The sequence below is a fragment of the Catharus ustulatus genome, chromosome 2, assembly GCF_009819885.2.
Source record: "Catharus ustulatus isolate bCatUst1 chromosome 2, bCatUst1.pri.v2, whole genome shotgun sequence".
Classification (NCBI taxonomy): Eukaryota; Metazoa; Chordata; class Aves; order Passeriformes; family Turdidae; genus Catharus; species Catharus ustulatus.
The window spans coordinates 77292617-77436795 of record NC_046222.1 but is presented as its reverse complement, the minus strand read 5'-3'; the positions used below and the strand labels follow the sequence as shown (position 1 = coordinate 77436795).

The window sequence follows — 144179 nt, the reverse complement described above, 5'->3', positions numbered from 1 at the left end:
CACACCTAAGTATACAAATCTATATTTCTTTCTCTAAATTTATTTCTTCACATGATATTTGGTGCTTTAGAATCACAAATTTTCTTTTGTGAGATAAGAACTTTCATTAAACAGTTGAAATTGCTAATATTCTTTATCCATAAGAAAGCTACCAAATCCGTCACTCATTCAATATTTAGTGTATTTCATATGTTCAGTATCACTTCAAAATGAAAAGGTATCAAATTTTGTTTAATCCCCACTGAAATCCAACATGTGTGAATTATCACTCTTCATTCTTCAGATGAAACTGACATAATTATCACACTGCAAATCCTAAGAAACTGAAATAATGTTGAATTAAGAAGAAGTTTATCAGAAAATTTTTGGCAAGTTCTATGACGCAAGTTAAAAGTTCTTGAGACTAATTGGTCAGAAAGATCTCACACGTGTAAATAAAACACACAGGGAAAAATTCTGTTGCAACAGTTGATCTTTATAGATTGACTTACTACTTAAGAATCAAGAAGTAGATGTAATTTCATAACAGCTCCAAGTAGATGGGGTAGGATGAAGCACATAAGCTTCTTATTCAAGAATTGTAGACTTTTGGCTGGAAGCATGGCCCATAAATAACTGTGGTAACAAATAATGACAAATAACATCTGTGGTTACACTAACTCAGGAAAAGTAAATTTACAAGGGCCATCAAGCTTTAGGGCATGAGCTCATCACCAGTTGACATCCACAAGCAATCTCTCTCTAGGTGTTTTATTACACAGTAAAGTAGATTACGAGCTTTTGTGACTTTGGAGGAGGAACAAACATTGAGCATAGGAAATTATAAGGTACAGGACTACAAAGACCATTGCTTCAGCCCACAATTACAATACTTTGCTTCAACCCAAGATTACAATACTTGTAGAAAAATGTTGCAATGTGCTTGCAAATTTACGACTGATCAAAAGTTACGTTATTCAGTGAGACTAATTAACTAATCACTCTGTGAGAAAAATATTTATTTTAATGGAAATTTAAGGCAAACATAAAAAAGTATTTATTTAGCAATGCTTCAAATTAAATTGTTCAGGAGATATTTAGGCAACTAGGTTAATATCTGGTAATTAAATAGATCATTAAAAGGCATTCTTCCTTTGACAACAATACCAAAAAAGTAATAATAGCATCTTTTCCTTGAGAACAGTTTAAGTTATGTATTAGAATTAATAGATAATAGAATTATGCATCTGTAACAATACAGAATAGAATTAGTCAAATTAGAAATTCACATTCACATGAAATCCACATGAAAAAAGTTAGAATGAGTGGATTTTCTTTATGTGATAGAAATTGGAACTTTTTATCCTATCCACCACATAATTTAGGGAAAAGTAAGAAAAAAAAAAGGTTGTGTATTGGTTTTTACTGTTTTTATGTTTTTGGATTTTTTAGACTTGCTTTTATAGCTTAAAAATTCTTATAACTTCAATATATTTTTTACATGGGTAAAAAACAATATATTTCCAGAGGTCAAGTTGTATTACTACTGAAGGAAAGATACAGGGTTCCTAAAAGATTGACTAGAAAAAGGTAAAGAACTACATAATGTTAAGTTGCTTTTCACAACAGTATTTTGAACATGATCACCTATGGTGATTTTCAGAAAAGATAAAAAATTTGAGTTTATTTTTAGAAGGAGAAAAAAGAATCAGTGTAACATAGCAGAAGTTAGAGATTACAAGAGACTGATTGTGAAGCCTCTGGCAGCAGCCTAATAGGCAATTGTTGAAACAAAAGTAAACATTAGCATGTTATGTGGTTAGAACAGCCTGAAAAAAATGATCCAACATAGTGATTAAAATATAAGATTAAATGCTACACATGTAATAAATGAGCACAATGGGCTATTTAAGTCAATTATATAGCCAATTTATTAGTACAGAAAAGAGAAAGCAAAGTTGCAGCGCTGGGCGACAGGGGAGTCACCGCTCCTCCAACTGCCGCACCGTTCGCGGCTCAGATTTCCCTTTTAAGTCTCTCGTCTTCCTGTCGAGTCCCCCTTCCGGTAACTTTTGCGCTTGCTCAGCCTGTTGCTAGGGGGTCTTTTTTCTGCCTCTTGGTGGTCGCTGACGAAGGCTTACGACAGTCTTCTTCAGTGTTCTCTCTGTAACCTTGGTACTGCAATATCTACAAGCATTCGTTATCACACAAGCATAGCAGTTTCTGTTCTTTGCAGTTTCACAAGCAAGGCAAAAATGCAAAGATATGGTTAGGGAATGCAAGGATATGGTTAGGGCGATCACTTGTTTACACATTCTTCTCCAACAGTGAACAAAAGGTCACTCGCTTCTCCTCACAACATAAATTATGAATCTTTATAGATTCCTAATGCCTTAAAATATTAGAAGAGGGACGACAAGAAAGCTAGAGAGGGAATTTTTACAAGGGCATGTACTGATAGGACAAGAGGTAATGGTTTTAAACTTAAAGAGGTTAGATACTAAAAGGAAATTCTTTACACTGAGAGTGGAGAAACACCGGCAGAGGCTCCTCAGAGAACTTGTGGATGTCCCATCCCTGGAAGTATTCAAGGCCAGGTTGGAACTAGATGATTTTAAGGTCTATTCCAGCTCAAAAAATTCTATGATTACATGAATTTAATTATTACTAATTTGGATTTAAAGCCCTTTAATCTATTAGGTATTTCTGCTATATGTCGTAGACAACATTTGTAGTGCAACTCCCCCATGGTTAATTTCATTTGTATCCATGAAACATTCACATATTTAAGATCTGAATGAGATCTTATTATATACCAATGAGTACAGGTAAGCTTTTCTAACAAAAAAGTAGGTTGACATAGGAAATGTTCCAAAAATCTAGCATTCTAACTGAAACCTTGAATGTCATAAAAGAGAAGCTGTAAATTATTTTAGAAGACAACTGATTAGTGGCATCAAGCCCTCTTAAAACCCTAGACTAAGATTTCTTTTTTCATCTGTAAAAAACAGACCAGATAAAGTAAATGGCCAGCTTATTTTAGCTGCTTGTATTTCTCCCTCCATTCAATTCAACACTCATGGGTCCAGAGGAAAAGAATGAACAGAAGAACTTAATTATATGCCCCAGTGAGAATGAAATAACTACAGAAGACTGGGAATGATTCTCTGTTCTTTTTTATTTTTAGTTTTTAACGTTAGGATAAAGAACATTGTGACTATTGGGAGAATAATTAATAAAGAAAATTTTTGCTACTATTATAAACTAGCAAACTATGTATGCTCATGAATGCATCTGGGCTCTGGGGCCAGGTGGTGACAAGCAGTGAGAATCAATCATAGAAAGTACATCTTCAGAGCTGGATGTCTTTATGCAGAATTCCTCTTGGTTCCTAGAAAATTCTACTGCCTAAGGAATCTCCAGGTTCCTGAGACTGTTAGCTGGCGCATTCTAAAATCATCCTGGGGAATTTTTTAGAACTTTGCTAGTAAAATAATGCTTGTTCCCAAACACTGTTTAATTTACCTCTAAAGACACAGATTCTCGAAGCTTCTAGTTGCCTCCATGGGGTTTCCTATGTTAGGAGCTTCGTATTCAAGTTCCCCCTTGCTCATTTAATTCCATTAATTTTTGGCCCCATTAGCTTTAAAGTCTTGTTTCTGCACAGTAAGACAGAGTTAGCGAGAAGAATGAAAGAAAACTTCCTGTAAACTGTTATGTGTCTTATTGCTTAACTTCCGGCAAATGAGGCAATTTTACAACTTGTTCAGTAAAGTTGTGGATGTGCTTCCCCCAGAGGTTTTCAAGGCCAGCTGGATGGACCTCTCAGCAACTTAGTCTAGTTGATGATGTTCCTGCCCAAGGCAGGGAGGGTTAGAACTGCATGATCTTCAGGATCCACTTCCCACAAACCATTCTGTGATTCTGTGAACTTTCTTTTCTTAGCAAGACAGAGTTTCTTCAGGATAAGGTACATCTAAACTACACACTTTCCTAATCTTTGATGAATACAATAAACAGAAGTTTATGGAAGAGAAAGTTCCTTTTGCTTTACAGCCATCATCACTGGAAAATCAGGCATTCTGAGTCCTTAAGTGCAAAGAAAGGATTCAGCACATGCTTGTGAATCAGTCACCTGTTGATAAAGCTATTTATTTAATAATAGCTCTTGGGTAGCTACTGGCCATTTCTATCACCTGAGGTCATTGGTTTATTCTATGTTAGTTCCCTGTGCAGTCAAAAGAAAAAGGATTTATCTCATTTAGCTGTTTTTAAAAGTCCTGTGGAGACCTATGCTTCTCTCCTTTGGCTGTAGCCAGTGTTCTTTACTTAGGATGTTAGGATCCTCTAGATGTTACATAAAGGACAAGTTAGTTAAGTGTTTAAAGCACAGATACTGAAGCTTATCTTCTACTTTATCTCTTGGAAACAGAGAAAATTCCACTGTGAAAGGGAACACATTTTATGGTCTACGATGCACTGTAAAAGTTTGTCCTGCTTCAGAAATGTCACTGCATTTTTCTTCTGCCCTAAAAAAAATGAAGCCCTTTAGGATGCTTTATCTGTTTCACAAATACTAATTTTCAAGCAGATGAACTGGTTGAATAGGCAGTGCCCTCTGAAGCCTTTAGTTATTTGTCTTTGCATAAAACGTATTTGTATATGGAATATAATACTAATCCCAATAACAGTTCTTACTAATTACAATGTTATTGTTAGCTTCCAAGAAGCTAAGGAGGAAGGAGAGAGTTTTCTTAAATGTACAGCAGTAGTAGCAGTACTTCTTTTCCAGACCCCAACTGTCACCAAGACAATTTTTATTAAAAAGATCTGTAGGAGGTTTGCTAGCCTCTGAAGCATGTGTGTTAACAGCTTTAAAAAAAAACATGTAGCCATTATATGATGCACAAAGCTAGAAGAAAATCATCAGGCCCAAATAACCAAGAAATAACCCCTTTCTAATAAGTAACTCTAAAGAGTGCCATTTACTACTAAAAGCAGCAAAATACAGAATAGAAATCAAACAAAACATATTCCCAAGAGAGAAATATTTCTGCTTTAGAATCCAGCAATTGCAGCCTGAGATATTTAAAGCATTTCAAAACAGATTTATGTTCATGCTTAGAAGAAAATGCTTTCAGAATGGCAATGATTGCTGATGCAAATTGTTTTCATACTGAGTGTTGCAGCCTGAGACGTACAATTCTGATATTTGGGATATCTTTCTAATCTAATCTTTCTGGAAAAACACTGGCAAAACACAGTGTAAAAGTTGTATTCTTCAGAGTTTTTAATGCAAAAAATTGTTCAATATTTCAATTCTTCCTTAAGTTATTACCTAGTCAAAGTTTTATTTAAGTGCAAAAGACTAGGACCAAGGCTAAATCAATTCGTATGGATATTACTGGGATTCAAATATTTCAAATAATTAAATGAGTGCTTTGCTTTATCAGTGGATTAGAAATTAAATCTTCGTATACTGATAAAATGAATTATACTCTTCAAAACAGATCTACTTAAAAAACCTTTTCCACTTCTGTATGTAGTCTCAATAACATGGCTTGATCATATTTATACTTCAGTATGTATGCAGAAATACCAATAGCATTTCGTATCTGCTAATAAATTTAGCTGTAGAGCAATTGCCTTTCAGTTTTTTATGCTGCCATACCCATATGCTCTCAGGCAGCCCTTCCTTCTGTTGTCTGCTTCCTTCTGACAAGGAAGGGCTCAGATATAAAAAAATGGGCATTTATAGACAATTAAAAAAAAATCTTTTAAAACATGGAGTTTTATACATAGAACTAGTTTTACTATATATGCTTCCAAATGGTCATATGGGTGAATATTTTATATGTGTATATACAAACGTATAAAGCTTTAGAAATGAAGTAAAAATAACTGTGAAAACAGGTATAAAGTAGATGCAACATTATGTAATAGGAAGCAACTGAATAAATAATTAAAGTTTAATTGTGAAGAGACACCAATTAAACAAAAGCAAAAGGCAAACTCAGGTCCCTCCACTTACCAGGCTGCAGAGAAAGTCCTGAAATGTCTGCAGTGGTGAGCACATGCTTCAAGAGAAGGGGCATCAAAAGTCTGGATGGTATGTGAATAAGCAGGTACATTTCCACGGGTTATAACACTCTTGTAGGAAACTCTGGTGTAAATCCCATCATGAATAAGGAGTAGTCTTGTCCTTTCAGCCAGATTTGGATGGCCTGCATTCAGCCCAACAGAATGATCACGCAGTATGACTAGGGCAGACTTTTGTTTGCATGGTAACACACAAGTAACTCTTAAAAAAATGGGAAGCCAGAACTAAATGCCAGCTTCGTAAAAAGTGTGTGTGGCAACAACAATGAAAATATCCAAATGAGATCCCTAAAAATACTCCATTAACCAGAAAAATCAGTCAAGGGGCTCATGAGTCATAACTGGACTTTGAGGTATGTAAGACAGAGAGAAGATAAGTAGTACTGGAGGGAGCTCATTTCCCCATGCTTAAGGGGGGTTTTACAGCAGGTGCCTTGATGATCACAGTGGGGGACAGGCTGATGCTATGTCACTTCAGACTGTCCTGTCTACTGCAATAGCAGCAAGAGCCAGGCTTTGGGACACAGACTGCAGACCCATTCTTTTGAGGACCACAGCTACTGCAGAAATCCTAAGTGGATAAGAAAAAAAGCAATGTGTGTGTATCAGAGCTGAAAGACCATGATTATTGCCTGGTAGAGAGGAGCAGCTGGCAGTATGCCAGTACTAAAAGATCTACCTGCATATCAGTATCACCTATACTACTGTCTTATAGTAGCTGAGCAGTGAAACCCTGTTTGCAGTTTGGTTTTCATACAGTTTGGCATGTTCTTACAGGACTTTTTTATAGGACTTCAAAAAGAAAATACTTAATAGACTTAATTGGACTATGTAATAGTATTTCATTGAACCATAGAATCATAGAATCATAGAATGACCTGAGTTGGAAAGGATCTTAAATATCATCTAGTTCCAACTCCACAAAGTGATTTGGGATTCTTTTCCTTAAGGCTGAAAAGTTATGAACATGAGATATGACAAAAGCCTGTAAGGTTGTGAATAGCAGTATTGTTTTCCCAGAGAAATAAATGTGAAACATCAAATAAAGATGCCAGTTTCAAACCAAAAGGTGACAACTCTTTATGAGATCTTTTAATCTGTAGAAATCCATGACACAGGTGATTATTTTGTAAGCACTGAGACTCATCAGAACATAAGAAAGCAGTACAGAAGAGAAATGCTTAAAATTTTTTTACTGATGAAGTAATGTTTGTGGACTTAGAAAGTATCAAACTGACATAGTCATGTAGGCTGAGATGATAGGCTGGAAAAGCAACAATGAATTACTACCAAAAACTGGTAAAAATAAAACTCCTTTACACCAATGTAGTACTAAGAAGTAGGCATTCTTTATTTGACTGGATGGATAAGGGAGTATCTCCTTCAAAATATCATGCATGCTAAGTACAGAAAAAAATCCTGTTTATATAATGTATTTTACATACATTTTCATTGACTGTCCTGTAATGAACATACACATGATATTAGTTTCTACGAAATCATTTACACATTCCCTCTTCTTGATGCATGCATACTGATATCCTGAGGGTCTCTGGTGGCTCTCGTGGTCCCTGGTGGTCAGCAACCCCCAAAGCCATACTTAACCACCAGGTGAACTGGTAAAAACTTTGCATGACTGGGCTGGTTACTCTCTAGTTCTTCTCGGTCAATGAGTTTAATTTCCAGCTGGTACTAAACCATCACAAAATCCAGCAAACAAAAGAAACCCCAAAACAAAAACCCCACCCTAACTTCAATCAGGCTATAAGGATAATTTTATTTTCAGCTGTAAAGCTTATTATGAAAGAACTCAAGTTAACGAGTAGTTATCAGCCCTTTACCTGTCCTCCCATCTAACCAGACAATTTAGGAACCTCTGTGCAACCTTCTTAGATGGAAATTTTTCTGTCTACTGCCTCTTAGCCTGCATGTGACTCCATGATCCAATGACTTAGTCTTGACATAACTGCAAATTCCTGGGGATATCTCATAATCCTATGCTATAGCTAATATTTTGCAGTCTCCTGGATAAAAGTAACATTTCTCATAGAAAGTTCAATACACACTGCTTGACAAAAATGCTTCATATGCTCCAATAACTTAAACCGTTAATAAAATTTGGAAAAAAATCACCTTTTACAGCTCCAAATGATGGAAGCAACCGTATTACAAATTAGTACTAAAAGCAAACATTTTAAAGTAGTCTTTTTTTCTTACTGAACACTAAAATTTTCTGCAGAACAATACTGTTGAATAGTTAAACTTCCTAATTTATTTTTCTCCACTCTTAGGTACCAGTTTTTACCCAGAAAGTCTTCAATGAAAATTAGTACTTGGATAAATGAAAGGAGGGAAGAAAATCTACAAAGAAAATTATCAGTAGAATTAAACACCATTACCTTTTAATAGAATTCAGAAGATTTCAATAATTTTTGTTATCATAAACTATATATATTGAAAGTCTGGAGTTATCTAATGACACTTAAATGAAAATAAATAAAACAAAACAAAGCAAAACAAAAGTCTTTCTCTTCCTATCCGCATGACGAGCAAAATGGAAAACTATTTCATTACATGATAGAATATGATACTGATAAGACACTAAAATAAAATAAGGTTGTTATATCTGTTTTGTAAAATGGTTTAAGCTTCAAAGGCTTTTAGTAAAATTGGGAAGACCTAAACTTTGTATGTCTCCTAGATTTTGCAGCAAGGAAAAGAAAGCATCAGCACTGACACAGTAATGATGAGGCTGGAAAGGGAATATTGTGATTTCAGAGACATTTTAAATAGATCTTTTTTGAGTGAGATTTGTTTGTAATTTAAAGAGTAGATACACCCAAAAATGGTTATTATCAGATGTTTAGGTAATGTTTAAAAGAGCTGCAACTGATTAACATTAAATGATCATTGCCTCAAAAGACATACTGAAAATACGGGGTCAGTTCCTTACAAATAAGACAAAATTAGTATTTTAAAGTAAAATAAACACAGGAAACAAAATAGAGTTCCAGTATTCAGTAAATTGAAGACTGTCAATATCAGGTAGCTAATTCTATAGTAGGAAGATAGGTAGAATCCAAATCATGTGTTGAGCCATAAATAGCATTCAACAGTTAAATTTTATAATCAAATTAAGAAAAAAATATCAAAAGAAAGCAGGGAAAATAGAATTCATTATTCTGGTACAGAACTGAGATGAATATGCTTTGTTCCAGCTGCATCTTTTGTAGGAGAAACGCAGAAGAATTATTTTCTGGTAATTTCCTTCAACAAAAATTATTCACCCTCCAATTGCCTTCTTATAGTGGTCTTAATCCACAATGCAATGCCTCTTATACACTAAAATACAATGCAACTAAAACTGCTTTTGAGGGACCTCAGACTCTCCCTAAAGGGTTATTTCCCAGCTTCAGCTTTCTGATGAAGTTCATGCAAATATTCTGAGAATGGAGTGAAAGACACAAAATGAGCTCCAGAACCGTATGGACCTCACATACTCAAAATGTTTCACCATTAGGTCATTTTCTGGATGTGTTCTGGTGTCCTCAAAGATTTTGCAAGAAATGATAGAGCAGGACATCCCAGAACTAACTGTGCCAGGTGATCTCATAGGAGGGATAATTTTCTGCCATTCTCTACTTTGAAAGCATAGGCACAGAGAGGAGATTAATTTCCATGCCACGGAAATAGGGATTTTCATAGTAACTCTCCCTTAACTACCCAACCCTCACAGCCTTTCCATCCATGTCTTTGATTTGCTGATTTAGCATCATTTTTGCTTTGTAAGATGTGCATTATTTTGGTACAACTATTCAGTACAACCTTTGACGCCTTGACAACCTAGAACAGAGGCTAGAGAGTGTTAAAGGAATAAAGTAGGTATTTATTAAAAAGGCCTTCGAAGGACACACCTTGGGCAGTACAAGAGCCCAGCCATGGCTACACCCAAGATGGATCTCAATCACAAGTTTTCACACTTTTTAAAGTTTTGTTCCATTTGCGTATTGGGGTTAATTGCCCAACTACAGCTTCAGGTTATGAAGTCCCATCCTCCCAAACTGCACTCCTCAATTTGCTGCTGTTTATGCTTTTTGGGCCTCAAGCTCCAACGGTGTCCTTGGTTCACAGGCTGGAAAAGGATTGTTTTGTCTAACTACCCTGTGAAGACAACTTGCTAACACTTTATATGAAGTTCAGAATCACACACCAATGCAGCACAGAATATGAAAAATATGAAAACTAAAACTTAAGCATCGCCTTGAGCTGTGTTTCTTATTCATTAGTCATTCAAGTTGGAAACAGAAGCTTAGGAAGCTATAATAAATAGGAAGTTAATGTGGCTTTGTTGGCTTTTCTGAAATTTACTTTGCATCTCTGCTTCATTATATGAAGGATTTTTATCTTCATCTTCCATTTTTTCCCAGTGTTTGTGATAGTAGTGTTGGACACTATTAGGCTTTTAGCTGCAAAACAAATTTGCAGCTCAGTCTGAGTGAAAACAGCCAAGTCATGGCATGCCCTGTTTAAAGCTAAACAGATTACTATGGCTACAGTTTTATCTAACAGGTACACTGATGCTACTTTTGCTACAGCATTTAATTTTGTATGGTGTGCTAATTTTATGTTATATCTAGGCTGTTTGGATTCTGGCTGAATAGAGGAATTTCTGTTTATAGAACTATTGATAGTGATGTTATTTAGACAAGAAATCTTAGCTACATACATAGATACAATTCAGCTCTCACAGTGAAATGTGCTGTCATCTCCAGGGCTAAACTTTCTGGAAAGTGTTAATTACCCTCTCATGTACTTCACCCTGTAGGCTTTCATTGGTTGCTCTTCCTACTTAGAATCTGGCACCTGAAGGCAAAGGTTCCTGTGGAGGGCATAATTCAAAGAGTTGGAAAATAATACCCATGTTTTTTATTTCTGCAGAAGAAGCATAACTATATCTGATTTTTACTTACTTGTTTTCCAGATATAATTTTAAAGGAATGTGGAAATTCACTTCCCAACTTTTCTCGGTTTCTTTTTTTACCATTTTCTCTTTCACATTCAGTCTCCTTTTTTGGTAACTTTTAGCCTGTGCCAAGATATTACAGAAACAGATTATTTGAGAGTACAAAACAGTAATTTATTGTCTACTACACACAGCATATTGCTAAGATTAACAGACTACTGCAGTGATCAATAGTATCTTCATCATGCAGTTGCATAGGGAAAAGTGAGGTTCTGTTGCATTTTGTAGTGGGATGACCCTCAATATTGCTGAGCTGGTGTCTTCTAATTGATCTCTTGTGCTGGGGAGAGAGGGTTGGAAAAGATCTTGATGTCAATATTTTTACTCTTGAATCTTTTTGTAGCTTTTAACTCTCACCATTTTACCAGGTATCCTTTTTCTGTATTTTAGTTTCCTTATTTTTTGTGGTTTTAAAGCACAGACTTTTTCACACCTTTCACACTAGCAACAATTTTCTCACTAAAATTGATCCTAAGTCACATAGTTGCTTTTCATTAAACTAGGTCTTGAATTACAGACAGCTGAATTAGGTTGAGTATAGGGCTACTTCAAAATGAACTGAGTTGGTGGCTTTTCAGAATAATGACAGCACTGAGCCTCCAAATTACTGCAGTAATTCATTTGCCTAAATGTGAGAGTCTAATTTTCTGCAAGATGTCCTGGCATATCCACCTGGTTTTTTGAAAATCTTCAACTAACAAAAATAATATAGAAAAAGAGATGTAATTTGATTTTTTCCTAATTAATTATTTAGAGTACCGTAGTGCAAACTTTTTTTTCCACATGAAGCGTAGATGCGTGTCAATAAAGTGTTTGCAAAAGAGTCAATTCAGCCTCGTTGATTTTTTTATGTCTGCTTACTCAAATTTTTCAGTAGTCTTACATTCTGAAGTAATTTTCACTTTTCCCAAATTTTGCCAAAAGTTTTATCTGAATGTTATAAAAATTACTGTCAATTTCCTTATGCTGTAAGTGGATGTCACATCCTTTCAATGTCTTTGTTTACTGCAAGTATGAAACGGGATGGCAGCTTCTGAGGATGGAGTAGAAAAGTAGTGAATCTGAAGACTTACACTCACTGAAACAAACACTTGACATCTGAAAAAGAAACCCAAATACCCGTCCCTGTTACTTTCCATGTCAAGTGCATGAGCTGCAGAAACCTGTCTTTTGTCTGCTCAGTCGTGGAAAAGGAAGTGACAACTGCAGCATTTTACAGCTCATAAGAGCGTCAGAAGCAAAGTCATTAAAGAAGAAAATAGAGAGGGGAAAAAATCCCTCACAATGTTCACTTCATTGAAGAGAAATAAGAAATAGCAGGAAAACCTCTCTGAAGTGACAGCAAATACATGAAAATACCAACCAAAAAAAATATAAATATTTAAAACTAAAACAGAAAATTATTCATAAAAGAACATGGTTACAATGGGTGACATATGTACTCAGAAAAATATATAGACACCTAGAAAAAGAAATGCTTCTGGGAGCTAGGGAAAAGTTTAGGAAAATGAAAGCTGGTGGAAGTTTAGATTAAGACAAGTTTATACAGAGATGGGGGAAGGGATATATTCTAAAATACTCAGTCTTTAGCTGAGTGGAAAAAACAATCCAGCATTCACATATACTTCATTATTCTGGATGTCAGTTCCTCTGACTATGGATTATCTAGCTTTAAATAGCATTTTCTCTGTTGTATTAAAATCTTAGTCTTACAGAATTTTCCTTTATTTCTGTGCTTTTGCAGAAACTCTTGAAATATTGTGTCCAAAACAAAAGGAACCATTCCAGGTCCTGAGGATCAATAGAGGTATTTCTGTTCACTTTAACAGGCTTTGAAACTCCATAAATTAAAATCTCTGCAGTAGATACATAAGTACATAGATGATAAAATAATTCAGAAAAAAATAACCACCCATTTACAAAACAGTTCTTTGAAAGAAGATTTCTGATGTTGAAACTATATCAGCAATTGAGTCTCTGATCCTTTTTACCCCCCAAAATTTTTTGCGCAATATGACCTTTGCTGCTACTTTCTGCAGACTTTCAGCCTGTATTAGGCTTAATAATAGGTTTTGAAAAAGTGGTTCATTTACTATATCATGCTTATCTGTGACAACCTTTATAGGCCTGGAATCTCTAGATAAGTATAAGGATATGAAGCTGATCTGAAACTGTATAAAATGTAGTGATTAAAGAGATAGGGTAATAAGTAACATGAAGAAATGTGTTTCTGCATATTAAGTCAGTAAAGATACTAAATTCTTTTTGAAAACGCCCTTGGCATCTTATCTTTCAGGAAGCTAGTGTTTGGGAATTTCTGCTTTGCTGCAGAATGACATGTATTTTCAGATTTATCAAAAGAAGAGAAACACGAGGGAACCTGGTTACTGATTATTGATAAAGAAAATTGAATTATTTCGTTTGATTTGCTGAGAATTTTAATAATCAGATCTATGTAAAAGCAAAGTACAATGGCAGCTAGATGCAAGAACAAGCTTATCTTAGTCTCTGAATGTAGACCAGTACTTTGCCATATTAATACTCTAATTAATGAGAACAAACATTTCTTATATAAAAAAAAAAATTGCCTCTCCAAAAAAAACAAAGGTACAGTAATTTCACAATTATAACCCGCACCATTTTGACTAAAATTTTGGTCCAAACCCAAAGTGCGGCTTATAATCCGGTGTGGCTTACATACGGACAAAAATGAAAAGTTCCTGTTTTAGTTTGGAGGACAGGTGTCTGCTAAGAAAGGCAGGAGCTTCTCTTTGAAATGGAGAATGTAAACCCCCTCCCTCCAAATTATTATAATTTTGAAATCAAGGGGCTCTCAGGTAAAAAATATGGGAATTAAGAATAACAGGTTTTTTCTAGGGAAATTAAAATAGAAATACAGTACTACAAAGAAACAAATTCCAAATCCTGACAAAGTCAGAGTACAACCTGACACTCCGTCAGGCAGGGTGTTGGTAGCAGTCCCATTAAATGGTGGCTGCATCCTCCTGCAGTGACAGATGTGATTCAGTTGGAGCAGTGCTCCTGTAGAAGGTGCAGTTTCTCTCCGGAGGTCCAGTGGTGATGTGGAGAAATCTGGTTTTCCTCTGGAGTCCAGTGGAGAATGGGACTCCCTTAGTGTCCCAAAACCTCTTGTTTTATCTTGGTAAGAAATGTTGGGCTCTTCCCCCTGGCTGGAGCAACTTCCAATGGGATGCAGTAATTTTATCAGTCACACAGTGGGACTCAATGGGGCATTAGCAAAAAATGACTCATTGGAGGAAGGATGGGTTGTGAAAAGATAAAGAACAATGCCCTGCCTGGTTTCAATGGATGGCCCATTAGCAGAATATCTCCCACGGAGATAAGGATCACTGCTCCCATCCTCAACAGATGGTGATAGAATAGATACCTTTTATCACACTCTGTATTGCAACATGCGGCTTATAATCAGGTGCAGCTTATATATGGACAAAGAACAAAAAGTTGCCAGTACCTGGAAGTGCAGCTTATAATCGTGAAATTACTGTACATATTATAGTAATATTGAAATCTTAGGATGCTCTTCCAGGAGAAAAATATATATTTGAGTTTCTACATATATTCTGAAATATTTTAATCATATTACTCAAATTTGTTTGCATAAGAAATTCTTCTAGGAAAAAATACGCATAAATTTATGCTAATAACAATTGAATCAGTAATTTCTTACTATTTCTGTTATTTAAAATCTTTGAATGGATAGAAGAGAAAGAGCATTTTGAATTTCTGGTATTTAATAATAAGTCTGCTTCCAGTAAACAAATCATAGTGTGTACATATGCACTCTAATATGAGGAAATATCTGTAATACATGGGAGGCATAGAGAGATTTGATGTGGATTCCAACTGGTTCATTGGAAATCTCACAAATTTTCAAATCCATTCCAAGTGCAACTCTCAACCTCTGGATCATAATTTCATCTCCTTGCCTACCCTCAAAGAAATAAATTCAAAAAGAAACTTAGGAAAACTGTTTTATGGGAAATATGGAATGGTTAAATGGAGTCAAAGCTTTACTTTTTTTGAAAGGAATGCATCCACAGTTTTTCAGATTCTCTCTGAAAATGAGCATTATACAAACCTCCTTCAAAAGTACACTGGAGCAATTTCATGTAATGAAAACAGTTTCATTTAAATTAAAATACTGGTGTAATTCTCATTAAGATTTAAATTTATGAAAAATAACCCAAAGAAGTATCTTAAAGTGATTTAAAAGAGGAGGACCCTTACTAAACTGGAAAACATCAAGAGGGGCTGAAACAACTCTCAGTGAGTAAGGGGAAGATACTCACAGGAAGATATTGGTAAAAACCAATTACTTAAAGATCTCTAGATTATGACCCAGAACACGTAGACCAGCTCTGCACAGTCCTCAAAGGGCAGGAGGAACTGACAACTTTTCTCTACGCCCTTACTCATTACCACAGGCAAATCTTTCCAGGCCTAAACCTGCCTTGCACAACTGAGGCTAATGAAGTATCTTTCTTACCAGCTGCCAATGTCCTTGGAGCTCAGGGTGCTGGGCTGTGTGAGCTGCCCTGTGATCCTGCTGGTCACTCTCAGCTGACCAGGGCCACCATCTCTATGGCCACAGTGATCTGTGGGACCACTTCTCTCTGGGGTGGGCAGGGAGCAGCAGGAACGTGTTGGAGGCTGTGGGATCTGCTAGAGGAGGGTGAGACAGCCAGATGCAGATGGCTGTGAGTGCATTCCTGGTGGCTGCTGACTCACAGTGCCTCTGCGCTCACATGTCCAACAGCAGTGAAGCCCCACTGGTGTCATCCTGGGAGTCCACTTTTAAGTGGCTTGTGGAAAAAACTAGAGGCTTTCTGAAGGTGGAATTAAAGCACAGTTTTACTATTCCAAAGGGAAGACAATGAGGAGGCTCCCCACGCCGTGGGGATGGCAGCATGGAGCCCCCCACCTCTCCCCCCAGGATGTGCTGCCTGAAGGAGGGAGCCCCCGCCTCCCCCCCCAGGGCTGCCAGCACAGAGCCCGCCTCCCACCCACTGCGCAATACAGTAACCAATTTGTAACAATCGCGCAATCCTGGGTTTTACTGGCAGGTGCTCGGCTCCACACCTCGGCTTCCACATCCGCGGTCGGAAATTTCAGAAATTTTTTCACATATTAGCCGCTCCTGAGTGTAAGCCGCATTTCTGGGATGGGATCAAAATTTTAGTCAAAATAATTTTGAAATTACTGTAATTCAACCTTTAATGGGAGACCTAAAGAATTCTCAAGCTCATTCATCTGAGCTGTCTATCTATTAACAAATAGGTTTTTTGTATGTGTAATCAAATTTGAGTGTTTTCTATTGCTCCATTGTTACTGCTTTCACCCAAAGGCTTGATGACGAGTTAGGCTACACTGTCTTTTACTGACACACTGAAATACGAATAAAACTATATTAATGTAACAAAATTGGTTTGATTTTTAAAGGCAGGAGTTTGGGGGTTTTTCCAAAATCTTTACTTGAACATATTAAGAATGGGGGAAAGTTCACAAAGGACATCAGGAGACAGATGGGAAGGGAAGAACACAACATATTGCAATTGTTCTTTTACATGAGACTGGTTAGGAGGGAGTATGCCAGCCATTAGTTCCTTTAAGGAAATAATAAGCATTTAATTCTCGAGTGCTTCCGAGAAAAACTGCAGTTTGGGGAATCGGCCACCTACAGGGTGTGCTTTTTGCAGTGGAAAGTTTATATTTTGTATCTCTCCTTTGTGCCCAATGGCAGGGGATATGAGTCTTTTCTAGCCCTTACCTATAGACCTAGTCCTTTCACTGAAGCTACAGAGAATTATGACATCACAAGCAGTGGAAGTCCCTAGATCACATTTAGACAGTGGCTGTTGTACCTATGCTCACGTAAAGAGAAAGAGCACTGCACAACATCAAAAACAACTATCCAGTTCCAAAGCAGTAACAACATCAGAGGTTGGGCTTTGAAAAATTGAAAGTTGTAAGAACAATGCCTTCCCTAGTCCTCAAACCAATTGCCATGTCCTTTAAACCTCTCAGACAATAAGAAAGTATGAAAAAATACTGTCTGGTGTGCAACTACCTGTGGGACCACTGCCAGAAAGGTATAGCCTTTTTAAATTGCAGAAGCCACAACTTGCAAAATGAAGATACTTGAGTGTGAAAGCCGATTGAAATTAGGTTCCTAAAAGATTGGGTCAGTTATTGAACAAGATGTTAAATATCATTCATGTGGAATGTACAGAATTACCTTGAGAAAAGCAAATCAGAGACAGCTGGCTCTCAAACTCCAATTTCTGACTTGCAGCTTCCATGGGAAGGCTCCTGCAACAAGACAGAAGAGAGGAGGGAACTGGTATTCAGTAACGTATCACTCAGAATGAAAGCAGAGCACTGAATCCCCAGTAAGGTGCTTCAGTTTCCAAATTTTAGAGCCATGTTTCGTACAGTGGTGTTTAACATGCCAGCACTCAGCAAGCTGGTTGTTTCGAATACTAATTTGAGTTCCTGTATTTGGTGCATAGTTGTATCTAGGCACTTAGATCAGCACTGCATATTGAGTTTTGAGTACCTACATTTTGGTTTTTGCAGTCCTAAACATCACAATGTGGTCTGTTGAATCTCTCACTGAATCATTTTTCAAAGGGAGTCTCAGAACTAAAGAGAAATAGGAGATAAGGTATATAAAGTTGTACTTGAGTATGTAAATCGCATATTGGGAAGTGTGTGTTTAACCAGTACCTATATTTGATGTATGTAAAATATGTCTCGATCAAACATCAGAATGCTTTATCTATATTCTAGTTTTTCTACACATTCTTAGATTTTGTTTAAAACCCAGGATCTGCTTCGCAAAATGCCATCTTCAAACTGTGTCATCATACTTAAAATATAAGTAATAGCAGGCTTGTTACATTTTTTAATTGCTTGTTTCATAGTAGAAACACATTTGAAAATATTGCCATTGCTATAACTTGCTTTTCCCTCTCACCTGTGACCTGATGCCTAAAGAATTTTTCTAGGAAACACAAAATGGGTCTTGTCAGCCCAAAACGATTTTTAATGCTACTCCCTTAGTTGCAGCAGGGAGTATTCAGTTACTGGGCTTTTTTATATACATATACATATACATATACATATACATATACATATACATATACATATACATATACATATACATATACATATACATATACATATACATATACATCTTAAAAAATACTAACCCTGTTATATTATTTCTAAATGAAAAGTAAGCATGAGTGCATAATTCTCCCTTCCAAAGTATTTTAAAGGATAGTTTATTGTAACTGCTGTTAGAGTGTTACAGATACTTCTCTTAAGACATTTAAAAGTATATAGTTTTATCCATATACATTACTTTGGTCTAACTTTTTTTTTTGTAGTTTCAAACTACGTAACTATATAAAATTAGGTATAATTACTCTAAAATATTTTATTATGTTTAGTATTGCATTTGCTAATGAAAGCCTTCATTATTGTTTTATTTATTTCCCGTCTATCACTTAGGTAAAAAGCAATCAGAACCAAACATGTTAAGTTACTATAAGACAAACTTGCCAAGCTCATCAGTGCAATTGCACTTTCTGCTCTCAGTTGGGGCAGATTCCAGTGTTTAACTTAACATTAAAATAAAAACCTACTTCTTTCATCCTACTTGTCGCCTTATCAAGGTTTTACCTGGCAGGTGGCTAAACACCACACAGTCATTTTCTCTCTTCTCCAGTGGGATGGGGGACAGAATTGTGAGGGAAAAAGAAAAGATTTGGGAGCAGAGATAAAGACTGTTTTTAAAGTTTTAAAAGGACCGAACCTGAAGGGAAAAGAATAATATTGCTAAACTAAATAGAATATCCAAAACTATGCACAGTGCAGTTGCTCACCACCCACTGAACGGTACTCAGCCACTTCTCAAGCCGCAACCCCTAGTCAGCTTCCTCCCTAGGTTAGGTACTAAGCACAACACCTTCTAGTACAGAATATCCCTTTGGTGAGTGGGGATCAGCTGCTCTGGCTCTTTCTCCTTCCAACTTCTTGCAGTGCCCAGGCATTCCCTCTGGTGGAGTGGTGCACAGAGTAGAAAAGCTGTTGACGTGTAAGCACCTTTTAACAAAAACTAAAAGATCTGTGTGTTATCAAGACTGTTCTCATCCTCAGTCTAAACCTTTGTGTCTACTAGGCAGAAAAGTAACTCCACCCCAACTTATAGCAGTATACATCTAATTTTGTGTAAGACAAAAATCAAAACTTCACTGTTTCCATGTGTTATCAGTGAATGATAATAGATTATGTGAAAACACACAGTGTTAGGGGTAACTCAAAATGTAATCATTCAAATCCATCTCCAAGAGTCTGCTTGTGGAAAAATTAGTGCTTGCAGAGTTGATCGTGCTTTCTTAAATAGAAAGAATGTTTTTGGTTGGTTGGTTGGTTGGTTTTTTGTTAAAAGAGCAAGTCAGGAGTAGAATCTCAACTTTTTAGCTTTCTTGGGTTGTTTTTTGGTTTTTTTTTTTCTTCATATAAACAGCTTCACAAATGACCTGGAGCTTCCAGGAACACATTCAAGAACTTTTTATCAAAAATGGACAAAACCACTATATTGGTGGCACTATATGATGTTGAAAAATACTGTTTTTCAGCTGTCATGTTATTCACGTGTTCCTGCAGAATCTAGGTATGGATACTACTATTGCAGACAGTAGAGCATGTAGAGCAATTGAGCAAGAAACATCTATTATGCAAAGTGTTAGCACTGTATTTTTAGTAATTTACTGCTGCTTATCTACTTAGCAATAACACTTTGATGCTACTAAACAAAAGATTTTAATGTAAAGAAGTGTTACCTGATATATAGATTGCTTAATTGTCAGGTCACTCTCTGGAGCTCTTGTGAACAGTCTTCAGTTGACTGTCTTCTAAAAAGCCAGAGGGTAGTTAAATCCAGGAATGTCTCCCATAGATAATAGGCAAAAATAGTGTTCAAGGATTGGCTCACTTCACTCCACATATGTCTCCAATTGCTACAAAAAGAGCTTGTACCCTGTGCTATCATTACTCGCCCTCCTGACACAAAAGAAAATATGAAATGTGCTCAGTTTCACATAAGGAAGGACACAGACTGTTGAGCTTTTCCAATTTTTAAAGCATTTTGACTGGAGGAAAAAAAACTCAACTAAAAACAGAAATAAAATACTTCTGGGGAAAAAAAATATCTATCTTAAAATCTGCAATCTTCTATACTTGGAAGCTGGCTATAATGACGGGGGGGAATACTGTTCTATTTATCAATATGCATAGCTTCAGTGATATAATGAGCTTTCCTTTCATCTGGTCAGCAATGAAAATTCCTGATAATCATTATTACCCATGATGCTACCATAATCTTTGTGTGCTTTCAATAGAATGAAGGAAATAGAAGACAACTAAAGCAGTCATCTGTTATGCAGTCTTTTTTTCCCTGCAATTTTGCCAAAAACACTCCAGTATGCTATGGTACATATTGTACTAACTGAGCTATAATTCTTCCTTTTCCTGGAAGGGTATTTTGCTTATTTAGACTTTTCCCTGGATGCATGTAAAAAAAGTATTAGATTGTAAAAAATACAATATTAATGAATTTTCAGTTTAAAAGGGTTTCTCTTTTGTTAGCTTTTTAAATATTACTGTCTATTACTCTTGTAAAGACTGTTCCTTGTTGCAATCATATTTCATTTTTTTCAGTGTAATAGGTTGACTTATCTTTCTGCAATGAAGAAGGTAGTTGCATTACTAGATTTAACCTTTCTATCTGCAGTGGCTGTAGCTTAGAGATGCATACACTTGACTACAGAACAATTATTCATCAATTCAGGTGTCTTGGTGTTTGAACTAAAGACATCTTGAAGACTAAAAAAGTAGAAGAAGAGAAAGACTTGAAATATATGGCTTAAACTTGCTAAGCAGTGCAAAGCTTGCAGGAAAATGATAAATCAGAAGAAGGGGAAAAGCTGATATTAGGTAATCAATACTTCCTCCACCATTGGTTTCTCCTGTCTATAGCTCTGTACTTTTGCCTCAAGTCTTCCAAAACATACTAAGGGGAAGAAAAAAACCAAAAAAAACCAGTTTGGCATCTGGGAGAAATAAAAGAAAGGGAAAGATGAGGAAAGTAGGAGGGAGAGATACAAAGGACAAAGGAAAAGAGACAGACATACATTTATGTATCTAATCGGGGGGGGCGGGGTTTAATACACTAAAGTTCTAAGACAAGTATTTTTTTGGAAGCTGAAGTTTATAGCTCCTTTAATAAAGCTAATTTGCCCTTTTTAGTAAAGACATGGAAGCTGAAAAGTAGAGTGCATTTTATATAGAATGATACAGGCATAGCCTAATAAATGAGGGAAAATTTTAAAAGAATATGAATATACCTCCTGTGAATTAAATTACACTCTACAAATCATAAAATGCATAGGCAATATTATCACCAAGGCACCATATCAAATCTGTGGGAAAACGTATTTTTTTATCAACATTCTAATAACTGGAATAAGTTTAATCTATAATTATTTTTACATTGTGGTAGCAATTAATAACCCTGTAATAGATTATGGACATTCAGCACTAAGGTATATTTTACTATCTAGATTTACAATTACCTTTGTAATTAATTCTGTACAGCATTTTTTCAATTTCTTCACCTTGACTCTTAGAACTTGTGAGGTGGCACAAGGCAGTCAGTCAAGATATGGATTGGTATGTTTAAAATTTATGCACTATCACTTAGCTCACAGGAATGAGTGAACCCATGTCAGCATGAAGAGTACACAGGAGGAAAGAAATGAGCATGTTCTGAAAGTTTGAAAATAAAGAAGATTTAACTCCTGCGCCCTGATTATCGGTGCTGATACAGAATACTAACACTGCAGCAGATTTGAACTCTGAGGACATGATGCATGGGGAAAATTGAGGGCTGAACACATATAATATAAAACTAAGAAAATGCAACCAGTTTCATATTGTGCCAACTAGACCACAGAAACAAGAGTACATCCCACAGAAACAAGAGTACATCCTTTCCTTTCTTTTTTCTTTTCTTTCTTTTTTTTTTTTTCAAATTCAATTCAATTCAGGCTTCCACTTTAATTTAAAAAATTATTAGATATAAAAATTAAATATTTATTTTTAAAATCTCATTTGTATTTTCATCTTCTTTAACAAATGCAATATTCTATGACTTTTTCAGTGACACAACACTTGAATCCATCTAATTACATAACAGACAACTCTATGATAATTCCATTGCAATGGATATATATAACTTGCTTTAAAATTGCAGAAATATTCCTTTACTTGCCTTGCATTCCATACCAGACTCAAAGTCACTTAGGTGTAGGTATCTGAGCTTATGTTTTGGATTTCTGGGAATATATGTGCTCCTGCTGAAGCCTCCAATCTTAACAGGGCACACTGGATGAGTATAAAATGAAGGGAGGGGTAGTGTTCTGAAAGGCAATGTCTCCTATTCATGCTGAATACACATTAAAATTGCTCTTAGCAACTGAGTTGATAAACTTTCATATTAACTCCTTCTGTTTGGAGAGAAACTGCCTGGCTTCACTCTAGAAATGACTGTTTAATATTAACTCCAGAGGCTTTTTACTGCCATTTTCTTTCTCTTTATCCTACCTACCCCTAGTCTTTTGTTGCTTTTCTGCCGCCTGTCTTCACGATCGAATCTGAAAATTCAAGGGTTATCCTTTCTCTGTAGGTTGATCTTTCAAGTCTCTCATTACAAGTAGAAATATGTTTCTTAGTCTGTTTTACTGTCATGTAAATCCACTGCAGATCACTGAGGAAACTGAGGGCTTGCTTTTCACACAAAATCCCTTGACATGAAATCCTGCTGGACCAGTAATACACTTCCTGGTATCTTGCACTGTCCTTAGTATCAGAGAATGCATTTAAAGATAAAAGTGTATTTCACATAACAGGGTACATAAGTGAAGATGGATTTTATGCAAATTAATTTTAAAAGCCTACAGACTTAATTGCTTGAAGTGATTTCTTGAAAGGGAAGAGTAAGAGAATTGAAGTTGTTCAGCCTGGAGAAGAGAAGGCTTTGGGGAGATCTAATTTCAGCTTTCCAGCACCTGAAGGGAACCTGCAAAAAAGATGGAGAAAGACTTTTTACAAGAACATGTAGTACTATAACAAGGGGAAATGGATCCAAACTGGAGGAGAATAGGTTTAGAGTAGACGTTAGGAAGAAATTCTTTATTGTTACAGTGGTGAGGCACTGGTACAGGTTGCCCAGAACAGCTGTGAATGCCCCATCTCTGTAAATGATCAAGGCCAGGTTGGATGGGACTTCGAGCAACCTGTTCTAGAGGGAGCTGTCCCTGCTCAGGATTGGGAAGGTTTGAGCTAGGTGATCTCTAAGGTGCCTTCCCAACAAGACCATTTTACGATTCTATGACTTTATGATTATGAAAGCTGGTAGAGTGTAATATGCATGAATACATTTCTCCTGCCTCTTGACAATTGAATTTTGATTAGCTAGGATTACTGTAATGCTGTGCATGTCAACTAGGAATAAAATGATTGTTAGCACTAGAGAATAATCTGCTACTAAGAAAGACTTAATGTGCAATAGCCTGTGTGGTATGGATGCAAATTTTGGATGTTTTAATATGTAAAATGGGCTTAAGGGCTTTGCAGTATGTCTGTATAGACATACTCCTCCATCCAGTATTGGAGTTTAGCATCAGTAATGCAGTACATTCAGCAGCTGAGTCTTTTTAACAATTTCTGTGAATGTTCAGCCACATAGTAATATTAATATTTTATGACACCACATTCATACAATTTTATTCTGTAACTTGACCTTAGGAATGTTTATATATTGAGTAATGTATTTGAAAGGTACACAGTATGTGGAAATTTAAAGGTTTAAAGTAGTCCCCTTTGGCCATGACACCAAGAATAATCAGAAACAACTGTGTTGATTAAAGCCAGTATAAAAGAGAAATTCACAAATTAAGTCTGTTGTTGCTCAGTTGCTTCTCAAGATGCTGCTTTCACCTTAGCTTAATAAATTTGGAAACCCTTCGTGTCCTGGAACTACCTAAGTACAGTAATTTCACGATTATAAGCCACATGGAGTATAAGCCGCACTTCTGGGTTTCAGCAACTTTTTGTTTTTTTGTCCATATATAAGCTGTACCTGATTATAAGCCGCATGTTACAATACAGAGTGTGATAAAAGGTATCTGTTCTATCACCATCTGTTGAGGGTGGGGACAGTGATCCTTATCTCAATGGCAGATAATCTGCTAATGGGCCATCCATTGAAACCAGGCAGGGCATTGTTCTTTAGCTTTTCACAACCCATCCTTCCTCCAGTGAGTCATTGTCTGCTCATGGCCATTGAGTCCCACTGTGTGACGGATAAAATTACTTCATCCCATTGAAAGTTGCTCCAGCCAGGGGGAAGAGCCCAACATTTATTACCAAGATAAAAACAGAGGCTTTGGGACACTAAGCGAGCCCCTTTCTCCACTGGACTCCAGAGGAAAACTGGATTTCTCCACATCACCACTGGACCTCCAGACGGAAACTGCACCTTCTACAGGAGCACTGCTCCAACTGAGCCACATCTGTCACTGCAAGAGGATGCAGCCACCATGGAATGGGACTGCTGCCAACACCCTGCCTGATGGGGTGTCAGGTTGTACTCTGACTTTGTCAGGGTTTGGAGTTTGTTTCTTTGTAGTACTGTATTTCTATTTTAATTTCCCTAGTAAAGAACTGTTATTTCTAATTTCCATATTTTTACCTGAAAGCCCCTTGATTTCCAAATTATAATAATTTGGAGAGAGGGGGTTTACATTCTCCATTTCAAAGAGAAGTTCCTGCCTTTCTCAGCAGACACCTGTCCTCCAAACTAAAACAGCAACTTTTCGTTCTTTGTCCATATATAAGCTGCACCTGATTATAAGCCGCACTTTGGGTTGGGACCAAAATTTTAGTCAAAATGGTGCAGCTTATAATCGTGAAATTACTGTACTCTCCTTTTTAATAGCAGAGAAAAAGTTTCCTATGTGGCACTCTATACTTTAAAACAAGTGACAATGACAGTACAGTAATTTCACGAATACAAGCCACAGCAATTTGACAACAATTTTGATGGAAACCCGGAAGTGCGGCTAATAGTCGGGGGCGGCTAATATGTGAATAATTTTCTGACATTTACAACCCCAGACGTGCCAGCCAGGGCGCCGAGCCAAGCACCTGCCAGTAAAAGTCGGTATTCCGCGATTGTTACAGTGTTACTGTGTTGCCCTGGCTCCCTGCAGGCAGCACGGGGGGCGGGGAGAGAGGCGGGAGAGCTCTCTTCTTCCCTCCTCTGCCACAGCCCAGGGGAGAGACGGGGGGGCCCTGCGCCACCATTGCAGCGGCCCGGGGAGGACGGTGGGGGGCCGCGCCGTCATTGTCGGGGCCCGGGGAGGAGGGGGGGTGCTCTGCCCCTGCCCTCCGCCGCCGTGGCGGGAGCAGGGGGTGCTCCATGCCCGGCCAGCGCCACGGCGTGAGCGTGGCGCCCTCTCCGTGCCCGGCCGGCACCGCGGCGGGATCGGGGCCGGGGCAAGCAAACCCAGAGGCGGCGGCCAGCCCCGAGTGGCAGCGCCGAGCTGGGCCACCTGGCCCCGTCAGCAGCCCCTAGCGGGTCGAGCCTGCACAGCCTTAGTTGAGCCAGTAAACCCCCCGCCATGCCGCGGTTCTGTTAGTATTTGGCAACTTTGTTGCGTGCGGGTCCTCGCTGCGAACGATAGAGCAGCTTATATTCAGGTGCGGCTTATTTATGGACAAAAAACGAAATATTTACCAACACCCAGAGATGCGGTTTATACTCAGTGCGGCTTGTATTCGTGAATTTACTGTATTTTTTTTTTTAGTATTACTATAGCAGACAAAAAGTTTCCCATTTGGCACTATATACTTCAAAACAAGTGACAATGACAGTATTTTTTTAGTATTAATACCCTAAGAGGATAATGCCACTGTATTGGTTTTTATAGTGTAAAAGAAACACTGGGTTCACACACAAATGCAAAATCTCTTCCATCTCAGGAAGAAGACAGATTAGTGAGGTAGGATTCAGCTGAAAAAGCTACTAGGAGAACCAATTGCTAAGAGACTCAAATCTGGGTTTGTTATACATACCTACAGCACTGAAATCAACCAATAACTCACACACAAATTTAATTGATTAATCAATTAAAGACTAATGAAAAATAAGTTTTGCTTCTTCTCCCTCACATACAGCTGAATTTTGCTCACTGAACTCATATTTTTGTACTTAAAAAGTGATGTGGGTTTTGACAGATTGTTCCCAGTGTGAGGGACAAGTGTGATCCACAGTCCTTTTCAGACCTCGCAGCGCTCATCTCTGCTGTTTATAGTGTGGATAGAGACAAAGCAGAAGTTGTGTCACTACGCTATTCCTGCACTGGAACAGCCTGACCAGCAAGGTGACTCAGTGATGACTAAACACCTCAGCAGTTTTTTTCTGACATCTGCATTTACTCAAAACTTTCAGAACTATGAGTACGCAAGGCAAGCATAGTTGAGTTCCAGGAGGTATAAATATTGTCGTTAAACACACATTGAAATTCCTAAATAAAACACCACTAAAATAATAAAATTAAATAGGTGTTTGAAAGCTTGAATTTTGAAAACACAGTATCAGCACGTTGCAAAAACCTGTGTCCTTGACAATTCCAATTTTTTTTCTCTCTATTACAGGAAAACAGTAGATACATACAATTTTAATGAGATACAATTACCTTTTCAGGTCCATGTTTAGTGGTTAATTTTCTATTGAGCAGAGATCACAGATGTTCACCTCACTCTGTCTTGAAATATTTTGTTTCATTTTAATATTTTAACTGTCTCAAAGTGTCCTGCTCTGGAAATCTGAAGATTAGTGTCTTGCTTCTGTTTTTTTAATGTCAAATATATTATAGATTTAGTTTTATATCCCTTTTCATTTGTGCTAGGTCATAAAATGGTAACAAAAATCCTCACCATTCCTTTTGCAGACCTCCTATGGAAAGGAGGAACAGTTTTTGTTTCCCATCCACTCTTGATTTGATTTTCACACTCTGTTTTTTTAAGAGAAAAGTAGCATTGCCCTTCCTATTTATTTTTAGATCTCATCTTTTGGGGACAATATGTTGAATGTGCAGATAGGTTTCTGCCGACCTCCCATGAAGCAAAGCCAAAAGAAGACACCATCTACCTTTGAGTTCAACAATGCCCATATTGCTTTCTACCTTCCTTTTAGGATTTGGGCTAAATGCATTGACTACAGCAGGGTAAACAAGGAAAAGGAAGGAAAAGCAAGAAAAGAAAAGCAAAGCAAGACAAAACTATACAAACTCAAAAGTCTACATTTTCCTACAAATAATGAATTTCTACTTGGTTGGTTGGTTTTTATTGGTATCTTTACTTCATTTTTCCTTCCTTTCTCTCTCTTGTTTTATTTTATGAGTGTCAAGGTAACTCAGAAGAATTAGAAGAATTTGAAAGGATATAAGAAATCAAACTTCTCAAAAACAGCAAAGCCTGAGAGAATGGATTTATATCTTGACTCAGAATGGGATGTACTTGGAGCTTCTAGGAACAGTGGCGTTTCCTTGTGATGGGCAGGCTCAGTGCAGAATGATTACAGCTATGAGAGGAAAATGTAGAAATGTGTCTTAAATAAGCAAAAGTTTGGACTCCCTGCACAGTTGTCCTTGACATCAAATCATCTTTGGTATGACGAACACACTATGAGGACTGACTTTTTAATAGATGCAAGATTCTAATTTCTTTGGAGAAAAAAATATCAGCAAAGTGGCAAATGAATACAATTTCTCACCATCATCTATCTATCTATTTATCTATCTATCTATCTATCTATCTATCTATCTATCTATCTATCTATCTATCTCTCTATCTACCTATCTATCTATCCTAATTTACAAAGTTTAGGCTTTGTCTGTGCTTTGTTTGGGATTTAACAAAAATTTGTGAAAAAATTTGCATTCTACCTGAGCATAGACTACTTTTTGTGATGAAATACAAGTATTTGGCTTTTATTTTGTAAATGGCTTGTGTTAAATAATTCAAAGAAGTATTGAGAAAACTATTTTCATTTCCTAGCTCATTTTATAATTCCTGCTGTTTCTGATGAGAGGAATATACATGAACAAAAATAAAAATAAATGTTTTGGTATTGTTAAACCCCATTGCTGATATTTTTATGGGTGAAAAAAAATATTCTGCCATTCTGAAGTTTAAAACTCATAGTGTAGAGAAGATTAATCAGAAATCTAGCATCTGTCTCTGAACGATTAATACTGTGTCTTTTTGTGGTATTCAGGAATGCACCCCAAATATCTCTTCAAAATTAGACCAAAATAAAATTCACATAATTTCACTTGACTCAAAAAGATGCTTTTATTTTCCTGAAGCAAAGACTTGTCATACATTCATATGTTCCACTCCTTCCCCTAGAGAACGCATATGTCATGTCCATGCTGCCTCAGCTCACTGAGGGGATAATAATTTTTAATAAGACTGCTATAAAAATACAGTTAATTTGCATGTGAAAACTTCTGTTATGAGAGCAATCATTAAGAACAACCACAATTACAAACATCAAAGTAAACAACCGGAAAACAATTTTATTTTCTGGACACCATTAGAACACTACCAGGTAAATATGGTATATCAGTTGTTTACTGATGAGACAGAGCACAATCAAAACCAATGACTACACTAGTGCAAACACTATAGAACCAAATGTTCTTTGAAGAAAATAAAACAGACATATTTTGAGAAAAATAAACCGTACTCATATTTTTATACCTTTCTCTGCGCACTGAAATTCTCTTCTTGTTCCAGAAAATATTGCTATGTCAGATATGGGCAATTATATCCCACTTGTGGAATCAGAAGTTGGCTATATATATTTTTTCTGTGCTCAGGACTAGATGGTATGTGTTTATTTCATTTTACCCTCCACCAAAGGAGAGGGCACAGAGACAAAATATTGCTTTTACTGCTGCTGGTTGAACACAGTTTTATATTTTGGATTATTGGCACTTATCATCACAGAGTTAAATGTAGCAACCTCTGTCTAGAAGGAAACAGTAGGAAGCAAAGTAGAACATCATCAACTGTGCTTGTCTGTCAAATACATATAGCAATGCCTATCAATAGAAAATGAGAGTCTGCTAAAAGAACGGTATTTAATTGAATTGTGTGGATTTAGAACACTGTCAATTACACAGTTCTGCACAAAAGGTATAATTAGGACTTATTGAGATAGTATCCATTTGGAAAGGCATTCACTAGATTTGGTTATACCTACTGGAAAACATTTAGATGGGACGAATTTGACTGAGACATTTTCAAAGGCACTGACCTTTTCCCACTGAGGAAATGTAGGCTTATTTCAAAATAAACAGCCTACTAAATGCACATAATCTAGGCTCATTAGGAGTCTTTAGTTCATATCCTACAAAGCGCTGCTAATACCTTCCAGAACATCTTCTAAAAGAAGTAATGCACTGTCAAAATAAAAGTTCTCTTTCACCAGGGTACTTGTTTAAATCCTAGCAGATGTTTTTTTATTAATTCAATGGCTGAAATACATAGGCAGTAACCTTAAGATAGATGTGCTAAATATTTGCAATAACACATAATCTTTTAGATGAAATTACCTCAATTCTGCAGAACAGCTGTGCAGATACTTGACAAAGAAGCGAAGTGCTGTTTGTCAGTCAGATGCACATTTCTCACACTAAAAAACCCACACTGGATATTTGGTGACATGAACTTGTACTTCTCCCTTGAAAGACTTTTTCAGACATCTATTTCTTTTAGTCATTTTGAAAACTATTTCTTAAAGACTGTGCCAGACACTGGCATTCTAGTTCTTCTTCTCATGAAGGAGGCTCTTTCTTGATCTGGAATAAAAAGAACTTTTACAATATAAAATAAATATTCCTGGGCATTTCCATTTAAAAAGACCAGAGTGATCCTTTTTTAAAATTTTGAATACTTTCTCATTTTATCACTCACGTGAAAGCATTTTCCTAGAAATGGTAATATATCCCTTGTGATAGAAAATATTACCATATCCCTTGATATTCATTCTTAACAAACTCTAATCAAATAACAGCCACCTTAGTTGGCATGTATTTCTCAGGGAAGTACATGTAGCTTTGCTTGTTTTCTTACCAACTGTACTATTTGCAGACAACCATGTTTCCAAATGTGAAATATTCCTTTTTATAAGGCATTTTAGCATTTCAGAGTCTGTGAAGGTGAAGAGATTTATTTTGTGTATAATATCTAAGTATTTTTGTCACATAATGACTTCTTTACAAGATGGTTGCCTTTGTTATATGTTTTACTGCACATTAAGGTATCTTTTTGCTCCCCAGATTTGGAAATGCTTGTATTGTGGACCTTTAATTGGTCGGTTTTGAGTTGTTCAAGGAGGTCTACATTAATTAAGGAGATTATTTAATTCTCACAATAATTCACAAACCTATTTAGTGAGACCTGTGCCCTAATATATTTTAACCCTCTTTTGCAACCAAAAGTTTATTAAAATGGCATTTCAGTTATGCATTTTAGTGCAAAAGAGATCTCTGTAACCTTGAATTTAATGATTTTATTAATTCTTGTATGTTTGATTTTCTTCAATGTAGCCTTCTTTCTGGTATATTGGTTTGTTCCACTTGCAAGTAGTATATATCTCCTGTGCTTTCAAGCTTATAAATGAGTCCTTTATTCAGTGCTATAAATACCAAACTTAGGCTAAAAATTTGTAGAGGCCTACTGTGCAGATTCTTCTTGTTCTTGCAAATGATTAGGAGCCCCATTGTAGCTCTTTTCAAAAACAGTGAATTTGTTGTTTTGTCTAACATTGCACATGAGCTTTGTTTTGTCTTGCTGTTTGTCAAAAAACACCTTTCTGTTTCCCTTTCCCTTCAGTAATTTAGAATAATAATTATTACTACAGGACCTGAGTATCATAACACTACATGTGCTTCAGTCCAGACTTCATGACTTCTTTGCTTGGCAAATTCAATTTGAAGGCATAATTCTGGGTCTCTCATATGACTTTGAGTGTTTTGTTGCATTATAATCCGATCTGCCATTTAAACTCCCAAATTCAATAGACTCATACTTCAGTCTTATGTCTGGGACAGATTGCTTTATGATTCATTTCTGTATCCTTCTTGAAAAAATATGAATTGATCAGGATGATTGCTACGGTTCTGTAGCATTCGGAATCGAGCAATGTCTCTTGTACCTGAATTAAATTAAAATTTTGAAGGAAAAAAATATAAATCAATAACAAACTGCAGCAAAAATAACATTAACTGGTTTGTCTTCCTCCTGGTGCCACTGCTTGAAATACAGAATAAAATAGTCTGAACTTCAACTGGCTGTCCTCTCCACATTTAGAAGTTATTCAAAAGTTTGTTTGGGGTTTAATTGGTTCATTAAATGAGATTTGACTAAATTCATGTACTAAAATTTTCTTTGGCTCTTTGAAAACATTCTTTTCACTATAGAGTTCCTCAGTTTCCAGCTGGTTCCTGAACTTCTTGAAGTGCCATGAATTAATGCAAGTGAGACTTCCCCCACTGGTCCCCTTGTCCTTGGCATCCATGGATGTGTTCACAGATAAAATCAAATTATTAAAGCTGGTACACAACTGATTACTTTTAGTCTGGCAGTACTTACAATAATGTGAAACAAAAATATCATGCAACATTTTTACTTGCATGCACTGTTACAGCTTTTCAAAAGAATATTCTTACTCCTCTAGCAGGAAAAATTGGATTCCTATCAAGAAGGAATAGCTATCTATTCAAAACTGTATGTATCTTATTCCTTTAAATTTTCAAAAATTAGCTTGACTGTGCTAGAAAATTCTGATACACAGTTTTTTCAATAAGTATATTGTTTACTAAAGTCCATTTTGTTATCTGGTTTATGCCTCTAGAACGGATTGGAAAAAGACTGGGAAATAGAAATATGAAACCCAGGTTTAGAAAATTAAAAGCCTTTGGATTAGATCTGCATGAATTCCACTAGATATCATCAGTTGTGTTCAGATGATAATAAATGTCTCCGTTTACCTACCGGGTTAATGGACAGTTTGGTGGGTACTCTGCAGTGTTGGTGAACACCTGACTAATTTTCTAGTGATTCATATATAACTGCAGGTCATGGTCAGGAGGAGCAAAATACAGGAAACTGTTAAGCAGATGCTCTAGCTGTGAGAAGTACGAAAACCATGTTGGTGCAAATTGGTTAGCTGCTGTTTTGTTTTCTACTTTTACTGGGTTTGCATGGCAACACGGCTGGCTTCTCTGAGAAGCTGCCAGAAGCTTCACCTATGTCCAATGGAGCAAATGCAGCTCCAAGACAGACCCACAGCTGGCCAAGGACAAGGTCATCAGTGACAGTGGTAACACATCTGTGAACACATCTATGACAATGCATTTTACAAGGGGAAAGTGTTACAGAGGAACAGCATTTTCAGCCAGAGAGAGGAGCGAGAATATAGGGGAGAAACAACTCTGCAGGCACCAAGTTCAGTGAGGAAGGAGGGAAGGAGAGCTTCAGGTGCTGGAGACTCCAGTATAGCCCATGGTGCAGACCATGGTGAGGCAACTGTGCCCCTGCAGCCCATGGAGGTCCATGGTAGAACAAAAATCTACTTGCAACCTGTGAAGGACCTGACACTATAATGAGGGATGCCCAGAGGAGGTTGTGATCCTTTGGGATATCCAGCCCAGAACAGATTCTTAGCACAGTCTGTGGACTTATGAAGATAAAAGCCCACAGTGGAGCAGCTTTGCTGGCAGGACTTGTGACCCCACAGGGGAACCAAATGGGAGAAGTCTGTTCTGGAAGGACTGTACCCTCTGGAAGGGACCTACACTGGAGCAGTTCATGAAGAACTGCAGCCTGTGGGAGGAACTCTATTGGAGAAATTCATAGAGAACTGTCTGTCATGGGACAGACAGAGCTGGGGAAGAGTATGAGGAGTCTTCCAGCTGAGGAGTGAGCAATGGCAGACAAAACATGTGATGAACAACCTCCATTCCCATTCCGCATACCCCTGCACTAATAAGGAGAGAGAATGTAGAGAAAATTGGGAAAGAATTTGAGTCCAGGATGAAGGAAGGAGTTAAGAGAATGTGTTTTTAAGATTTGAGTTTAATTCACATTACCCTACTCTGATTTGATTGGTAGTAAATTAAACTACTTTCCCAAAGTCAGATCAGTTTTGTTTGTGATGGTTACTGGGGAGCAATGTCTCCCTGACCTTACCTTGTCTCATGATTCTTTTGGGGATTTTATTTTTTTTTCCCTTGCCCAGCTTAAGGTGCAGAGCAATAGAGAGGTTTGATGGGCAGCTGGCATCCAGCCAGGGTCAACCCTCCATATCCCTGCAGTCACAAGCCTCTAGTAGAAACCAGGTCAAGTTTGGATGCCATGAAATTTTAAATGTCCAGGTTTTACAGTTCTAAGCAGGTGAACTACTTAAATGTGCTATTAACATAGTAAAGGAAAAATTCACCAGATGAAAAAACAAGTTCCATAAGTGAATGAACATTTTTCTGCTTATCTGATGTTTGACAAAGTATCAAATCGACATTATCTCCTAGACGAACAATTTTTAATAGTGTTTTCTGCTGGTCTTAGAATGCAATTACAGTAATTTCACGATTATAAGCCGCACGGAGTATAAGCCACTCTTCTGGGTGCCAGCAAGTTTTCATTCTTTGCCCATATATAAGCCGCACCTCATTATAAGCCACACGTTACAATACAGAGTGTGATAAAAGGTATCTATTCTATCACCATCTGTTGAGGGTGGGGGCAGTGATCCTTATCTCTGTGGCAGATATTCTGCTAATGGACCATCCACAGAAACCAGGCAGGGCATTGTTCTTTATCTTTTCACAGCCCATCCTTCCTCCAGCGAGTCATTTTCTGCTAATGGCCCATTGAGTCCTACTGTGTGACTGATAAAATTACTTCATCCCATTGGGAGATGCTCTGTATTTCTGTATTTCTATTTCAATTTCCCTAGAATAGAACTCTTATTCCTAATTCCCATATTTTTGCCTGAAAGTCCCTTGATTTCAAAATTCTAATAATTTGGAGGGAGGGGATTTACATTCTCCATTTCAAAGAGAAGCTCCTGCCTTTCTCAGCAGACACCTGTCCTCCAAACTAAAACAGCAAATTTTTGTTCTTTGTCCATATATAAGCCGCACCTGATTATAAGCTGCACTTTGGGTTCCGACCAAAATTTTAGTCAAAATGGGGCAGCTTATAATCGTGAAATTACTGTAGGTTTCTATCTAAAGTAATGATTATAGAAAAATCATAATTTACGATGTGGATTCTAAATACTCTAATTTCTGAAGGTTTCAAAGAATGTTTGACTGTTATGTATGGTATTGCTTGGATATTTTCAGCAGTCAAAATTGCTGAGATGGCCCTCCAAACTCTGTATAATGAGAGACACTGCAGCAAAAAAAAAAGGAGTTTCATCAGTGTTGCTTTATTTGCTTTGATTTGGGTTGTGTTTTTTGGGGGTTTGGTTTGGGGTTTTTTTGCACCTTCTAGTACTGAGGTCTCTGCTAGAGGTGACAAGATGCCGCTATGAAAAATCTTGTGCTCCTGAAGTTCAACTGATACTGTAGTACACAAGCAGATATTGAGAGCATGGATAAGATGAAAACATATGGCAAACTGAAAAAAAAAAGATGAGGGCATAAACTGACCTTGAAAAAAAAAAAGAAGATGGCACTAGCTTGATATTTACAGTATTTCTTCTAATACACCAGTGATCAAGGAGCAACAAGCGAGCTAAATTACCTAATTGTCTGAAAATTGAGTCATAATTCTATGAAATTTGGTACACTTCATAGAAAAAAAAATCTATAATGATGAAGAAAATGTAAGAAACTTATTTCTGTTTACCAGTAAGCTAAATTTAATATTTTTATTTTAACAATTGGAGATGTGCGAAAGAGAAAAAAGAACCTTTAAAAATTAATGGATATCAAGTAAGATAAGGTTTCTTTATTCCTTAAAAAGGCCATATAGTTGATTTTGTTCTGTAGAAAAACTTCAGTGAACACAGACCTTGGAAGTTAAAGACAGGTTAGTTTTTTCCACCGACCACATACTGGGAAAAGGCGATCTGCTGTGTCATAATATTATTATCCACACTCTAACATATCTCTGAGTTTACACATTTATGCCAACGTAATGTGTGATTCTCATGGTTTACAGTATCTTTACTGGATATCTTGCTTTAAGAGTGCACTCCCCCATAATTTACAATTGCAAGTAAAATAATGGCATGCAGGCAGAGCTCTGCTGCATTAAGTGACTAGTCTCTGGAATTAATTTTGGTGTTTTTACAATAACCATAACGAACAGGAAAGGGATTTTCCTGCAAATTTTGAAAAAAAATCCACTAACATATTCAAACTTAAGTTCCTGAATGAAGACTTAAGTTGTGAGCCAATCTGATACCAAATTCAGTCTCTGGCAGGCTTTAAAGTCTCTGTAGATGGGACTTTATGCCTGAAGTCTTTCTTCTTTCAACATCTTTCTCTGGCATTAGGCCTCAGATCAGGCCTACTTTCCCATAATGTACTATGTGATGTACTAATCAGCAAATGATCTGAGACTGAAAAAGCTCAATCTGCTTTCCCTGCAACAGGGTCGAGCCGTGAATCTGGGATAGTAAGAATTATGGCAATTTGAAGCCTTTGATCCAAATGTCTTCAAGGCCTTAATATGAGTTGTATTAATAGAGGCTCAGACCAAAAGTCTCTGATATCTTAGTTTCAACAAACCAAAGAATACATACGTTTTCTAGCACAGAATTGATGTATAATTTGTGGAAGCTGCACATTTATATAATAGCTACAGAAATCATTCCAGGTTCCACTCTGTATTCTCTAAGGTACTAATCATCACCATGTGACTGATACTAACCCAAATTAGGCATTTAGTGTGAGGGATTTTCCCATCACACATATCACCAAGTGTAAGAGAAATAAACCCCAGTTTTAGAGTTCTAAGTAGAGAAGACAATGGGTAGTCTCTGAGACAGAACATTTTTTTCACAGCAGTGTTCCAGGAACTGTATCTTATTTCGAAACAATTCAGAGCCTCCTAAGAATCAAGTAATACATAATGTGAACATGACTATTTTTTCACTTGTTTTCCTAATGCTCTAACAGTATAGTACAGCATAATGCCATTTTTTTCCTAATAAAAGAAATTCTTTCATTATTCTGCATAATGAAAGACTAGAAAATATTTACTAGTATCATTTCAGACAAAATGTATTGGAGAAAGTATACAGAAATACATAAAGGGGCCAGAAATGCCTCCATATTCCATGAGTTGAATTTTGACTCCTTAACAGAGATATAGATTAGAACTTGACTGTTGTAGTGCTTCTAATTTGGCCATTAATGTGCCATGAATTTTAGAATTTCATTCTTCAATCATGTATTTTTAATTTAATTAACACATTTGATTAAGGATATTCCTGAACATAATAGAGAAAGGGGAGAAAAAGGAATGCAATACAAATAAGTAATATGAATAATAACAGTATTACAAAATAGATACCTTTTTGATGACTAACAAAAAGCAGTGTTTTCTTACTAAAACATGCCAAACACATATTTGAAACTAGGCTGCAAAACCAGTTTGAGGTATTCTACCACCACATAGGATCACTGTGATTCTTTGGCCTTAACTCCATAGAAACATAGAATAGCTTAGATTGAAAGAGACAATAAAGACATCTAGTTCCAACTCACCTGCCACAGGAAGGGATGCCACCTCCTTTAGATAAAGTTGTTCAGAGTCACACCCAGCCCAGCCTTTAACTAGACCCCGGGGACTGGGCATCCACAAATTCACTGTTCCAATGTCTCACTACCCTCTGAATAAAGCATTTCATCCTAACATCTGACATAAATCTCTTGTGTCTCATTTTAAACTGTTCCCCCTTGTCCTGTTGCTATATCTCTTTGTAAAAAGTCACTCTCCCTCTTTTTTAAAAGCCCTCTTCGGATACTGGATGGTTCATGGACTGTTAGGATATCAAAAGAGCAGAGTTTGAGCTTTACTATCACTATTAGAGAGTTAACATACTGAAAATATTGATTATCCCTGGAAAATCCTGGAAACTCTTGGATTCTGTGAAGAATATACTTTCTTTTTTTTAAGCACCAAAGCACAACATTGCATCTTCACAGAACTGCATCAGAATTAATGCATTGGCATAATACTGGAAATCAGAACATAGGAAGGCTGCAGAACGCAAATCGCATAGTTTCATCTGTCTGTGAGCATATGCAGAACAGCTGGTAAAGGCTAGTGGGAACACAGAGATCATCTCCTCTGCTGGCTCAGGAAGTCAAATTAGGAAATCTGGATTAGCTTCCTCCTGGATTTGATCGAAATCCAGAAATGAACCATTAAGCCAACTTTCACTCTTCATCACTAGCTGTAGGCTAATCACATTGGTCTGTCTGCTTCTGTAGAGCAATGAGGATCAAGTGACAAGACCTTATCAAGACATGGTAACACACACTGACAGAATCAGGCTTTATACATAACATAGCATTAGGTGACATTTCTTTTTAAAAAATATGGTGAGTATCAACCTCTATTTTGAGGAGTAATTTAAGGCTTAAAACAATGACTAAACATGCAGACAATAAATTATCAATTTATACTCAGGGTGTTGTATAGTTAAGTAAGATGAATCTGGTTGTCATGACTTTTGTAAAATTTGGGTACTTCTCAGGAAATGGAATATTTTGCAGTCTTGTTTATCAGTAAATCTTGAGGTCAGCAGTACTAGAACTTGATCTAGAAGCTATTCTTAAATGAGCAGGCAATCATTGTTTGACAAAGGGTAGCAGTAGGTGGTGGATTTTGATTTTACATGCAGAATGTTTCCTCAAGTCCCTCAAAAAGAGTACTTGACAGCATGTTAAACTCTAAATTTCATTCATTTCTTAAGAAAAAGAGAAGAGGCATTTTTTGGCTGGAGTGCAACTCTAGTCTGGGCAGTAAATATCTTGGTCTAAATATGAGAATCTATATCAGTATCAAGTTAACTTGGGTTTAAAGGTAGCTCATATATTTTCATGTCTTTTCATATATGTTCATATTTTTTTTGTTGCCCAGAGATCCTGGACAAGAGTTGTAGTTTAACTCCAGCGAGCACTCAAGCCCCACAGAGCAGCCACTCACTCATTCCCCTACCAGCAGGATCATGGAGAGAATTGGAAGGGTAAAAGCAAGAAAACTTGTGGGTTGAGAAAAAGAGATTATATTAGGGAAAGCAAAACTCAAACAAGCAAACAAGGAATTAAATCACTCTTTCCCATGGGCAATGGGTTCAGCACAACATCACTGCAAATGTCACCTTCTTTCTCCTTCTTCTACGTGATACACCGAGCATGGTGTCATATGACCTGGAATATCCCTTTGGCCAGTTTGGGTCCCCTGTCCTGGCTGTGCCTCCTCCCTCCCCCCATGCATCCCCTAATTTCTCACCATCATGGCAGTACAAAAACCAGAACAGGGTTTGACTCTGTTTAAGCTCTGCTCAGCAGTAACTGAAACATCTCTGGGTAATCAACCCTGTGTTCAGCACAAATCCACAACACAGCCCCATAAAGTCACTGAGAAGAAAGTATCTCAGCTGAAACCTGCACAGCAGCTAATACCCCAATGTCATGACCCCTACTTCAAATCATATTTTGATACCTAATAACTGTTTAGTTTTTAAAATATTGAATAACAATGATGTCAACAGCATCTTTCTCAAAGGGCATGGAGCACACTCACAAGTGTGCAAATGTAATCCTTCAGCACTAAAAGCAGTATCATTTAGATTTTAGTTTTTATTGAAATAACCAATTGGTTTGAAAGTATTTTTAATGAACCTGTGTAAATCATTAATAAAATGTTAAGAAATTACGCCAAATATTATCAGCTGCATTATTATTCTTGAAACCAATACTAGGATAAATAATTCTTCAGGTCATCCCACTTGCCTTTTACATAGAATTAACTTGGTCCTTGGAAAAGTGTTTAAAAACTATATCTGAAACCTATTAGTCTACATCTGATCATTTTCAGAAGTCTAAATTTAGTAGTCAGTATTTATATCCTTCTGGTTAACATGAATATGAAGCATGTACTATCAACATAAACAATATATTTTCAAAGGTTTTCCTCCCAATGCAGGTTTAAATAACAGAACACTTCAACCCATGCCTGATTATTAGTGCCCATATTTCATTTTTCATGATTATTAGTTCAATAGATGTTCATTAAGAGAAGACAAGAGGTACAGTTTAAATAAATACACACTTTGGACAGCAGTAATTTTTCTCACAGCCAGTAGATGAAAAGGCATATGGAAGAGAAAACAGGAGCTAATATATGGAAGTGTGCTTAAAAAAATAAAATAAAATAAAAAACCTTTCTTAATTACCCCTATTTTATTTTAAAGTGGAAGACAGAACACTACTCCTTTATTCTGCTTAGCCATGTAAGGAATTATAGATGACAAAAAAGATTTCTTCTTTATTTGAGGGTAAACAGCGCCCTCGTCTGGGAATTTCTATGCAGTGCCTGCCAATTAAGATGCTGGACCCTGCATGAGGCGCTGTTTAGTCCTCCGTGCACATATCATCTAGAAAAGGTGTCCACTAATTCTTTTAAATCTGGTGTGTCATTAGCTAGAGAAAGTATAGAAAAAGGCTTTTTTCTGCTTATTCTCCTTGATAATTTTTGTGACCCAAGGACCTAATTTTCTTTGTTACAGAGCTAATGAAAAACTGCAAAAGCAAGGCAAAATGAACATATGTTTTCTGGATTCTTCAGTTATTAGTGGCACATTATTAGCATAAGGCAAAATCCTATCCCATTTGTTTTAAATTATTAAATAGTCTAAGACAAAATTAAAAGGCACTATCTACCTATCAGACAGTTACATGTATTATGTTAAATGTCTGGCCAATTTTCATGAATTATTAATAAACACAGCAGTTTAGGAAAAAAAAAGTTCATTAATGTCCAAAGGATTAATAATTACAGTCTCCCCCTCTCTGTGAAGTAAGAATTCTGAAATTGTACCTACTGACACCAGGCACATTTTTCAAATCATATGTGCATATTTCTAGCAGAGTGCTCATCAAATATATACTACTCCTTAAACTCACCAGCAAGTGCCACAGACAGTAATACACTATTACAGATATTGTTGCCAACCAAATGATCACAGGTTTATGTAATGGTACCACATTATGGGAAACCACTTGAGACTATCTTAATAGGAAATGCTCCTAAAATGAAAAGGGGTGCAGACTTTATCTAGACCGTGAGTACAGACAATTATAATTTATGGGAGAAATGTTGTCTAGCTTGTAGGATTCTGGAATTTATGAAAAATGTTGTTGTGAAGAGTTCTCAAGTATATCTTGTCATTTCTGTACAAAACTCTGTAGAATCTGTCATGTATACAAGAAATGCAATTATGTCTAACTCGTACTTATGTGTAAGTACACAAATGTTCATATTTATACACAGAAACACAAAAAGTATCTCTTGTATATTTGTATATACATAAAAATTATCAGTCTCACGGAAAAAGCTTTATTTAGAAAGTTGATGTATGTGAATACATAGCTTGTGCATGCAGGCGATTTACTGAACTCATATACATACTGGATGAATCTTTTGAAGAAAGAAATTTCGGGTCTATGTACCACGTAAGTGCTTATGTTACTTTGCTTCATTCTCTTAATGGAGGGTAATGAATTTTGTAGCAAAACCATGAATTATATTAAAGATGCTTTGTATCTCTTTTTTCTCATTACTTAATTTATAAGAAATATAATGAAGAACATGGGAAAAGCTTGACATTTTCACAACTACTTCTCTTGTCATGATATATGTGGAGAGCTAGGATAATGCAGGAGGGAATCCTCCCCCATAACTTGCAGCTGTACTGATTACTGAGGAGTGTATACATCTGTGCTCAGCCAATCGGTCTACAGGGTGTAAAGGAGAAGGCCAGCTTTCCATCAGCTACAGGCACTTGTAGTTGGAGATGCAGACAGGTCAGAAGGCTGCTGGCTGTACTGTGAGGGGGTCAAGGGACATGTAGTCACATAAGGGACAGATAAGGTGAGAAGATGCTGTGTGAGGGAGTTAGAGTTAGGCAACTGGGAAAGAGACAGCTTGGGGTTAGCCAGCCATGCAGAGTGAAAGGAGTCAGAGCTATTTGATACTGCTCATATGAAAAGGAATCAGTACAAGTTGCCAATAACAGAACAGAGTCAGAACTAGCAGAGTGTCCTGTAAGAAAAGGAGACAGAGTTGTATGAGAAAAAGGTCTGTAGGAGAAAACGTGTAGAGTTTGTGAATGAAGACTGGTAAAATATGCCAGTGCTGTTGGTTTTGCCAGCCCTATCCGTCTCAACTTAGTTGACACATATATATTATTGTTTCTAAGAATTAGGGGCAATGTTTACTTCAAATCAGAGGTTTGGGCAGGGTTCTTTTCTGTTATTATCTCATACTTAGAGAAAGGCCAGTATTTCCAAAGCCAAGTTATTGTGGTTTATCTGTGTACATGGATTAGACCAGACAAACCACAGAATGGTTGAAGTTCAACAGGCTATCTGAAGGTTATTTAATCCAAACACCCTGTTTAAACAGACTCTCTAGGATAGCGTCCCAATGGATTTTTAATATTTCCTCAGCCTCCCTGGGCAATCTGTGCCCATGCTCCTTCACCCTCACAGTAAAGAAGTGTGTCCTGATGTTCAAAGGGAACATCCTGTGTTTCAATGTGTGCCCCATTGCCTCTGGAGATGTCACAGGGCACCATTAGGAGCTGTTGTCTTTACAACCTCTTCGGGTATTTCTACAGATTGATGAGATAAATTACCCCTGAACTTTCTCTTCTCTGGAATGAATGTCTCTCTCACAGGAAAGATGCCTCAATCCCTTAATCATCTTTGTGGCCCTTTGCTGGATTCTCTCCATTCTGTCCATGTTTCTCTTGTATTGTGGAGCTCAGAACTGACCACAAGACTCTACTAGTACTGAGTGGAGGGGAAGAATAGTTTTTCTTGACCTACTGTCAACAATTCTCCTAATACAGCCCAAGGCACTATCAATACTTTTTGTTCCAAAGTCACATTTCTGGCTCATGTTCATATTGGTATCCACAAGAACTCACCGCTTATTTTCTGCAAAGCTGCTTATGAGGAGGCCAAAAAGCCAGAATACTCATGCATGAGTTCTTCCTCCCTAATACAATGGTTTTTACACCCCACCATCAACCCTGAAATGAGAATGGTCTCATCACTTCTGCCTTGCCATTTCCACAGGAGAAATAGCAACACCATTACAGAAGGTAGTGAAAAGAGCCCCTGGTGTTCAGCCTGTGTCGAAACTTAAATCTACTTTATTTAAACCTGTGAGGAAAAATACTTTTCCTTAGTTTTACTTGAAACAGCATTGAACCCATGAACATGCGACATGAATTAACATCATTTTTGTGATGTGATTTATGACAATGCAGTAAGTGCAAGACATGTTCTTTCCAATGTGATTCAATGCTTTATAAGTAAAAAAAAAAAATAAAATTTGAGTGTTATTTGCATTCACAATAAACAAGCAGCAGTGACTCATCCCCAGGAGCTTAAATAGTTTGCTTATTATGGATCAAGGCGCTATTTTGAGGTTTGATTGTGTATTCGCTCCTGATGTGAACTTTATTCCAGTTTAACAGGTGGTGTTTAAGCAGTCTTTGTGCGACCCCTGGTGGAGAAACTTCTCAGCAAAGCAACATTTGCTTGAATTTAGCAATTAGCAATAATAATACCTACCTGTGTTCAGCTGACCCACTTTTTTTCCCCGTCTCTCTTAGCCCTTGTAAATAGTAATGGTCAGATATACACCCATACGAATTTTTTTCTGTAAGCAGAGAAAATTGGCATAACTGGGTTGGCATGTCTGTGCACCATATGGGAATTAAATTGTGCTTAAAGAAGTCTGGTGGAAATTCCTTTGAAAGTTGTAAAATTAGAGGACACAATAAAATGTACAACAGAACCCAAATTACCAGTACTGATTTTTCCAACTTAAATTTCACTTGCAGAAAATGGAAACTTTTAGGATTTCTGTTTTCAGGTTGGTGGAAAGGACTTGACCAGCATGATCAGGAGTGTAAGTCCAGCACAGTAAAGCATTTCAGTATTACAAAGAAGCAAAATTCAAAACTGTATTTGATGCGAGGGTGGTGGGGTGCAGGTACAGGTTACCCAGAGATACTGTGGATGCCCCAAACAGGTTTAATGGGACATTGATCAGCCTGGTCTAGAAGAAAGTGTTCTTAACTATGGCAAGGAAATAAGAACTGGATGTTCTTTAAGGTCCCAATGCAAACCATAATTCTATGATTCTGTGTATATATTAATACTTTTTCTTTTTCAAAATAATTAAGACAGATATTCAGAAGGGTTTTTGTAGTACATGATAGATCAATAAAGAGAGATGAGGTAGAAATTTTAGGCTTAATTTCAAAACGTTGATCAGTAATTTTTGGGAAGATACTTTATAAGATCAGAGTTCTTTAATTGTTCAGTTTATTAAAAACAGATTGTCTTGTTCCCTCCATAAACACTATGAGCAGTGGGACAGTGAAATTGGCAAGTTTGGTATTCTTTTTTCTTTATCGATCTTGACATAAAACTTTGGCTTTTCTTTTTTTTGGGGGTTTTTTTGTTTGTTTTTGTTTTTGTTTTTTTTTTGAGCCTAATTATCCTTTCCCCCTTACCTTGCTCTCTTTTCCCCAAGAAAACAGTAAAAGAACCTTACAGTATATCCCAGTCCATCAGTACTTGAAGCACTTATTAAACCTTGGGAAAACAAAGTCAAGTCATTCTTTTTCTTCCATGTAGAATAAAGTCATGAACCCATATGTTCCACTTCTTCACAAATACTCAGTGGATTGACTGTACTAGGAATGTATGTGGAGCCAGGAAAAAATATGAAGAGCTGTTACATGACTGCTAGAATGCATCCTGAAATAGTTTGGCCAGTGCCAGGTGGTGCTTGCTAACACGGTGTTGAAACATGAATCCCAGGATGTTACATGACAGAAAGTATTCTTAAAAGAAATAGAGAGGAGGCTGCCCTATTTTTTGAGAGAAAAAATGTTTTTAGGTAGGAGCATGCAAGAGGTACTGTGCTGTTAATCCTCACAGCCAGACCTGTTTTTATAGGAACAGATACGCATTTTTTGATATTTTGAATGTTCTTGATTAAGTCTCCTTTTAGATGTTATTCTTTGGATCTGGACATGAATTATCCATTAAACCATGGACTCCCAATTATTATTTCCAACACATAACAAATATTAGAATATAACAGGGACATAGCTTCAACTGAATTAATTCAGTACATTTAAAGAAATACTGTGATAACCCGTGTATAATGTTCCAGTAGATTATTGTCATAATAAGTGTCTTCCGCATTCCTGGCATCCAATCTGATTAGTCAAGCAGATGAAAGGGCACTTTGTTCACTCCAAGAATAGGCTTAAATCTATTTCTGAATTGCTTGACTTAGTTTTGGCATTTTGTGCTGGCTGGTTTTTACAGTTCTCCATCACAGCACAGGTTTAGTCTTCTCAGGCTGTAAATGTTTGACTCAACTAGCTTACCATAACTTTCTGAAGTTGAAAAGCTTATAGTTCTTCTGTTAGTCCTAGGGTGGTTTTCAAATACTGACAATGGAGTGACAGCACCAGTGAAGAAAGGAATTTTTCATTGATGCAGACAGTCTCTAGGAAAATGAAGCAGACTATTTTCACAGGCTTAAGAATTGGTCTGGCTAACAAAGGGTTAAACGAAAGACTGATGAAAATGTATGCAATTTAACATTACTTTTTCATTTCATTCTTCTTTGATAGTTTAAAAATACCACTCTTTTTGCATTCTTTCTGATCTAAGTAGGCATAGATAAATGGAGGAGAAACCACAATGGTTCTTAAATTTATGAAACCGGGACTTCTTTCAGACACCACAGATTGCAGATAGGCTTTTGTTGGCAAGCAAGCATCTACTTTTAAACTCTCTGCTTTGTTACAGAATGTTTTTTTCCCTGAGGTGATTTGAAAGGACAAATAATATGCCACAAAAAAGCTGAATACAGATCTGAGTGCTCTACTACAATAACTAAATGCAATTTTAGTCAGAGCCACCCCTAGAGCTTTTAAGGCCGATAGTTTTCCAATTGCCATGATACAACAAAGTATGACTTTTACTGTTAATTATTTTTAAAAAAACTTTGCCATTATCTGCATATCTGGTGTCTGAGTGTTTGATAATGGTGAATAGCTGCATTTCTGTCTTGCTTTTTTTTTTTTTAGCTTGGATCTGGATTGTCACAAATGAACACTTTAAGTACCTGTCTTTTACATTTTCCCATGTTTCTTAATACTCTTTTTTTTTCAGACTCCAATGTTTTGTGCAGTAAATGGGAAGATACTATTGAATAGTGTTTCAAAGTACTGAAAGGTGGTTGTTTACACTCTACATGCACATTAATGGGTAGGATAAAGAAAGGACTTCACAGCAGTTATTTGTCATTTGCAGTAAAGCCCAACCTTTTCTAACACAGTAAGTGCCATTATCTGTAGGACAAAACTTGATTTTTCTTAATGCAAGGTTGACATTGTTAGTTTTATAAGGAAAACAAAATGAAAGAAAATCAGAATGATGTTATTGGAGAAGCATGGGGGGGAATATTGCATTTTCTTTCAGAAATATGAAAACTGAGGAGATCTCTGTGTCATCGCATTGTGACTAGCCATATGCAGTTAAACAGCTTCCTTCTACTTCTTTATAACAGATTAAGTTTAAAAATTTTGTGTGTACACAATTTCATACAGCACACATACACACTCAAAAGACATTCCCTTCATCCCCCATTTTAATTCTATAATTAGAGGCTATTCCAATGCCTTTGGATATAATATACCTTCAGTGTAGATCTGCATCACCTTTTGAAAGCCAAAGCTGCCCATGCTCTGAGCTAAAAGGAAGTTAATGTCACTACATTCGTGTGGTACTCACTTGAGCCATCAATCAGAAGGATTTATTAGTTAGGACTTAGTGCTGTGCTATTGCTAAAAGCTTAGTAAGATTTATAATAGGCAGAAATCACTTGCAGCTTTCTCCAAAATGTTATGGAGACTCACCCCTTCATTTTTATACTACTGCTAAATTTCATTCAGTTGTATTGCCTTTTGAATCATACATTCATAGTTATTATTTATTCATGTAATCAGAATCTCAGCTGACCTTCTGAATCATGTTGAAATTGCATTTAAATTGCCATGATCTCTTAATTCTAGGTTTTCCTTTCAGAGAAGCTGTGTAACACAAAATTATAAGAAGCTGGTTTGCACCTTGTCTCACCCTGAGATGAAGCTGGGGTTCAGGTTGGGACAAATACTATATTTAGCAACTCACAAACACTCAGAGGTTTATTACTATAAACATAGACAGAGTGACACTATCTCTTTGATGATTGGATGAATGAGGGGATTTTAATACCTTATACACTGATAAAATTATGAAAATTCTTAAATTATTCTGTTAAGATACCATTGAATCACTTTTTTACTTTCAAATGCTTTGGTGGGTGTGTTAAATTTTGGAAGCATCCCTTATTTCTTTGATTAATATGAAGGATCTATATCCTTACATGCACAAATGCTTGAATCAACAAATATATTTCTGCTTCTACTCCTTATTGACTCTATGTTTAATTATATAAATAATGAAGACAAATTATTTAGTTTCAGGATGTCTAATGAAAACATAATTACAGTAATTTCATGACTATAAGGTGCACTGGCTTATAAGGCGCACTTCTGAGTGTCGGCAAATTTCCGAACTTTTGCCGTTATATAAGGCTCACTGACTATAAGGCGCACTTTTTTTTGCAGCAAGGATCCACCGCCAGCTCCCCCTGTGCGGTTGCTGACCGCGGCCCTGCCTTCACCGGGCAGCCGCAGCCCTGCAGCCCCTCCTCCACCCGGCTGCCACAGCACAGCAGCCCTGTGGCCCCACCTCTACCCGGCAGCCGTGGCATCGCAGCACCTGTGGCTCCGCCTCCACCCAGCAGCTGCGGCCCTGCCAGCTCCCCACCACCGCCTGTGGCTCGCGGCTCTCACTTTCGGGTTGGCAAATTTCCGAACTTTGTCCATATATAAAGCACGCTGGACTAAAAGTTGCACTTCCGGGTTCGGGCCAAAATTTTAGTCAAAAGGATGCACCTTATAGTCATGAAATTACTGTATATTTTTTTAGATGTTATTTAATTAGTAAAATATGATATTTGTTCTGGTTCACACAAATCTTTTCTAAGAAGGCGAGACATGTGGACCTTGTGTTGTAGGACAAATGCCAGACCATAATTTCTGTTCTAAGCTGTTTTATAACAAAAATTAATATTGCTAGCACCAGCAATCCTGACAATATTAATAGTAACAGAACTATTCCCAGCTGCTGCCACATACAAATTTTAAAACTTCAGTGTGTCTCTTTCTTGGATGCAGTTCCTATAGGTCTCTAGCTTTTTTTTTTTTTTTTTACAACCTGAATAATTCATGAGTGGCAAGTCTGAGTCCTCAGGAGAGCGCTATGTTTAGAATGCTAAGGGAGTAAGAATTTTCTTCAACAATTTTGTTGTAAGAAAATATGAACAGTTACAATATATTAAATTTACTTCTATTGTGTGCATTTCCTTCTAGCTATTCAATTCTCTTTATCTCTTCCTTTGCCTACAATACAAATAGATAAGAATGTTGTGTGTTCATTTCCTCATCAGGAGATTTATTTTAAAAATAAGCAAGAAAATAAAAATGCAGATGATTATATATTCTGAGGAATGCATGTATGACTGTTGAAACCAAGTTAAAGTATCATTTGAAACAAATAAACCTCAAAATTTAGTCATTGTTCTGAGCAGTAGATTGTATTTCCCATTAAAATAAAGCATGAATATGTACACAATTAGTTTTAAATACACAGAAATATTTAAGAAATCATATACCTTATATACTTTGTGCACATCTTCTATTCTACATCAGGTGAAACCGGTGAGATAGAATACATCAGAGTGCATATTTCAGTTCAGAATAGTGTTAAAAAACAACAGCATGAGTAGTATAATGAGATTAGAGTCCTGTAAAATTTAGGGGGGCAGCATTTACACATCCTTTTTGTACTTCTCTGAGAGCCATTAATGATTTTCAAACTTTTTATTTCCCCGGTAATACTAAATTATAGAAAAAAAAATAGGTTCAAAAGGAGAAAGTTACTTTAAACTTCAGGAGGTATAATTTTGGTAGAGGATATGGAATACAGACTACAGCATCTCTTGTAAATTATAGGACCGAGAGGTCCCCAAAGTCTGGTGAGTGCTCTAAAAGAGACTTCTGTAGAATCTCATGGATGTCACTTTCTCTTTAGGTCTGTACAGATATGAGATTTATGGTATATCTTCCTGAATATAGATTTAAATTAAAAAAAAACCCACAAAACTTGTACAACATGCAGAATATCTCTCTGTCATGTCTAAGGGACAAATATCTAGGATAACTATCTTTGACTTTTACAAAAAATGTCATGTTTGGACTGAAAAAATGTTCCATCTGAAAAATTTCAGGGAAATGGGGAATGTATATTTGTTTGAAAAGGTTGAATATGATTGAAGTGATATTTTCTAATGGAATACTCATTGACAAAATATTTGATAAATTCTATTCTAAATGAAATACACAAAATTATTTCTGAGTTATCTATGGATATTCTTCTGTTAATTCAGCTATGATTTAATATTTCTGGTGTTTATACACACACATGTGTACTCATATTTTTTGAAGATTCTTTCAGAACTAAGACTTAATAGCATGTATTAGTTGAATGCTGAGTTTCAAATAGCTTGAGTTCACAGGATGCAAAAACGGGTCAAAAGCAATTTCTGAAGTTCAGTGTGAGCCAATTAAAAAAAATAGATAAGGGAAGAGTGAAATTGTCAAATTATAGGCTTCATAATTATTAAGTCAGATAAGTAGTCATTTAGTAGTCAGTTTTTTAATACATGTTCTCAACTAACAAAGTGATAAGACATTTAAAGGACATTTAACTGTAATTCCATATAAAGATTGTATTAAGAGAAAGTTAAACACAGTTCAGTGTCAGAAAACAGGCAGTTGAAGTTACAAGCAGTGAACCATGCTCTTGTTTACAAGTACAAAGTTGCATGTTGTTTCTCAGCGGGAATAAAAGACAATGCCACTTACTCAAGTTACAAGGTAAATCACATCCAGAAATAACTCTACCTTTCAGAAGAAGCAAAAAACAAAAGGCAAATATGCAGTTACAGTTACTGTGTACATTTTTATCCAGTCATAACTATTGCTCTCACTTAGAAACAGCCTTTCTAAAAGCTAATTCCATGAGTTACTTTGTTAGTAAATATTTTAATATAAATGAATTTTTTTTCCCTGGTGTATGTTTTTCAACTGCAGTAACAGTTTTGTTAATGATTTGTTTTTTATACCTAAAAGCCTGTCCAGTGTTTAAAAGAGTCATAAGATGACCAAACACATAATATGTTTTGTTAATATGTCTTTGAAAATGTGGCTCTTGTTCATCATGAATGGCTATAAACAAACGACATCCTCAGAAGAACAGGACAGTGGTATTGATTTTGTGTCCTCTGAAAACTAAGGTGAACAATTTATTTGGACAGCCTTTATGTCACTTTGTCTGCATTATTTCCAATTACACATATTATTTAATGGAACACGATCCTGTAACATCAACAAAGAATTTTGGAAAATACTAAGGAAATTATGATGTATGTGTCAGAATAGTGGCTATAATTGATTTCCACTTCCCTAAGGCATTACTATTTCAAATAACCCCTGATGTTATCTTACAAGTAGGTCTGTTCTGTCCCATGGGATATATTTCCCATTAAAAAGAGAGTGACTTTAAATATGCATGTCCTTTTTTTTATTTATTTGTATAAGGGAATGAAAAACAATATAGTTCAAACTCGTAATCTTTTAAATGTGTCACGTTAGACTAAAAATACTGATGCATACTGACAGATCTAGAGAAAAAAAGACACAGCAAAAAAGATTTTCTTGTATTAAATTGGGTTCTGTTTTGTATAAATTAAATGAGGTCAAACTGTGTAATTTCTTTAAAGTTTTCAGTATTACAGTTCTTAAAGAAACGTTCTGAAACTCAGAAATAACCAGAGGTTGGGTTTTTTTCATCTGTTGTCTGGTTTTAGGGGTTTTGTGTTTCCAAGGAGCTTGGAAGTTGTCTTCTTACAAAAACAATAATAGAGATAGTTTTTTTAATCAGCTCAATTTTTGTAACTTTTTTCTTTTTCAGTCAGTATTGTTCAGTTTTACAGCACTGATCATTAGGTTCAATTTATTTTGAATGTTGATACCATATTACCTGTGTTAATTAGTGTTTATGTGATACTTTTCACAAGAACAAAGCTCAAAGAGGAAGGTGATCTCGTCTTTCTGATGTGTGGTAAAAGGATGAAAAGAATGACTCCAAGCAGTGCCACAGAAAGTCCAGACTGGATTTTAGGAAAAAAAGTTCTTTACTGAGGGCATGGACAAACAATGCAAAATCTCCCTGGGGAAGCAAGCACAGTCCCAAACCTGTTGGTGTTCAAGAAGCATTTCAACAATGCTCTTGCATATATATGGTTAAAGTTTTAGATTGCCCTCGTAGGGTCAGCACCTGGCACTGAATACTCTTCTAGGTCCATTCCAACTCAGGATATTTAATGATTCTAAGTGACAATGATTCACTTGCAGATCTCGTGTTAGAGCCATTAAAAAACTCAAACATTTTGAGTATTTTGCTATAGTATCAAAATATCAGTGGAAAATTCTAAACGTTCCTTAATGTCTATTTTCAAAGGTGGTTGCTCAAAGTATCTTTATGACTCATTGCTCATGATAAATGAACAAAGAGAGAAAAATTGCTAAGCTTTTATAAAACCAAAGGATACAATGTCCCAAAACAAACCAACAATTCTGTGAAATTGTTTTGAAAGTCTGAATATGCTGTTTCGTGAAACAAGCTGTCAAGGAATAACATTAAAAAGGACTTCAGGAAATTATCTAATCCTTAAGGGCCCTAACGGTTAGATCAATAAAGCACACTTTAACACTCCTAGAATTTTTTCCTCTACATGACCTTAAAGACCCTAGGCCTCAGATCAAACATCTTCATTTAATCCTGCTTTTTTAAACTTATTAATGCTTTCTAGCATGAATATGCTTTGTTTTAATTTAAACCTATTCCTTTTTTTTTTTTTTTTTTGCATTGTCCAGGAGAGATATGGAAAATAAAATGCTCCTTTCTCTTTTGTAGCAGCTCTTTAGTCTTGAAAGTTGCTTTAGTGTTTATCCCAGACTGAATAATAAAGATTCACTCACTCTCTTTTCATTTACACTATATAAAATTTTTTCTAATCCTTTTCTACCCATCTGTATCTGTCCTGAAGTGCAAATTTAGACATAATAATGCAGCTCAGGTCTGCTGAAGTCAGGCTGAGGACAGGGCTACCTGATGTCCTCTGTACATCATACATGTAATTTACTTTTTTTTCAACAAAGATAATTTAATTAATTTCAACTGACAGCACAGAGTAGCCTCAGAATTCTTCTTCTAGAAGCACTTATGCATTCACAATATATTCTGTACTTACACAACAGAAATGCAAAATATTGTCAAGTCATAGTAATACACAGCGCCAACCAACCAATCAACCAACTATCTTCTGAAGCAATTGGATGTTTGCAGTTTTCCTATGATGTTGTGGTTACATGATATATGCTAATAAATTTTTATTTACATTATGAGTAATGAATGAAGAAATCAATTGGTTTAGGTTGCTGTTCTTTCTGGTTTTTCAGTTTTTTTAATCCCTTTTCAGAGCTTAATGTTAGCAATGAAAAATTCTCCTAGACCCTGAAAGTCTGGTAACAAGGATAGCACAGCTCCAATATCGAATTTTTTTTTTTAATTTCTACATGATTATTAGGCAAATATATTTTTTAATTTAATATTTCTATGTATTTTTGAAGATTTTTTTGTTAGTTTGGGGTTTTTGTTGGTTTTTTTGTTTTGTTTTTGTTGTTAGTTTGTGTTAGGGTTTTGTTTTGGTTTGGTTTTGGTAGGGTGTTTTGTTGTTTGGAGATGTAGTTTCTTCTAAATAAACTGGCACCACAAGTCAAATAATTTCATCTCTTGGTAACTGTGTCCTGGATTTGGCTGGGATAGAGTGAATTATTTTGCTAGTAACTGTTACAGTTCTGTGTCTCAGATTCAGTGTGAGAATAATGTTGATACCAAACTGATATTTTAGTTTTTGCTGAGTCTTTAGCCTGAGTCAAGAACATCTCATTTTTCATTACTCTGTCAGTGAGCAGGTGCACAAGAAGACAGGAGGAAACATGGCCAGGGCATGACCCAAACTGGCCAAAGGGATATTCCATACAGTAGAATTTCATGTCCCATATATAAACTGGGGAAGTTGGCCAAGGGACACCTGTCACCACTTGGGGACAAGCAGGGGATGACAACAAAGGTCAGTGGACGGTGAGCAATAGTATTGATCAGCACTTGTTTCTCTTGCATGTTATTTCTTTCTCTTTCTCCCCTTTAGATTACTGCTATTACTGTTGTCGTAATTATCATGAGTTCAATTAGTACCACTATTTTTTTCTATTTATTGTACTGTTCTTTGGGTCTTATCTGAACACATACTATTTTTTTCTTCAATTATCCTTCTGACTAAGGGTGGGGAGTGAGTGACAAGCATGTCACTTAATTGCTTTCATACAATAGTATGAAAGAAAACAGGAATTATTAGTTCTCTGGAGATTATTATTTCTTCCCTGTAGGATGAAGTCCATCTCCATCAGCACCATGCATGGTGACTTTTATATAGAAATTATAGAAATTAAATAAAAAGCATGAGATTCAGTTCCAGATTAAAATATTTCACTTTAAACTCCTATAATACAGTTATTTCTAAGGGAATGATATTTTTGATCCCTTAGTATTCAATTAAGATGAAGTTTCTTGTGAATAATTTGTGTGGTCAAATATAGGTTTCTACTAGAGTGCAATGGGATAAGTGAATGAGAAGAAAAAAGAAAATACATAGAGAAAGATTATTCACTTGCAGAGAAGACAAAAATGACAGAAAAGGAGAAAGTTTAACCATATTGTGTCCTTTATTTCTTGTAAGGGATCTCTGAGATCATGTAATTAGAGAGAACTGAGTGTAAGAAGATTAAAAAAAATGGGAAAAAGCAAAAGGCATTTTATGTGTGAAATATGAGTGACCTGAACAAGTCTACAAGCCAATTCATGACACTGAAAGGTTTAAAAGATAATTATGCAACTTCCGCTTGATCTTCAAGGATAAATGTCTCAAAAACCACGATAGGTCGATTCTAAAATGTAAAATTACAGACAAATGTAGCAGAACTGGAATTGGGGAGCAAAGGAAATGAGTTGAGTTTATCCAGATGCAGAAAGGAAGTACAAGAGAGGTTGTACAGGAGATTAGCTGCTCAGGAGGTATATATAAACAGAATGTTTGCATGAAAAATGGGAATTAGAAAACTAGCTGGATTGTCAGGATTAAAGGTTTATGAAGCCGAGATAACCACAATTTATGGGTCACATTCCTCAAAGCTTGGAATTGTGCTGTTGTTGTTTAATCTCTTTATTGCACATCTGGATGATAGAAAAGGATGAATTATCAACAAGTTTGAAAATAATGCAGAATTGGTGGAAGTGATTCACAGGCTGATGGACAGAGCTGCTATTCAGGAGGATTGACTCAGGCTGGTAAAAGAACAATGTACTTGTGTCCTAGGTGTCACAAGAAAAGCTGAGATATTGAGATTTATTCAGTCTAAGGCAGACAAAACAAGGGGGAGGAGTATCATATTGCTTTCTAGAACTGCTTTATGGAAAGGTATATTAAGGAACTAACCAAGGTCTTTTGCGGGATTCACATTAATTGTTGCGCTGACAGGCACAACATACAAAAAGGGAGGAGTTTGTAATGTACTGTGATATACAGTGTTTGGCCTCTGCTAAAATTTAATTCAAAAAAATTAAAGTTCTCTTTTTCCTTTTCATTAAGGGCAAATGTCTACTTTTTAGTATCCTGCAGTTTATGGATAGTATATAGAAATGAATGTTCCTGCTTAACCTCCACAGACCATACTGACAACACTGTGAAATCATTGTTGCACGGTTCTACTTGCTTTAATAATAAATTCTGCAGCCATGGAAAAATCCCACTGATACCAGAAGCCTCAAATAAAGTAAACAATCTAAGAAGGACTGAACAAGTGCAATGTATTAGTGATTTAGTGTATTAGTTGACTACTCTGGGTTACACACGTATAGATTGCTCAGATAATACTAATTGCTTCAAATTCTGTAGCTACAAACAAAAAGATACGTGATAATAAGATTGTATTTGCAGCATATATGTGTGTACACATAGTCTCAGAAACATGAATCTACCTATAGATACAATATAAAAACAAATTAATCTTTCGGCATGGTACATAACCTAACTTATATCAATATTTGATATTGTGAATCAGCATGAAATCATCAAAGAAGCATGAAGATAATCAGAAGAAGATATTACTTTCCAAATTAGGCCAGTGCTAATATGATTTTCAAGAGACAGATTATATTATTTTTGAATATAAAAAATAAGGGGAGTTCTCAAAATCTGACTTTAGATTAATGAGATTTTTTTCTTCTTGGTAAAACCAGCACTTGATAGACAAATATGTGTTTATTCTTAGGTGACGATGTAAGATGAAACCAACAGTAAGTCTTCTATCATCATCTTCATAAACTGTTAAAAACAGGTGGGGTGATACACACCCTGTGGCTGGCCCTGCTCCCCATGTACTCTGCAGAGCTAGCCTGGGGTGCTATCATATAGAACAGGATAAGATATATAGAGGCTCTTCCCCAGGGTTTCCTTCAGTTTATTCCTTCATGGCTTTGAGGGGAAAAAAGAGGCCGAGTCACAAGGTTTCGGGGTTTTTCAATGGTCAGGAAAGGGGAGGGGAATCTTGGCTTCTTGCCAATCCCATTGCAGAGGGTCAGTCCATAGGTTTTACAGGGGTTACAGGGTTACAGAGTTACAGGGACATACCATTCTTAAAGCATCAGGGTACAGGATTACAACAGTGGGGCAGTGTTCTTTATCTCTTCCATGAACCATCCCTCACTGCTCCCTCTTGAGGGTTATGTTCTGCTCATGGGTCATGCAGCTTCACTGCATGACTCATAAAATTGCAACATCCCATCGTGAGATGCTCCGCCCAGGGAGAGAAACCAAGCATTCCCTCCTGGATGTAATCTGAGGTTTGGACCACCATGGGCAGCCTTACCTACTTGATTCTCAGGGGCAAGAGATGCACAACCACCATTGGAACTTCAGAGGAAGACCAGACCCTTCCACAGGATAAGTGTTTCAATAGAACCACATCTACCACTTCAACAGGACTGCAGCCGCCATTTAATTGGACTGCTACCTCCACCCTGACAAAGAGGGTGTCAGGTTGTATTCTGACTCTGTCAGGTTAAGCCAGTGTTTTCTGCTTTTTTTTAAATTTTCCTATTACATTGTAGCTCTGACTTGGAATCTCTCACTGGTTTGCTTTCAAACTAGTACATATATGTATATGTGTATATACCCAAAAATATTAGTGGAATAATTCACTAATACATAACTAAATAAGAGCTCTGATCTGTCTAGGAGTAGATGAAATATAAGAATAATTATATTTGAAGTAGGAATATACAACTTGACTTTTAATCACCTGTCATGCAATTTTAGTCAAAGAATAGATACGTATACCTTAGGTATATAAATTTCCTAGATTAACTAGTGTAAGTTAACACATTTTATTAAATTCAAAGGAATTGTTTTCCCCTTGATAATTTTTAACAATAACACTCAGCTATTTGTCTGCAAGAACTTTAATGTAAATATCATTCCGTTTGCTGAAGTCAAAGGATAATTCACAGACATTGGTAAGAGTAGAATGATATCTTGTACAAAATATCTGTTAATACTTAAGTGGAAATATTCAATACTTGTTCACATTAAAAAGAAAGTAGATTTAGATTGGATATTAGGAGAAATTATTTGCTGTGAGGGTGGAAAGGAACTGAAACATGTCGCCCAGAGAAGTTGTGGATGCCCCATTCCTGGAAGTCTACAAGGCCATGTTGGCTGGCAACCTGGTCTAGTGGAAGATGTCTCCATGGTATTACTTCTTAATACCATGCAACTCTGTGGTTATCTGTAGTTGATAATTTAAATATGGTAGTTCAAGCACTTAAAATTGTGCACAAAAGATGCCTTTAAATGAATTTTCAATGCATTTTCTTACACTAAAATTTCTATTACTTGTGTTTACAGTACAAATACTATTCGTATATTATTAAAAAATCCTCTTAAGATGAAATCAGCATTTAGAAAAAAAAAGCCTGTGTCACAATGGAAAAATGATTTTTATTTTTTTTTAATCAATTCAGGGTTTTTTGCCTGTAGTATTAATACATTAATGTATTTTCAGGACACTTCTAAACAACTTTGCCCACTGTTCTTTGTTTCAACCAACACAATGCTTTCAGTACTAAGTGGATGAGAATATGTTTAATAGCAATATCATATACCTGCTAGTAAGTACTCCCATTCGTACAAAGCAAGTTTATAATGCAAGTTTTATATGTATTCTGATTTTTATTCCTTAATGTTATAATGAACTCTGAAAGTTTTCAATAATTATTGTTTTATTCCAAAGTTATCATTTTTTTGCAGATTTTTTTTTACACTGCAACCACTTTGTGGTGCTGCAGGTGAGTTTTTTGTTTTGCTTGCTTGCTTTGATTTTTTCCCCAAATAAAATCTGTCCTGTCACTTTATTCTTTTTATTATTGAGTATTTTTATAGAGATTAATTTTTTTTTTTCTCATTTGCAAATCCCCATCTTTTTTAAATGAACTGTAAATTAGGAGTAAATTCAAATTTTCATTTATGTATTATCTAGAAAATGTTTATAGATTTTTATATGCCTCTTGTGGGCATATTTGTTGTGCATAAACACAGTCATCCCGTTTTTATAAGATTCTTATTACCTAGATGAACATTAATGGCTAAGTTAAGGAGCTGGATTCTATTATATGAATTTCAATTATGCTCTTAAAGGATAAGTCTAGGGAAAATATTGCTTAACATTTCCACATTTCCACATAGTCATGGAGTTGTTTTTAAAAAGGACAATTGGGATAAAATACAGAAAAACATTACTTTGAGAATTGAAATAACTAAGGTAGGAAGAAATTTAATAATACAAAATTCAACACCTATAATTAAAGGATCATGCAGTACAAATTGATGTGGATTTACACCCCAGCTGAAGGATGACTTTCAAGTGCTCCTATGACACAGCCATGGAGAAAGCAAAACAAACTAAACAAATAACAAATCAAACAAGTTTGGTATTTCACAGACAGGAAAATATTCTTAATGGTGTGTGGAACAACTTGAAATATGACACAGTATAATCATACATGCTTAAAGGTAATTGTGGATGCAAAGAAAGGCATTTTGTATTATCAGAAATATGGAAAACCTGTCCTAATGATGAATCAGAGAGCTCAAGCAGTTGAATTTACCATTTAAGTGTTGAGAGGATGACTGCTGTTCATAAATGTATTGGAGAAATTCCAAGGAAAAACACTTTGGAGGAAAAGTAAAAAATTACACCTGAATGCTTTTCTATTCTCAGTTACAGATAAATTTAGACTGCAAAATAAGTGTATGTTCCTACAGCTAGAACAATGTAGTTTTATATTTGTTTTCCAATAGGAGCAAAAGGAACAAGAATCCCTGTAGGGGATATGAGGTGTGGTGGGGAAGTATTCACATTTTCTACTGCAGGTGTCATCATTGTGTCGTATGTCAGAAGATGCAAGAGGTGGCATCATTAGGTACTAGATAACTGGAACTGTCCATCATTTTCTTGACGCTAGGCAATAAGTTAACACTGAAATCTATCTTAGTCACTTCTGCAGACATGTAGAAGAAACAGCTTTTTCTATTTTCATACATTTATGTAAAGGAATTTGTTGTGGTTTTTGCCATGTCTATGAAATTGGATGTAAACCAACCTATCTTTTTTATACATGGCCTGCAAATATGCCCAATATACAGTAATTTCACAACTCTAAAGTGCACCGGATTATAAAGCGCAATTCCAGGTGTCGGCAAATTTCCGAACTTTTGCCCGTATATAAGACGAACCCGACTATAAGGTGCACTATTTTTTTTTGCAGCAAGGATCCACCGCCGGCTCCCCCCGTGCAGTTTCTGGCTTTGGCCCTGCCTCCACCCAGCTGCTGTGGCACCGCAGCCCCGTGGGCCCGCCTCCACCCAGCAGACACGGCCCCACCTCCGCCCGGCTGCCGCAGCCCTGCCGGCTCCTCCCGTGGCTCGCGGCTCACTCTTCCAGGTTGGCAAATTTCCGAACTTTGTCCATATATAAGGCACACAGGACTATAAGGCGCACTTCCGGGTTCTGGCCAAAATTTTAGTCAAAAGGGTGTGCCTTATAGTTGTGAAATTGCGGTACTTTTTTCTTTTTTTGCTTCATGTTTTCCACAAGTGTTCTAAACATTGACTTCCAGACTTCGATAGCTATAAGGTTTTTAGGTGTCCCTCTACTACACAGTTTTGTTTAAATTTTGTTTTAACATAAACTGAATTTTATGCTATGACTCTGTAAGACCTTAACCTTAATCTGTAACATTCTATAGAAAAGTTATTTTCCAATAACTGACTTTTAAATTTGGTTTAAAAATAGATTAACATCTGCTATCATTGTAGTTTCTCATTGGTCATGAGGGTTTCTTTGTTTTCTGTTGAGGTTTTTGGGTTTTATGTAAGGCTGGGGGAAGAGGGAGGGCATTCAGAGTGGTTGCATTTGTCTTCCCTAGACATAGTTATCCTGTTTTCCTGAAGATAGCTTCACACCTTATAATTTCCAGAAACAAAAAGAAAAATATTTAATATGTTAACAAGCAGATGGAAGTAAATTCTAGACATTCAAAAGGAAAATAAATGTAAAATAACTAATAGAACCATTGCTTATTTTTGATTCATCAATGCAAGTATCAAAATTCTCCGCTCATAAATACAGCAGAAACGGCTCCAGCAAGCAGTAAAATGCAGACATGGAACTATCTGTCATTCCAGATCAGTGTTCAGAGATGTATTATGTAGTGCAGGACTTAAATTGGACAGAGATAAATATCTTATGTAATGCTGACAGAATGTCAGATTTTGGCAAGAAATGAAGGGTACATGGAAAAGAACGTGGAAAAATGTATACGAGAAAGAAACACTCTCTTAGGGCAAGTAACAATGAAAACAGAAAAATGTTGTTCCAACTGTGAAGTGGGAAACTGGAAAGAGAATTGGGAAAATATTGTGACATGGTTGGTTTTATGCACTGCAATTTAACACACTGGAAATACTTAAAATTTGTCAGCAATTGATATTTGCTCTATGATATAGGAAGACTAGTAAAAAGGAAGTACAGGAGTGATTCAAAGTTCATCAAGTTGATTCAAAGTTCAATCAATGGAAAGATTGTCTTTTATTTAGGTGGGTTATCATCTATGTTTTCATAGTCTAAGGCTCTGACAAGACTGTGATACAGAAGACTCTGCAGCGGGAAATGGAGCATATTCCATGCTTCAATTTATTTTACTAAACTGTTGTTTTACAGGACTTTATTGACTAATCTCAAAATGTCTTCATGACTCATGATCTGATTTCAGTTCAGATCGTTCAAGAAAACATGCAAGATTAAAAGGAAGTGCTCAACAAATGTCTTTTAAAGGATCAGGGACTCGCTGAAAAAAGTGTGAGGATAGCCTTGCCTTAACTGAAGACTCAAAAATCTAGAAAGAAAAGTTCGAAATTGTAAAACTGAATTTGAAATGCATTAAAAGAGCACATGACTTAAAATCAGATCAGAACTGAAATGGCGTATTGAGAACATGACTTAAGAGCAATCAATTAGCTATATATTCAAGTTCAAGATAAGCAATACAACAGGTAAATCACACTTACATATTGTTAACGTCATTAAACACAAATAAAGTTCCAAACAACCTCTCTTCATTGCTCCAAAGAAGTTCTGTTTCCTTCTCAGACACTCATCAGTCGGTCCAGCTCAGTAGGGCTCCTCTCTGGGCAAGAAGGCTTGTGAGGAGCTGAAGACATCCCTGCTGCTGCTGTTTTCTTCAAGTGGAACTTTCTGTGGTTTAGTTTGTGTCTGTTGGCTGTTTTCATATCACTGGGTACCACTGAAAATAGTCTGGCACTGTCACTCTATGTAGTTCTGAGCAGTGAAAGACACAGTAACGTGGCACTCTCTTACTGGAGCAAGAAAGAGCATTTATTCAAGGAAGTCATGGATCTAAATAGTGTACATCATGGAAAACAATTTAAAGAAAGTTCATTGGGCAGAGAAGGAACACCCTTTTAAAAACACGCCCAGTGAGGCTAGTCACGTGTGGGAACCCAGGATATTCCCCTGGCTACCCTGGAACCTGGGCAGGGGGCTCAGATGCCTTGGCAAGGTGCCCAAAACCCCTGTGAGTTCGATTTAAGTCCCTGGGAGAAATTACCATCCTTATACGAAGAATTACAAAGTCACAAAAAATAAGTACAGTATAGAGTGTTAAAAGGCAGAAAAGTGAAATTATAAAATTGTTTATTTTAAGGGTCTGAACACAAGATGGAGGAATTAGAGCGTGGTATAACTTTCTTCTTCTTCATGTCATCCATCTTTTGGGTTAGGATGTCAATTCTGGATTGGTCTAGGGGAGAACTGGACAATGCAATGTAGATGTCATGTATTGGAGATTAATTATAAACAATGTATGCGTAATTTATAGTATAAAAGATAAGTCCTGCCCAGGAGGGCAGGCGGAGTGCTTCAAGCAACTTGCAGGAGGAACTGCTGCAAGTCAGAGAGAAAATTCCTTAGATAAGAAAGAATAAACAACCTAGAAAACCTCTGACTCTTCCTTCGGTGCCCAGGCTGAAAAATAAGAACTCTAAACCACCACTACTGTGCGGTGAGTGATCTCAGACCATAAAAGAGATCGTCGCTGTTCATAGTCACATACGCTGCAGGTGTTGTAATCTTTGTTTTGGGTTTCTGTCCTTGAGGAGCCTGTGAGCAAGGCTCAAACAGCCTAAGAAAAATCCTGGCTGCTTTCCTGGTTTCCAGGCCATCATGGCACGATGCTCTCACCACCCTCTCTTGTACACATTGATAAAAACCCTCTCAGTTTTCTCCAGGCTAAACGTGCCCAGCTCCCTCAGCCTTTCCTCATAAGAGAGATGTTCCAGACATTCACCAGACTTTCTCCTGTAGGTCCTTGTCTCTCTTGTACTGCAGAGCCCCAAACAGGACACAACACTCCAGATGTTGCCTCCCTAGGGCTGAGTAGAGGGGCAGGATCACCTCCTTTGAACAGCTGGAAGCACTCTTCCTCATGCACCCCAGGATACCATTGACCTTCTCAGCCAGAAGAGAGCATTGCTGTCTCATGGTTGCATGTCCACCAGGACATTAGCCTATTTATGGTGAGTACAAGTAAAAGGATCAACTTTTATCAGCCCTAGATTGCTACAGTCATATAGTACTGCAGCTATAGGAATGCAAGTGGTTTATACTTCTACTTAGAACTCAAGCATCTTATGCACAAGTATATATTTTGGCACCATGGCACTTCTCATAATGGATTATAATTTACACCAAACCACAAGATGGAATTTTCACTTCACCTTCATTAAATCTCTACTACATTAATTAATTAATTTTTATATTGTGTTGCTATATTATCATGTTAAATGTAACTTTCTACTTATCTCTAAAAGAATCAAAGCCTTTTTCTTTCTAAAAATTGTAGCGAGTGCTAAGATGCTATGGTGTATGTTAGATATTCCTTGTATTTTCTATTGTGTCTTCAATTGAAAGACCTAGAAGATTTCAAATATTGAATCTGAGATTGTGTGATTTATCTGTTCCATCACTTATATTTATCTTGAATGTATAGCTAATTGACTGTTCTTAAGTCATATTCTCAATAAACCATTTCAGTTCTGATCTGACTTTAGGTCATGTGAACCGGCCTGCACACCCCAGTGACAGAAATTTCTAGGTCTGACTCAGAAATACTGTCAGAGGATTTCTGGAATCAGGTAAACAATGCTATAGTTTCCTTGAGAAATCCACTTGCCCAACAGCACTTCAACAAAAAAACTTTTCACAAAAGTTTCCCGTTCCTTTAAATATTCCTACCCTTATTTCTCTGTCTTTGAATCTTACTTCATTGTTCACATTTATCAAATTATTTGTCTTGGTGTATAATTTTTTAGACCTTTTCCATTAGCAATGTCATCAACAAAGTACAGGACGTTGGGCACTTGCTATCAATTTCTGCTGTGTCTTATTTCTGCTCCTGCTGTTGTTGATTTGGTGATGGGGGTCTTTTATGTGTGCGGTTTTTTGTTTTCCATAGAAGCAAATATATGTTTTTCAGAACAGTTACTCACTTCACAGTGAAAGTGATAAGATATTGATTGTCAGTATAAAGCTTAAATTTAACATTCCATATTTTTGGAGAGAGGAAGATTCCTATGTACAATCTACTCTACTACTCTAAAGATATTTGTAAACAGTATTCTATTTTGCCACACACACCCAAAAAAAGTAATTTCATGTCGAAGAAAAATTAAAATTTTATTTATAATTCCTTTCCTACTCAGTTCTCTCTTTCATATTTTTTTTTTCCATTTCCATAATTGAAACTACATTTTACATATGTACTCAACTCAAGTTAATTTTATATTTTTCCACGTTCAATTGATGTGATTAAATTTGAGTTCCCAATTTCCCCAACAGTAAGCAGGAGTGATATTTGCCACTGAAGAAATTAAAATTGTTCTTAATAATAAAATGTGTGAATTATATAATTATATAGATATTAATTTGACAATTTTTGATTTTATATTCTAATTTGGTTATATGAATATTTATTTGGTAGTTTGAAAGCATTTTGGTTTTCTAAAAACTGGAAGTTTTTATCAAAGATAGAAATAAAATATCTATATGTCTAGCTTATAATGCAGGTTAATTTTCCTCAGACCCAATTTGGGCACTGTCAGTATTTATTTTGAAGTTACTTTTCCAATCAGAAATGATCGCAAAATTTGCAGCTTATTTGAGTTAATTGACTAATCTTGTTCATAGTTATTTCCCACTGTCCAAAACTTGAAACAGAACAAATATTTTTGGGACATACTTGCAAAGGAAATTTGCCAAGAAACATTACCCTTTCTGTGCAGGTAGACATCTGGTTGTCACTGTGGAGAGGTCCCTAATAATCCAGAATGTAATGACTCTATTGAAAGTAAAATTCAATTATTTTGTTAAGGCATAACTGAATTTATACTTTAAATTCATACCTAAGTGGCTTAAAAAAATACTTAATAATAATAGGGGGGGAAAAGTAACTTCATTAAATACTAATAATATGCACGAAGACTAGTACAAAATACTTTATAATGTATAATCTTCAAGACTTATAATGCACAAACAATATTCCTGAATTAATTAAGCAACCTGACCTTGCTAGTTGTTGCTTAACAAAAAAAAATGTTATTCTTTTAAGGACTGGTCTAATGCCAGCTCAAAATTAAAGTACTCTTCTAGTTAGCATTGGTGATTTTATGGTCTTCAAATAATAATAAGATATTAGAGTTTTGTTAAATGATAATAAAACATTGCAGTTTTGTTTCTCTGCTTAGGTAATGAATAACAATTCATACCTATCAGTAACACATTGTCCATGAAAGATCAAAATTTTTTTTTTTTTTATTTCTTGTACATTGTTTATGTGTAATCCTCTTCAAATTATAATTTTCCAGAAAGCATTAAAAAATGCCACAATGCCAAACCTGAATGTGCTGCCAGTGTTCCTATAAAAATCATGACATCTGTATAAATGCAAAGATGTTTAAGAGAGGAAAAGTGGTATCTGTAATATTCGCCAGTGAAGGATGTTTAGGTTATTAATCATTCAATGAAAATATGCTACAGAAATAGACACAATCCAGTCCCTTGCCATCAATTGTTCATTATTCCTCTGCATTTTCCATCTTTCTATTTTCTTTATCTTAGCAACAGTATTTCCAGAATGAAATGGCATGGAAATTTATATAATGGCTTCATTTTTAACAGATGCATAAATGCAATGAAGGGACAATACCTTCATCCAATTAAAGGTACAAAGGATCCCGTTTTGTACTTTCTTGAGTTCCTGTGGGGTCATACTGTCAATATCTTGTCAATATATTCAATATTTTGGAAATACCCTAAAATTTTACAGTAAACATATCACCTTCACACTATGGCACATATGCTAATGTATTTCCATAGCAAATATATTTGATACCTTGTCTAAATAAAAGTACAGGAGAAAATACACTGTACATTGTAAGATAATATTATGACAAAATTTTTCATCCTTTTGGGTTATATCCTACCTGTTCTTTTTGCATTTTATTTTGCCAAATGTAAAAGTTTTATCTGAAATGGAGGAAAATTTTCTTTCCTTAATGTTGTACTGCACATATTCAATCTAATTGGCACTTACTGGAAAGAACTGCTATTTCCCTCATCGTCTTTCCTATATCCTTAAGCAAAAGTAGAGGTTTCTGCTTCTCTTTCTTATTTTTTTAAGCTGCAATCCAGGCATTTCTGATAAAATTATGCAGAAATTAAAATAAGTCAATGTATAAAAGAGTCAAATTTTATTTAGGCTATTTCTAACCATAAAGAAGATAAATTTAACCCTCTCCATCTTTACCTGTAATTAAACCCAATGTCTAAAAGATGTCAAAGGTAATAATGTAATTGCTAGTTAGATTCGCAGAAGGTTTAAAATCTGTGCTCTTTGAACTGTGCTCTTTGGAAAATATTATAAGGATATGTAAAGTAATATTTCTTCCTCTGTTTTTTTTTTAAGATGACAAATGCCTATCGTTAGATTTTAGGCTTGAATGCTACAGGCTTTGCAATTTTTTATTTTAGGTTAATATTCCTGAAATATGCCTTTGATTGCCTCATTAAAAGGAAATAAGGTAATGGTGATTTGATACCTCCAAACCATACATTTCTATTTACTCTCACTTATTCTAATTCTAAAATTTTGTTCTGAACCACTTTATAACGATTTTTATTGTTATTGTGAGATTCTAGTAACATTATTTTTTATTAAAATTGTGTTTTAATTTATATCAAAATGTCTTTCAGGTATTCATCTACAGAACATTCAGGTGAAAATTTTGTCTGTTGCGAATTTTGGAAGAAAGTTAGTGTCCCAGGCTATAACTAAACCAGGTTCTTACATCATAGAGAAGTTGAACTAGTTCAGTTTTCTCTGTTTTTTAATTTTGCTATTTATGCGGATCTTCGGAAAATTATTATGTCATTGCTTCTGGCTTAACTCAGAAAATCATAAACATTTTCTTGTCAGTGAGTTTTATGTATCGAGATGAAAAAATCCCTTCCCAGTTCTTCAGTGTAACTGAAAAACATTAAATCACATTAAAAAGTGTTTTGCCTCACACCCCCCAAATAATTCTAGATCCTAGAATGATGAAAATTTTAAGTTGTGCAGTATTTTTGCACTAGACAATCCAGAAACCTGCTACTTTTGCTGCTGATTTTAATTATTTATGGAGAAAAAAGAGTATTTGTTTCACTCAGGGGAGATTTTTTTTTTTTTTCTATCATGACCTTCCGTGCTCCTTTTAACTGTCCAATTAAAATAGTGAACTACTGATCTGTGGAGATGTTTTAGACCCTTATTCTTAATTGTTCACTGTTTGCTTCATGATTACTGCTTCCATAAGGATTTATTATAATATCAGATACTTTGGAGGAAACAGAAAAATATACTGACTTAAATTTGAATCTCTAGAATTTAGTCTGATATTATAAACTCTTTTGAAAGTCTGTGCAGAGAAATAAAAAGAAAAAACATTAAGTAATTAATCTGATCAAGGATAAGCATATTCTATCCCTAATGACATATTGGGAGACATTTGGAGCAGTACAGAGCTATTACCCAAACAATACAGTAAATTTGAATGTACAAATAATGCTTGTAGATTGGGTAGGAAATAAAATTTACATAGCAAAATGGAACAATCAAGCTGAAAAATTGTATAGAAGAAATAGCAGGAAAACACAATTTATTGTAGTATTGGTTTTGATGAATTGAAGGTAATATAATATTGAAAATCAGGTTCAGGAAAGCAAAAAGCCCTTCATTTTAGAAACAAAAAATAGGAAAAATAGGTTCTTATATTAGCTGATTAATTTTATTTTAAAATTTTACTATGAATTTTTTTTAATATTTCTGGTTTATTTTATATTAATTCTGTTGAAAATAAATTACATTGTCTTGGAAATTTTGAATAAACCCATCAGTTGAAGAGGTAAATTTGTACACATGAAATAATAACTGTTTCTAGTTTAATCACCAATGCTGGATTTTCCAATATGCAGGTTTATAGCTGGGAAGTCCCCATCACTCTTTCCCTTAATACAGTTTGACAAAGCTTCATGAAGGCACATATTGGACTTAGTTCTATTTATTTTTATGAACTACCATAATTATTGTGGCATTCGTTGATATTCTCTATTTTGATTAGGATTATTCTTCATAGTAGTTTTCAATCACAGTCTGTGCCCAAATACGAGACTCAAAATAACCACTATCATCTTAAACTATTATATGTCAATATTATATAATCAGATTTTTGAGGGCAAAAACATCTATTTCGGTGTATAGGCATTAAAAAAAGCTGTTCATAAACTACATTGAGAAAAAGAGAGAGTCTGGTGAGAGGGCATATTGATTCGGCAAATGCATTTGTTGTAGATGCAGCAATTTAGTCAGTGACAACACAACATTTTTCATTAATCTGGGATCAGTGTTTTCATCTTAAATAAAGAAAATCTTTTTCAGTGACTCCGAGGAAGGCAACGGTCTGTGATAAATGAGCCAGTAAATGGCTACATATATCTGACAACAGTAATCCATCCCTTTATTTCCTCAGGGAAAGCCAGAAGTTCAGGTACATGCTGCTAACCAACAAAATTGTATTGTCTTTTTAACACTAACTCTGTTCTTTCAAACCATACTGAAAGGTACTTTACCCTGGAAAAGACTTCAGGTTCTGTATCCTAATTGGATGAAATTAATTAAGTAACTTGGATTTCAAGTGCATCACTAGGTCAGCTGTACCTCTGTGGCAAATGCTTTTTTCTAACATAATCTTGGTGACTTTTGAGGGTCCATTTGCAATGTTAAACAAGAAAGACCAGAAAGTGAACTTTAGCTCTACAGCCTTATCATCTGTAGAGCTACTTATTAATTCTATTTCAAGCTCTGTTCAAAAGAAATTCTGCAAAATTAGGATATCTACTGATTCTAATGAGAGCTCAGACAACTCGAACACACACAGGCACCTGTCAGAACTGAGTGTCATCCCCCAGAAGAATTTAGGTATTAAGCACCATTTGATTTTCTCTACTCTATACTGCACAACCTATGGTATTCTACCAACCTAAAGGGCACACATGTCCTGTAATTCCTGCACTAGACACTATAAGTACTTCTTGTTCTGTGGGGCATCTAAAATGTCGCTAGAGGGACATTTCTGTCTTGATTTCTGTCCAGGTGAGTTCATCCTAAATCTGAAACCCCATGCAATGATTGCTGCTCCACACTTCAGGATCTACCAATAACTACCCAAAATACTGTATACCAGCGTGGCTGTTTTTATAGCATAAAAATGCTGTCAATTCAATGTCATGATTATATTTCTTTTGTGAATGAAGAAAGCATGAGAATTCTACAATTTCTGTTCATTCTGTTCTTTGAAAAGACTCCAAAAATGGGCTAAATCATAACTTTCTGAAGTACATAATGAAATATTCCTATTAACAATGATATTAGTGGATTTCTTATTCTGAAAGCCGGGGTAAAGAGGCACCATAAACAAGATCAGCAATGAACTGACTTACCAGGAATAAATACAGGAGTTGTAAAAATAGTTTTATCATTCTTCTCATTATAAACTGACAATTCAGCAACTTGAATTATTAGAAATTTTATATCTTAGCAGTCCATTATTTAAATAAGCAACAGAACAACAAAATATAAAGGAAAAATGAAATATTAGAAAAATCACAATCACTGGTAAAAAACCCTGTTTTGCCCAGGAAGTAAGTGAATCAAAAAATCTTAATTGCAACAATAGTTGTATATAATTTTGCTCCCTTATCCTCTTGCTACAGGATTCCATTCTTTGGTGAGTTAACCTACGTTGAAAGCAAAGCACCACTTACCTGTGCACTTATTCCCTGCACCATCCCAAAAAAGACAGAGGAAGGAATAGAAAAAACAAGAAAACTGATGGATTGAGATAAAAATATTTTAATCAAGGAAGAGAGGGAGGGAGGGAGGGAGGGAGGAAGGAAGGAAGGAAGGAAGGAAGGAAGGAAGGAAGGAAGGAAGGAAGGAAGGAAGGAAGGAAGGAAGGAAGGAAGGAAGGAAGGAAGGAAGGAGGGAAGGAGGGAAGGGAGGAAGGGAGGAAGGGAGGAAGGAAGGAAGGAAGGAAGGAAGGAAGGAAGGAAGGAAGGAAGGAAGGAAGGAGGGAAGGAGGGAAGGAGGGAAGGAAGGAAGGAAGGAAGGAAGGAAGGAAGGAAGGAAGGAAGGAAGGAAGGAAGGAAGGAAGGAAGGAAGGAAGGAAGGAAGGAAGGAAGGAAGGAAAGGAAGGAAGGAAGGAAGGAAGGAAGGAAGGAAGGAAGGAAGGAAGGAAGGAAGGAAGGAAGGAGAAAGAAGAAGAAAGAAAGAAAGAAAGAAAGAAAGAAAGAAAGAAAGAAAGAAAGAAAGAAAGAAAGAAAGAAAGAAAGAAAGAAAGAAAGAAAGAAAGAAAGAAAGAAAGAAAGAAAGAAAGAAAGAAAGAAAGAAAGAAAGAGAGAAGGAAAGAAGATCAGCGTAACAGATAACAAAACAAAACCCAACTCATGCTTATTACTGTGGGCAGTAAAGGAGGAAAAAGTCATTACACTGCTCAATCATATTCAGAATAGCAGCAGGTTTTCAACATTCAGTCACAAACCCTAGACACAACACCATACGGACTGCTATGAAGAAAGCACTAACCAGAATAAGTTTTAAGGGTCATTTTTCAGAAACCAATTTTTATGTGACAGAGGTATATGGTTTTGTGTATTGGCAGCAGCGCTGCAACCAATGGTGTTATTTTTTTACTACACAGCACCAGGATCTGGAGTAGTTGTTATTTGGCTGAAACTACATGACTTGCATCATCTAAACCAACCTGTCAACCTGAAAGTGACCTAACCATGATTTATGATTGTATTTTTCTAGATTATTAAAAAGAAAAAGGGAAAGAAAAACAAAAGAAAAAAAAAATAAAAGTAAGGGTGAATTTCCCACTACTGCATTCTAAAGCCACCTGATGTAGATGTTTACTGGTTTACTCTAGTGACTGTATTGCTTCTGTGTTGAGTTCACTACAGCACACAAGCAACACACTAAAACTCCAGCTATTGCTCCAACACTGCAAAAATTAGCAGCCATTTTTTAAAAGAGATCTAATATTCTGGAAATTACTTTCTGGTCAAATTAAGATTATATCACGACAGCTCTTGAAAATCAATATAATGATTTCTGAGTTGTTAACACATGCAGAAAAAGTCAAGCCCAAGAAAAAAACCCCCCAATTCTTTTGAATTGCATGTCTGAGGAATAAAGATACCTCAACTTTGTGCTGAATTATGATACCCTGACTAATGTTTCATGATTTGAAAAAATGTATTTGCTATATTATGTTTTTCCATAATCCATAGGAGGCCCTCTTGAAAGGAGATGACATTTTATTTCCTACTTTCAGAATAAACCAGATATTCTGTGAGAAAATGCTTCTGCATCTTGATGGGATTCTTAACCACCCAACTAGTTCTATGAGATGATATCCAATTTCTCATGTTTTCACTCATTTCTTTCTATACTATGATAGATAAGTGCAAATTTTGAAATACGTGCTGTCTTTAAAGTTGTCTATCTATATATGTGGAATTTGGATTGTTGCAAATATAAGTACTGTGCTGGTATGACATGATTCAAGATATTTCAAATGTGAGGAAAATGTAAGTTATTCTGCAGACTCACTTGTCTAATCTAATTTTAGCCACCTTGAAGTAAAGTATGTGAGTCGAGCAGCTCCTCTTGATGCACAGCATAGTTAATGGAAGGAGACAGTGTGAATGACTGTTAGACAGAACGAGTGACTGTTCCTTCAGTTGTAAAATAATGACCTAAGACAAGCGGAAGAGACTTTGCATAATTTAAAGACAGATATAGACAACTAAATTGTGTTGACTTAAATTTATAAGATGAATCCCAATTGTAAAATTCATTAGATAACTAAGCCCAGAAATAATAAAAGTTTAAAAATTTAGATAAAATTTGTAAACATCACCTGTTTTTACCTGGAGTAAATGGTTGCTAGGATGTGATTGGTTGTGAATAGTAGTAGAATAGCTCCCCAGTAAATCAGCTCAAGTAGATGGAGTTCAGCAGAGAAGTTCCAAATTTCCCAGTAAAGACCTTTAGACTCTGTAGTCTCATTAGCTAGAATAGAGATCCTATGCAAAATCTTTGACTAAAACTAATCAAAAAACCACAACATATACAAGGACTGGGCATGGCACTCAGGGCCATGGTATGGTTAACAAGGTGGTGTTTGGTCAAAGATTGGACCTGATGATCTCAGAGGTCTTTTCCAACTTAATTAATTCTGTGATTCCATCTACAAATTTATATTACCATAGTTAATATGTTACTTCAGAAAACCAAAATACTTATGTATACCTATACAGTTAGTATTTCTGCCTGGTTATGTGTATCATTTTCTAATACATTGGATAACCTGTGATCTTTCTAGTCTAAAAATTGTATTTTTTTCCTTATCAGTATATAAACAAAGAATAAGATACCTTGGTATCTACATTTTTATAAATATGCAGCACATGGGAACTTTGAAAAAATGATGATTTAGGAAAAAGTTTTCTTCTCTACTGTGCCAAGTACTTCACTAATTTATGCAAATCTTTGAAATATGTATTTATCAGATAAATGAAAAGGAAAGATAGATTTCCATTTAAAACAGAAGTTATGGAGTTAGTGCTTAACTCATTCTACTTCCATCCACAGTTACATTATCTTCTGAAAATACAAAATTTCTTTAGTCATACGTCCTCTGAATCCTTAGTGGATTACTTCCTTCTTTTGGTACACTGTCTTTAACACAATGTTTAAGGTGTAGATTTTAAAATCTCTTCTTGGACGCTGCTCAGCATGCTTACACTTTTGAGGAAGATGACAAATGTTGCAGCGGCAATAATTTATTTATTTATTTATTTATTTATTTAATTGATTGCCTAGATAAACAGATACAGAAAAAAGAAACCAAAACCAAAAGAGAACAAAACAAAAATGAAGGCTCCCACACTTTTCTGTTAAAAATCTCCTTTAGCAAAACTTCAACCATATACACATTTACCATTAAAGCACCATTCCAGACACAGCTATTCTGAGGAAGTACATCCTTGCAATTTTTCCTATTCCCTGCCCTTTATTCCTGGTGCAGAAAGTGGCTGTATAGCCTCTGCTGATGCTATTCTAACTTGTGCTACCAAAAGTGCAGTTGAATCTTTTTTACTTTTTCAGTTACTTTGTGATTTACTCTTGGTCATATTCATTGATTTATCCTTCACAAGGTCCCGATATTTTGAAAATGCAACTTTTGAAGTTATTGAAAAAGAAATTGACAGTGTGATTTAAAAAAAAAAAAAAAGAAATAAAAAATAAAAAAAAACCAAAAAGAAACATGCTCTCATGGAGGTTGCTGTTGGTGTAAACAATACAAAGGCAAGTGGCTCTTCACTCCAAAACCTCCCTCACCACCCAGCCACCACATACAAGGTTACAGTCAGTTACTGACTTTCAGCAAAATCACAGGAACTGATTGTATTTGGAAGTGGAAAGATCTAAAACTTTAACAATGTAAGATAGAAAAACAAGCTTTAAAAAACCTTAGTATAGCACTTTGTTTTAAGTGCAGAAATGGCTAAGAACAGATAATTACTGAAACTGAGCTAAGTCATTAAGCCGTTGTGGTTTGTAATATCTCTCTGTACTTTGATTCTAAGAGAGTTGCATTCTGTGCTATGACTCTGAATTATCTTTTCTGGATTTAACTGCAGCTAACTGCAATTTAAGGAATACAAAGACTTCAATTGTTCAAGGTGTTTTTTCATTTTTTTATTTTTTTAAGCCCTGCCCCCCACCCAAGTCCTTTCTGTATAATAAGTATGCTTTGTTGCAAAAGTAGTGTACATAAAAGAGATCTTCCAGAATAGACTCCCATTTCACCCTTCAGATATTGTCTTCGTGGAGTCAGGAAAAAAATCTCTTTGTGGAACCCCGCTTAGTTATGTTAATGTTACTTCTGCTGGTATTTGAGACAGGCTAGTTTATCTAGTGCCTTCCTTTGGGACTGGCATGTGTGACAGAAGACCTGCATGAGATCTGTGTCTTCTTGAACTTACAGAGTTGGGCCAGCCATCTTAACCAAATGGCTTTCTGTTCCTACACTCAAGCAACTGAATTAAAGCCACTTTCTCTGAATACCGGCTTCATGTGACTTTACATACTTTAACAGCCTTTTTGTAACAGGACACTTGAAAAATCTGTCACTGAATAGAGTTGACAAGTTGAAAATGAGCTCGCAGTGTGCCCTTGTGGTGAGCAGTATCGTGAGGTGATCAAGAAGAGTGTGGCCAGCGGGTCAAGGCAGGTGATCCTGCCCCTCTACTCAGCCTCAGTGAGGCCACATCTGGAGTGTTGTGTCCTATTCTGTGCTCCTCAGTACAATTTATAATAACGTTAGCATTGAAAATATGCAAGATGAAAAAATTACAGTGATGGAAGTAAAGCTTGAGAAAACTGTGCTGATGATTCAAATATCGTCTTGTATTTCACGTGCATCTACAAACCTGTCACGAAATGTTTGCAGAAATTTTTCAGCAGTAATTTTAAAATAATTTAAAGTAGGAGACGTTCATAGCTAACTCTGTACTAAATATTCCAAGAAAGTTTCAGAGACTTGTCAGAAATTAGAAACTTCAATTTCTGTGAATAATGTCATATTTGGTAAAGGCTCAATGTTAACCTTTTCTATATCATTCCATTTGAGTTTTACAAGATACAACTTCAGTATTCCTGTCTTCCTCCTAAAATGGATACTCATTGAATAAGTTCTTTTAATAAATTTACTGAGGCAACAGTAGTTATGCACGTAAACTTTCCAGGATGACAGTATCTAGTTTATGGACAGTAATTTTACGATTACAAGCCGCACCATTTTACTTAAAGTTTTGCTCCGTACCCGGAAGTGAGGCTTGTATTCTGGAGTGGCTAATATATGAAAAAAAATTCTGAAATTTGCCAACCGGAATGTGAGCATGCAGCAGCCCTGAGCTGAGCTGAGCCTGCATGGCCCTGAGCAGCACCAGGGCTGCCCCCGACGGCTGCGGGGGAGAGGGGCCGGGGCCAGCGGGGGAGGGGGGAGCCGTGCCAGACCAGGGCCATTCCCCGGTGGGGGAGGGGGGAGCCGTGCCGGGCCGGGGCAGCTCCACAGCAGGGAGGCCAGGCAGAGCCCGCACGGCCCCGAGCCAGTAAACCCAGCATTCCCGCAATTCTGTTACTAATTGGCCACTTTGTGAAAGTAGTACAGGGATCCTTGCTGCGAACAAAAGTGCAGCTTTCAATCCGGTGCGGCTTGCATATGGACGAAAAATAAAATGTTGCTGACAACCTGGAAGTGCGGCTTATAATCCGTGCAACTTGTAATCGTGAAATTACTGTATTTACAATCCAAACATACAATTTTCCTGAGTTAACGTAAGCAAGGATGAAAGACCCTTCACACCAGCATGTTTAAACTGGCTAAAATATTCTCATATTATCTGATTACTTGTTCTACTTTCCTTGATATCTCTCAGTTTTAATGCTTGAAGAGTACAAACTTGAGAAAATCTTTTGTTTGGAAAAAATTCCACACAGATTTATTTGAAAGTATTTTGAATTCTTTGGAACAGGATCCATTTGTGCCAACATTTGGGTTCTTTGATAGGTAATTCCAAGTCCAGCCTCTCAGAAGAAAAGAATCTCAAAGTAAGAAAATCTGGGATTTTTCTGAACATATTTTGTGGATTTTGACTACATATTTTAGATCCACAGTGGAACCAAGTGATTTCTGCGCTGGTGTGGGTTACCCCCTGTACTGGATTGACCTGGGCTGGCTACCAGGTGCTCACAAAACCATTCTCTCCCTCTCACTCTATCAGTAGGAAAGGGGGAGAGAATATGATGAAAAGCTTTTGGGTCAAGATAAGGATGGGGAGATTGCTTATGTGTTACCATGACAGGTGAAGGAGACAGAACTCGGGGATATTAATTTAATTTATTGCAAATTAAACACAGTAGGATAATGAGAATAAAGAACAAAACTAAACCCACATTCTCTGTCTCCCCTTATCCAACAGATAAGAAGGATAAAAGAGAGAGGGTCCTCTCCAGGATCATTAGTTCCTGTTAAGAACCTGCTGTAGCATTGGTTTCCGTAGACTTCAGCTGTCTTCAGGACAAATCTACATGCTCTGGTATTTGGTTGTCTACAGGCTGTAGGGTGGATCTCTGCTGCACCATGGTCCTCCTGGGGCTTCATTGGGACAACCTGCCTCACCATGGCCTGCATCATGGTTTGCAGGGCAATCTGCACCTTGAACAGCCACTCCCTCTCCTTCCTCCCTGACCTTGGTGTCTGTAGGGCTATTTCACATTTTTTCCCTCCTCTCTTGCAGCTGTTGTGCAGGCATTTTTTCCTGTTTCTTACATAAGTTATTACACAGGTGCTACTGCTTTTACTGGTTGGCTCAGCTTTGGCCAGTGGAAGGTCATTCTTAGGAGCAGGAGGAACTGCTGTCATGACCCAGCAGTCATCCCTGCATCTCCTACCCACACACCTGCTGGCAAAACAGTGGGTGTTTTGTTCTGTACAGATGTCTATGTGTCTATATCTGTAGGAGTCTATGTTATTTTCAGATCTTCTATTTTTGTTCCCTTTTCCCTATTTATTATATAGAAAATAAAACAAAACACAAAGCCATGCCTCAGGTGAGCCTCCTGGGCTCAGACATTCAGCCATTTGCCATAGCCATTTTTGTAGTATAAACTCAAATTAGAAATGGAGGTAAAACTGAACAGCTGACAACACTCACAAATAAAATGTTGACATCAATTGTAACAAAACCATTTTGCATATAGATTATGAATTCCACAGAAAAAAAGGAAATAAACCATAAACACAGAGTAAATCTCATTCACTTTTGAAATGTTATCAGGATAGTAGCTGTACAGACACATTTTTTCATTTAGTACAAAATCAGATTTCAGATGAAAACTGCATTGCTGTTTTTGCTGTAGAAAAAGCTTCCACAGAACAGTAATCCATAAATATAAGCTGGGACTTAGAGCCTAATGTGACTAATCACTCTAAGATTTGAATATAGAACTTAGGAGGCAATATCTGACCGCAAATACAACTTACTACATCGTAAAGGCTATAGCAGAGGGCTATATTAATCTTAGGGATGGATGAACCTTGAAAATTCTGCCTGCAAAGCAAACTCACCAGCCTATCTGATGTGCTCTCAAAGCCTGCAAGCACAGCAGGGTGATGTATTTGATTTGTGAATGTTTTTCATTCAGCAAAAGAGAGCATGAAAAATAGTCTTTACTTCCAACCAGCTCGTGGCTTTATGCTTTGTTTACAAAAGTACATCTCTAGTTCCTACATTTTTTGTAATACAACTTTGAAGACTACAATTCCATTTTAAATACCAAAACAGTGGAATCCTGATCTCAGTCACCTGAAGGTTTGAATCTTCTTTATTACACCTTATTTTCACCTGGGCTTTATCTTTCTACCTTAGTTTTGGGGTAGAAATTATTGACCTTTCCTAAGACTGTAATTATTTGAGGAGAGCAGCCCATGGAAATTTTAATTTTTGACTTTGTGAAAACAAGAAAGGTAACACTATGAACAAAATAAACATCCTTGCTGCTGTAGTATTCTTGTGATCCTAGTACTAATACTGCACTGTAGTGCATGCCTCAAAAAATAATTGTATTAATAAGGATTTAACATATTGCTTGATTATAAGCCAGATTATTTTTTCTGTAACTATACTTAGAATTCCTTAATTATCTACTGCTGATAATTTTTCATAGTAGAGACAACAACAAGCCTTCCTATAATCTTGTTAGCTAATAAAATTGTAATTTTCCCATTTTATGTCACCTTCTTTCCAAGTCCTCTGGAAGAACTTGTGCTTTTTGGATGGGGAAAAAAAACCAGTCTAGATGTTGAATCCCAGGCAAGCTATAACTCAGAATAGAAAAGAATTTTCATTCCTATGGGGGGAGGGGGGGGAAAAGAGGGACAAAAATGGACAAAAGAGAAGTTGTGGAATCACTCAAGTGCCTGTATCTATTAATTTTCTCTTGTTAAAAAAGTTCAAATTACTGTTCAAATTACACAGAATTAATAAAGCTAGCATACATTTTACTGTAAGAACACATTTATTTGTTTCCTTATGTTATTTTTGAGGGTGAGAAAAGTCATAGTACATTTCAAAGCAAATTTGCTATCTAGTTTCATTTTTCAAGTGATAATACCTGTCATGAGTGATAAATATTATAAAGCTGAGTGTAAATGCCCTTTATTGGTTCCTGTTAATTTCAAATATTTCTCGTGCATTTTCATTCCAATTTTTCTTTTCAATATTATAGTACTGTTAGTTCTTCCCGTTTTTCTCACTTTCAATCCTCCCATTCTCTTCCCTTTCTAGAGTTATGTTGATTTTTACCAGATGCCTTCACTGCATTACCCCAATCCTTGGAACAGATAATATTCAGAAAGATTAAACAGAGATGATGTTCTTGCTTATTTTCACCATTCTTATTTCACTGCAAATATATTTAAATCAGCCTGTTCCAGTTTTCATGGCTTTTCTTCCTCTCCTGTCTTATTTCCATGCTCTGCAATGTCAATACACTTAGATCAGCTCAAAATGCAGTTTGCTCTGTAATTCTGTGAAATTCTGTTCTTGTAATCACTAACAGAAAAAATTATATTTGTACAAATTACAGTAATTTCACGAATACAAGCCGCACCAATTTGACCAAAATTTTGGTGGAAACCCGGAAGTGCGGCTAATATTCCGGGGGGGCTAATACATTAACAAAATTCTAAAAGCTGCCAACACGGAAGTGAGAGCCCGCGGCAGCCCCAAGCCAAGCTGGAGCCCGGCCAGCCCCGGCAGAGGTGGGAAAGCCTGGCAGAGGCGGGGCCAGCAGTGTGGGGGGCGGGCGGCAGAGCCTGAGCCAGCAGGGCGGGGCAGGGAGGGCGGCAGAGCCTGAGCCAGCAGGGCGGGGGAGCCCGGGAGAACTGGGGCTAGCAGTGCAGGGGAGCATGGCAGAAGCAGGAAGGCCGGCGGGTGGGGCTGCCTGGCAGCGGGGGAAGCCCAGCAGAATCGGGGTCAGCAGGGTGGGGGAGCCCGGCGGTGCGGGGGTCTGCAGTGCCGGTCAGGGCGAGGAAACGCGGCGGCGGTGCAGACGGGAGGGGGTGGCCGGCGAGCCTGGCAGCGGCGGCAGCAGCCCTGCCGGCGGGGCGAGCGAACGCGGCGCAGGGCGAGCGCGGCGCGGGGCGGGCGCGGCGCGAGCGAAAGCGGCGCGAGCGAAAGCGGCACGGGGCGGGCGCAGCGCGAGCGAAAGCGGCGCGGGGCGGACGCGGCGCGAGCGAAAGCGGCGCGAGCGAAAGCGGCGCGGGGCAGGTGCGGCGCGAGCGAAAGCGGCGCGAGCAAAAGCGGCGCGAGCGAAAGCGGCGCGGGGCGGGCGCGGGGCGGGGCGGGGCGCGGCGCGGGGCGAGCGGCGAGCCCGGCGGCAGCGGCGGCAGCCCTGCCAGCCGGGCGAGCGAACGTGGCAGCGGGGCGGTGCTGACGGGAGAGGGGGGCCAGCGAGCCCGGCGGCGGCGGCAGCACCACCCAGCCAGCCCCGCCGAGCCGTGGCGCTGAGCTGGGCCACCCGGCCCCGTCGGCAACCATGAGCGGTCCGAGCCTGCCTGGCCCTGCCCCGAGCCAGTAAAGCCCGCTATGCCGCGATCCTGTTACTAATTGGCCAATTTGTGAAAGCTGCGCACGGATTCTCACGACGAACGAAAGTGCGGCTAATATTCGGGGTGCGGCTTATCTATTGACAAAGACAGCAACATTGTCGAGGCACCGGGGGTGCGGCTTATAATCCGTGCGGCTTGTATTCGTGAAACTACTGTAGTCATGTAGCATTCTTGTATGGATCTTGACATAAATTCGGACTCTGATAGAAAAAAATTGAGAGAGACACTCAAAAACTTGATAAATAAGTTAATATCTTTGCTAGCAACAATATGCAGCCTTTGCTTGTGTTATCAGGCACAAGACTGATCCAGTTTGTCAATAATGAGTGGAAATGTATTTTCTTACAATTCCTTTCTACCCCCTCCCTGCACCCCCCCCCCCCCAGTTTGTTTTCAGCTGATTTTGTGAAGTTAACTAGTCAAATTAATGTCCAGGAAATACTGTAAAGACCACAAGGGGATAGGTGAAAACAAGAAAAATTGCCTTTCAGTGAACTGTGAGTTCAACGGTGTAACAATATTAGACTGCCTACCATATATTCAGATGAAAGTCTTCTGAAGTATATTATTTACTATTCAGTATAGTAGAAATAAAAAAGTTCAATATAGTTGGAAATATTTTACATCAATATTACCAAAATGAGGCAACTCTCATTTCTATTTTAGAAAAAACACAGTTCTACTGATCTGATGTTTAAAATGGCATAAACTGAATTATGTTCCTTTATAATAATTATGATTTATAATATTTCTTATTTATAATAATTATGAATTATTGTATGTCCCTTCTGCATTTGGCTAGATAAATAAATCAGTTTTAAGCATCTGAGCAGTATGGCAGTGAGTAAACCTATAATCCGCTTTAAATGTAGAGTTTGGGGAAAGAAAATCAACTCAATTATTTATTTCATAATATTTGAGACAAAAAATGAGCTACTTTGTATTTAAAGTCTGAGCTTTAATTAAACTCTCATCTGATTGATGAACTGTGATCCAGAACTTGTTTTGACTTAAAGAAATTATTCAAAAAATTGGCTAGTAATAAATTAATTTGGTTTTCTTTTGACAAGTTTCTGAACAAAATTTGTGTTTGACATTATTCATTCACAGTTAGTTTTGATGCTATAAAATCTGCCTTCTTGTTTTTTAAATGAGGAGGCAAAGTAATATTTTGCATTTTGGGACTTCCAAGTATTTATTTATAGCAGTGTTGCATTACCATGCTGTTAGTTTTGGGGAGTTTTGTTTTGCTTTGTTTTGTTTTAGTTTTTGTTTGTTTGCTTGTTTGTTTGTTTTCTGTTAATAATGCAACACTTCAGATTAATATTAATTTAATGCAGCTTTCTTTTATGTCTCTGACACACTTCTCATTTCTATTAAACTGTTTTGCATTACTTCAAAGTGCTGTTGATTTAGGAGTTGTAAATATGTAAAAGGATAATTTGCCATGTCAGTAGCATGCATCAGCTGTCTGGTTTTGTGTTTATTGTTGCTCTTGTATTTGTTTGAACATAATTTCATTGCAAGAAAATATTCTGCATCTAAAAGTACTTTAAACGATTTTGAATCTAAGAACACTTTGTCTTCATCTTAGAAGCATTGCTGACTTGGCCTTGTTCATTAATAAGTTTTCTGTTATTTTTCCAGCTTTTTTGCATTCATTCCCATAATGGCAAAGTCATAATAATATTACTCATATTAGCATTAAAATAACACTCATTATTTGATTTTCTTTGGGTTTCCTTTGTGTGCAAAGAATAATTTCCTAATTAGTAATGTGCCATGACTATTAAAAAGAAAAAATATTCTACATATTCTAACCATCATTATGCTTGTGGTGGCTGTAGTGATAACTCTTAAAAGCACAGTAAACTATAGCTCTCAGGAAGTATTGTGAATCAACCCAGCCTGACAATGGAAAACAAATTACGACAACAAAATTAAGACACCAAAATACATTCAGACATGTGGAGAAAGACTTAGAGACCAGCTTGTTGTGAAAACGTCAAAAGCTTTTACTTTTTTTGTCCACATCGGAATAACTTAGATACAGGAAGGAGCGTAGCACTCTAGATATTGTAGGTTAATGCAGAAATGCGAGCATATGTGTATGTGCCATGCAGCACTGCCTACTCACTTTGCAGGGCTGAAGTGGATTTACTAGTTCTGCCCTCCCAGCTAGGCCATCACTGGATACAAGAAAAATGTGTGGTAACAAGGATATTTGCACAACATTGCTTTGGAGGTAAAGCCAAAATGCCTTCACTAGGGTGCTGGAGGTATAGTCGTTCTTCTTTTGCAGTTTCAATTTCAATGAAGATTTCTCCAGTAATTCTTGGAGAAAAATACATAAAGAAGTGTATCCTTAAGCATTTTTTGTGACTTGAATGAACTTTGCTACAATTTGGGTTATGTGTTCTATGTAAAAGATTAAAACCACAGGAAATGTCTCTCTAGCTGTCTGTTTCAAAAGTGAGTTGAATGTGATGGCAGAAAGTAATGTTAAGTGATTTAAACTTGATAGCTTTGAAAGAATAAAACTGAAATTCTGCCATGCTGTTGTCAAGGCATAGAGGCAAAGATGCTCCTTTACTACACAGGCACCACAGTTGCATTCTGGCAGCATGCAGGAATAATAGTCTTGTGTATTTCTTTGTTGGATAAGGGAATGTGACTACAATTAAACTGTGAAGTTCATAGAAGAATAGAACATCTGAATTTGCATTCAGTAATACCTGCTAGCAGGCTCTTCAGTTCATATCATTACATGCCAGCTTGCTGACATGCAATGTCAGCTACCAAACCAATTAAGGCAAGTCACCAGAGTAAATGCAGCTACCGCCAGCCATGAAACTGAGCCGAAAAATATTTCACATCCTTGAAGGCTAAGTAACTATAACTTGCCCTGTAGAAAATACCAGATGTTTGGCAGATACACGTAGTGCCCTGCATTCTGTCTATGAGGGCAGCCTGGATATTTGACTGCACAGACATTATGGAGAAATTATGGGAAGGACTGGAAGACCAAGATCTGTAGCATCTAAAAACGAGACAAATGGATACCACTCCTGTGAGAGATAATAGATGATGCCTGTACTTAATAGTAGTAGATCCTGGACTGCTTATATCTTAAGCTATGCAAAAGACAATGAAAAGAAATCACTTTTAGGTCAACCACACTCCAAGGCCGCATGAACAGTATAAATGCAGAAAGAAAAGCACACAGAGAACTTTCATATCTCTCTAATATCAGGGAAGGATTTGAACTGGATTGATACTGTTGAGTTTGTTGACAGGGACTGATAGACATGGCTACTTAAAGTGTCTCTATATTATATATAGAATGAAGGGGGGTTGTTTGGTTTGTTTTGCTTTTAAAGGAAGTATTTACCTCTACAGAGTTACAAAAATATGAAATATAACTCTATATGCTATTTAATTATAACTTTTAATGTAACAGGTTTGACATAGGTAGTACAGTTTGACACAGGTAGTCTCTCTTACTACACTCTGTATTTCAGTGATGAAAACAACCCCCAATTAAAAAAAAACAAAAACAACAAACAAACCAAACAAAGTAAAAAAGGGAGCAAAAAATGTTGAATTTACATGCTGTCATAAATTCGGCCATGTGAAATGGAAGCTGGGCCAAAGAATGCAGTGGGTGTCATGAAAGTTATGAATAATAAATTTTCTCATGTAAAAGCAATTAAGAAGACATTGATCTAAAGATTGAAATAGTCTAGTTGATATACAACTTGCAATATATTCAAGCAGACATTATCTGTACAGGAAGTCATTGCAACACCTGAATAAAAGATTCAGACATCATGCATTTTGAGATACAATGTGCAGGTCATGGAGTAACATAAATGGAAAATTCATTCTAACCTGTAGGCTTATAGTTTGCATAAAATATATCATTTGTGTCCAAAATTATTGAATTCTAGTAAGGATTTTGGAAATCCTGCTAATGACAATGTTTATGGACTAGGAATAAGCTCATGCTAATAGCGAATCATAAATCTTGAGTGTTGTAGAAGCATGGATGCTAAAAGAAAAAGAAAAACAAATCATTGTCCTTACACTCTAGCCTATGTCAATGTAAAATAAAACTTGACATTTATTATCTTTATGTACATGAAAATACTACAATGCCATAATAATAAGGGTCACTTTAAATTTGCACTGTGATAGGTTGGGCAGAAAATAAAATTTTGGGGTTTATGCTATGCAGAATAAATGCCATATCAAGTAACTGAGTATCATCCTAACAACTTCTTGAAACTGAAAATTAAAATTCATACACAGAGACACTTAGACACATGGACTAAAGAGTGAAAGAATAAGACTTTTATCTCAGTAGTAAACAAGTCTGTACATGGGCTGATAACAGCCCAGGAGAACATGGTACATAATTAAGAAAGGTTCAGAAGAACCAATGTTTGAGAGTAGACCATAGCTGTTCTACTATCATCTCCACAAGGAAGCTTCATTTCATGCTTTGGACTGAGTTTCAGTTGTTTTGCACTGGCTTTTGTTAATGCCCATGTGCAAAAGAAATCACCCATTTATTTGCTCTACATAGAGGAGGTCTCTTCAAATATCAAGTGCTCTAACATCTAGTTCCTCTATATAAGTGAAAGCCAAAAAATCCGAAACAAAACAACATGAAGACTCCAGACAATTTTTCCCTGCACTGATGTGGAAAGAGTGAGTCTGGATGAATGGATCTGCATTTTTTATGTATAAATGAAGCTGCGAAAGATTCAAATGAACGAGAAATGGACTGTAAGAACCTGTGTTATTTACAGTCAACTTTGTTGCTACTTATTCTATCTGAATTTTTTCAATCTTTCACACAAATAAGAAAAATGTAAGTGTACACGCGTGTATCAAATCTAAATGTGTGTTTATGCAAGATGAATATCAAATTTGTGAGTTAGGGGTTTCCAGCCTATGCTTCAAAAACACTGTAAAGTACAACAGGAAAATCTCCATTTATTTACATCTCCTGAACTGTCTGCTACCACCATCATTGAAATAGTATTCCTTCTAGTCTTACACAAAATATATTATCTTCTGCAAAACTTCTATGTCCTTCCTTTATATATCATGTCAGTGGACTTTTTTTTTTCCAGTTCTTTTACTGAGAGTAGTAAACTCTCTGTTTTATTTTGTTTTTCAATTAATTTACTGAGAACACACAATAGAGCCAAGAAGAGCTAAAGTTATCTTACCAGAAGGATGATTTATCTATCTAGAGCATTCTGAGAAAAATCCTTGGGTCACTTCTGCAAGGCATTATTACACTGAAAATGGTCAGAATGGAGTACCCTGCTCCAGCATGCAGTATGATGCCTCTATTAATAATCTTGATTGTACAAAATTCTGACTAGCAAAATTTCTGTCACACCTTCCACATGAACAAATGCCTCACAATTGCTGCTTTTTCTCACTTTAAAGTGTGTTTATAGATCAGGCTTTTTCCTTCATTATTTCTTTCTGAGACAGCTTGTATCTACAATCAACTGCACCACAGCATGTGCAACTAACAGGAGAAGATGGAAGCCAGATTGTCGCTAGAAATTGCCAGAAAACTACAACCTAGTTGCCATTACTGAAACTTGGTGGGCTGTATTACAGGACTGGAGTGTGGCTATTGATGACTACAAGCTGTTCAGAAGGGGCAAGAGAGGAAGAAGTGGTAGAGGGGTTGCCCTCTACATTAAGGAAATTATAGAGGGCAGATATGTCTCTGAATAATAGCCATGAGCAGGTTGAAAGTAAGAATTAGAGACTGAGCATCAAAGGGAAAATGATGCTTGGTATTCTACTACAGGCAACTTCCTTACTCCAGCTACAGGAGGCATCGTGCTTGCAGGCTCTTGTCCTGCTGGAGGATTTCAACCACACAGATATCTGCTGGAAAAGCAGCACAGTGAGCTTCAGGCAGTCCAGGACACCCCTATATGCACTCACCAGTGTGGGATGTATTACCAGACCAGATGGCCGCCCATGCAATTGAACTAATCATGGACATTAAGACTGGACGCAGTCTGGTCTGCAGTTGTCATGCATTAGAGGAGTTCACAGTTCTGAGGGATATGGGTCAGGTGAAGGGTAAAGTCTTCAGAGTAAAGAACTTCTGAAAAGCAGAATTCCAGTTGTTTAACAGTTAGCCAACAGGACACCCTGGGAAATCGCCCTCAGGAACCAGGAAGGAGAATAGAGTTGGCAAATCTTTAAGAACACTTTCCACAGAGTGCAAGAGTTCTTAATCCCCAGGTGTCATAAATCGATAAAGGAGGCAAGCACAGTCATGACCGAGTTGAGATCTGCTGAGCAAACTGAAGGGCAAGAGGAATAACACAGCCAATGGAAGCAGATGTAGGTATCCTAGAAAGACCATGAGGAGATAACTCAGTTGTGAAAGGATGAGGTCAGGAAGGCAGAGGCATGGCTGAAATAGAATTTGACAAGTGATGCAAAGAGTAACAAGAAGGGCTTCTACAGGTATGTCAGCCAGAAAAAGCAAGCAAATGAAAGCATATGCCCCTGATGAGCACAACTGGTAAACAGCTGAGGAGGAGAAGGCTTAACTTAAGAAGAATTTAACTTTTGCCTCAGTTTCACTGGTAGTCTCTCTTCCCATATCCCTTGAGTGGATGGATCACAAGATGGGGACTGGAGGAACAAAGTATTTCCCACTCAGATCAGATTCATGACCTGCTTGCTGGCAAAATCAGATTGATCTTCACTAGTGCTCACACATTTATTCACACACCTATACTTGCTCCAGTTCCTTGGTACCACTGATACTGATCTATCAAGATAGGGTACTGTCTTATAAAGAACTAGACATTAAGAATAAAAAAAACCTATAGGTGTTCAGAGAATAGAGAAAATATTCATGGCCACCTGAGGAATCTGAACATAGATAACTCCGTGAGACCTGATGCCACATACACCAGAGTCCTGAGAGAACTGACTGATGCAGTTGCTAAGTCATTCACCACCATATTTGGAAAGTCATGCCAGATGAGGTCCCAGGTAACTAGAAAAAGGCAGGCATTGTACCATCTTTAAAAAGGATATGAAGGAGGACCCTGGGAACTACTGGTCTTTCAGCCTTACCTCTGTGCCTGAGATCATGGAATGGATCCTGCTAGAAGCTCTACTAAGGCACATAGGGGACAGGAAGGGCTTATGCTTCACCGAGGGCAAATCCTGCCTGACCAACCTAGTGGCCTGTGAGGGAGTGATGACATCAGTGAACAAGGTAAGAGCTATGGCTGTCAGCTGGCTAGACTTCTCAAGTGCCTTTTCCTCATCAACATCCTTCTCTTTATATTGGAGAGTGATGGGTTTGATGGATGAACTGTTTGATGGATAGGTAATTAAATGGGTGGTTGCATCTAGAGGATAGTGGCTAATGACTCCGTGTCCAGATGGACATTGGTGACCATTGATGTGCCTCATGGGTCCATTTTGGGACCAATGATCTTTAATATCTTCATTAATGACACAGACAATAGGACCAAGTGCATCCTCCATTGTTTATATTGGAGACATAGGAACACAGAGTTGGATAGGTATCTTGAAACACTAATTCCTGTTTCTTGCCATTCATGAATTCAGCAACTCAATTTGAAAGACCAACAGACAGGTTTATGGTATTTTTTTCTCCCATAACTCCATTGCATCACAGTTAATAATGATTATTTTAATATCCAGTGGCCTTTATTCAATTAAACATTAACTTTATCGGCAGGCTGCATGCTGTACAATCCATCTGTCCTTAGGCAATAGATAAAGAAATCATGAAAGTCTAGACAGTTCCTGACTTCAATCTCTAACTTTTATCTGAGAAAGTTTTTTCTATATCCAAGAGTGTGAAATGAAAGATGAAATACAAGGATTAAAGTTCAGAGGTGGCAGTGATGGTTTAAGATGAAAGAGGAAAAGAGAAGGCAAAATAATAAAAAAACCTCTGCAAATAGAGTATCTTGTTGCATTAACTATTATTACTGATTTAAGAATTGGAAATGCAGTTTCTGCTCCACAAGGTGAGTACATTAAAGACTTAAATACCATTGAGTCTGGTTGTAATGTTCAGCACAATTTTAAGGAAAACATCATGAAGTAAAAGAAACATCTTGAAAGATTATTATTTATCTGGATGGCACAGAGACAATTTTTATGTATACATATATACCTCTTTTTCTTGGTCCAGGTAACCTTATAGTAAGCCACATATATAATTAAATATAATTATTAGTTTCATACAAGCTGTTGAAGAAAAACAATCCATGTTTGCTTCCTTCATACTTGTGACAAACTTCTGTGATAAACTGGGTTTGGTTTTTTATAGATATAGCAATGAAAATCCAAGGAGATTGTAATATTTAGACACATATTTTTAACAGATATTGGAATCCACTGATTTATGAAGAAAATGGGGTCTAACTATAGGTTCTATTTTTCCCTCTCTTCTCTCCTCTTCATACACTGGTCTTTGATTTTTAGCTTTTCCCTCCTCCCTCCCTGATCAATAGAAGGCTATGGCACTGTCAACCTCTATCTTAACAGTACAGTCTTCTTTAACACCTTTCTTATATTTAGCCTTTCTTAAATCTCTTTTGATGTCATTTGTGGGCTCATGGTTCATCTGAATGAGGAGATAAAAGCTAATGAAACAGCTTTCTTATACCCTCTCAAGAAAATGGAAACTTTCTGCATGTGTTAAACCTTACTACAGCCCTGTCAAAATCACTTGGTCAAGAGTGCAAATGTCTGATATGATACCAAATCACTGGTTAATTTTCAGGACACAGAAATGAATGAAGTGATCCTAATTAATGTCAAGGGGTCAAGAATACCTCCATTTAGTTTCCAACACTTCCCCCACCAAATCATAACTGTGTTTACGTGGCTTTGTATTCTGTAAATACAATTCAACATGAGAATGTACAGATTGCTGCTGACATTGTTGTTGACCCAGAACCCCAAGGCCAAAAGGATCTGAACTTATAAAGCTGAAGATCAAAGGATTTATTATTGCCTAAGTATAACCTTAACATTTTAAAGAACACACACAATTGCTTAGATTAGTCGAGCTGCAATATTATTAATATATTCCAAATGACTACAGCAAACTTTTAGAGGCACACTGAAATGTGTCAACAAACATGTTAATATTAATGTTTAACAACCACAATAACAAGTTCAATTATTTGTCTTTTCCATTATCTCAAATTCTTGTGATGTTAGATGTTATTGCCTAATTAGAACAACTACAGAGATAAGACTTTCCACTTGCTACTCATTTACACATTCTAGTGAAGTTAATTCATGTCAAGGGATAAATTCCTTTTATCCAAACTGAATACCATGTGTTTGTGAAGATTCATTATCAATGGTTTAATATGCTTAATCAATTCCAAAAAAAATCAAATGTCAAAGAAATTTTTAAGAAACCGCATATATGCAGATAAACTGCAAAGTTTCTTTTATCCATATTTATCATTACAAACAGCTGTCTGATTATTATCTGAAGATATTTTATTCACTGTAGCATAAATGGGATTTATGTGATGATGAAATATGACTTTCAAACTGGGAAACTTCCATAATACATGTTTTCTTCATGGTTTGTGTTTTTACTCACAGTACAAATGAACTTTACATCTACTTTTTTGTCTAGGAGTGCTTAAAATCCTCTAAGGGAGTGACAAAATCCTCAGAAAACTATGAAAGATTTTATCTAAAATGTTTAGAGTCTTTCTTTCTGTTTACTAGATTAAAAACTGTGGTTGCATAACAAGGTTTAATTGTCTTGACCAAAAGTTTCAGGTTTTCCCCTTTCAAGAACTGGAGACACCACCAGGCACCATTTACGCACAGACAGACAGACAGACAGACACACACACACACAGAGACACACAGACTAAAACAAAAAAAAAAAAGAAAAAAGCATTCAGAACATAGACTGATGAGATCAAGGGGATAGACATATTCAGTAGCTAACTATGTTTAATTATTGAATAATAGTATTCTGTTTAATTTTGTCCACACAAACATAATGGCTCTTAATAATGAATAAAAATAACATTGCAATATTTCTGAGAGACTTTGAGATAAAGTGGTTTTCAGTATTTGTTCCTCTCTAAGTTGAAGTTCTATATGTTTTTGAAAGATTCATGAATGTCACCAACTGGCATTTTTCTAGGTTTTTTTTTTCTACTTATAACATTGTTGTCTTTAATTATGGATTTGGAAATATCAGTGATCTCAGAATATCTGTGTATATTTTTCCACTGCAGACTAAAGAGATCTATGATTTTGATAAATCTAAACAGATTTACCATCTGTTCTTTTTCACAGTACAGTGGAGAGCACATTAAAAAGAAATGTGCCATCAGGTACCTATAGGATACTATTTCATAACACCTGTAAAAATCCTCATGTATCTATTTTTTAAAACAGGTGGTAAAAATCAAGTAAAATAATATATTATTCTATACATCCTTGGTTGTGGGGGTCTTTGAAATATTGTAGGGTAAGGTTGTAATTTATTTATTTATTGTAGGAAAAGCTCATCTTTTTTTGTGTAATGTAAATGTAATGTGTAATGTAAATTACCAAATAGGGACATATTCCATCCAGTTTTGTCTATCACAACAGAGAAAAAAAAAATCTTCCAGAAATTAAAGACTGAACAGAAAAGACTACCTGATTCTTCCTCTTGCATTTTTCTAAAATTCAGGATTTTCAAAAGTGTGCAGATATGTCTGCCTTTCACTGGAGATGAAAGTTATTTATATTGCTGTTATTTCTATCCACTCTTTCTGTGTGTATTCTTCACCCACACAAACAGGTATGTATGAAAACACACACACAGATAATTAAATTTTGGAAGACACACTCATTGTAAATTATCTAAATTATTATCTAAATTGTCATAGTTCTAAAGAAGTGAACTGGGCTAATGCTGATTACACCAATTAGTTTGGATAGTGACAACTAGATATAAAGTTACACAAATACTTCTAATCTAAATATGCTGTAATTTAAGATAAATAACATGATGTTTGAAATTCTGGCATCTTCTGGACCATTGTACAGGTTAACCTACGTGTTCATGCTACTTTTGCCAAAGTTGAAGCTGTAACTAAAGCGATTTATTTTTCTGTAAAAAGACAGCAGTGAATCACCTTAAATATATTTTTCTGTTTGTGAGAACTTTTCTATAAATCACTCTGTATTTTTTAATCCCTGTCAAAATAGAGCTTTTTTATCTGTTCGCAGAAAGAAATTTAATATGAATGTTGACAGTATCTGTCATTTTAAGAGATAAATTGGACAAAATGCTAAGCGGGTAAACTCAGTGAATAAAATAATTTTTTTTATTAAAATAGATTTTAGGAAATATTTCTACATTGCAGCCTTACTATACATACTTTTATTTTTCATACCTCTGAATTAAGTGGAAACCATAATTATATTTTCCTGCATTATAGTCCAATCACTGGTAGAAAATAACCATAGGAGGGCAAGAGATTATTCAGTAAAACAATTATTTTTTTCAGTTAAAGCTTAGGAAGAAAAGGTTCTTCCTAACTCAGAGACATTTCCACGTTTTTGTTTTTCAGTAAGACAAAATTCATTTTTAACCTCATTGAAATTCCCAACCATAAGAAGTTTTATTAGAAAAAGTAAAGAATAAGGTCATTCTGTTCTCTCCATAAAGAAGATTAAATAGCTACTATATAAAAGCATTAGAGATGAGATTACCTTGAGATTCACTAAGGAACTTCAGACATCCCATAACAAATTTGTTCCAAAACTATGTAGATAATAAACAAACAAACAGGACTGGTCCTCTCTTCTGAATAAAAGAACAGTAAGATGTATCACTGAATCCAAACTTAACTCACAAGGACATTTTCTTATACAAATACTGTTGAAATAGAGCATGCAATTTAAATAGTCTCATACTAGTAATGAAAAGAGAACTGCTTATTCACTATAACTATGACAACCAAAAGACAATTATGGTAATATTGAAATAATTCAGTACATAAATGTATTTTGACTCTGGTTCGTGCATGAAATACATTAAAGCAAAGGAAAAAAAAAAAAAGGTTATTTTTACTTTGGCTTCTGGAGATAAACGAAGAAAGCTTCAGGTATATATAGCATTCTGCTGCTGGGAATCTAACATAATGTTCATGATTAATGCTCACCATCTCTTAGCTTTCAGCTTTTTGCAGGTAAACAGCCAATGTATTGGATCATCACTGACAAGACCATAAATTCAGAGCATTATTTATATCTTTGGTAGCTATACTGAGTTCCAGTTAATATGTGGATGAACAGCAGAGGGATTTTTTGTAAACTTTAATTGCTTCATAAATATATTATGAATAACTACAGTAGTTTGATTTTGCAGGTGAGGAAAGTAAAATGCAAACATGTTTTTTCACACACTCAGCTCTTTGAACCCTGCTGAAATGCCTGTGTTAGGAGACAGGTTTCTCTGTTTCACTGAGGGAGTGCAATGCACTGCACCTAGAAGCAGCAGCGTGTAGTTCTGTTGTACATCCAGAAACTCAGTGTCCCAGTTGCCTTTCCTAGTCCTTGAGCAAGTGCCCTGCCATCACAAAGGGAAGTACAAATCTACATCTCCTCTCTATGTGAAGGCAGCATACAGGTAAATCAGGAGCCCATTTAAACATTTTAAACACAGACACATAGGCACGATTGCCCATCTGTTTGAAACGATCCCTCCTCTCCTGGCTTTTCTTTCTCTTTGCATTCACTTCATGAGACAGAGCAGTTAAAATAGGCTCTAATTTAGACATATCACTTAAATGCCTGGGCTGCATGAGAATAGTCCTGTCAGAAGAGGCTTGTGAAGGATACACACAGAACTAAGTTTGTGCTACTGACTTCAGGAGAGTTCTTGGACTCTCTCACAGATGCTGAAACTGCTTATGACTCAGCTCTGGGTCAGAGCCAAGAACCATCCACAACGCTCTGGTTTCCAGGGAAATGAAAGATGAACTCAGAGGCTAACTCTCTGAATTTATGAAGACACATCATCTAAAATAAAACTGAAGATAACTATAGTGAATCACTTCAGAGCTATATATCCTGACTTCTGGCTGTTTTCTTTCCCCTTGAACAAATTGTATCTATTAAAATAACATTAAAAATGGAAAAATGTAAATAGTTACAAAGAGAAAAAAGGCTACCAGTTCTTGAAAATATTTTTAATAGAGACTATATAAATGAACATATTTTGGGTGTGAACATATTTTTAAGTAGCTGAATATTTAAAGCCCCTTATTAAAAAAAAAATAAATAAATAGTCTTAGGTCATGTTCCTGATGAATACATAGAATTTTCCAGATCAAATTCCAGACAGTGCTGAGGCTGTGCTTGTAGGCAAAATTCAGGGATAATATTAAGCTTGGTAAGACCTGCCTCATAAGAACAGCCTCAGGAAAAATTGCAACTGCAGGGCTCTCAGTCCTATACCTACTATTTTTCAAAAGTTACAGTCAAAGGTTGATATAAAACTTCCGTATACCCTAGTCTGAGGATGGATCACTACAGTATTTTTACCTTTTTTGTCATTTTAGGTCCTTGAGTAAACCAACATTTATTATTCAAGTGTTGCACTTCCTTTTCTTCTTCAGAGGGCACACACTCTCCCTGGACCAGCTTATTTTATAAAAGCAAAATAAACTTCATGAAAGAGATATTTTTAACATTTTATCCTTCATTAGTTACAGCATCTTCTCATATTTATCTTATTCTAGGTGTCCATTTTATTTGGTTGGTTTGGTTTTGTCAATAACTCATCATAATTGCACTGCTTAAGCCTCCAATCCATATATTTTTATGTCAGCATGGCATTACAGAATGTAATATATATGATAATGGTGCAAAGCATGACTAGTAAACTCCTTCTTGTCATCAAATTTGAGATACTACCAAGCCATCCATTTCTCTTTTTTGCAGAAAGATTATCCAAATGCTAGAAGGACTAGTATTTAATGCATCCCAGTCATAGAAAAACCATCTTACTTTTTTTCCTTACTGTTTCCTTTAGGTGGTTGAAACTACATTTGTTGAATACTTTTTTCCATGCATCTTACCTTTCTTATCTCAGAGGCCCAGAGTATAACTTAGCATAACATTTTAAAAGTGATTTATGTGCTTAGGAGCCTGAATCTCAGAGGAAAATAATGATCCTAGGATCATAAATTATTTGGCCTTTTGAAAACCTAAATTCTTGTTTCCTCTGTGTAGAGAGAATAAGGACATAGCCTTCATTTTATGTAACTAGAGAATTAATAGTCATCTTCTTATAGAAGAGGAGATAATTTCATACTTGATCCTACGGTAACTGTGAAGGAAGCAACCGGCAAAATAATGAAAATATATTTTTGCCCCTATGTCGTGTCAACCAAGGAGAACTGAGTCAAAACCACAAGAGACAAAACTTATCAGTTTTTATATAGGCCCAACTACACTAAGCACTTACTCATTAACATTAAAAAATGGAGAATCACCTTGCTAGATGAGCTAAATGTATCCACTATTTCACATCACCTGGGAACTGACATGTTTTTCAAACATAAATCTTATCACTTTGAAGAATGGACAGCCTCGAATCAGCAGCTCACACTGAATTTCCCAGCCTCATGTTTTTTAAAGGTTTCATATGAAGGACTATCATCATTGAAACACACCTCTTCATTTCTCTTGTTATTGACACTTTGAGATTCAGAGTAGTCATTACCTACTTCTAATTCAGAAAGACCCTGTATTTTTCAATCTTTAAAAAATCTTCCCTATGAGCTTAGTCTTGTGCGGATCAAAAGAGAAAAATGAACATAGAAAACATCTACAACAAACATCTCAAAAGTATAAAAGCATCTGTTGTTTCCTGTTGGCTCCAAAACAACTTCCATTTTTCTCTTGCTTTACACTGTAAAAATTTTTCAGATCTGATGGTTGCAAAACAGCATTTACACCACAGTCATACATCTGACATTCATACTACAGTTTATAGCACCATAGATAATCCCTATTCAGGGACCTCCACCTACCCAAGTGAAGTCTCTTGGCCATATCCAGCTTTGAATGAAGACGTTTACTGATAGGTGGCACTTGGCTTCATAGCAAGGAATGGAAATAAGAAACCAAAAATATTCTTTGCACTTCATCTGAAGGAAGTTATTCAGGTATTGATCAGCTGTCAGATGTATAATAATCAACAGAGCATGGGAACAGGCCTGTGCCTCTTTATTTCAGTTATCCACTGAATTCTCCTCTAAGATGATCTGGGTAGAAGCACTTTGTGCTTTTTAATCTGAAAACAATATTCCACCTCATTAGATATTCAGATATCTGTTCCACATTATCTCCAATTACCACTGTTAGAATAAATTCAGCCAGTATGCCCAGTTATATACCCAGTTTTATATATATATTTATATTTATATACACATATATATATAGTATTACTGTTGTAGTCAAAAAGTTTTAGTGACAAGGCATATTTTTATAAATAATTACTTGTAACTTTCCTCATTTGACTTCATGCTGATGTAGTAGTGCTTTGAAGAAAGATATTTCATTGACAGGAGTCAATGAAAACCAGATATCGTATTGCTCTGAATGTTTTGCTGGGGAATTGTTCTTGATTCCTTTTAAACAGTAGTTTTATTTATGGTTAGAAATTTGCTAAGGAAGTTTCTTTATACTGAAATATTCATTATTTAGATCCATAAAACTATTCCCTTGCTCTTCCTGTGGCTTCACAGGGTCTAAATTAAAATAAAGTCACTATTTTCGCCTCGGTAGTGGTGGAAACATGAGAAAGCTAACTTTCTAAAGAATTAGAATTGTCCTTTTAAGGAGAAATTTTGTATGATATAGATTGAAATGTTTTCCCTTGGTAGCATCATGCTGGAAAGGAAACAAAGCTGGTGTAAAGAAATGCAAAATATATCACAGAGATTCGTGGGTCTGTAGAGAAATTTGACTTGATTAAAGTTCATTTACATAGATTGGTATCATCCAGTACGTGATGTAGAGTGTATATATCTTCTGGCCTATACCAACATAAAGAATTTGCAATTAAAAATATTAGAAAGAGTTTAAACCATCTTACTTCAGGTGAAAACCCCACAAGAACAAAAGGATCTCAGCGGTTTACCAGTATGGGGAAAAAAAATTAAGAAACTAAGAAAGGTTATTTTGAGCACTGCTTAAAATCTGCTTAGTTGTTCAGTTCTTTTTCTCTCAGTGGAAAATTTGAATAAATTTTTTAGGTGTAAATCACAAGTAAGTACCAGTAGATGCAACCAGGACGCAAAATACTATTCTGTATGAAGGCTTCTATTATGAGCATATGCGTCACACAGAAGTTATTTAAGTTTTAAATATTATGTTAAATATTTTAATTACTTCCAGGTTTTAATTTCTTTATTAGGAAGCACATGTTAGGTTACAAGGAACTCCGACTCAGAGATAAATCTGATGGTTGAAAATAATATCTTCTGAATGAACACATTCTGAACAAGCATAAAGAAAGAACAAAGTATGTTTTAATATGGAAAGTTTTTCTTACAGTAATTTCACGATTACAAGCCGTACCTGATTATAAGCCGCAGGTCCAGGTGTCGGCAACGTTTGGGTCTTTTTCCATACATAAGCCGCATCAGATTATTAGCCGCACTGTCATTCGCAGCTAGGATCCATGTGCAACTTTCACAAAGTTGCCAATTAGTAACAGAATCACGTGATCACAGGGTTTACTGGCTCAGCCCTGCTTGGGGCAGCCACCAGGGAGCAGGAGAGCAGCGTGCCCAGCCGGTGCCGCCGGGAAGAGGGAGAGGGCCAGTGATGTCAGGAAGAGGGAGAGGGGCGTCCCCAGCCGCTGCTGCACCCCCCATGGTCAGGCAGTGTTGCTGCGCCCCCTGGGGCCAGGAAACACCACCGTAATCCCCGGGGCCAGGCAGCGCTGCCACTGCGCCGCCACTGCCCTGCTGCCCGGGGCCGGGTGGGCTCCGCCTCGGCTCAGGGCTGCTGTTGGCTCGGATTTCCGGGTTGGGAAATTTCCAAAATTTGTTCATATATTGGCCGCTCCTGAATGTAAACCACATTTGCAGTTTGGGAGCAAAATTTTAGTCAAAATGGTGTGGCTTATAATTGTGAAATTACTGTATGTTAACACTTGACTTCAAGAAAGGAATGAACTGCAGCACACTCCCTGGATTTTGTGTGCATCACCCCACTCTCAATTAACCCTCAGTACTCTGAATAAGAGTGCACAGCTCTCCAAATACGTCAATCACACCATGCTACTTGTTCAGGGTTTGTCAAAAATCCCAAGCCTTTTCTGTATTGTCACTTAGACAAACAATTTCATCCTGGGTTTATGTATATTGATTTCAAAGCCATTCTGGTTGTCTCTAAGAAACACATATTCTAGGAGGGGAAAAAACCCTAAGATTGAATGATGTTGCCTAAATAAAATATTAACCAAACATCACACTACCTTCTAAAAATAAGTGGAATGTCTTGCAGAATCCTCAAACACATAGACGCTAAAAGTCTGTTCCAAAAGAGAGATAACCTGGGCTCCCAGGCAGCTTCATCTGCTCTCTGACTACTCTGAGTTGATGTTTGCTAGTGATCACACACTCACCTACACAGCTGCACTTGCTCCAATAGCTGGCAACATGGGCACTTGGATCTCTATGACACTTAGGTCCCACTCTAGCTGTTGACACATTAGTCCACTCTGCTATCTCCAATTCCTGGCACCATGACTTCATGCCCTGCTGATGTGCGGGCTGACTGTAGGGGCTGACACTCAGACTCTGTCCTTCATTTTCCTCTCAGTACTGAATAAGTATTCATCCACTACAAAAGGAATTAGAAATAGCATTTTATAAGTCAGGGCAGACAGTGCTGATGACACGCCAAGCATTGCCAGACAAACAGCCATGGATTTACATGGAACCAAACCTTTTATCACCTTATTGCTGCACATTCCTTTTTTTTTGCTCTTATACTTAGCAACAACTTAGCTCCCTTTCCTAACCTTCACTTTCTCTAAGCATCCCACAGTGTATCTTGCCCTATCCCAAAGTACTCTTCCCCTGCATTCCATGTGCCCTGTACCTCTAGACAGTGACCCCTCCTCAGCCCCAAAGGAACTCTGAAGATCTTTTCCCTGGCTCTTCCTGATGGGTGTCCTACTTGGGCCAGAGGCTGGGAGACTGTACGTGAATTTATAGGCATGGACCTGCAAATTTCTGAGCTCCAACCACTGTCTTTGAGCCAATAGATAGAGATAGATGGAGATGTAGAAAGAAACACGTAAAAGAGAGACTGAACTCATCCTGATACAGAACTATTTTCCTTGCTTCACTGTGATTTTAACTAAAGAAAAAGCAGATATAGAGTGCTGCATGAAGCAACTGGAAATCAATTTTCAATCTGAAAGCTGACGATCAAGAATACAGTAATTTCACGAATACAAGCCGCACCAATTTGACCAAAATTTTGGTGGAAACCCGGAAGTGCGGCCAATATTCCGGGGCGGCTAATACATTAACAAAATTCTAAAAGCTGCCAACACGGAAGTGAGAGCCCGCGGCAGCCCCAAGCCAAGCTGGAGCCCGGCTGGCCCCGGCAGAGGTGGGAAAGCCTGGCAGAGGCGGGGCCAGCAGTGTGGGGGGCGGGCGGCAGAGCCTGAGCCAGCAGGGCGGGGCAGGGGGGCGGCAGAGCCGGGTCAGTAGGGTGGGGGAGCCTGGGAGAACTGGGGCTAGCAGTGCAGGGGAGCATGGCAGAAGCAGGAAGGCCGGCGGGTGGGGCTGCCTGGCAGCGGGGGAAGCCCAGCAGAATCGGGGCCAGCAGCGTGGGGGAGCCCGGCAGTGCGGGGACCTGCAGTGCCGGCCAGGGCGAGGAAACGCGGCGGCGGTGCAGACGGGAGGGGGCGGCCGGCGAGCCCGGCGGCGGCGGCGGCAGCCCGCCGGCAGGGCTAGGGAATGCGGCACAGCGCGGCCGGCGAGCCAGGCGGCGGCGGCGGCAGCCCGCCGGCAGGACTAGGGAACGCGGCGTGGCGCGGCGCGGCCGGCGAGCCCGGCGGCGGCGGCGGCAGCCCGCCGGCAGGGCTAGGGAATGCGGCGCGGCCGGCGAGCCGGGCGGCGACGGCGGCAGCCCGCCAGCAGGGCTAGGGAACGCGGCAGCGGGGCGGTGCTGACGGGAGAGGGGGGCCAGCGAGCCCGGCGGCGGCGGCAGCACCACCCGGCCAGCCCCGCCGAGCCGTGGCGCTGAGCTGGGCTACCCGGCCCCGTCGGCAACCATGAGCGGGCCGAGCCTGCCTGGCCCCACCCCGAGCCAGTAAAGCCCGCTATGCCGCGATCCTGTTACTAATTGGCCAATTTGTGAAAGCTGCGCACGGATTCTCGCGACGAACGAAAGTGCGGCTAATATTCGGGGTGCGGCTTATCTATTGACAAAGACAGCAACATTGTCGAGGCACCGGGGGTGTGGCTTATAATCCGTGCGGCTTGTATTCGTGAAACTACTGTACTTTCCACACTCGAGAAGCTGAAGTCTGAGGGGTAAGGTTTACCCTCTGGAGAGCCAGAGCATCTATGCTGCCAGTGTGATCCACCACAATCTTTCTCTTGGTTAATACAATGTATTCTTTATGTTGCATTTGAATATGTGTTTTGTGGCTACAAGATAGCCTAGTCTTTGCTCTACAGATCCCGTGGATAAAGAGCAATGGGATTCAGTACTTCTGAGACTCATTATGCAAACTGCTCCCCCAGATCCATATTCTAGTACATCTGAAAATCATTCCAATACCCAAATGTTCATTTTCATAGTGCTTCATTTTTTCTTCAGACAACCTACAACACAATGGTCTGTACAAGAGTGTGTCACATTGATATAATCTGGGGAATAATATATGTGACCCAAAGGCTTTTTGCTCCCTGCAGCAGTTCTCCTGGTAATATCCCTGCAGTAATTATGAAGAACATGCAATGATGTGCAGAGATACTCTTTCCTCTGACACCCTGGGGAATTCTACAGGGACATGTCCTTGGACTTTTAACTAGATTGATGTCCTACAGTTCTTTTTTTAGCATGGTGTATGTGGATAATTTTTTATTTTAATGTCTGTGGAGCTCTTCAGAAGTGATGCCCTTGAACTCCTGCCAAAGGGATTCCCTGAAGGCCTTGTTAGACAAGCATATTTTGTCCCAAATCTTTCAGAGAAACAAGTTTATCACTCTTGGAGGTTGTTAAGAGGGTGATGACTCCTGCAGTGAATATTTGCTTGGGATTTTAGAATGACAAAGCCTCTGAGAATATTCCATGTTGTTGTTTTGTCACTTCTATTAGTTGCATTAATAGAGGTTTTCCCCTTGTCATTCTCCAGTACTTACACTCACTATTCTTCTCATGTAGAAAAACTCTAGCGCATTCCATGTCTGATGTCACAGTCTTATTCAAGAGTACTTTATATTAGCTGAATATAGGCAGCATAGCAATGATGTTGCAAATGTGTCTGACAACAGGTAATTGTGGAAGTACACCAATGCTGTTGTGATGGAAGTCACTGAGAGCAACTTACATGTCAGAATCAAATGAAATCAGGGGAGATCTGTGACTTGGGCTAAAGAAGCCCATCACTTTATAGATGGGTGCAGAACCATACTGGAAAAAGTGAGAAGCACGTATTGTTCTTTCCAAACTATGAAGAATAAAAATTTAAAATAAAATAAAATAAAATAAAAATGTGAGGAGTTAAGGTGGTTAGAGATTGTGTCTCCATTTTTGTTTTCACAATGCTACCTATGGTTACACTCAGAAGAAATTATGCAGCCACGCTGTGAGAGAGCTGGAGGAAAAAAAATGAACAATGAGCCTTTTAGGATAAAACAATATGGAACATAAATGCTTTGCCTGAATTACTATTTGTCCTTTGACTTCTACTTCTTGCAATCCTACTAAAATATACTCTTGTATATATTGCATGCAGATAAACATACTTTTAAAAAATTAATGGCTTTCTAGTTTTCCTTGAAAGAAGAAAAATCTCAACCTCTCTGCTTTTCACCTAAAGCCACAAGGATCACTACCATGTTCAGAAAATTCCTCTGTGTCTCACATAACTTTCCATATCCTTTCTCTACTACAGAATGTAAATTGCTTGAAATCAGTCTGTAAGGACTTCTGTTCTTATCTACCTGCAGGATTTTCATTAAAAATTCAGGTAATTAAGTCATCTAATGCAAAAGAAATCATACAGAGTTCTGATCTCATGCCTGTCACGGGCATATGTGTTCTAGTCTTCACTCCAGGTGTTCTACCCATTCTTCCTGTGGTTAGTCTAGTCATGTGTGTACTGGGTAAATCCAAAGACTTGTGAAGATTTGTGACATGGTAGAAATTACCTCACATGTTCACATTTCTCATGGAAATATGATCATGTGGAAATTTTATTTCAGAATCACAAAGAAATAACCTAGTTTAAAAATCATATGCAATAAATGTGACATTAGTTAGAACAGAGCATTCAAATTATCTGAGATAAAACATTTAGAAAATAGGAATGTTTTAAGTGTTACATTTTGACATTTTGACATTTATCAAGGAGTGTTTTGGTGGAAACAATCTTCCAGGAGTGGTGAAATAGCAATGTGGTAAGATACAATAACAATCCTTATGCTTCAAAAACTCTTCACAAATTTCATTTGAAGACATTCACTCTTTCAACTGTAAAAAAAAAAAAAAAAAAAAAAAAAACACATTAAATTGTGGGTAAATATAATCAGACATGCATACAAAACTGAAACATCTTAACAATAGTTTGATTCCACACCTTCTAAATTATTTTTGAAAATACTGTTTTCTTTTTTACTCTAGCTCAATGGTTATTTCTGCAGATGTAATATTTTTTAGAGCTTCTGAAATGGAAAATCAACACTTCAAGGTTGTGAAGAGTTCCTTGTTGCCCTGGTGATCTACCATTGCATGCAATTCAACTTTTTTTTTGTATGGTGCTATATTAATATTTGTGTATGAGCCATAGGGGGGAAAAATATTGTTCACAATATGATTGAAACAAGTAGTGTATAACAAAGTGCCACATGGGGTGCTGAAGGTGTAATGGTTGATGTTCATTCACAAAACATGCTAATATTAAATCTCATAATAGTCTTTGAAATGTAAAGTGGATATATAAGTCAATTGAACAGTAGGCCTTCCTTTTCTTGAATTACAAAATGGGGCAAAGAAATCCTGTTCAGTTTTCCTTTATCCTGACAACTTTCAAAATTAGGATCCACAAGTAGTCTTGATAGCTATGCAAGGGCATTATTAATTCACATCACCCAATATGTCATTACATGTTTCCACAAAATAATACAGCCAGTAAACCCACACTAAGACATAGATATATTTAAAGACATAGATTTTTATAGGTCATTATGCAGCTTTGTCAAGTCTCACACAGTGGACACAAAACTGGTGTGTCACTGCTTGAAACAGCACCCTATGGGCCTGCCTGCTTCCCAAATACCCTGCAGAGCTGGCCTGGGATGCTGTTTCATGTAGAACAGAAGGATATTAGAGGCTCTTTATCCCAGGGTTGGTATTCTGCTTTATTCTTAGGCTTCCATGTGGTCAGAGCGGGAGATGGGGATAAAGAGAGAGCCCACACGTGGGCTCAGGGTTTTTCTCTGGGTCAGGAAAGGGGAGGGGTCAGCCTTGGCCTCTGGCCAATCCCACCGCAGGGGCCAGTCCACCGGTCCTGCAGGGGTCACAGGGCTAAAGGGACATACCATCCCCAAAGCAGTAGGGTATTGGGTTACAACATCTCACCCTTTTTTTGTTTAAAAGAAGAGAGAAAGGTATTAGGTTGTTAAAAAGAAAACAAACATTTTAAAACATGTTAAAAGTCTCTGAGTCTGCCGGGAGGTCATCTTCTGTGTCAGTTCTCTCTCCTCTCCGGCGGCGTCTTCTTTTCGAAGCAACTGCGACTTGCTTCTCTTCCTCCTCAGCTGGAGCTGGCTGTTTGGGGACAAAAGGCTTCACCCATTTCTGGGGAATCCACCGAGGGCCTGAGGGAGTGGATACACATGCATAACCACGTCCCCAGGTAACAAGCTCATAGGGACCTTTGGTTTCCCATGTTTCTGGATCCCTAATCAAAACTGGTGGATGCTCAGACAGCTTGAACTGTTTGCCACTGTTAAAATGACGAACCACAGGAGGATTCATGTTTTCAAATGAACAGTTCAAGAAATTGATAGTGAACAGGGCTTTGCACAGCTTCTGCTGTGGAGACATCCACACAGTTGAACTACTCTGTCTAGCCAGAACATGCTTGAGCGTCTGATGTGCACGCTCAATCACAGCTTGGCCTGTGGGGGAGTGGGGGATGCCTGTCTTATGTTCCACTCCCCACTGCTGGACAAATTCCAGGAACTCCTTGGACACATACGCTGGGCCATTATCTGTTTTGATTTCCTTAGGGATCCCCAATACTGAAAAAGCTTGCACTAGGTGTTGTTTGGCATGCACAGCTCTTTCTCCTGCATGGGCAGAGGCATAAACCGCACCTGAATATGTGTCAATGCTTACATGAACATATTTGAGGCGACCAAAACTGGGAATGTGTGTGATGTCTGTCTGCCACACCTCACAGCTGCCAAGGCCTCGGGGGTTAACCCCTGCACCTAGCGATGGCATGGCCTGGAGCTGGCAGCTGGGACAGGTGGCCACAATGGCTCGAGCCTGACTCCGTGTTAGCTTGAACTGACGGATCAGACCTGGCACATTCTGATGTTATTGCTGGTGGCTCAGCTTTGCCTGTTGGAAGATGTCTGGGAGGTGTGCTTGTTCTGCTGGGGTGGCAAGGGAGTCTGCCTGACGATTCCCTTCTGCGATCTCACCTGGCAAATCGGTGTGTGACCTCACATGCATCACATAGAACGGATGTTCTCTATGAGAAATCAGATAGATTAGTTTTGACAGCAACCTGAAAAGCTGCTCATTGTCAACCTCTTTGAGCACTGCCTGCTCCGCCCTGGACACTACTCCCGCTACATAAGCTGAGTCTGTTACCAAGTTGATTGGCTCTGAGAACTTCTCAAAAGCTCTTACCACTGCAGCCAGTTCAGCTACCTGAGGCGAACCCTCCACAAACTCAACATCAGCTTCCCAATGCTGAGTCTGAGGATTTCTCCAAGTCATTACCGACTTGTGGGAAGCCCCAGAAGCGTCTGTGAACACTGTGAGAGCTTTGAGTGGTCTCCGACTCCTCTTCTCACGAGGAATGAGGTGGAATTCCTCATTGAACAGCTTGTGAGACGGGGCATGGACTGATATTTGTCCACTGTAGCTGTCCAGAGACAACTGGAGACTGGCATTGCTCTGGAGCAAGTGCTCGAACATCTCCTTTGTCAGCCTCTCAGGAGAGTTCCTTCCCTCCTCGGAGAGTTTAACTGGAAGGTGAATACATGTGAAGTCACAACCTGCCAGCTCATACAGTCTCATCCTTGCCTTACGAATCAGCTGAGCTATGAGTTCTTGTGGCTTAGTGATGGTTTTGGATCTTTGGTGGGAGAGGAAGACCCACTCTATGATTAAGAGCGAATCTCTCTGCCCCTCGATCCACTGGAATATCAAACCGTGTAAGTGTGGTAGTTTTCCCAGAATTATGAATTTGAAAGGCAGTTCAGGCTTGTAGCGATGAGCCTGCCTCTCTGCCAGAGCTTTCTGTACCTTTTCGATTGCAGTTTTTGCCTCTGGGGTCAGTTCCCTGGGAGAAATCAGCTCGCTCTCCCCCTTCAATAAATTGAAAAGGGGCTCTAGGTCCTCATTAGTGAGGCCTAGCCAGGGCCTAACCCAATTCAAAGACCCACACAAGGAATGGAGATCTGCTAAGGTTTTTGGGTTACAATTAATGTCCAATTTCTGAGGAACAATGGTCCTTGCAGTGATTTCCAGGCCCAGGTACTTCCAAGGTGGCATCCTTTGGACTTTATCCTCCTGCAATTGAAATCCAGCAGAGGTTAAAACCTTACCACTAGGTCAAGCGTGTATTGGAGTATAGAGTCATCGGGGGCACACACAAGCAAGTCATCTACATAATGTAGGATGATAGCTTCCTTTCTCTGAGCACGCACTGGAGACAGCAATGAGGCCACATACCACTGGCATATGAAAGGACTACACTTCATCCCTTGAGGGAGCACTTTCCAATGGTAGCGCTTCATTGGGGCTTCTCTGTTGATGGTAGGAACAGAGAAGGCAAACCGTGGAGCATCTGTTGGGTGTAAAGGGATTTGAAAGAAACAGTCCTTAATATCTAAAACTGCCAATTTCCAGTTTTGAGGGAGCATCGTTGGAGAGGGCATCCCTGGTTGAAGTGATCCCATGTCTGCTATAATTTTGTTTATTTCCCGGAGATCATGTAACAATCTCCATTTGTCCTTCCCTGGTTTCTTAATTACAAATACCGGGGAATTCCAAGGACTTGTAGTTTCTTCTATGTGTCCTTTTGCCAATTGTTCTGTTACAAGCTCCTCCAGCGCCTTAAGTTTTTCTTTACTCATCGACCACTGAGCTGTCCAGATTGGAGAATCATCTAACCATGTCAATTTGTGGGCAGGGCGCTCCTCAGTGGTCGCCTTTAAAAATCCTGAGAACTTTTGGGAATCACCATTTTCATTCCCCACTGAGACATGGTATCTCTTCCCCACAGGGGGCACTTATAGTCTGTAACAAATGGACGGACACTAGCTATTTTTCCATCCGGCCCCTCAATTTGCACGATGCTTTTTGATATTTTTGCCAATTTGATTCCCCCTATACCTTGGATTTTGCCTGCCACGGGTTGCAATTCCCATTGTGACGGCCACATCCTTTCGGGTATGATCGTCACATCTGCCCCTGTGTCCAGTACCCCCTCCACATGGAGATGGTCTGAACCATGGGTCAGATTGCATGCCACAGAGGGTTTTTCCTCACCCACCACCTCTGCCCAATAGACTTCAGGTGATTTTCCTTCTGCTGTGATTTCCTTTGGAACAGGGATGGCCTGGGCGAGGATTTGCCCCTCGTTCAGGTAATAAGGTGGTTGTGAGCAGCGTGCTAAGAGAACGAAACCTGAGACATTTTCCTTCTTGGATAATGGAAGTAATTCCATCTCCAAGGGTGTGTGTGCTGTGTCCCCCATAACTAAATACTCACAGCGCAGTTCCAAATGCAACAGGGTCAGGTCCAGTGAAGCGCTAGACAGATCCACTGTAATTGCTGTCCACTCTGTTGACATAAAACAAACACCTTTAGTGGTCTTAAGATTGAGACGACCAAAAGGCGTCCAACCCTTGCCAATTGAATGTTTAACATTAATGCTATCATTAATCCCCACACCATTTGTCCCGTCCTCCCCCTTAGTTTTAAAGAGAGAGGTTTTTTCCCGTGTGGAACCCGCAGTATTTATATCTTTGCGCGTTATGGTATTTATGGCGGGTACGCGCTGTACACCTAGTTTTTTTGTTTGTTGGTTTTCTTCTGATTCTGGCTGTGTGGGCAATCCCTTGCATAGTGTCCAGTTTTCTTGCACTGGAAGCAGGTGATGTGCTGCAGCTGCTGTGGTGGTACCGGTTGCTTCCTTGGTCCTGGTGTCATAGCTGCTGCAGATCGTGAGTGTGCTGGTCCTGGATTCCTCTCTGGTGCACTGAACAGTTCTGCTTTTCTGGTGCAGGCTTCTATCATCTGTGCTAAGCTAGGTGGTGGGTCGAGGGGAAGACTAAGTATGACCCTGCGATATGATTCATTAGCATTTTTCTGAGCCATCTCCTTCAATAGCTCTGCCTGCACCTTTGGGTCCGAGACTTGTCTCTCCACCTGTGCACGGAGGCGATCCAGAAACTGCAAGAAACTTTCTGAAGGAAACTGTTTAATATTAACATAACTACCTGTAACATCAACAGTAGGTAATTGATGGAAAGCTTTTTCTGCTGCTAGAGAGATCTTATCCAAAACAAATTTAGTTAATAAACGTGCCTGTTTATCAGGGCTTTGGTACTCTCCTTCTCCTGTTATGTGTTCCTGTGTAATATCATTATCATCCTCATCTTTTGCACTTTCTGGGCTTTGTTGTAATTCCTGCAAAAGTACTCTTAAAGATCTTTTCCAAATACTTTCCCACAAATCAAATTCAGAAGCTGAAAGTAAACCTCTGAATAAATCCTTAATATCATTAGGTACCATCTCATGAGAACTAAATGTTGCTCTTAAAAATCCTTTAAACATTTCACTGTGTCTGCCAAATTCTCTTTGAATCTTACAAATTTCCTTTTTATCTTGGTATGGTAGTGGCTGATATGTTCTCCTGCCATTTCTCTTACCCATATAACTGACAGGAGCCACAGACGGTATCTGAGTTTCTAGGATTGGGGTTTTAGGGATGGGCTCTATTCTGGGCTGTGTTATCTGTTGATAATGTGCCTCCACAGAGACAGTGTCCTGAGCGATGGGCGGTGCCGAGGCCCTTATCTCAGAAGGAGGTTGTGTAAAACCTGTAGAACCAGTTTTTCCACACCCACCCCCACCCCACTCTGTGGTAGCCTGATAGCTTGGGGGAGGGGATGGCAAAACCTGAATAGAGTGAGAATTGCCCTGAATACTCAGGGGCCAGGATGAGTTTGGAGAGAGGTCTGAGGGTGTTATCAAGGGAGAAGGAGCATTATGGGAAGAAGAAGAGTTTAATGCCATGTGGTTGGAGCCATTTTGGTGTCTGCTTTCAGCCTCAGTAGTAAAAGACACGTGGGTGTCAGCATGAGTTAGAGAGACAGAGGAGTCAGATTTCTTAGGTGAAGAGGGAACAACACATGTAGAGGGACAGATACAAGAACTGGTTGACTCTGGAGCAGTTTGCTGTGGCTGCCTGTTATTTCCTGTTTGAAGTAACAGTTTTCTAATTTGCAAAAATATTGGGATGAACATTAAGGCTTTTTTATCTCCATGTTCAACTTTTAAAGTTAATAAATCTCCAATTTCATTCCAAAAGAAAACCGAATTCATATCTGCCAAATTAAGATCTGATCTCTCTACAGACAACCACCTAGCAAAGCGTTCTAGATTTCTGTTAGTAATATTCACATTTGCAATCTTTAAAAGTTCTCTAATTTGTGAAGCCACGCTCTTTTTCAAATTAGAATGCTGGGAGCCCATTTTTCCACAGCAAGTTACTCTAATATCTCACTACAAAGCACAGTTAAAACCACAGTAAGAGAAGGCTGCTAGTTGCCGGCTAACTGGCACCTCCCCCCACAGAGAATCACAGGCTGCAGCAAAAGCGCGCCTCTCTTTGAAATCAGCTGTCTGGCGTGATACTGTACACACGGCAGAAACTGTTTCAAGGCTGCCTTGCTACCCCCACCAGCGTCTCCGGCTGCACACAGCTCCAAACCCCCAGGGAGGATGCTGTGCAGCCCAGCCCCCCGCACCTCGATGCTACAGAGAAAGCACCTCAAAATCCCCCTCCCCACGGAGGAAAATTTATACTTACCACTCTCTGCGAAGTACCGAGGAGCTGAAGAACTGTACTTTGTAATCTGTTCCTGAAAACCGACCTCCCTTGGGCTGGAAGGTTTACCAGTTTCGTCCCCTTAAGCTAGACCTGCTAGAAAGCAAGTTTCGCCCGCAGGGTAGTTGGGCTTCCCGTCGGCTTCCTAACCCTTCTAAGGGTCACAGCCTCTCACGTGGGTTTTAATTTAAAAAGCACCACGTTCGGGGCGCCAACTGAAACTGCACCCTATGGCCTGGCCCCGCTCCCCAAATACCTTGCAGAGCTGGCCTTGGATGCTGTTTCATGTAGAACAGGAGATATTAAAGGCTCTTATCCCAGGGTTGGTATTCTGCTTTATTCTTAGGCTTCCATGTGGTCAGAGCGGGAGATGGGGATAAAGAGAGAGCCCACACGTGGGCTCAGGGTTTTTCTCTGGGTCAGGAAAGGGGAGGGGTCAGCCTTGGCCTCTGGCCAATCCCACCGCAGGGGCCAGTCCACCGGTCCTGCAGGGGTCACAGGGCTAAAGGGACATACCATCCCCAAAACAGTAGGGTATTGGGTTACAACAACTGCTGGGAAGCCTTCCCACAACAGTTCAATTGCTACTCTCTCTGCACATGATGTAGAAGCTGTTCTGCATGCAGGAAAGTCTTTGAGATTCCCTGTGCTAGAGGAGAGGGATTCTGTGTGACACTTGAGAGCTTCTTTCCTTGTTGCCATGTCAGTTTGTGTACTTTTCACAAAGCAGTTGCAAGATAAAATTTACATGAAAATCCATGAGTCTTAGGACCAAAAACCACACGTGTCTCTAGATACTCCAGAGCATGTTCTCTTTCAAGTTTATGTTTCAAAGGAAAAATAAAACCCCATATTTGTTTAGTAGTGACATCCATAGCTATATCAGGATCTTGACCTGAGCTGAACTTTGACCCTGATGCATTGCACTGAAGTGTCTGACTTTCACCATCTAGCAAGTATTTCTTACTGGCTACCTGTTATCAGCTGTATTCTGCTGTTTGATATTTCAGCCTCAGGCAAAATATTCCTTCTAAACATTGTGACCAGGATTAAATTGTTCTTTCTAATTCTTTCCACACTGCATAAGAAACAAAGGTATCTCTACTATGGATCTTTTGTTTTCTAAATATAGGCTAAGAACTCCACAATTGTTTTTAGTCATTAGATAAGCAGATAACCAAGGCATATGTGAATGTGCTTAGAACAAAAACACTGATTTTTTTCTTGTTGATCTCGAGAAATGTGTTAAAATTCAAGGCAAAATATTTTAAAATTGTTTTACTTGAGCCACATTTTAGAGGCAAATAATAATAAAATAATATTATAAATCTGTAATGATGCTTCCATGTAGTATTTTTTCTTTAATATAACTTCCCCATGATTTCAAGATATGAAGAATTATATTGCATTTTATAAATAATTTTATAAAACTCAGAATTTTTATTATATGCTGAAACTGCTGATATTTCTTGAAGAATTTTTTTAACCTTTCGTGTTTATTTCCTTATTAAGTTGATGAAGTTCAGCATTTACAAACTTGAAAAGGAAATCAGATATTCATAGATTGGGCTGACCTTGAAATTTAAAGCACAGTAGCATGACAAAAGAAGTCAACACTCAAATAGTACAAAGATACATAGTGATGATTTGCTTTATTACAAAGTTACCCTTATACTCACACCTTGTATATTGTGAATGACAGCCATAATTTAAATTTAAATTTAAATTACGAAATTTCTTCCACAATTTGATAAATTGTTTGAGTAGTTTAATTATTCATTTAAAAAAAAAATTACTATGGTAGTTACCAGAGTTAAGAAATCAACACTACAAACATCAGTGAAAACAGTGAACTACTGCACAAGATCAAATAATATTTACACAAGCACAAAAAAAAATTCGTTTTTTGTGAATCTGCACATTCTAAGTAACAATTCAGTTCACAAGGATGAAGTTTATGAAAATGTGGAATGACATTGAGGCTGGGAGCATTGCTGTCTTTTGTTCTTTATTTCTTATTTTCTTTTCTTTATTTTGTCTTTTCATCTGTTAAGGGATATTCTTGCAATAGAGTCCTACTACATTGGTAAGGTATCTTGGCAAGGGTTTACTATTGCTATCATGAGGATTTTGTTTGACATGAAGTAGAGCAAAGACTTCCTGGGTTTACCCAGAATAAACTCCAGTGTGACTTCCTTCAGCTTAAGAAGAGTAATAACACTTTGTTTCAAAATTTTTCATAAGTAGTTTTGCATGATAATCTCAATATAAATATCCAAATTGGTCTGTCATTTCCACAAAGTAAGCAGGGAACCAGGTGCCAGTTGCCAGGAATTTCTGTGTCAAAGGATTTATTTTGTTCAGTGATACATTGCTTTCTTTCATGAATTTACATAACAGTTAAATGTATCGCAGATTATGTCCTGCAATAGTGGAAGTTATAAAGACAAAGGTGTTAGTTAAATTATTTTGTGCCTGAAAATATTATCTCCAAGGTGTATTTTCTTAAAGATAATGAGATTGCTATAGCATAATGAAATATTAAAGGAAACATCAATAGTCAACCAAACAGAGGTATAGTGGAGCTTAATAACAATCATACAGAGCCAGAAAAAGAAAGAAAACTCCAAAATAGGTGTTTTGTTACATGTTACAGTGAGAGTGACAATCTGCTAGAAATCTTGTAAAAGACTTCATAAAATCTTTTGATTTATTTTTCTTTTTAAAAATAAAAGGAACATAACTATAGTACTTGCATGTAAAACTGGTTTAGTCTAAGATATACAGGATAACATTTCCAGCAAGATGCACTGATGATACTTATCTAGCATAATACAGGTATGCTATTTAAAGGTTTGCTCTTTTCTCATTGGTTTTGAATTAATCATTGTAGAACAGAAAATTTGTATTTAGCAACTTTACTGGTATTGCTTGCTTTAAAGTAAAATAGTACAAAGCAGTGTCTGCAGAAGAAAGTAATCGAGTGATATGCGTGGAACATCAGTGTGAAGAGGACCAGGAAGAGTAACTGGTTTTTTGTACTCTTGAGAAACTCAGTGGCAAAAGCAGTCAGATACTGTAGGACAAGCCAGAAATGACACATTTTAGGATGAGATGATTAAGAGGATTATGCTATTTCTTGAGACACCATAATGTCTGGAGAGGGAGCACCCTGCTCCCCAAAGCAAACAGCATGGCTGTCCTTTAAAAATAACTTGGCAGTTACCGACTCTTTTCATTAAATCCATTATTGCTGACACTGAAGTACTTCCAAAGCAGTTAAAGATTGCTGGAAAATGAAGTCAGCCTGGAAAGCAAAAGGTGGAAGCTGTCACCTTCAGTACAGAGCAGTGCAGCAGTTACAATGGAAGGGGCGAGGTCAGAGTAAAATGCCAATCCTTTCACTGTGTAATTGGTAAGACTTGGAGTACAGTACTTTGACATGGATTTACCAGTTATACTAATTTAAGCAAAATATACAGCCCTGAAAAAAAACCCATTAGATTACAGCCATAAAGATTTCAGGAGGCCTATGATTTCAAAGTATACATTTGATTTTAACTTCCACACCCTCCACACCAATTATTTTTCTTTCTGTTTAACCAGGGATCCTCATTCATAGAAGAAATCATTCACTCATCTCAGATCCACAGACAAGGCAAGAAAAACAGAAAACATTCAGAGCATAGAAGCTCTCTCGTGTAGAGATCAATCTCTCCTGCAGTTCTTTCGGTCATCAAAGAACTTTTGTCAGGACTGCACTTTTGGTTTAACTCAGGAAAGCTGATGAAAAAATCAGGCACTTGAAAGAATAAAGAGAATAAAGAACAGCAGAAAGTATTGAAAATCATTTTGAATGCTCACTTCATAAACAAAGCTACAAATGTTCCTCTCTAGTCGATGACTTCAGGGGCTTCTAGCACAAGGAGTAGCAAATTCAGCTGACTTGTTCTGCTTGTGGAACAGTGCCAAAATCCCAGTATAGGTTGGTAGAAGAGAGAGATTGATTGACCTGTAGAGCAGCAAGACACAGGAAAAAAACAATGTTCTGTATTTGCTGTTCTTGACATATTCCAAATCCCCAATGGTCTGGTCAGGTGAATTCTTGCTAAGATCAGAATGCAACAAATCCTGACGATTCTTGCTATTGCTAAAATAGTTCATATCCCAGTAAGTGGCAGAAAACCAGGCTGTCATGGTTAGTGAAAAAGTTTAGTGCGCAAGATACAACTTAAAAGACACTTTGCTTGTCTTCACATATCTATATGTAGATATACACATATATATGCCATGATATTTGATAATGTATTATTCCACTGTACACTGCTCCTCATTTATGACCACCAGAAAACATTATTTCATAATGCAAAGACATATTAAAAAAAAAAAAAAAGGAAAAGGAAAATAAACTCCCTGCAAACTTTTTTTAAAAAAAATGGTAGTAAGAGAGAGTGCTTGGACAAAGAAGGGGGGAAAAAAAGAAACACTGCAACCACTGTTACTTAGAGACTACTGCTTTCTGAGGTAAAAAGATCAAGAATTCCCCTGTGGTATCCCAAGGAAATTTTTTTCTTGTACTTGCTGTTTGAGAAACAAGGTCAGTCTTTCCATATCACTTTCTAAATGAAAGAGATGTTTTGCTCACCTACCTAACATTATAGAGCTCCTGAGACCACTGTATTATTGATGGCAGTGTTGCAGACCTGCATCACAGCTTTGCCCTATTCTTCAGAATGATTTCAAGACAATCTGTCCTTTCAGTTTAACTGTTCTTTCAGTTCAACCACTTCTTTCTATAAATCCTCAGAAATCTCTAGATTTCTTTCTATTACTTGGGAAGGGATTTTAAAAAAAAAAAAATCAACCAACTGAAAAAAACCCAAACAAATGAACCAAAATTCTTACAAAGTGAGAGATAAATGAATGTCTTCTCCAGAAATACGATCAAGCTCTCAATGCAAAAGTATAAATTCCTGCATAAATCTGCCTTGTGGAAAATATGCATGGCATTATTCTAAACAACTGATAAAATTAAGTATCTTTAACGCTCTATGAAAAATAAAAATCATGAAGTTTCTCATAGCTCACTTTTTTCTCTTTAACATAAAGGCTATTAGGCACAGTTGACTTTTTCTCTTTTTTTGTGTTTGCATGTGACCATGAACACTAGTAACAACTGCAGTACCAGTTATGAAAAAAAGGACAAGATTTACACAACAGTTTTCTCAGACACCAACCTATAGGTTGTGCATTGACTTTCAAAACAATGACCACTCATCCTCACCACTTTCCAGGACTGTTTTAAAGCTTTCAAGGTTTCAATTTATTTTTAACATCCAATCAACATGTATTGCAAGTGGCCCGGCAGAAAGAGACAATCTTTTTAATCAAAGTGTCTGTGCGGCAAAGTGATAAAATCCCTGCAAATATCTATAGTAAACATAATGAATGGAAAAAAATAATAGCAAATTAGGATATTTTTATGCAAATGATTCCTTATCTCAGAAACAAGTTTCTCTCCAAGGAGCTTTTGTATTTCTTTTCACTGAATAACAACAGTCAATATTTTCTGGCAAGACTAAATGTCTGTCTTCAGGTGGATGTTTTAAGGGCTCCAAGCAGGAAAAAATATACCACTTCTTAGGAAGCCATTCACTGGTATTTTTGGATGGTTGAATATCTGAATAAAATATGTGATTAGAAATGACCTTGTATTTTTTTCCATCATTAATATCTTCCTGCTGTGACTATATGGATTTTATTTTTTCAATTTCAGTCTTTATATTCCAATAATCTTTCCTCTAATTATAACATATTCCTGCTTCTGCGAAGATCACAGAAGTTGCAAAAAAAGTAACCAACTCACTTATTTTTTTTACAAAAGAACTGAAAAATGAAGGAAATTATGGCAGTACTTATGATGTGCTAGCATAATGAAAAGAATATATAAACAAAAAACTCCCACACACCAGTATGATGATGACTCAAATCATGCAGAGGAGAGTTTGCATGTTAAAAAAAACTATTTTAAATAAAACAATATATTTTATATATTAATCTGAAATTTAAAATTTACAAGTGCCTGTCTATAAACAAAGCACCAAATAGAGTTATCCTCCTTTTTAAGACGGTGAATCAAATGAGAGCTAGGAAATCAGGAAATTCATTCTTAATGCATTTGTTAACTTGTTGAACTCGCCTTTCATATGCGGAGATGGTTTGAATTCTTATCTGAGAGCTGTTGCCTGTGCACTCTTGAGTGTCTTCTCAGACAGCAACTTATTAACAGTTATGATAAACACCCTAGGAAGATTGACAGAAAATGTGCAAACTATCATTGAGAAAAAATTATATTCATACATCTTCTAAAACTTCCTATTCTCTACCTCCATCTACTGGAGAATTCTTAACAACTGAAAGACTCTTTCAAGGAAAGCTAAACCCCAGTTTAGGGGAAAAAATACTGCAGGCTATCTCTCTCAGAAATAACATTTTAAGCATAATCATTAGCTCAATCATTTCTCTTTCAATATAAGCATTCTTATAAACATCTAAAGTGGTAAAAAATATAGTGACCTAAATTACCTAGTAATGATTTAAAAAAAAAAAAAAAGATAAACAAAAAGCAAACAAACAATCAAACAAAACCCAATAGAAAATGGAGCAATAGGTAATAGAGATTCCCTAGATATCTTCAGCAGAACTGGTGAACTTCCCTGAATTCCAAGACTTCCATGAATGTGAGGGTCTATCTATATTAGTAGTAAATTTAATTCAATAAAAAGTATAGCAAAACAAATAGTGCTGAGGACCTTGACATCCACATTATAAGCATGTTGAGGTGTTTTACCCCAATGTAGTTATAGGCTGATTCTGTGTACTGGAAACCCTTCCGCAGATGAAATGACAGTTTTTTCTGGCAGGGTATCATTGGAAAGATGCACATTGTTTACATTTTGAGAACCCTACATGGACAGCACTTTAGCACAGACAGTACAAATGGATAATTTGCTCAAAAATGGACAGAAAAGGGGGAAAATTATCATTCTGGTCTGAACTATAATGTATAATGCAGCCATGCTGAGAGATACCACTACACAAGCAAAACTAAGCCACTCACAACCTACCTTTTGCTTCTTGTCCTTTGAAATTAAGGTTTTGTTTCCAATCAAGTCACCATGTCTGCAAACAGCTCCCATAACAAAGCCCAGCAGCATCACTTTCTGCATTAAACACAGCATTTGCTGCCACCTTGATTTAGTGCTATAGTTGGAAAAATTGAAACTGTATCACCATTTTTGGACAGAGTGGGAGACTTGTATTACACATCTTCCTAAAGGTCAGATTACAAGTCCACACCCCCTGTTTCAAGCAGTACCTCCCAGATGACCAGAACACAAGTACTTTGGAGGAAGAAGAGGTGATATGCTGATTACCCCAAATGTTACTATTCCAATTGTGATTCTCTCCTGTTGAAAGTGAATCACTTTTGCAGAAAGAAAACCCATGCTCGGACAATTAGAAAGAAATAGGGGGAATAAAAGAAAAAAGAAAAAAATTGAGAGTCTCTATAAGAAATTAGTAAGGGCTTTGCTTTTAAGACCCATGAAATAAGAGACTTCTGTAGTATCAGGCATATGAAAGAAAGCAAAAAAATTGTCATTTTTCTTTGAAGTAAAAACAGTAATTCAACTGACTTACTTCGTTATATAAAATAGAAAGCACATCTTTAATTTAAAAACCTGAGGAATAACCACTGAATAATTATTTATACTGCTTATGGTTTGCATTTCTGCTTGCAAAAAACATTTGAAAGAAATACAGGCATATGAAATAATGTAGAAAGTACAAGCACATTATCCAAGTCACATTCCTATTACTCAGAGGCTACTTAATTCACGGAACCTTATGGAACTGTCCATATGTAGAAAAATTTTGTTCTAGTTAAAGAGCTGATGGAAAAATCTAGGAAAAATTGTCAAGTATCAAGTTATAGGGTTTTTTTCTGTTCAGGTAAATTGTAAACTGTAAGTTACTCCACTGCATATGCTAGAGGCTTGAACCTTCCAATTTCCAGATGAAGTACTTAATGTTAGCACTGGGAACCACTGACTGACCTAATTTCCAAAATCCAGTTTGTAAAGGAAGGTGAGAAGCTGGTGTGCTCTGAAGTTTCTCTCAGATATTGGTTTAGGATATTGCCAAAATAGCTGCTAGGGGCTTAGCAGTCACTCAAGCTTGGGAAGTTGAGCTATAACTTATCACTATTTCCATTAGAGAATTTTGTTTTAGTCACTATTGTTATGGTGTCATAGTATTTATCACCCACTTTTTCCCCCCCCCATAATCTTAGTAGAAAAGAGGGTTTTCAAAAGACCCATTTGAGTACAGGAACATCAATCCTCCAAAGTGAGTGTCAGGAATGCCAAATGCATCCTCAAAAGGCACTAACAACCACAATTTACTCCTACCCTTTTCTCTGTAGATGCTGTTTTCTTATATTAACAAGTACTGCAATTCCTTCACAAATCACTGGGGTCATCTATTGATTCATACTCCTCTAAAGCTACAGACACTGCCATCAATGGAGGCAGAGGCAGAGTGAAGAAAACATCATCAAATAACAAAAAACGGCAAGAACAGAGGCCATCCTGTTCCCTGCCTCTCCTTCCAAACCCTCAGCTTTGATTTGAATCTGAAAGCTATTTAGGAGAAAACATTTTTCCTCCTTGACAGCCTGGAAAGTACTTTGTGAGATTCATGACTTTTTGGGTGACAAGACACTTTTGAGATGTTTCTGAAGAGCGGATTAATATAATTGGAGATTTCCCTCTTGGTATAAATGGCTGAGGAAGTTTAAACTAGATTTATGTTGCTTCTTGAAGGTGTTGTGTGAGTTTACTTCCTCTCTCTTTCTTCTTTATGGGTCTTCTTAAATGGAAATGCTGAGAAGGCAAGACTATAATTCAACAATTCACAAGTCATGACATACAAATATACTGTGTTCTATCTTACCAAGTATATTGAGGACTTAGGAGTTCAATAAGAGGGATCCAATACCATCAACCTTATCAAGTGTTTACATGAGTCTGAAAATATATTTGGTTCTTACACCAGATGTCATTATGTGTTTATGGTATCAAATGAAAAAAAATAGCCAACCAAAAACCATAGGAAAAAAGAAAAAGTAAAACTTACTTTAATTCATCTGCAGAAAAGGTGACAGCTAAAAGACATTTCTAAATTATACAATTTAAAGAATAACATGTAGAGGAATTAAATTATGTGTAAATATTCCTGTAAGGCTATTTAGGGATATAGGAGAATTAGAGAACATAAAGAAATATTTCTCCTAACACACAAGGACTGAGAATCTATAATTTAAACTGTTTTTCCAGGAGCCTAACTTTTATACTGTAGTAAAATTATTTAATGATTTGGTTTACCAATTTAGAAGAATAATAATGAGTCTTGTTTTTCTTACTGTCCCTCATTCTCTTTTTAATTGTCATCATAATTTAACAAGAAGTTATGCTTTCAGAATTCAATTAAGCCTCTCAACAATGCCATCTGGTGGAGTTAAAATAAATTATTTAGATCTCATACCTTTGCATTTTATTTCATACCTTACACTGTACATTAATGCAGGCAGTGTGGGGAACAAACAGGAGAAACTGGAGATATGTGTGCAGTCACAGTGGTTTGATCTCATTGTGATTATGGAAATGTGATAGGATAACTAGGAATGATTTAGATGTCTGTTGGTTGAAGACGTGGTTGCAGTCTCAATCTGTTATGAGTGGGGGAAGGCCATGAAACACAAAGTTCAGTGGGTTCATATGCATTCAGTTTCAGGTGGGAGCACCCAGGTACCTCCCCTGATGGAGAGAGTTTAACACTGTTGTAACACTGTGGATCATATGCATATGAAAAGGAGTTTGAGATAAAATTTACAGGAACTGAAGTATTTTTTAAAAGAACATATTAAAACCCTCTTTCTATTATCCCTGTATTGTTTCTTGCATTGAATTCTTGAGAGGGACCTTTGGTCATTTAGTCAACTAAAGAACAGAGAGGAATGGAGTAAATGATATTATTTGGAGTGTGTACAAAAACCAATGCATTCACTGCATTCCTGTATTGGTATTAAAATGTGAAGAATTAAAAATAGTAAAATATCGCATATATAAATCAACAGTAAGTAACTGCTGATAGTTTTCCAGAAGTGCTGCAGTAGTCTTTGGGCACACCACTGCTTCACTCTGCCTTAATTATGTAATTATGTGAATGAACATGGTTTCCTAGTGCTAGACTGCAGGGAATACTGGACTCCATCATGGGACTGGGTTGAGAGGATTTAAATGACCTTCTCTGTACTAGTGACAGAACAAGGAATGGTGGTTAGCATTTGGAAGGAGAAAACACAGTAGTGACAACATATGCATGAGCTAAATGTGAAAAGGTGTGCCAAGCTGCAAACGTAGGAACTATACCAGGAATGAGGATCAGCTAGCCATAAGAAAAACAGTCTGAAAGTAACCTGGCATGGTCTAAAAAAGCCATTATGCTGTTAGATCATGGAAATTAAACTACTAAACAGCCGAGCAGGCCATCAAAAATTATTTCTCTCAAATTAAAGGAAATGCTAAATCTTATGTTTAACATGAATAGAGACACCACATGGGGATGACATAATTCCTCAGGGAAGGTGTCCTAAAAATGTAGATATGACAGAAACTGATTGAGAAGATGAAGCTGATATCTCCCATTGAAACTAATAAAAAATGCTAGAGAATTATGGTATAAAACTTAATTTGACAACACATTTAATACATACCTATAAAAAATATTTTGCCATTATTTTAATAAGCAACATACAGTAATTTCACGATTATAAGCTGCAACATTTTGACTAAAATTTTGGTCCAAACCCAAAGTGCGGCTTATAATCAGGTGTGGCTTATGTACGGACAAAGAACAAAAAGTTCCTGTTTTAGTTTGGAGGACAGATGTCTGCTGAGAAAAATAGGAACTTCTCTTTGAAATGGAGAATGTAAACCCCCTCCCTCCAGATTATTATAATTTTGAAATCAAGGGGCTTTCAGGCAAAAAAATGGGAATTAGGAACAACAGTTCTTTTCTAGGGAAATTGAAATAGAAATACTGTACTACAAAGAAACTCCAAACCCTGACAAAGTCAGGGTACAACCTGACACCCTGTCAGGCAGGGTGTTGGTAGCAGTCCCATTCAGTGGTGGCTGCACCCTCCTGCAGAGACAGATGTGATTCAGTTGAAGCAGTGCTCCTGTAGAAGGTGCAGTTTCCCTCCGGAGCTCCAGTGGTGATGTGGAGAAATCCGGTTTTCCTCTGGAGTCCAGTGGAGAAAGAGGCTACCTTAGTGTCCCAAAACCTCTGTTTTTATTTTGGTAAGAAATGTTGGGCTCTTCCCCCTGTCTGGAGCAACTTCTAATGGGATGAAGTAATTTTATCAGTCACACAGTGGGACTCAATGGCCATTAGCAGAAAATTACTCCCAGGAGGAAGGATTGGTTGTGAAAAGATAAAGAACAATGCCCCACCTGGTTTCAAGGGATGGGCCATTAGCAGAATATCTGCCGTTGAGATAAGGATCACTGTCCCCACCCTCAACAGATGGTGATAGAACAGATACCTTTTATCACACTGTATTGTAACGTGCGGCTTATAATCAGGTGTGGCTTATATATGGACAAAGAATGAAAAGTTGCTGGCACCCGAAAGTGCGGCTTATACTCAGTGTGGCTTATAATCGTGAAATTACTGTATTTAAAAATGCAGTGGGTTGTTTTGGTTTTTTTAAATTGTATTTTAGTATACGATAGGACATATAACTTTAAAAAGTGAACTCAGAGGAGACAAGAATAAAGCAAAAAGGATTTTTTGCTGCTTGTGTCCTTGCAGACTGGTCCTTTGTTTCAAGCTTGGTTTCAGCCTGGAAATTCAGTTCGTTTTTCCCTTGTTTGTTTTTAGGTAATCCCTTCTGGTTCCTAGGTATTCCATCTTTATCACACTTTGATCTTTATTTTCAACAGTATTTTTGTAGACTTTACTGTGCTGCACACCTGGGAGTTTTCTTGTCTGTTGCCTTTTTAGAGTAATATAATATACATAGTGTCATACAAATAAAACATCACAGGTTGTACAAAGTTGAAATGACTGTTGTACAACAGAGTGGTTTTGTCCTTTTACCTTCCTCAGCTGCATCATAATGAGAAAGCCAAACAGGGCTGGCAAAAGGGGCTGTGCAGTTTGGAAAATGATTATTCAGAGAGATAGACTTCCCTGATTAAGGAAGACCTAAACCGTCAGGCTCTTTCTGCATGGGGAGCTATTATGCAACCACGGAATGTTTAATTTTTGCTGGCTATGACAGTAACCATGGGTAGTAAAAAGGAGATTTGACAGTCATCTTGTGAGGGCAGCAGTCTCGAAGACACTGCTTGAGACAGACTGAGATTGCCAAATTTGGTACAACCATAGCAATAATGCACCACAAGACACAGTCCTGTCTAGCATTGACCAGTGTACTTCAAGGGTAGATCAGAAGGCTTTACCCTGCTGAGACCTGTGAGAGGACAGTGTCCCAGTGCTAGGGTACAAGGAATGATGGATGCCTTCCCAGCACTGAGCTGGGCTAGCTGTGCACCCTGATCCTCATGCAGGTAAACTCCTTTAGGCACTGAGTAGCTTACTGAAAGGGCCACAGTAAAGGATGGGTAATCTTTAAAACAGCAAGACTCAGCAGCAAGAAGATTGATGAGTTTTCATAGAGACCCTGGAAGTTCAACAGTCTCAGCCCTGCTTTCTTAGGAAAGGAGAGCTAAGGCTGTGCTTGAATCAATAAAACTTGGAGACTACAAGGTTTGGGCAGGCTGAAAGACTGGCTTTTCAGGTAACAGGGAAAAAAAAGCTTTTCTCCTCTTTCAGATGTGCTAATACAGAAGAGGAACTAAGATGTGGTAAGGGATAAGCAGGAACAACTTCCACAAGGAAAGGCGTAATCAGGAAACCAACTATGATATGACACAAAGACAGGGCAGTCTGTGATAACAGGGCTGTTTAGAAACTTCTTGCTGCAGGGTAAGAATGGGATAGTAGTGAAGGCACTATTTGCTCACTGGGCTGTTTGTCAGGGTCTTGCATCCAGGATGTGTGGAGAAATTAGTGAGACCTTGGACAAGAGCTTCTTGCTGCTCATTCATGTGAGCTTTAATGACAACATCAAAGTGGATTCTGAGCATACTGAGGATGGTCACAGGGTTCTGAGTGCAAGGAATAGTGGCATAGTTTTTCATATGGGGATGCTCTTGCTTGTGTCAGACAACGGATAAGAAGCAAGTAGGTACAGCTGAAGTCTGCCAGTAACAGAATCACAGAGAACCACAGAACCATCAGGGTTAGAAGAGAACTTCAAAGTCATCCAATCCAACCACCAACCTATCACCACCATAACCATCCCTATGCCATATAGCCAAATGCCTCTTTGAGGTGCTTGATGAACACTACTGGAGATGGTGACTCCACTACCTCCTTTGTCAAATTATTCCAATGACTAACGAACTTTAAATGAACTTTTTTTCCCCATGCTTTCTAATGTGAACCTCCCTGGGTGCAAATTCCCTCTTGTCCTTTCACTTGAGACATGGCAGAAGAGACTGACCCCACCTGACCACAACCTCCTTTCGGATAATTGTACAGACAGTTCCACCTGGGCCTCCCCTTCTCCTCACTAAATAATCCAAGTAGCCACAGTCACTCCCCATAAGATGTTTTCTTTGACCCTTCATGACCTTTTTTACCCTTCTCTGCACACAATCCAGCATCTCAATGCCCTTTTTGGAGTGAGTGGCCCAAAACTGGACACAGTACTTGAAATGCAGCCTCACCAGTGCTGAGTACAGGGGAGCAGTCACTGCCCTGGTCCTGCTGGCCTCACTAACTTTGATACAGTCCAGGATACCATTGGCTTTCTTTGTCACCTGAGCACACACTGACTCATGTACAGCTGTGATCAACCAGCACCCCCAAGTCCCTTTCTGCTGAGCAGCTCTCAAACCACTCTTCCTCAATGCCTCAGCACTGCATGGTGTTGTTGTGACCCAAGTGAAGGATCCATCATTTTACCTTATTGAACCTCATGCAGTTGTCCTTGGCCTGCCAATCCAGTCTGTCAGGATCCCTCTGCAGAGCCTTCCTACCCTCAAGCAAATCAACACTCCCATCTTACCTGGTGCCATCTGTGAACTCACCAAGGGTACACTCAATCCTCTATCCAAATCATCATTAAAAAGATGCAAAATAGGACAAGCACCAATCTGAGCCCCAGAGAACACCAATAGTGACAAGCCTGATTGAGGAGCTGGTATCATGTGTCAGTCTTTTTGGTCTCAGGACTCCTCCTGATTAGTAAATGATAGGACAAGAAGAAAAAGTAAAAAGTCTTTTCAATGAGAGTGATCAAACCCTGGAACAGACTGCATAGAGTCTGTTCCTGTGGCTGTGAATTCCTCATCCCTGAAGAATTTGAAAGGCTGAAAGGACAAATCCCTATATGACAACATTCAGATTTGAAATATGTCCTCCTTTTACTGATCTAGGACTGATGTCTCTAGGGCTCCCTTTGAACTAGAATTATAATTCTGTGCTCCTCCAAAGAGCAAGGCAAAGTCAGGTAAAACTTGCCAAATGGAGGAGGCTGCCCCTGTCTGTTGAGAGCAGCTGAACTTTGCGAGAAGGCTCAAGAAGAGTCAACTGTCCAGAGCAGAAAGAATTAACAGACATGAAGCAGATGAGGCTTCCACCTGCACTTCAGCTGAGATGTCAAGAGGATTAACAAACTGTCAGACAGGCCTCAGTGGTGTGGAAAAAGAAAACTTCCTAGGGGAAAAAGAGGAATTTTAATCTTGGCTACCAGCCAGGAAGTGACTTTTTCCCTGAATTCAAGCCTAGAAGCAAAAGTTTATCTCTGCAGGTTGGGAAGAATCTCAGCAGTTGTTTTTTGCACAATTGGAAAAGTTTTCTTGTAAAGAAAAAATTATGCTGTCTTACCCTTTAAAACACAGTTATTGGATTTATTAAAACAAAGCAATTTCTATAGCAGAATGTTTTGGTTTTGTGCTGATTTTTTTAAAAATTCCCTTTTTCTTTTTTTTTTTTCCCTTCCTTGCCCTGAATTAGTTTGGGGTTTGGGTATCTCTCATGATGCAGAGCTTCAAACGTGAAAATTTCTTAAATGGATTTAGTGAAACTGCAGGGCAGCATAGTTTAAAAGCTACTTTATACTGTACAGGATATGGGAAAATCACCTTATTTGATTGTTTACAGAGTATTTGTTTTTTATTTTGAAAGCATGTAAGCATGAATCTAAAGGAATTGCATAAAACCATTTTCTAAAAAAAAAACGTTGACAGAATTTGGTAAATTAGGATTAAATAAGCTAAAATCGATAAGGATTTTATTTCTCGATTGTGTTTAGGTCTTCTCCACCTAAGATATGCTGAGAAACGATATGACCACTGGAGGGCAGAGACAGATAGCTTTTTAAATACATTAACCATAATTCCTTCTAAAAGTACTATTTTTGTGACAAGTTAGTAATTTTGGACTGCAAATGAATTCCTGAGCTAGCTACTGACTAGAAAGGAATGAAAGACAGATTCAAATTCCAACATTCATTTGAACACCATTAATTAAGGTGTGTGAGTCAAAATAAATTTAAAAATTACTAGGGACATAATTTAAGATAATTGCTAAATTACTGATGAGACATGCAGTCAGTAACGGAACAAGATGATGGGAAGAAAATATATGAGCATGACAAAGCAATTGTGAAAAGGAAAAAGTAATGCTAACTGGGGAAAAGAGAAAGTAGTATGTCCATATGTCCTGGGGATGGGGGAAAAGATAGATACAAATTGCTATGCTTAATGAAATAAAATACAGTATTAAAAATTTATATATGGCTTATTTCATACTTAGTCAGCAGAACACGTCCATACTAACTACTTTTATATAGCATACATTTCCAAATAACTCATATACGTACAAAAATGTAAATAAATTTGTAAATGCTTAACATTGCATCTTGTTGACTTCATAACATTTTCTCACATGCTACATTGGAAAGAACAAAACTTTTAATCACTTTTAAACGTGGTCTTAATTATCTTATATGAAAAATGTCTATGAAAAACTAATGTGACAATGCTAAAATGCATTTTATAATTGTAAAAGTGAATAGTAATAGTAAAAGTGTGAATTTTCTGTATTGCCATAATAGCTAAGCAGTCTTTTTCTGGCTGAAATTCAGCTTAGGGTTGAAAACATTAAAATGTACTTTCTTGGTCCATTTCAATATTCAGTGGAGAGCTGGGATTCAATTAAGTTACCTGAACACAAACTGTTAATGTTTTATGAGACAGCTTAGCCTGTTGGAATAATTCAGAAGGGTTTTACAGATGTGATGATCAAATTATGGGAGAGTTGCAACTTTTGGAAAGCATCTGGAGCCCACAAATGATATACTGGGTAAACATGTGAATTTATGCAAGCAACAATATAGCTCTGGTGTTACACTCAAAACCTGGTTTATAGAGAAAGAGGAAGCACAACTTTCAGATAAGTACTATCAAGAATTCATGGTTAATATTAGTAAGATTTTAAGAGTCTAATCTTAGAGTCTGCATCTAATTGTTGTGGAAGAATAAGAAATAATAATGAAGTTAAACTGTTGTACACACACTTTTTTATGCCACTCTTCCTGCTCTTACGCTCACCCTTCCCAGGCTCCCAAGAGTCTTAATGCTGGTGGCTTCATTTAGGTTGCATTTGGGAGGGCATTGCCATTTTCAGTCTCTGGAGTTCTTTGTCAAGAAAAACAAGACCTTCATGTTGATGATTCCTTATTCCTTTCTCTGGATCCAATTAGGATTATTCTTGCATGCTTGCAAATGCACTTGTGTATCTGTGCTCTTTTCTCACTGTTTTGCCCTTCTGTATTGCAACCAATGATACTATGGACAGTGCCTTTTACTTATCTTTGATATTATTGCCTCATTCTCTTTTTTAGTTTCAAATCTAGTTTTTCCCAGCTGACTTTATGACCTGATGATATCTGTCAGGGAGCAGAGGGAACGGGCCTGCTTCCCAGGAGAAGCAACATGGAGCCAAGATAACCCCAGTGCAGACCCTGCCCTTACTGAGGGGTTGCAGCCCCACAGCAGCAAAACAGGGTGAGCAATGTAGGGCTGGTGTCAGCAACAGGTCTCCCCAACAGTCCAAAAATCCTTGGACAAACACAAAGTGAAAATTCACAGCTGAAGTCAACCCACGACCTCCATCAGCAAGTCAGAAACATCAGGGGGAAGAGCTGGTCAGAGGCAGTGGATGCCCAGACCTAAGGTGAAATGGAGCTTCTTGGTCCATTGTCAGGGTTTTCTAGGTAAGGCTGGCCCAACCCACTGAAGCCTAATGGTGCCCTCGAAGCCCTGACATTATAACGAAATTTGTAAATCAATGTGAGAATATAAATTACAATATCTGCAAGATTTCTGGGGAGGAAATATCCCTTACATAAATATATGTGCATCTAGAATACTTAAAAACAGATATAAGATAAATTTATGGATGCTAATTTGAAAGATTCTGCTTCTAGTTATCATTTCTCTGAAAAGCTTATTTGTTTGGTTTTTTTTTTCACATATCAAGCAAATGGTTTTCAATATTGCAAAAAGTAACAACAAGAATAGAAGACAACATGTAGTCCTCAAGATCATCAGCTGGTAGCCATATTGTAGGATGAGTAAACTGAGATCTCTGTTGTGCTCACTATGATTCTGAATGCTTTTCCCAGCAGTAGAAGTACAGAAATAGAAAAATATGTGGTCTGAATTAATACTCAGTTACTACAGCATGGACAGGATCATGTTACAGTCAAAATAAAAAAGACATTCTTGGGGACTCAAAGTTCTGAATCCCTAAGGAGAAAAAAAGGTAGAGTCATGAGGAAAACAAATGTTTTAGGATAGACACCATCTGATTATCTTCTGTGTGTTTTAGTCTGAGAACACCCAGCAAATCTAAATACTCAGCAAGAGAACAAGAATTATTTTCTGTTCACCCACATCACAAATTGGATAAGCACGAGTTCATTAACGGAAATAAAATAATCCTGCTTCATATATGATGGCATCTCTTTATCTAAGTTTTCAGCTTTGAAGTACTTTAATATGTGCATGGATTGCTACAACGAATTAAAATATGTAATGTGTTTGATTAGTTTCTAGAAAATATAAGAAAACATATGCAACAATCAGCTAAAAACAGGAAAACGGAAAGAATATTCCTGTTGAATTGCCGTGAACTCGAATTATTCAGTATCTGGTATGGCATATGAGTATAAAAGTATATTAAAATAGTTACATTTAAACTATAATTTGCATGCTCTAGTCTACAGCTGTATTTACCCAGTACTGTTATTTATCATAGCAAAGAGAAGATCTAGCAGGTCATCAAAAGGTAATAACCCAATAAAGTTCTAAACCATTTAAAATATAATGAAATAAGAACTGTTTGAAAAATATTGAATAATGAAAAATATAAGACAAGTTTCTATTTCACAATGTTTTCCTTACTGAAGGGTAAAAACAACGTAACATAGGTTTTAACTCTTGACTTTATATGTAAGCAGTCAAGTTATATTTAATAAATTATCCTGTTGCAATATTACAGCATGTCATTTACCAACTTTTCATAACATTTCCATGATTTAAGACTTTACAGCTATTTAGAAGTAGATAATGATTGTTTATCTTTCAAAGCCAGGTTGGATGGGATGTTAAACAACATGTTCTACTGGAAGGTGTCCCTGCTTATGGCAGGGGGGTGGAACTAGAAGATCTTCAATGACCTTCCAACCCAAATCATTCTATGAGACTTTCCCATAACCAGTGGTTTACCGTGTTTCATAAGCTGCTCTTACATTGGAAGTATGAAATACATTAATTTGTGGGATATCGTGGTTTAGGTGGAAGCAGTGTTTAAAGACATAAATTTCCCACTCTCAAGGGAGGTTGAGTTTGTAAATCAATAATTTGATTGCTGTGAAAAAATGTTGGCCCCTGAAAACAAATTCATCACTAATAATTAAGATGTTAAAAGGAATTGATTCCAGATGACCTTTGTGACATCTTTTCTCTTGGGTTTTGCATGACAGGACAGATTACTGCTTTTACAGTAGCAATACACTTCTTCAGATGGCTGCTGGAATTTTGCCAATAGACCCAGTCAGGATTTGACACTGATTGTGATAGGAAACACATAGATGTAAAAGAAGTTATTTTAAATAAAGGGAAGGAAAAACTACTATTCTTCAGTAATGTCTAAACCAAATAGGTTATCTAAATAAATTACTTCATTACTTAGTGATCTTCCCTGCATTTCAAGTGCTATTTTCTTCAGTTTTTCATATTGTATTTGAACTGTAATAAATTTATTATTTTTTTCTTTGATGATACTTTTCCTTTGACCATTTGAAATCTGGATTAATCAATAGAGGGAGTAAATAATGGTTTTCTAAGTGATTAAAATATAACAGACTTAATTACACATGGCTGTGAACAGTCAGAAGGCTGGAGAAGTTTGTAAATACTTTTAAACTTACTTAAAACACCTTAGATTCATGGGGCTAAAACTAGAAAACTAGTAAAATCTGAATATTTTATTTTAGTGAGTTACAGTTCTCAACAAAAGAAAAAAATTTCCTCTTCTCCAGTAAGTTAAAAATAATGTTTGAATTAGCAAAAATGTTCCCAGTATTTTGAACTCAATATAAAAAGACTCCTAAAATTTTCAGAACTCACCGCTGATGGTATTTTATTTGAGACACACTACCAGGAGAGGGTGGTGTTGAGCTATAAATCTAAGGCAGTCTTGCCTGCCTTCAGTTTTCACTTGAGTCTAGGTGTATTATTTTCCCTAAGAGTCTGAAACTTTCAATTTAGACAAATAATTAGTTCAAAGACCAGGACGTTTTAAGGCTTTCAAATATACTGTATATAAATTTTCAGAATGAATAGAGAATGGAAATATTTCTCTGTTGAATTTCCACCCTTCCAACCCCAAAGACAAACATTTGAAAATGAGTCATAATATTATGATTGCATATTATCGGTGTGTATGTATATTAAAATAAGAAATTAAATGAGTACCATTGTTTGAAAAAATCATCTAAATTCTTCTTATAATCTTTTTTCTTTTCCTGTTGAATAATTTTCTTTTCACTTAAGTTCTTATTCAGTTACAAAGGAATTACAGATTATGAGTGACAAGGGCTATTTCCTGTGGTGAAATGATACGATGATAATTTTATATAATTATAAAAAATTTCTCATATAAACTGGAAAATATGGAAGCAGTATTATTGCTTTAGCTGCCATCAGCGCCCCATCTTTACTTGATAAAACAGTCTGTATAATGGAATCATATTTACAACCAGGTGACTCCTTTGCTCTCTGCCACCACCTGACTCCCAAGTCAACCATACTGCAACTTAGATCCAAAAGCTTCATGCTGAGGATCTGTCATCATACCATCAGACTTCTGCAGCTTGATCAGTGTCCTTTCTACTAATGAACAGATTTTTGCAGAATTTTCAATTGTAAATATAAAACATCACTGATCTCTGCTTAGAAACTGATCCTCCATATGTTATGTCTATGATGCAGAATAATGACTGAAAATGGATGAAGAAAACAAGTTTTACATACTATGAGTATCTCCTGATATCCAGAAGATTGGATATCAATGTTTTGCTGGGTTTTTTTCCTTCCTTTGTAAGTCAACTGTCAGAGAATAAAAGATGAAAAAGAAATTAAAATTGCATACTAGTATTGGGAAAGGTGTGACCATGTTCAATGATAATATGTTACTTAATACTCTTTGGTCAATAGCTTGTTTATAAACAATTTTGTATTAAAAACTCCAAACATATGGTTTTATTTCCAATAACTCCGTAGGGTCAGCAAAAGCTCTGGTAGAAATCAATGGGTGTTTTTCCTGTTTACTTCAGCATTAATCTTAATGAGGTTTTAGCAGTTGAATCTCAATAAACGTCACCTGGGTAAAAGGGACACAACTTGACAGCAAGAAGATAACACATAGTTAACACACTCTATATCTTTGCAACCATATGGACAAATCTATGTAGACAATACTCTCTCTATAGACATATAATTTTAATTACTCACATAGTTTTTACTCACGTAGCATTATTTTGATCTGCATTCCAAAGTTCAAATTCAGACATTCATTGATATTTATTATAATTTATTTGCTATCTGTATAAATAATAAATGAGCACATTTATGTTCAACCTCTTGAACAGTTGATACTTCCACAATTGAAACAAGACACAGTTAAAAGCTGGCAGCTATGAAATGCAATTTGTATTTTTAGGAAATTAAAGCATTAGCATAATGCTGACATTGTCAAAAGAATAAAAAAAAAGTTAACAGAAACATAAAAATAGCTAATGTTGAAAGTCTGAAAACAAAATGTGGCCGCATTGCTAGAATGGGAAAACACACTATTTTTTCCTACTTGCATCCCCCAAGCCGATAGAGATTCACTGATTCTAATTATGCTATTTTAATAGACTAGTAGTGCATTTTAATTAAAGTATATTTGTTTGAGCTTCAGTGATTTGTTTGAGCTTTTGTGATTATTCAAGGAATATGTGTCTTTATGTTGACTGGTTGTAAAGATGATCAATACTTTGATGACCAATGTACAGGCATGAGTCCCTTGAATTTCAATGCTTGCTTACGTTGTAGTTTGCACAATACAAATGCTCAAGTATTTTACAATAAAAACTGAATTTTAGGCAAATGACCTGTGATCTTCAAATACAATTCTAAAAATGTTTACTCTTTGGTCCATATTCTAGCTGGAAGTTCACTCAAAGTGTCCAGTGCTTTGAAAGTTGCATCCTTTGGTAATTGAAATACTTTCTTCAAGATAGCCTTAATAATATAGTGCATATCCAAAACTATATACACAATGTCACAGAAGTGAGCGCAGTTTTTAAAGAGCATAAACTGATGTCTCAGTGGATTTGATTATCTGTTTTGCATGCATTTTCACTTGTTTTGACTGGAATGGAGATAATTTTCTTCACAGTAGATAGTACAGGCCTGTGATTTGGATCTGGGAAACAGGGCTGATAACACAGAGATGTTTCCATTATTGCAGAGTTGTACTTATACAGAGCCAAGGTCTTTTCTGCTTCTCACATCACTGCAACAGAAGTCTAGGGGTGCACAAGAAGGTGGGAGGGAGCACAGCCAGGAAAGCTGACCCAAAATGTCCAAAGGCATATCCCATACCATATACTGTCAAGCTGGAAATACAAGCAAGAGCAAAGTTGGCCAGGGGAGCCACTGCTCAGGGACCAGCTGGGGATCAGTTGATTGGTACCGAGCAGCTGTTTTCATTAGCATCACTTGTTTTCCTTGAGGTTTGTTTCCCTTTTTTAGTTTTCTTTTCATTAAACTATATTATTGTTATCATTAATATCATCATTAGCATTATTATGATTGTTTTTCTTACTATTAATAACTATATATTTTATTTAATAATTTAACTGGTCTCTCAGCCCACAATTTTTATCACTTTTATCTTTCCAGTTTTCTTCCCCCCACCATGTGGAGCAAACAGGTGGCTGTGTGGTGCTTAGTTGCTGGCTGGAGGCAAACCACAACAGATTGGAACAGGAAATATCAAGTATAACAGAATTAATGGCCCATATTTTTGTCTTAAAATGGTATATTTCAAAACTGGATCAGGTGAATATTTTAAATTGTGTTGGAATCACTGTTGGTTTTGCTCCAGACAATACATATATATTAAAAATTAATCAACGATTGGTCTAGAGGCCTGTAAGATCAAATAATAATACTTTTTAAAAGAACAGGTAGATATAATAGCTGTCACTAAATAAGCTTCTTAATATATTTGGATTTCTCTAAGCTAATATTACATGACTTGATTAGTATGAGTTGTGTTACTTCAACATGATATTGAAGAGATTTTACACTATGTTTTAAGATAATTAAAGTATTATTTAGATTTCTCTCTATGGTAAAAAAAACAATACCATGGTACATGACTTTGAATAAAATTAATTACATGCTAATTTTATATTTTGAGATATAGTAATCCAGTTCTGAGAATCATTTAAAAATTACATGCCTTAAAATTCTGAGCCCAACATAATTTGGATTCCCATTGCATTTCACAGAATCACAGAACCACTGAAGCTGGAAGGGATCTGCTTAGATAATCTAGTCCACCCTCTGTGGCTCAGGCAGGGTCAGCTACAGTGTGATCAGGAACAGGTCCAATCAGGATTTGTGGATCTCTAGAGATGGAGACGCTACAACCTCTCTCTGCAGGCTGCTTCACGGTTTGAAGTAATTGAAACATCAAGATGACAATTTTGTGCGTAGTAGGCCTCTCAATGATGTGAAATGTCAATGAAAAATACAAGTTCAGCTTTGGGAAAAATATGGTTATCACTTACACAGAAAAACTCTGAAAAGGAAAAATATTTTCATTACTAAAGATAGATATTTATTTTTCTAATTCAGACAGATTCTGTTCAGTAAAGAGCAGTGCTCTCTCAATTGAAAAATATGTTTCATTCTGAAATCCTTTTTCTTACTGTTTCAAAACAAATCCAACCACAACCTGAAAACAGGGCGGGGGGAAATAATTAATATTTATTCTGTCAGGTTACACAGCACATTGTATTACTCGCTATTCATATTCTTAGTTATTAATTGGACTGAGATAATGACAAGCTTGTTCTAAGTGGTGGTCGTGAAAAAATATATACCTGATGTCATGCAGAATACAGTCCCAGCTACTGACTCAGTAGCTGTCCTACAGAGAAGCTCACTCCTGCTGATGGTCTGTGACTCAGTGAAATCCATATGGCTTTTCACAGGTGCCAGTAGATGGTCAGGTTTTGTTACATCTTTCAGTCAGACAAAGATGTATGGAAAACTCAGAAATTTTATTCAGAAATTTTCCTCATTATGGGTTCTAGACAAAGATGCTTTGTCTATAAAATTCCGCATAAAAATGAGGCCAATTCGTTGCAAAGGTTAAGTGTTCAGAAAATACTTTATTCATTGGAAAGCTACATAGCAGGTAGAGTATAGAGCAATAGATTTTGAAAGCAGAAATAACACATATAGTCCTGCCTTTTGTATCTGTTGGTGTCATTGAGAAAAAGTAAAGGTGTGCAACAGCATGATCACAGCAGGAGAAATGAACTCTCTCAATGAAGTCAGTACTTTACCCTATTCTCATCCTCTTTAATAGAAGGAAGAACAGAAAGTTCACTTTTCCTGACCTACTTTCTGCATTTTTTTTCAGTGGAAATATCCCTGCTCCTGTCCTTATCCCTTACCCCTAAGGAGACTAAATTGAATTTTTCATTCTTCAGCCTAAAGAGGATTTTCTTTCCTTTTACAGAAGAAAAAATGTTTGATTCGGCCTGTACTAATGTTCTTCCTGGTCCATGTAAGAAATCCCAATATCTGAACTACAAACAACAATCCAAGGTAAGATGCAGTCTTACATGAACAAAAATTCCTATTCTTACCTCAAAAGTGAAAACAAAGGTTCATTTGGTCTGCATTATCTGACTGCATAAAAGCAAAGTAGGAGTCCACATCTGCCTAATAAAAAGTAATGCTAAATAAAGTTGTATAAGCCCATTCCTCTTTTAGAAAGAGAACCATGTGAGTCTGAAGTCATGCCATCAAAATTACAAGGCAGGCTATTGATATAACATGCTGAAATGATTAAAAAACACCTTTCAGTACATTTCAGCATTTTTTAATGCACTTAAATATACATTTTTTAAAGAGAAACCTGACCTATCTTCCGAAAAAATGAGCTTAGCTATAACTATATACTTTCTTGAATAAAGGGAAATTTGCTGTAAATTACTAATATATTTTTTTTTAATTTAGGAAATGGTATACTCCTTAGTCTGTTGATTGTAATTTTTTTCTACATGTGTTTATTTTTAGAGTGGCTAACATGAACCTTTCATTTTTAAAGTTGCTTTATAAAAAAAAGTCTGTTTAAATATAGAAGCCAAAAATGAGATCAGTGGCAGATGTGGGTTTGTGTCTTCCCACTTTGACTGAAAGGCTGAAGTGGGTTCTATATCTATTAGATTGAATTGCTTTAATGTGCTCTATTTGCTCTGTGATAATAGTGTTAGTGGAGACAAGGAGTATGCTACGTGGCAGAATACCAAGCTAAGAACATGTACTCAAGGAGGTAACTGCATGTACAGCACAAATCTGTCACACCTTTCCTGCGTTTTATCTGTGGTTGGGTGTATTCAGATTTTTTCCAGCTTGTGTACTTCCAATTAGAGCCCAATATTCTTGTAGTCCTTACTCATCCATGCAGCAACTGCACCAGGGAACAGTGAATTTGTCTACAGACTTTTGGAAGAAAAACCAAAATAAGGAGCTTGGAGTTCTTTTTCCAGTTGTAACACTTCCTGAGAATTCGGACTATATGAATATGGTGCAAAAGAGGAAATGGCCACTATGGAGTTAGAGACAGGGAGGTTTATTGTACCCCTGTGTTGTGGGTTAGCCAGCTAGGCAGTGAAGCATCACACAGCCACTTGCTCACTGCCGATCCCCAGTGGGATGGGGAAGAGACTAGAAAAAGCAAAAGAGAAAAAAGAGAGACACAGTTCAGTTAAGGAAGGAAAGAGAGGGGGAAAAGTATGGGAAAGTGGTCACTCATAACCTCACATGAGTAGGCCAGTGCCCATGTTCTCCCTGAGCAACAGGTACTTTCTCAAAAATGGCCCTTCCCTCACTTTTTCTTGCTGAGCATCACACTCTATGATACGGTGCATCCTTTTGTTTAGTTTGGGTCAGCTGTCCTGGTTGTGTCCCTTCCCAATTTCTTGCCCACTCCCAACCTACCCATGGTGGAGCCAAGTTAGAAGAACAGGAAGTCTTTATATGGTACAAGTACTTCTCAGAGGTAGTAAAAATACTGTCATGTTATCAACGCTGGTTTAGTAACAAATCTATGATATAACAGTGTACACACAGCAGTGAGCATCAATTCCACCTCAGACAGATCCAGCACACACTGGTACCTGCCAGCTTAGGATAGTTCAGTTCTAGAATCACAGTGAATTACAGAGTAGTACATTCCAAAGTTTGGCATCTTAAGGCAGACAAGACAAATTAACCCAAATATGCTCATACGTTTTTAAAAAAATGACAATAGATCAACCAGCTTCAACCTAATGAACATTTAGACTGAAAATTAGCTCACATCAATCCTGTGTTGGGAAGTCAGGGTGGTGAGCCATCTATATCTACTACTCTGTTGAACACTCCCTATGACTTTACAGATCCAAAGAGAGTTCTTTGACATGAGTGCTCACTTCCTCCAGTTCTTGTATAATGTATTCAAAGCTGGAATTCAGAATGCAGTGACTTTGTAAAGGGCATACATTCTCAGAAAAAAAGATAAAATAATTTTCAAAGCAGAGCTTAAATACTAATTCGCTATTTCATTAAACTAGTGCTGGGTGTGTATAGCACCCTCAAGAGTAACTTGATTGGCTACTGCAGACTTTACTCTTCAGGTCTTTTTCCAAGTTGCCTGATATAATTTATTTTAGCTGGATTTGGTGGAATAGCAGTAGCATGTAATGTGCAATTAGGTTAGGTACAGACACACATTATCATGAACAGGCTTAGGCAAAATCAACATGTAGAAATTAATTTGTGTTTAACAGTATACTAATGTTAAAAATCAATGCATTATTCGTAGACAAAAGGAAAGAGAACAGTTTTACACAGCAGTTTCAGTATTTCATGTTTTCTTATTCATGTTTATTGAAAAAGAATAAAAATAGGAATTTTGTAACACCAAAAAAATAAATACAAACATATGCAAATCATATAATATCCTCTGTTCTGATTATTGATTACTGCACACCCACTAGTTATTTCTAATTCTCTTGTAGCAGAGAAGAAGAAAATATTCCATTACTAATTTTAAAAGATATACACAATTCTTATAACTTTGGGTACTGAAGTGATTTTTTTTTAAAGTCTTATAAGGGCTAGGCAGTCAGCTGGTCTCAGACATAAAAGTCAGGAAATCTGACTATACTTCAGCTGGAATATTCATAACTATAAATTGAAGCTGACTACTTGGAGGTACTAGGTTTTGTCTTCTACTTGGACAAAAGGTACTTTATCCCATTCAACTCCAAAGAAAGTTTTGAATGGCTTTTTGGTAGTGGAGAGGATCACTTCTGCAGTAATAAGGTCAATAGACAACAATTTTTGAAACTTCTGGGTTTTACAAAATTAATCAGAAAAGGGAGTACAAGTCGATTAGTAGCGGTCTTTTTGTGCTCCTAACACACTACACAATGCCAAGCCATGACTCAATTTTTTGTGCATATCTTTTGGGGTCATTGGTAAGCAAAAATTTTGAAAAATATGCAACCGATTCATCATAACTGAAGATTGCAAGTACTCAGGTCACTTTTGTTCTCTACAGACCAGTCATCTCTAGGTATTTTTTTTTAATTAGCATTCAAATATTGCCAAGTTCAGGAGGAGAGGCAAGGAGAATCTGTCTGCTCCAAGAAGTTGGTTCAGATCAATAAATATTTCCCATTCCAATACCAAAATGCATGAACAAGATGAACAATCTCTGAATAGGATAGACAATTTTAACTTTGATATTGAACTCTTCTTATATTATGTAGAACTGGAAGTTTTCTGTGTCAAAGGGTTAAACAAACAAAAAACTCCAAACAGAAAATAAGATTCAAGACCTGTTTCAGAGATACTGATGAGAGAGACCACGAATTTCGGAAATGTTGACACATTTTCAGTGATCTGACTTATACAACAAAACAGGATCACAAGTACGCAAGGGAAAATACTTCGGTTTAATCTGTTTCCATTGCAACATATTTCATTAAATGACTAAGAATTCAATATTTTCTAAGGAATCATGCTCTTAAGTGTAGCAGTATAAAACGCATTTTCACTCAAGTAGAACATTTAAAGTAACACATGACTTTTAAAATAGTAAAATTAAATATAAACGATATTAAATTCAATGTGCCTCTCTTTGAAATAGTTTTTTTCAGGGAAGGTGATTTTTGCATGGTGGTAAATACCAGTGCATACAATGTCACATATATACAGGTGCAGACTAGAAAGCCAACTATACCTTGGCTGCATAAGATGTGTGGCCAGTAGGATGAGGGAGGTTGTTCTCTAGGTGATCTTTAAGGTTCCTTTCAACATAAATCATTCCATGATTCTGTGATTTTATGATTTATGTATTTATATATTAGGTATATAAATACAAGTCCAAATTAGTTTAGTTAGAAAATGCATAAGGGTAATAGAAATTTGTTTCTTTAATCTGATTGTCTTCTTACAAATTGAAGATGTCTTTCATCAAATTTTTCTGAGAATTGCCTTTCAATAACAGTCATATAAAGATGAAACTAAATGCTTAGAAAATAGCAGCTAGCTCTGTGTATCACTTGTAGAGGGGAATCCTGACCTTTATTTACACAATTGCAATGTGTTCACGACTGCAAAAAGCCACACAAACAGTGTCTTCTGAACAGAAGGTTTGGAGTAGGACCTATCCCAATAAGCACAAAGGGACATTAGTTCTGTGAGGGAAATAAGTGTTCTGTGTCTGAATTAAATAATGTAATAGGCACTGGTAGCTTCCATAATTATAGTACATTACATTATGGAGGGGGTTGTTTTGTTCTCTGTGTATGTGCATATGCCATGTTCTTAGCCTAGGTGACAGTTCCTCCATCTACAATTTTAATTTATAATATATGTATGAGTTTTGAGTTCCTCAGCAGGCTCTCTCACGTGTGAATAGTCAGATGCTACTTAGTGGTTCTAGGAAAATGCTTCCTTTCAATATGGTATATTAAGCTGTCAGACCTGTACTCACATAGAGTTCAAAGGGTTCATGTTGCAAGAAATACAGTTGAAGAGTGGTTGCTAGAGACTTGAAGCTTCTTGCAAACAGGGAAGGATATATTATTTACCTCCTATATCTTGTGTGTTATCAATGGCTCCTTGTGAGCATTTTGATAAGTGATAGTTAGTTGTGAATGATGGAGAAAAAATACTTTCTATCCCCTGAAATAGCAAATGCAAGTGCTTATTTCTTTTTTTTATGTTTAAACAATCAAGTTGCAAATTAACAAGTCACCATGAAAATTAACATTTTGAAGACTAATTTGTAAATCATAAGCCTGCAGTAAACATAAGCCTGACAATTTTAGATTTTATATATCCAAGGTTCACAAAATCTAAAATTGTCAGAGCAATTGATGATGAAGATTCGAAATACAGAGCACAAATCCTGTGTCAGTTCAACTGACATGCACGTGCAGAATCACATTCTTTATAATAATCTGCTTAATGATTCATAAAATTATGACAGAAAAACAATCATTTGCCATTTTTATAAACTTTGTAAAGCTGCAGCTTTTAAATGACAAATATTAGTGATAAAAATTCTTAGTCATTTTTAATCCTTTATGCCTAGGTTAGGAAACTCTGTCCTCTTTTTAGCAACTGATTTCTGGAAATACTTAGTGATCATGTTTTGTTCTTGTGGATGTCAACTCAAAAGTGAAGAATGATGTTGTTTTCACTTTTAATGTGAATACTATATTTAGAGGTATTCTCTATCTCAAACAGCCAAGCACAAACATTAACACTTGAAAAATGTTCAGTAAATATAGAAATAACATTATTTAAAATTCATAAATTCAAAACTAATAAATAAAATAATTATTTATTTGGCTGGTCACAGATAGCTGAGAGCCTTTCAGCCTTAACAGTAAAAACAACCTGCAAATTGAGATTGAGTGACAAGGTTCATTAAAAGTAGCAAACAGGAAAAATAAAAAGAGAAAAAAAAAAAAAAAAAAGTGATGTACTTTAAAGAATGGATATTCCACAGGAATATGTTGTCCTTTTCCTCCTTTTTCTAGTATTATTATAATTTTAAAAAAAAGATATATATATATGTATTTTCTAAATTTATATGTAAAAGTTTATGTATATGTGTGTGAGTGGAAATATAGGACAAGATCTTGATAGCCTTCATCATGGAACAAGATATTGCAATAGCTCTTTAAGGTCAACGAGGCCACCTAGAGATCTATCAGTTCAAAAGATGTTACTGGAATCTGACTGGTTGGAGGCTGTAGTAAACAGTCTGTACAGTAATCCAAGGCACAATAAGAACAAAACAGAAATGCTATGCTCTAGAGGGCAAATGTGCAGGAGCACCACATGTATCGTTGCTCACTGAAAGGTTTAGGTGACTCTGTGACAGTGGGAAGAACAAGGAAGTAGCATTTGCTGTTTATAAAACCATCCCATGCAGTGCAGGAGAGATAAGGAAAATGCTCCTTGCATGGAATAAAAATTTTCCTGTAGCTGTACTGTATTTACTAATTACTTGTTTATGAGCACAAATAAAACAATACCTTAAGCATGATACATGCCTTTAAAAATGCCCTCTCCCAAACCAGACCGTTTTTTATCAAAGCAGTATTTCATTGAAAAACAATGCAATCTCATATGGGCAGATACCAGCACTATGCTAACATCTGTAAAACAGACAATTACAGCCAACCCAGCCTTTTTCCTACAGAACAAGATGAGCAGTTTTTAAAAGGGATGATGGCAGTCATTGTGCAAGCATAAGCACTAATATTCCATAATTTTATTTTTTCCAAAATAAATTATGTGCAACTGTGCATACTCACCCCTTCCCCAGTCACACTGAGTGGACTGGATTGAGAGCTTTACAGTCCCATTTATATATTTGAATAGTTCTGCACTTCAACGTGATAGACATATTTTCCAGAGGACAAAGTTTCCCTTGTGGTGTGTTCTGTGGAGTCTATTTGGACTGGAATGCTTTCAGGTTTCTAAAGCAAGCATTTGCAGATACAAACTAAATGCAAGGTCTGCCCAAGAGAACAAATTGCAAGAGCTGCAGCGGATGTTTACTGTTTTGCAAAATCGGGCATTGACAGTCCTTAAGCAACCTAGAAGATTTTTAGCTGAATTTTGCTTTCTGAGGCTCACTTAGATAAGGGGAAAAGGAGGTGAGAGAAATTGCAGGAGGAGGAGCTGATCTGTCTCAAGGTGGAGCTGTATCTTGCATTAAATGACATTGGCAGATTAAAGCTCTCTAGTGGGGAAGGGCTTAAAGGCTGAGTCAAAAGCCAAGAAGTCTCTTTATTTACGCCTACTTCCCAGCCCCTGGCAATCTGACTAATAACAAACTGAGCTAACAAGAAAGACTAGAAAGAACAGAGAGAACACAGGAGCAGCTTGCATCTAAAAATCTGACAAACCAAGTGATCAAGTCAAGCTCTGCTGAGCATCTTGTTTGTTTACTGCATCCAAATGCTTGCAAACAGTTAACTATATGCAGAAAAGTCAGCCTAGCTGTGAAGTATGCTGTGAATTTTAATTGAGGAAAAAGGACAACTGCTTACAGGATGGTCTGACGTGCACGGCTGCCTGAAAGATTTTTTCAATCGAACGCTTTGTACTTTGTCTTCTGAACAAGGATTTTAACTTTATGGAGCTGTAACATTACCGGAGCTTACAGCAAAGCGAAACTCAAAAGAAAGTGTGCATTTTTCAGAGGGGAAAATTGCATTACATGGAAACAGCTACTCCAACTGTGCATTACTGAGTGTATCACAGAGTCTTGCTGCTGTACAGGTAAGAAAGACTCCAGTTAGTTAATAAGCTAAGCACATGAGAATTTCATTTCTCAGTACAAGTTGCATTTCTTTTTCTGCATGACTTTGTGTAACTTTTATGGTAAATTATGGCAGTTCGTACTGTATTTTAAACAGTTTGGAGGAACATTTATTCAAACTGATTACTGTGTAGAAAATGTGCATTAAGGGAACGCTGTTTTTTAATCCCTTGGGGGAGAGGAATGGGTGTTTGATTTTATTTCCTCAAGTGCAAAAGTGGTATTAAATGCATCACCTGACTGTGATTCCCTTAAGAATTTAATTTTAAAAAAACCCAAAGGCTTGTAAAGGCTTTTAGAAATTGCTAATTCTTACCTTGTGGTTTTGAGAATCATCAACATATATATATATATTTTTCAAATAGTTGAATTAAAACAACCAAATAAATAAACTCCCAAGCATAATAAAACAAGCTATTTCAATGTTTTAAAACCAAAACAACTGTTACTTAGTAAGCATGAGATGTCTTTGGTGTAAGGTGACTACTTCTGGAAGCATTCAACTTTGCCTCATAGAAAGAACTGTGAAATATTTTAGTCTTTTAGACTTCCTATACAGTTTAGTTACAGTATGCAGTCAAGCAGTGACTTACATGAAAGCAAATAAGGTGAAAAAACCCCTTAACTTACCCTGTGGAATTTGCTGAAAAACCTCACCACATGAAAAGGTCAGTTTTTCAAGTCTTTCAAATTACATTTTATTGTATTGTGAATTCTTTCAGTTAAATGTTAATCATCTGTTACATGACAGCAGTTCTTATATTACAATAGCAGCCCACTGAGAACTTCATTGCATGTTTCTGAGTGTTTAGGAAAAAAAAAAAGACTGAAGAAAGGAAAAAAGAATAGAAATCTCCTGTTAATTTTTGCTGTGTGGGTATATATATGTGTGTGAGAGAGTTCTGGCTGTGCTGCTTACAGAAGTATGACGATGATTAAAATGTGAATGGAGGGTTACAAACAGTTACAAATACTGTTACTTTCATCTCTGAGGGGAGAGCTTTCATTTTTATAACCTGATTTCTCAATATGCAATAGAATTCAACATGCCTTACAGATTTTTTTTAGTTTAATTTTGCTCAAGGACTTTATAAGTGTTGTTTGAATTGATGCAGATTGACGCTGGAATTTCTAATGAGAAAAAGTGTGCAGAAATGAAGTTGAATTAGTCATAGTGTAGGTTTGAAGCTGGCATCCGTGTCAAGAGCTTGTATTTTTTACCTTGGGTCACTGGAAAGGATAGTGATGCATGTAAAGCAAAAATAAGTCTAGAATAATATGATCCTAGAATTATTCTGCATACTTCAAAATAACATCTTGACATGATGTGTCTTATCCAATATTTCTTGAGGAAACAGACTTAAAGGCGTATATATTAAACACAGGCAGCTGGAGTTCAAGGAGGGTTATATGAGACAACAAAATTATATTGCAACTACTAAAACAAAGATAAAGGCTCATATATTTAAGGACCCTTTTTCCCACACTGTGAATTGCACTTACTGCTTCTAAACTCATGTATCTACTTTAACTTGCCAGAAGCTACTAGTGGAGAAAAACAAAATTCACTGTGCACACATTTGCTGTCGTTCTTTTTATGTGTGTGTGTGCGTGTGTGTCTGTGTCTGTGTCTGTGTCTGTGTGTGTAATACTCATGCCACAGCAGTTAAGTGCCTGCATGTGTAAAGCTTTGCAATCTGTTCTAAGGGAAGCCTTGAGAAATAGTTCTTCTAGTAACCAAGGTGCATGATACTTAAAATATGCATTGAAGAGATGCCAAATCATATGGGCCACTATAAAAATGTTCCTGCATGTAGTTGAATTGATCTTTGTAAAAGGTTCTAATCTTTCAGAAACTAACACTGGTTATGTGGTGACATTCTGTACCTCATGTTTCAATAGCTTAGTTTGAAAGATTCTGATCTTTACTAGATGGATTACTTAAGAATCTTGCTTAGTTCAGTCCTCAAATAAATAGCACATCCCATAAACATTACTTTTTAAAAAATCATCCATTGCATTTTAGGGGTGCTTTTTCATTATTTACTTTGGTGGAAATGTGGAAATACTTACCTAAAGATTATAAACAGTGATTTCACTCTACCTTATATATCAAGAGTTACCATTGACCTTGCTAATTAGGCAACCTTGACAGAAAGAAACAGAGAATCTTCTCATAGACTGTAAGACAAATTAATTCAAAGAAATTCAAATATAAATTTTACTTGAAATTCCATAGCTGTATTGTAATGACACATTTATCAAGTGTTTCAAAGTTTAAGATCAGATTGAAACGTGATAATTATATTACATAATATATGAGTGATGCTGGTGATAATTTTTAATTTGTAAAGCACAGTCAGTTTCATATACATTTCACTGTGGAAATTGATGATTATAATCATTGGGAAGAGTCTAATATTAATCTTAAAAAAAAGTTTGCCTTTCTTGCTTGCTTCTTCTGCCCTGTACTGCATTGTCAGCTCTCTCTTTTTAATGTTAATGTTTTATGAAAATTTTTGTATGTATATTAAATGCAAACATTACACTACAGTGTGCTGTGGCCCCACTTTCACCCACAAACTACAATGTGTGCATTAAAATTTAAGCGAAGAGAGATTATTACTTTGTCTACTTCCTTTTCTGCTTATGGGTACAAGGATTTCAGAAGAAATACCCTTTAATTTCCGTACTTAATGCAGAACCATAGAGAGATTCCCTGTATCCTGACAGAATGGGTTTTGCTCATAACACATTACTGATCCAAAACAAATCTCATTTTTTCTCTCCAGTAACTGGGTAAAATTAAGTTAATTTTAGCAAGGTACTCTTAAAATGTGCAGTGCTACATAGTGACATAAAGCAATGATTCAAAATATTATATTAGCTTTGATAGAAGATGCTTGGGACAGTAAATTATTGGTGCTGTCCACTGGCAGACTATAAAGTATATAATTAAAACCAACACACTCCTGATTACTTCCTACTTTGGATATCAACATGAAAGTACTGCAGATTTCCCCTTATGACTCTGTTTATTCATTCAGTACATTAAAATAAATATATATTCTCTAAATAGAAAATAATTCAAGGGTTTTGCATGATATGATATTGTTTGGAAGGTGAAGTAGCTCAATAACATGCATTAGGAGTATTTTTTTCTTGCTATTACACTAGGGAAAACAAAAAAAACCCAAAACAAAACAAACAAAAAAACCCAACACCAAAGCCTTTGAAATCATAATTATAATTTTTCTTTTTTTCTTTTTTCTTTTTTTTCTTTTTTTTTTCTTTTTTTTTTTCTTTTTTTTTTTTTAATATATATAGACTCTGCTGGACAAGATGAAGCTTTGGATTTTTGTTCTATGCTCAATTGTGGTTGCATCTGATCCTTTCCAGTCACAGCCTTCTTTTTCTTCAGTCAGAGGATCTTGTCAGAGTCTGTGCTCCTGTGAAGAAAAGGATGATACCATGATCATCAACTGTGACAAAAGAGACATCAAGACGATATCGGAAATAAATGTTCCACCATCACGGCCTTTCCATCTTAATCTGTTAAACAATGGTCTGAGTATGTTACACGTGAATGATTTTGCTGGCCTTGTTAATGCTATTTCTCTGCATCTTGGTTTTAACAATATAGCAGATATTGAGCCTGGGGCTTTCAATGGTCTCAGCCTTCTAAAGCAACTTCATATCAATCACAATTCTTTGGAAACACTTAAAGAAGATACGTTTAATGGATTGGAAAATTTGGAGTTTCTTCAAGCAGACAACAATTTCATCACAGTGATTGAAGCAAGTGCCTTTAGCAAGCTCAACAGGCTTAAAGTGCTTATTTTGAATGATAATGCTATCGAGTATCTTCCTCCAAACATATTTCGTTTTGTGCCATTGACCCATTTAGATCTGCGTGGAAACCAGTTACAGACACTGCCCTATGTTGGCTTTTTGGAACACATTGGAAGAATACTAGACCTTCAGTTGGAAGACAACAAATGGGCCTGTAACTGCGATTTGTTGCAGCTGAAGATATGGCTAGAGAACATGCCTCCTCAGTCCATAATAGGTGATGTTGTGTGCAACAGCCCTTCAGTTATCAAAGGCAGCATATTAAGCCGACTGAAAAAAGAATCACTATGTCCCACCCATCCTGTTAATGAACTTGAAGACCCTTCAGGATCACTGCCCTTGGTTGTAACCACCTCTATGAGTGATAATCATCTATCCACTAAGGTGATTCCTCTCCTGAAAGCTCCTACTAAAGAACCAAGTTTAGTGCTTCATACTTCCAAGCCTACTACGTTTCCAGGAATCTCTTGTCCTGTCCCTTGTCACTGCACCAGCCATATGCTCTCAGGAGTTCTTATGCACTGCCAGGAGCGAAATATTGAAAGCTTGTCTGATTTAGGACCCCCTCCTCCAAATCCTAAAAAGCTTATCCTAGCTGGAAACATTATTCAGATGTTATTGAAATCAGATCTTGTGGACTATGCCAGCCTGGAAATGCTTCACCTGGGGAACAATCGCATTGAGATCCTTGAGGAAGGTTCCTTCATTAATCTGACTAGACTACAGAAACTATATCTCAATGGCAATCATCTT

At 37.1% G+C, this 144179-nt stretch overlaps 1 protein-coding gene across 1 annotated transcript in view; it reads left to right on the top strand.

Annotated features, from left to right (window-relative positions):
• The first annotated feature begins 138969 nt into the window (after positions 1–138969).
• The window catches only part of SLITRK6 (SLIT and NTRK like family member 6), a 14252-nt gene continuing 9042 nt past the window's right edge, over positions 138970–144179 (top strand). Inside the window, exons 1-2 of the mRNA XM_033052382.1 lie at positions 138970–139534; positions 142902–144179. The exon at positions 142902–144179 is cut by the window's right edge and continues 9042 nt beyond it. Coding sequence (XP_032908273.1) covers positions 142917–144179 — 1263 coding nt within the window. The 5' untranslated portion in view covers positions 138970–139534; positions 142902–142916. The remainder of the gene's footprint in view (positions 139535–142901) is intronic.